The sequence below is a fragment of the Rhamphochromis longiceps genome, linkage group LG18 (assembly GCF_057381845.1).
Source record: "Rhamphochromis longiceps isolate RC_006_pf linkage group LG18, R_longiceps_female_GT1.1, whole genome shotgun sequence".
Classification (NCBI taxonomy): domain Eukaryota; kingdom Metazoa; phylum Chordata; class Actinopteri; order Cichliformes; family Cichlidae; genus Rhamphochromis; species Rhamphochromis longiceps.
In genome coordinates, this window is record NC_140574.1 from 35,340 (window position 1) to 179,518 (window position 144,179).

Genomic DNA, 144,179 nt, shown 5'->3' on the forward strand with positions numbered 1-144,179 from the left:
TTTTCATCACTTGTTCCTTGTAACAACCATGATGTGATTCCTTTTTATCAGCCAATAAATAAGTTTTGATACACAGGACTAAATATTTTAAAAAAGTTCAAGACAAGTATACAATTTTTATTTAAATATGTTTTCTTTGTGATTTATGTTAATGAAGGTTATACTTCAGTATGGCTTTGACCTGGTTGTCCTGGTTCTTCTTAGCAACATGTTGCAAGATTTGATTAAATTTTTTGTGACTAATTTTGTGTATTGTGTAATCCCTGCTAAATAAAAGCAGTTAAATGTGCTATATTGGCTCATGATAAGTGTTTATATCATTTTGCCTAAATGCAAGTAAACTCAATGTTTGCCAACTCTGTGTGTGCAGTTTGCTTCATAAGTACAGTAACAGAACTTAAACTACATGGAGCCTATTTTGATTACATCATTACAGATGTAGATATTATTCATAGTTCATATTTCACAGTGTGCTGCAATCTTCTCCACAGACCTGCATTGCTCTCTGTTCAGACCCGTCATCTTCAAGATGTCCACTAGATGTCGTCAGAGTTCCCCCACTTTCCTCATCTATTGTGTTGCCATTACGTGAGCCTGCTTAAAACCTACAGTCCTTTACATATGGGTTCATTCAGGGTCATGTTTAGTGGGCAGGTTTAGTGCGATGAAGGAAACTCGTTTTCTTTAACTTTACCTCTCAGTAAGTAACTGGAGTAACAGACTCACTGATTCCTCCCCACCTGCTGGACATGAACCAGCTGACTGACACTTGTTTTCATTTTCTCATTCATAAAGTTGCTACCAGTTCAATTCATTTATATTTATATATAGTGCCAAAAAAACAACAGTTGCCTCAAGGTGCTTTATATTGTAAGGTAAAGAATGTAAAAACCTCCACAATTGAACAAGCTGAAAAGAGCAAATGCTTGGCAGCAGTGGCAGAAACAGGCTGTCTGTCGTAATCACTGTAAAACACTAATCACTGGTCAGTCATTTGTTGTGTTGCAATCGGTTACACTGAGGGAAAAAATTTCACAACTGGATCTCGGAGATAATGTGAATATTTGTGAAAATATGTGAAGATGAGGCTGAAATAACTCTGAGACTCTAAAACACGATGAAATGCTTACATATTGAAATGTGTGTAGTAACATGACCTACAGCTTGTTTAAGAACTCGTGATTTTTTCCCCCTGTTGGCATAAGGTGAAATCCTGCATAAAGGAGGTGACCTTTGCTCCCTGACTCAGACGTGATAAACATGACCCAAATCATTCACGTTGGTGCCAAATAATGTTTTGTTAAAGTTTAACAAGCTTTCCCAGCCTGAAACTGCCAGACAAACAAATCACCTGTTGGAGATGCTGGTTTAGCTCCCTGGGTAAAGTGGGTGACCCAGATGCTAAAGCCCAGCTATGACTCCTGCCTGAGGACTTTTAGTCTTGGTTTGCATCCAACTTTTCTGCCACAATAGTTCAATTTTCTTAATAAAACACCAAATTACAACAAGTTACCTCGAGGCAGTTTATATTGAAGGCACTTTATTTGAAGGTAAAGATCCGACAATAATACAGAGAAACAACAGGTAGAAGCAATGGAAGATTGAAAATAACGGTTGTCATTACTTTTCATTCAGTCATAAGATACAGAAACACCATCTGTTGTGTGTAAAGATGAACAGTAGGGGTAGGGTGATTTTCACCAGATCAAAGCCATGGATTCACAATTATGGTTTGGTGCTGTTGAGTACCTGGATAGAAAATGCACATGTGGAATGGTAGAAAGTGTTCAGCATGCTTTGATGATCTGCTTCAACTATGCTGGGGTGAGCATTACAGACTGCTTCTTAAATTTAATAACCAAATTGCATCAATGGGGAACTATAAATTCTACATTTGGATTTCTGATTATTATTTCTGGCTGATTTTCATTAGATCGACCTGAGTAGGGCAGCGACAGATGTGTGCGGTCCAGAAGTAGAAGAAGAAGAAAGAGGAGAGCAGAAATGATGACATTCTAGGCTCGCTTTTCACCTTTGATGTACTCTTAGCAGGAAGACTTTGGTTTGGTGATGTGTTAGAGATAATTTAGTGGTTGAAGCTACTGTGGACTGACCAGATCTGCCATCAGCTCAGAGTGCTGGATATCACCGCAAACCTGAGACAAAGTCATACAGAACAGGTGTGTAAAACTGTGATGGTGTCAGTGAAATAACACTGACTCATGCAGGACTCTGATAAAAACTCAGCTTGTGGGCTAACAGACTAAAATCAAAGAATGCTTTGATTTTAGTTTGTTAATTTGATTTTAGTCTGAAAAAAGGACAAGTGACGGACAAGGTAAGCGACTCATGTTGTAACTGACGTCAGACGCCGGAGATTGTTGGCGGAAAATTAAAGCAAATGGTAGTTTAGATTTGAACAAATTCATTTAAGCTTCAGTAGGGGAGACCGGGGATAGTTGTAACATTTTTGACATTTCTGTCTGTAAATTGGAGCTCTTTTAAGGTAGTGGATTCAAAATGTAATGCAAAGTATTTACATGTCTCTGCTATTAAATAGTGCAGCTATTTTCTCTGCAGCACAATTACTCATTGCATGGTATGGTCTCAAACACGAAGAGTGAAATGTTACAATTAACCCCCTAGTCTGGGTTAGTTGTAACATATCCTGGGGTGAAATGTAACACAATGAAATAAGGGTACTAACAAAACATTAACATGTAATCTTTGTTTATTCAACACATGAATGCACTTAGAGCCATTTATGTAATTATGTGTGTGTGTGACAGAATGCAGAAATCCAGCTTTTGAACATATTCCAACCCCCCAAAAAAGACAAATTATGGAATTTTCTGCAACTGAATATTTCATTAATTTTGGTTGGTCTTCCTTGAGTTTGGCCTCATTGGCTCAGTGGGCATTATAACCGACAACTCTTGCACCAATTTTGAACATAACAATGAAGCTGAAAAAATGTAGTTGTTCACCAGCATCGCAATTCCATTACTTTTTATCATGGCTTACCTTGGTGTGGTTTGCAAAGTGCTTCAGAAAGATGAGGAAATCTGTTTCTTGCACCCATCCTGATTTATTTCCACTACCAGTACTTCCTACTGGTCCATCTCTGACACAGTGGTCTGCATAATGTATGTGTGGGAACACAAACAGTGGAGGAATTGTGTTGCCAATGGCATTAACCGCATATACAAAAGCGACCAGTGAACCTCTCTCTGCTGATGTCGTTGCCCCAACTTGTTTAATATAAGTTAAAGTAAAAGTGTGGTAAGTTGTAACATCTGCATTATTGTTACAACTAACCCAGACTGTTGCTGTTACAACTGACCCAGACTCCTATAGCCATGAACTAGCTAACATTACAGCCAACGGCTAAAACATTAGCACTAAAGACTTACACAGAATATATCCCCATAGACATACAAATAACATAATTTAAGTTTGATGAGTTTAACTGCAAAGCAGATAATGCTATTAGAAATTGAAATAAAGTAGAAAAACTTACTTTTTTTCATGTTAAATTGTCTGTGTTTGACAAAATGTGCTGATTTTTCACATGTGATAGCAGAACTGAATTGGGCATGCACAGGATGAGTCACATCATTTGAAACTTAGCCTTGATTGGAGAAATTGGAAGTGTTACAACTGACCCACGTTACAACTATCCCCGGTCTCCCCCTATTACCAAATACACTTATCAATTGTCTTATAACTAACAATATTTGTCTAAATAATCTCCAACACCCTGGAGAACAACGGGGAGAGTTTAGAGACTCTCCAAGATTATATTGATCAGTGCTTTCAGGATCTCGTGATGAAGAAGGCCCAGTGTGCAGCTTCCCCGGCCAAAGCTGAGACGCCGTCGTCGAAAAGACAACGCCCGGCAGATTCCCCCGGCTCAACATCGCCAGCCGGCAAAGATATTGCCGACATACTGGAGTCAATCGACAAGCGATTGTCCAGTTTCGACGCAAGGCTGTCCTTGGTGGAGATTCTTCACCGAGAATTTAAATGCTTGCGAGAATCCCTGGAGTACAGCCAGCAGCAGGTGGAAACGCTTGCTGCTGAAAATGCCACGCTAAGGGAGTCGGTGAAATGTCTCACAGAAAATGTTACCCAGCTCAATAGAGAAAATAAAAAAATAAAAGAAACAGTTATTGATCTACAAGCTCGTAGCATGCGTGATAATCTGGTATTTTCTGGTATTCCAGAAGCCGCTGGAGAGGACGCGGAGACCACGGTAAAAAGCTTCATCAAAATCCACCTGAAGCTGCCGGAGGACACTGTGAAGAACATCGTCTTCGATCGGGTACATCGCCTCGGCCCCATTCGGGCTACGGCCGGGAGACCACGTCCTATCGTGGCCAAATTCGGCCACTTCAAACAAAAACAACAGGTGAAAAGCCGCGGCAGGGAATTAAAAGGAACGGACTTCAGCGTGAACGACCAGTTCCCCAAAGAGATCTTGGAACGACGCAGGGTCCTCTTCCCAATCCGACACGGCTTCATCCAGAAGGGCTCCCGCGCTGTCATCGCTGTGGACCGGCTGTACGTGGACGGACAGCTCCACCGCGACCCCAACATCACTCCGTGGCTGTATTAACCTCACACCAGATAAGAATCAGCTACACCATTTCCCTATCCACTCACACTAACTTGCATTAACATCTGTTTAACTTACCGGTATCAAATCGCATCTTAAAGTGTGCTTTCATAGCAGAATTAACACCGTCACTCTCCGTCAGTGATTTAATTGGAATGTTTACGTTTTGTTTGTTTTTTTTTCTTCTCGTTTTTTTTCTCTCTCTCTTTTCCCCCTCTTGCTTTTATGCTGCTCACCCCTGTCCTTGGTTTCTTTCTTTATTCCTTTCACTGCCTCGATCACCTGCTTCGACACTCATCCACAAACACCCTTTATTTCGACACATACACACCATGCGCTCAACGGCAGCACATTTACTTCAGTCAGACAGCGCACACAGTCATATAAGATACACACACACTTAAGCCAAGCCTACTCATATTAGTAACTATGCAAACACATAGTCAGACTCAGGGAGCATCTCGCCACACATTTTTTCTCTCTCTCCTTCTCTTTATTTATGAACAAGTGACGTATTCTCTCCACCTGTCTAAGCGACGCACACAGCATACATCCCTATACACAAACATCTATGGGTACACTGAGGTTCATTACATGGAATATAAATGGAGCTGGCTCCAGAGAAAAGAGGTTAAAAATATTTAACCAACTCAAAAAACTACAGGCAGATGTTGTCCTTTTACAAGAGATCCACAGACCTCTTAGAGGTTCGAACGAACTTAAAACACCTGAGTTTCCTAATATGTTCTCAGCTTGTTATAATTCTAGACAAAGGGGAGTAGCAATTTTAATACATAAAAATATTAATTTCACAGTACTCGATACAGTTATAGATCCAGAGGGCAGATTCTTAATCATTAAACTATCTATACTTGATAAAAAGCTATGTATTGCAAGTGTATATGGTCCAAATGTTGATGATCCCTCATTCTTTCACGGTTTTTTCAGTGCACTCTCTTAACACTTAGATGGCACACTTGTTCTTGGAGGCGACCTCAACCTTGGACTAAATGAAGACATGGATAGGCTCAATACAGCGGGAACTCAGCGTAATTGGCAGTCCACAAATATAATCAAACAGTATATGAGCGACTTTGGTCTTTGCGATGCATGGCGCTCCCTTCACCCCACCAGTAAGGAATATACTTTTTTCTCACATGTCCATCACTCCTACTCTCATCTGGATTATTTTTTGGTCAGCAGCTCACTGCTGAACGACATTTCAGACACTGAGATTCACCCTATAGCTGTCAGCGATCATGCTCCTGTATCTTTAACACTAATGCACAAGAATAATACTACGCCAAGTAAAAACTGGAGATTTAATACATCACTACTTAAAGATGAAGACTTTATTAAATATTTTAAAAAAGAGTGGACTTCATATTTAGACTATAATGACACTCCCGAAACATCAGCTTCTGTTCTATGGGAAGCAGGGAAAGCTGTGATGAGAGGTAAAATAATTTCTTTCTCATCACATAAAAAGAAAAAAGAAAACAAAAATATTCAGGAATTAGAAAAAAAACATCAAATCACTAGAAGAAGCCTACGCGTCCCACCAAGATCAGGAAACATTGAACAAAATACGCAAAACAAAACTAGAATTAAATGAGATAATTGATAAAAAAAACAAAATTCTTAGTACAAAGACTACGCCTACAAAATTATGAACATGGTAATAAATCCGGTCAATTTCTAGCAAACCAGCTAAAAATAAATAAAGAAAAAACAACTATATGTGCTGTTCAAGATTCATCTGGGAACACAATATATGAACCGATACAAATAAACAACATTTTCAGGGATTTCTATAACACGTTGTATTCACCACAAATAAACCCATCTAAAAAAGAAATTGATCAGTTTTTGGACAACATAACTCTTCCAAAATTATTAGACACTCAAGCAATGGCACTGGATTCACCACTGACACCAGGTGAACTCCAGGAAGCCCTGATAAGTATGCCCAATAATAAGGCTCCAGGTCCAGACGGCTTTCCTGCAGAATTCTACAAAGAATTCTGGTCGATTCTAGCACCAGTTTTCTACAGAACGTTGTTGGAAATCAAAGAAAAGGGCAGACTTCCATCAAATATGAATTCTGCAAACATTAATCTCCTGCTAAAACCAGGCAAAGACCCTGTATATCCCTCAAGCTATCGTCCAATATCCCTTATAAATGTAGACCTTAAAATAATCTGCAAAGCTCTCTCAAAAAGACTGGAGAAAATAACCCCCCTCTTAATTCATCCTGACCAAACTGGTTTCATAAAAGGTAGGCACTCATCAACAAATACACGTAGATTACTTAATTTGATAGACTACTCATACAGTAAAAACCTAGAAACTACAATATTCTCTTTAGACGCAGAAAAAGCATTTGACAGAGTTAACTGGAAATTTCTATTTGCAACTTTACACAAATTTGGTTTTGGATCCTCTTTCATAAACTGGTTAAAAATATTATATAATTCCCCAACAGCTTGTGTCAGAACAAATGACCAGACATCCTCCAGCTTCTGTCTCTTGAGGGGCACCAGGCAGGGATGCCCACTCTCCCCTTCACTGTTTGCAATTTTTATTGAACCACTAGCAGCAGCAATTAGACAGAATTCAGTAATTAAGGGCATAAAATGCAAGAACGTGGAACATAAAATCAGCCTTTATGCGGATGATGTGTTACTCTTTCTCCAAAATTCACAAACCAATATCTCTGTGGTGATTGAATTGATAAACTCTTTTGCAAGAATATCAGATTACTCAATTAACTGGTCAAAATCTACAGACCTTCCGAATAATTGCTCCTTCCATAATTCCTCTTCAACACCACTGCAATCGGGAAATATAAAATATTTAGGTATTAATGTTTCTCCCAAGCTTGCAGATCTAACTAAATTAAACCACATCCCACTTTTAAAGAAAGTAGAAGGTGATCTGGGTAGGTGGAAATGTCTACCCATATCACTCATGGGAAGGGTTGCCGCTATAAAAATGATGGTCTTACCAAAAATAAATGATTTATTCTCAATGATCCCAACTAAACCGCCACAAGATTGGTTCAGATCTCTAGATTCATGTATGTCCAAATTGCTTTGGAAAAATAAACCCCCACGTATAAGCTTAAAAACACTACAAAAGACCAAGGATAAAGGAGGATTAGAACTACCTAACTTTCAGCACTACTTCTTAGCCAACAGGCTTCAGTTTATCTCAGGATGGCTAAAACATACCGTCTTAGATGAACCTTGGCTAGATGTAGAACAAGCACTTTGCAATAATCTAGAGATTTCAGATCTACCATTTATCAGCTCAAACATCCAACGACATGAATGCTTTAAAAGCGTCAACATCAGCTCTTCTCTGACAGCATGGTGGGAGTTTCTAAAATTCACGGAGTCTTCATTAATCCCATGCAAACGTACACCTATCTGGAACAACCCTGACATATTACAAAACAATAATATGATAAACTTTTCAGATTGGAGTGGTAAAGGAATCAAATATTTAGAACATATACTAGAAGGAACAGAATTTATTTCATTTGACGGACTAGTTACACAATATGGGATCAACAAGAAAAGATTTTTAGAATATCAACAAATTAAATCCATAGTAAAAAAGAAATTTAAACCGGGTCAAGTTGAACTACAAACACCACCAAGTGTGGTTCAATTTCTTACTCTTAAAACCCCCAAATTACTTTCCAAAATATACAGAATGCTTTCTAAAACAGATGAATCAATATCACTTCCTATTGCAAAATGGGAAGCGGATTTATCAGCTAACTTAGACCAAAACTTCTGGTCTCAGACTTGCTTACAAACCTTTCATCTAATCAGAAATCCCAGTCTTCAATTAATTCAATACAAAATATTACATAGAGTGCACTATACAGGTCATCGGATGTTCAAGCAGGGGCGGAGCGTGGGGGTGGCTTACTGGGCTTAAGCCCGGGTTGTTTTGTCAGAAGCCCGGGGTCTTTTGGAGTGTAATTTTTTTCATAGTTAGATGCCTGGCTGACAACTGTATAAAACAAAAAGTACACACAATATTCGAAGCACATAGTGCACACTGTGGGAATTTACGACTGTGCGTGAATCCCCCCTGATATTGGTATGATCCGAGCTCAGGCACTAAGCGACTGAGCGAGGGGGCGGGGCAGCTGCTGCCTGTGAGTGCACTGTTGGAGAAACGGAGCCAGCCATACTGAGGAGAGCTTAAGTTTGAGCAGGTACCAAAGCAAATCATTCGTACCGTACAAATAATGTAAATATGACGGTGCATCACGAAAGATTGATATCAAACTGATCACTTGACCAATATTACGTTACTTGCTCTTCAAGTGAATCAACAAATGGCGAAATGAAAAGCCGAACAAATGCTATTTTTTAGAGAATCTTAGCTTAGTGTGTTTATTTCATATTTTCAGTTCTTACCCTCCCCGACTAAATCGGTTTCAGTTATGTACTGAAATATAAGAATGGACATTAGAGGCTTCTTTCAAAGAAAAAACTCAGGTAAATGTTATTTTATATATTATGCTTTGTATGTTGTTCAGTATATTTCTATGCAAAACAAGAGGGATTTCAGTACAAAGCAGGATATTCACATTTGTAACCAGATATTTACATACACTTTAGGGAGAAAACATTTTTACTGTACAACATCAATTTAGAGTAAACTTTTGTTTTAGATAAATATTGAAATATCTTTTGAATTAGTTAAATGTCAGAATAAAGAGAGACAGAGCTGTCTATTTTTTATCACTTTGATCAAATTTAGGAGTACATGTACACTAAGTTTGTTAATTAATAAGAAAACTGCAGACGATTCCATTCTGAGCTGAAGAAGCTTCTGATAGGTTCGTAGAGTCCATGTGAGTAAATTGGTGGCACAGCTGTGGATGCATATAAGGCAAAACACAGAGCCTGTTTCTGTGACATGGGAACATCAAGAGATGTCAACCAAAACACCAGGAAAAGAACTGTGGAGCTCCATAAGTGTGGCTCAAGTTTGAATACAATTTGGTGCCATTTAAAATTAAGAAATACAGATAGTTTCTCTCTTTACTCTTAAAGTTAACAATATGTTTTTTATATTTATCAATCTAAAAAAATAAACATTTAGTCTGATTTGATGTTACAATTTAAAAAGTGTTTGTGTTTTCTGAAGAGTTTGTAAATATCTGTATATTTGATGATTGTCAGCACAGAGAGGGAGAGAGGAACAGAGAGGGAGAGAGAGGGAGATGGAGAATGAGGACAGAACAGAGGTGGAACAAGAGCAGGTGAGACACACATGTTAGTCAAATGGTTGTTTACCAAAAGTATCACCGTATCACAGGTCCTCATGTATCTCGTACCTAGTGTTTCTTTTTAGGTTTGTTATTTTTCAAATTCTATATTTATTAAGTTATGCGGGCTTGTTTGCACAACAAGGCTAAATAATTATATAAACTTTTCTCAATCTAAATATTGTACATTGGTAGAATTAAAAAATAAGTGTAGTGCAGGTCTATGATGATTTTTAGTGCTACTATCATCTAGTTCTGATTCTGGTTCTGTCTTGGTTAAATCCTAAGTAGTCCTGATTTTGAACTGTTGTAGTCCTGTTTTAATTCTGGATCAGTTCTGGGTCTGGTTGAATTGGGGTTTAGTCCTCATGTCTTGATACAGCCCTGATTTTGTTCTGCCTTGCTGCTTAAAAACTAGTTTAAGGTGTCCTGCACATGTGATATATATTTTTCCCTATATGAAGTCATTCTTTTTTGAACAAAACTCAAAACAGAGCCTATTAATCTTTCAGTCATTTTTACCCCCCCCCCCTCCCAAAAAAACCCAAAATCCCACATGCATACTACCCTTTTGGGCTAAGCCCCGGGTGTTTCAAATGTCTGGCTCCGCCTCTGTGTTCAAGATGGGCTTTACGTCTACCAACAACTGCTCACACTGCCAAACTAATTCACCGGACAATTACATCCACGCTCTTTGGTTCTGTCCACCAGTTCAGAGGTTTTGGCGCGAGATATGTGAGGACTTATCAAAGTGTCTGAAATGTAACATTCCAACTTCCCCCTTAGTGTGTTTGTTGGGCAGCTTAGATAATGTCACTTCAGAAAAGAATATAGCCCATATGGTTTTCACTGCCCTATGCATAGCCAAGAAAACAGTCCTCATGAAGTGTAAAAATAAAAATAATCTTAATTCTAACCAATATAGAAATTATCTATTAGATTACATTAGTCTTGATACAGCCTCTGCCACCACATCAGATCAATTGCTCTGGGCTCCTTTGATCAGCTCCATCACCTAGTGGGGGTAGGGGGTCATAGTTTGGTCCCGCCTTCACTGCTGTGATTGGTGTGGGGGTAGGGACAGGCTTAGGGCGTCGGGGGGTTCCCCGGAGGCATCTTCCTTGGGGGGCTCAACCCGGGGTAGCGGTCATGTCCGGTTGGGGGCTCTGTTGGCTCTTAGGTGACGGTTTCCTCGTGGCTGCGTGCAGCGGGGCTAGGGGAGGGTCTGTGCTGACGGACGTGGGTTACTGACCTGGTAGCCTGTCTGCCCCTGGGTGGGTCCGGGATGGGTGTGAGGTTCTGGGGGCGCTCCGTCTCTGGGCTGGGGCCCTGGCCGGGCCTCAGGGGCTTGGGTCCTGGTTGGTCTGTTGCCGGGGTGGTGGGCGGGTGGGTGCATGGGGGCCTGGCCCTGGCGCAGGGTGCCGCCGGTGCGTCGAGCCACCTGGGGGGCTCTTCAACTGGTGGAGGAGATTGTCACACCTTGCAGGAGCTTTCCTCTCTTCAGGAACTCTCTCTGCAGGAGAGGAGGAAGATCTCAGCCTGGGCGTCTATTGTCTTATGTAGTCTGGAAGATGAGTGGATGGTGGGGTGGGTGCAGTTTTCTCTGTGGTGGGGTTGGGTGGACTGTCCCGGGCTCTGTGGGGCCGGGCGGTGCTGCTGCACTGGGCCCCGGTCTGGATGGGCCTGGGCCCCCTTTCCCTGGCGGGTCGCAGAGTATGGGGGTGCCTACTGGGGTCAGCGGGGGAGCTGGCCCCAGGGAGGGGTCACTTGCCACTCCCTTCCTTCCCTCCCCATCTCCAGCTGCCTCCCTCTTCCCGCTCCACCACAACCACCCACACATGCAGGGCCTTGGAGTAGGGGTGTGTCACCAGGGTGCAGAGGAGGCTCCCCCCCCCCCCCCGGTCCCCTTCCGGCTGCCTCTGCCTCAATTTTATCCCACAACTTAGACATTCACATTACTCACACTCTCATTACACATACATATAGGATCTTGGGGGTGGGCACGATACACAGAATCCAAATTACCATCAGGGTGTACAACCTCTAAACCAGACACTCTAAACCAAGGCACAATGTACATTTCAAATTCCTTTAAATTTAAACATAACAGATACATCAGGTAGAACGGTAAGGACGGAAGGGAACGGTAAGTGACGGAAGTGATGTTGTAGGTGACGTCAGACGCCGGAGATTTTGGCGGAGAAAAAGCAAATGGTAGCATAGAGTTTAACAAAGGTTTTCCAAGCTTCAGTATTACCAAATATACTAATCAATTGTCATATAACTAACAACATCTGTTTTATCATCTCTAACACCCTGGAGGACAACGGGGAGAGTTTAGACGCTCTCCAAGATTACATCGACCGCTGTTTTCAAGATTTAGTAATGCATAAGGCCCAGAGTGCATCTTCCCCGGCCAAAATCGAGACGCCGTCATCGAAGAGAAGTCGCCAGGCAGAATCCTGGAGTCAATCGACAAGCGATTGTCCAGTTTCGATGCGAGGCTGTCCCTGGTGGAGATTTTACACCGGGAATTTAAATCTCTGAGAGAATCCCTGGAATTCAGCTAGCGGCAGGTGGAAACGCTTGCCGCTGAAAATGCCACGCTACGGGAGTCGGTTAAATCTCTCACCGATAACGTGACCCAGCTAAACATTGAAAATAAAAAAATAAAAGAGTCCGTTATCGATCTACAAGCCCGTAGCATGAGAGATAATCTTGTGTTTTCTGGTATTCCAGAAACTGCCGGAGAGGACGCAGAGGCAACGGTGAAAAACTTCATTAAAATCCACCTGAAGCTGCCGGAGGACACCGTAAAGAACATCGATTTCGATAGAGTGCATCGCTTGGGGGGCGCGCGGTCGCGGACCGGGAGACCACGGCCTATTGTGGCCAAATTCAGTCAATTCAAACAGAAGGAACAGGTGAAGAGTCGCGGCAGAGAGCTGAAAGGAACGGACTTCAGCGTGAACGACCAGTTCCCCAAAGAGATCCTGGAACGACGCAAGGTCCTGTTCCCAGTTCGACGTAGCTTCATCCAGAAAGGCTCCCGTGCTGTCATCGCCGTGGACCGGCTCTACGTGGACGGACAGCTTTACCGCGACCTCGGCACCACACCGTGGTTATATTGACTGCACTCCAGATAAGAACCCGCTACACTCTTTTCTTACTCATTCACACTCTCTCCTTTAACATGAGTTTAAGCTAGTAATATCAATATGATGTCATAGCAGATATAACACCGTCACCCTCCGTCATTGCTTTAATTGGAATGTTTCCGTTTCGTTTCTTTTTTTTTGTTGTCGCTCACAGTTCATGTGGTTTCTTTCTTTCTCTTGTCTTTCACTGCTGTGGTCACCTACTTCCCCACTCACCTACAAACAACACCCTCTATTTCTCCATATTTTCACAACACGATCACGCAAACACATCAGCTCAACGGCAGCACATTCACAACAGCCTCACAGCACGCACAGACTTGCAGGACACATAAGCAAGCCACGCTTGTTCATATTAGTGAATATTCACACACATAGTCAGACTTATGGAGTCTCTCACCACACTTCTTTTTCTCTTTCTATTTACAAACAAGGGATGTTTCCATATTCTCTCCACCTGTCTAAACGAAACACCCAGCATACATCATTAGACATACACGCACAATTAAGGGCATGCTGAGGTTTGTCACATGGAATGTAAATGGAGCTGGCACCAGAGGAAAGAGGTTAAAAATATTTAACCAGCTTAAAAAACTACAGGCAGATGTTGTTTTATTACAAGAAACTCACAAACCTGTCACAGGTTTAAATGAACTTAAAACACCTGAGTTTCCTAACGTGTTTGCAGCCGGTTATAATTCTAGACAACGGGGAGTAGCAATTTTAATACATAAAAATGTTAATTTTACAGTACTCGATACAGTTATAGATCCAGAGGGTAGATTTCTAATTATTAAACTATCAATATTGAACAAAAAACTATGTATTGTTAGTATATATGGTCCAAATGTTGATGAACCCTCATTCTTCCACGGTTTTTTTAGTGCACTCTCTGAACACCTTGATTGCACACTCATTCTTGGCGGTGACCTCAACCTTGGACTAAATGAAGAAATGGATAGGCTCAACACAACAGGAACTCAGCGTAATTGGCAGTCCACAAATATAATCAAACAGTATATGAACGACTTTGGTCTTTGCGATGCATGGCGCTCTCTTCACCCCACCAGTAAGGAATATACTTTTTTCTCGCATGTTCATCACTCTTACTCTCGTCTGGATTATTTTTTGGTCAGCAGCTCACTGCTGTGTGACATTTCAGACACTGAGATTCATCCTATAGCTGTCAGCGATCATGCTCCTGTATCTTTAACACTAATGCACAAGAATAATACTACGCCAAGTAAAAACTGGAGATTTAATATATCACTACTTAAAGATGAAGACTTTATTAAATACTTTAAAAAGGAATGGACTTCATATTTAGACTTTAATGACACTCCCGGAATATCTGCTTCTGTTCTATGGGAAGCAGGGAAAGCTGTGATGAGAGGTAAAATAATTTCTTTCTCATCACATAAAAAGAAAGAAGAAAACAAAAATATTCAGGAATTAGAAAAAAACATCAAATCACTAGAAGAAGCCTACGCGTCCCACCAAGATCAGGAAACATTGAACAAAATATGCAAAACAAAACTAGAATTAAATGAAACTATTAATAAAAAAACACAATTCCTTATACAAAGACTTCGCTTGCAGAATTTTGAACACAGTAACAAATCAGGTCGATTTCTAGCTAACCAGCTAAAAATAAATAAAGAAAAAATAACTATATGTGCTGCTAAAGATTTATCGGGGAACACAATATATGATCCTGGAAGAATAAACAACATTTTCAGGGATTTCTATGAAACTTTATACTCACCACAAATAAACCCATCTAAAAATGAAATTGATCTGTTTCTTGACAACGTAACTCTTCCAAAATTACTAGACAGTCAAGCAATGGAACTGGATTCGCCACTGACGCCAAGTGAACTCCAGGAAGCCCTGATAAGTATGCCCAATAATAAGGCTCCAGGTCCAGACGGCTTCCCTGCAGAATTCTACAAAGAATTCTGGACAATTTTGGCACCAGTATTCCACAGCATGTTGCAGGAAATCGAGGAAAAGGGCAGACTACCACCAAATATGAATTCTGCCAACATTAGTCTCCTGCTAAAACCAGGCAAAGACCCTTTATTTCCCTCAAGCTATCGTCCAATTTCTCTTTTAAATGTAGACCTTAAAATAATCTGCAAAGCTCTCTCAAAGAGATTAGAGAAAATGACCCCCCTCTTAATTCATCCTGACCAAACTGGTTTCATAAAAGGTCGGCACTCCTCAACAAACACTCGTAGATTACTTAATTTAATAGACTACTCATACGATAAAAACATCGAAACCATAATATTATCTCTAGATGCAGAAAAAGCATTTGACAGAGTTAATTGGAAATTTTTATTCGCAACTTTACACAAATTTGGTTTTGGAAACTCTTTCATAAACTGGATAAGAATATTATACAATTCCCCAACGGCTCGTATCAGAACAAATGACCAGACATCCTCCAGCTTCTGTCTCCTGAGGGGCACCAGACAGGGATGCCCACTCTCCCCTTCACTTTTTGCAATTTTTATCGAACCTCTAGCAGCAGCATTTAGACAGAATTCAGTAATTAAGGGCATAAAATGCAAGAACATAGAACATAAAATCAGTCTCTATGCGGATGATGTGTTGCTTTTTCTGCAAAACACACAAACCAACCTCTCTGAGGTAATTACTTTAATAAACTGGTTTTCAAGAGTTTCAGATTATTCAATTAACTGGCCAAAATCTACAGTTCTCCCCATTAACTGCTCCTTCCATAATTCTTCCTCTGCCCCACTGCAATCCGGAAATATTAAATATTTAGGTATTAATGTCTCTCCTAAGCTTTCAGACTTAACTAAACTAAACCACATCCCACTTCTAAAGAAAGTAGAAGGCGATCTGACTAGATGGAAATCTTTACCCATATCACTCATGGGAAGGGTCGCCACTATAAAAATGATGATCTTGCCAAAAATAAATTACTTATTTTTGATGATCCCTAACAAACCATCACAAGATTGGTTCAGATCTCTGGATTCATATATTTCCAAATTCCTTTGGAAAGATAAATCCCCGCGTATTAGCTTAAAAACGCTACAAAGAACCAAGGATAGAGGAGGATTAGATCTGCCTAATTTTCACCAATACTTCTTAGCCAACAGGCTTCAGTTCATCTCAGAATGGTTAAAACATACCTTCTTAGTTGAGCCCTGGCTAGATGTTGAACAGGCACTATGCAAGGATCTAGAGATTTCAGACCTACCATTTATTAGCTCAAACATCAAAAGACATGAATGCTTTAAAAGTATCAACATCAGCTTTTCTCTAACAGCATGGTGGGAGTTTCTAAAAATAACGGAGTCTTCATTAATCCCATGCAAACGTACACCTATCTGGAATAACCCTGACATATTACAAAACAATAATATGATTAATTTCCCAGAATGGAGTTGTAAAGGAATTAAATACTTAGAACATATATTAGAGGGAACAGAATTTATTCCATTTGACAGACTAGTTGAACAATATGGGATCAACAAGACAAGGTTTTTAGAATATCAACAAATTAAATCCATAGTAAAAAAGAAATTTAACCTCAGTCAAGTTGAACTACAAACACCACTAAGTGCGGCACATTTTCTTACTCTTAAATCCCCCAAATTATTATCTAAAATATACAGAACACTTTCTAAATTAGATGAATCAATATCCCTTCCTACTGCAAAGTGGGAAGCAGATTTATCAGTCAACCTAGACCAAAACTTCTGGTCTCAGATTTGCTTAAAAACTTTTAAATTAATTAAAAATCCCAGTCTGCAATTAATACAATACAAAATACTTCATAGAGTGCACTATACAGGTCATCGGATGTTCAAGATGGGCTTTACATCTTCCAACAACTGCTCACACTGTCAAGGCAATACACCAGACAATTACATCCACGCTCTTTGGTTCTGTCCACCAGTGCAAAAGTTTTGGCGCGAGATATGTGAAGACTTATCAAAGTGTCTGAAATGTAACATCCCAACTTCCCCCTTAGTGTGTCTACTGGGCAGCTTAGATAATGTCACTTCAGAAAAGAATATAGCCCATATGATCTTCACTGCCCTATGCATAGCCAAGAAAACAGTCCTCATGAAGTGGAAAAATAAAAATAATCTTAATTCTAACCAATATAGAAATTATCTATTAGATTACATTAGTCTTGACACAGCCTCTGCCACCACATTAGATCAATTGCTCTGGGCCCCTTTTATCAGCTCCATCACCTAGTGGGGGTGGGGGGTCATAGTTTGGTCCCGCCTTCACTGTTGTGATTGGTGAGGGGGTAGGGACAGGCTTAGGGCGTCGGGGGGTTCCCCGGAGGCATCTTCCTTGGGGAGCTCAACCCGGGGTAGCGGTCACGTCCGGTTGGGGGCTCTGTTGGGCCGGGCCTCGGGGGCTTGGGTCCTGGTTGGTGTGTTGCCGGGGTTGTGGGCGGGTGGGTGCATGGGGGCCCGGCCCTGGAGCAGGGTGCCGCCGGTGCGTCGAGCCGCCTGGGGGGCTCTTCAACTGGTGGGGGGGGGATGGTCACATCTTGCAGGAGCTTTCTTCTCTTCAGGAACTCTCTGCAGGAGGGGGAGATACAGGAGAGGTGGAGGAAGATCTCAGCCTGGGCGTTTACCGTCTTATGTAGTCTGGAAGATGTGTGGATGGTGGGGTGGGTGCAGTTTTCTCTGTGGTGGGGTTGGGTGGACTGTCCAGGGCTTTGTGGAGCCGGGGGGCGCTACTGCACTGGGCCCCGGTCTGATGGGCCTGGTCCCCCCTTCCCTGGCGGGTCGCGGAGGGTGGGAGTGCCTACTGGGGTCAGCGGGGGAGCTGGCCCCAGGGAGGGGTTACCTGCCCCTCCCTTCCTTCCCTCCCCATCTCCAGCTGCCTCCCTCTTCCCGCTCCTCCACAACCACCCACACATGCAGGTCACACATGTCACCAGGGTGCAGAGGAGGCTACCCCCCCCCCCCCCCCCCGTCCCCTTCTGGCTGCCTCTGCCTCAATTTTATCCCACAACTTAGACATTCACATTATTCACACTCTCATTACACATACATATAGGATCTTGGGGGTGGGCACAATCACGGAGTCCAAATCACCATCAGGGTGTATACCTCACCCCTGACGTCGTTGCCCACCTCTCAATTTTAAATACACTTAGTCATTGAGGGCTAGCAGGAGGGACTATGCGCTTACCTGCTGCTCCTTGGCAGGTAGCTCCATGCCCTCCTGGGTTTTAATTGCACCTTAGAACACATATGCATCAACACTACAATGAGCGGGTGGAGGGAGGTTTGGAGTCTTCTCCCACCCCCATTCTCTGCGGCCTGCTGGAGCGGGAGGGCTAGTAGGAGGAGTTGGCCGTCCGACTGCGGTCTGGAGTGTGGGGCCTCCCTGCTGCTGCGGAGTCGGGGTGGTCTGCCTCTCCCCACCGCAGGGAAAAGGGTAACACCACCTGGATCTGGGTGCAATTCCCCCCTCCAGGGGCAAGGGTACCTAGACCCGGTTTGTAGAGTACGCTTGGGGAGCGTGATCATGTGTACAGCGTCTCTTTATGTCTGTCTCCACGTCGGTTGAGTGTGGAGTAAGTGCATATGAGAGCATGAGGGTGGGAATGGATGTTTGTGTCTGTGTGTGCCTGTATGTCTGTGTCTATATGTCAGGCTGGGTATCAGACGCCACCTCTCTGGGGACATCTCAGGCCCTCCAAGGTTTGGAGGCCTATCTCTCTCCCCCCCCCCCCCCCCCCCACTTCCCTTGCCAGTGGCGGACTCCCTCAGACATCGGTGCGTTGGTGGTTCTTTGTGTCTGGGGATGGGCGTCCAGGTGCACGCCGGCTCACTCCTTGGCGGCCGCTTATCGGGACCTGGAGCCTGGGGCTCGCTCGGGCCACTTCGGAGGTGGGGTGCCCCCGACCTCTCGGCCTGGGGCTCGGTCACTCAGGCACGGCTGGCTGCCGGCGGAGCTCACGGGCGCGTCACTGCAACCCCCCCTGGCTTCTGCTCCGCGGCTGCTGAGTGAACCCTCATCTGGGACTCTCCTCAGCTCTTACTGGGACAGTGGCGCGGCTGCCCCTCTGTGGGTCTTCCTTGGTCTCTTGTGTTCTGGGGGCCTCTGGATGTCTGGAGTTTTGATCTCCTCCATACCTGCTTCATGCCCTGGAGGACGGGGCTGTGGCCCCCCCACACCCTCTAGCAGATCATTACATGAAGGAACCTTTTAAAAACAAGCGCGTCCATGCTCACAGGTGTACACACGGGTGATCACACCCACAAACTACACCCTTTTTGGCTCCTACCTCAAAGCACACTGTGTTCTGTTGATCTTATGTGCTGCACAATAATGTTTAATATTTAGTATTTACTGTCATATTCCCATATATCATTGTGATGTTGTTTATTCTATTACTCTTGTTTTCTTCTGCTTGTTCTCTTTTTTTCTTTCTCAACAGGTGATCCAGGTGATTGATATATGAATTTTTTTTCTCTGCCCATTCTGTTGGTTTTTGTCTTTTGCCCTTCTCCCCCGTCCCTCTTCTCAGCTGTTTCTCTTTCCCTCTTTCTTTCTCCCCTTCTTTCCCCCAGTCAAGTCTGTCCCGTATTCAGCAAGTGAAAATAAAATAAACAATAAAAGGTGAATCAAATGGACCATTACGGCAAGGCTGGGATGGTCAGTTTGGTAAAGTAAATCCATTGGGCATCTTTCTTTGCCTTTAGACAACAATTCTGATGGCAAAGGAGCCAAACAGGACAGGCAAAAAAAAAAAAAAAAAAGATGTGTGCGGTCCAGAAGTAGAAGAAGAAGAAAGAGGAGAGCAGAAATGATGACATTCTAGGCTCGCTTTTCACCTTTGATGTACTCTTAGCAGGAAGACTTTGGTTTGGTGATGTGTTAGAGATAATTTAGTGGTTGAAGCTACTGTGGACTGACCAGATCTGCCATCAGCTCAGAGTGCTGGATATCACCGCAAACCTGAGACAAAGTCATACAGAACAGGTGTGTAAAACTGTGATGGTGTCAGTGAAATAACACTGACTCATGCAGGACTCTGATAAAAACTCAGCTTGTGGGCTAACAGACTAAAATCAAAGAATGCTTCTCTTTTTCTCTTTTGTTAAAAACGTTGAACATCCAGTGAGACACAGAGTAAAGTGACTTTCCGAGATTGTTTCTTCTTCTACAGATTCAGATAAATGATGTCATTTTGAGCCAGGAAGAACATTTCCATCATAAAGTAGAAGACTTTTATATTCTTTATTTATTTATCTGGTAAAAAGTCTCATTGACTTTAAAATGTCTTTTTCAAAAGAGATCTGGCCAAGACCAGAAGCTCCAGTTTTCTCTGCTTCTGTTTGCAGCAGAGCAAAAAGGACAGAGAGCAAGGGACGAGAGAAGACATGAGACAAAGACATGAACGGGACCAAATACTAACCAAGACAACCTAAACAACAAATACTGAATAAATTCAAGAGCGTAAGCCCTTGAATTCTGATTTAATAAAGTAAATCAGAATACTTTATTAATCCTGAAGGATTAATAAAGTATTCTGATTCTGATAACTAGGAAACATAAGATACACAGAGAACAGAATAATGATTAAACAAGACTCAAAAAACCACAAACACAAAACACTGGGTCAACGACCCAGGTACCCTAACAGCCGAGGGAAAAGATGACCTCCTATTCACATCAGTATGGTATATTTTACTCCCATATCACTACTCAAAGATCATATTTCATTGTTGTAGGTTGTGGAGGTGACACACACACAAGCTGTAGTTCAACAATGACTTCATTCCTCTATTGACCTATAAAGAGGTCTTGTTACATAAGATTAAAGCTGGAAACTGACACACATAAGCCCAAACACATTGTGTTATTGTGGACGTTGAAGTCACTGCATGTGTTTTTCATGAAGATTAAACTTTCCTGTGCTGTTGGTTCTTTGTTTAATTCTGTTGATTCTTACTTTTTTGTTCCTAAAGTTTAAACTAAACTCTTGTTGGATACCAGGTGTTCATTTAATAAAGCTGCAGGTTCAAACTTCTAACTGCATGAAAATGTAATGTGTAATGTCATGTGTTTCTAAGTACCATCATTGATTTTGGTCATCAAATCAGCCATTACTCATTTAATTTGATGTAAATTTCCCCTAATTTGCATATTCAGATTCAGTATTCAGTACCACATGTGAAAGTGACCCAGATCAGATTTGAAAATATTGGATTTGTGCCGTTCACACTGTCGTAGCATGATCGGATATAGGGTCGCATAGGGTCAAAAAAATCGGATTTAATGCGCTTTCGCCTGCAGTGTGAACGTAGCCTTAGTTAGTTCTTAGAGTTTGGTTTCTGTGTTCCCCTCTATTTAGTGTCTGTACCGTGTCTCTGTGCATTTCCTGTTTTATTGTGAAGGTCCATGTCTTATGTTAGTGTGTTCTGTTCACATTTCCCCTGTCTCATGTAGTCAATTAGGTTCAGCTGTGTCTTTGCCATTCCATGTCTCCCCCTGTGTGTATTTATACTATGTGTCCTCGTGTGCTCCTCGCCGGTTCATCTGTGTTTTTTCCTGCATCATTCTGTGTCGTCTCCCTGCATCTCCATTTTAGGTTTCAGTTCTGTGTTGTGTTAGTTTTTTCCAGTTTAGGTTTCACCTCCTGCTGGCCTCCTTCGCCCGTTCCTAGATGCCCCTGGTCTCATATCGCACTGGACTTCATCACTGGTCTCCCACCATCCTCAGGTAACAGTTATTCTGACCATCATCGATCGGTTCTCCAAAGCTGTGCATTTCATTGCTCTGCCTAAGGGAATTAGGTGCAAGAGTTGTTAAAATGTATAATTAAATAATAGATGAATTCAATAGCAAACTGTGCCTCGTTCTCAGATGGACAGCAAGTGGAATGTGATAGATGAGATGAGGAGATGGAAGGAAGAAGAGAGGCAAAGAGTGATTCACAGGCAGAGCTTAGTTTATTTCCCAGTTTTGTTGCCTTATGGTTCCAAGCGCCGTGACCAATCTTTGCGTTTTATTATTATCTCATAACACTTGTTTAATCAGCTACCCTCTCTCCTGTGGACTGTTTAATCTCTACAGTCTCAGATCAACACAGCCCTGCCCTCCAGCACTATCAGCAGCAAGAGCAGAAGCAACCCCCCAAACAGCAACATTGTACCCCATCAGGTAAAAAATGGGCTACGTTTGCTTTGCATTGTGCCCACCTGATGACAGTGATGTAGTGTGATGTGATTCCATATTAGATTCTTGATGAATGTGGGTTGTTGTTCTTCAGCCTGCTTCTATGTGCCCTTTTTAACTGTGAGCACCCGCCCCTTTAAACATCTCTGCACTGCCCTGACTAAATGTACATATAAACTGTCTCTATGGTTTACAGTCTGAGTCTGACAAGCTGTCAGCTGTTCATTTCTGCTATTTGAATTGTTAAAAGAAACAAACTATTCATTTAGCAGATTAACAAAAAGAATAGAGAGGCATCCAGTTATTGACATTTATATTATTTAGTTAAAGGTTTGAACAAAAAACAATTAAACACAGAGCCTCTTCCTGCTTTCTGGAATGAATCACAGCATGAAAACCCTTCCTCTTCTTCCTGCTCTCTAGCTCAGCACCTCCTGTCTGTCCATATCGTTCTGTGTTCCCTCCCCTTTAGATCTACATTATGAAGATGGGTGTAACCAACGTGTGTTAGAGCTGGCAGGCCCCATTCACAGCAGCAACACTTGTTGTTCAGATCAGACCAGTTTCTATATTAAGGAAGTGAAACTTACACAGTCACTGACACTGAGAGGAGAAATGGCGCAGAAAGGAGTTCAGCTAGACCGAGAAACCTTCTCTTGTTCGATCTGTTTGGATCTACTGAAGGATCCGGTGACTATTCCCTGTGGACACAGCTACTGCATGAAGTGTATTGAAAGCTTCTGGGATGAAGAGGAAAAGAAGAAAATCTACAGCTGCCCTCAGTGCAGACAGACTTTCACAGCGAGGCCTGTCCTGGAGAAAAACACCATGTTAGCAGTTTTAGTGGAGCAGCTGAAGAAGACTGGACTCCAAGCTGCTCCTGCTGATCACTGCTATGCTGGACCTGAAGATGTGGCCTGTGATGTCTGCACTGGAAGAAAAATGAAAGCCTTCAAGTCCTGTTTTGTGTGTTTGGTCTCTTACTGTGAGAAACACCTTCAGCCTCATTATGTAGCAGCTCAGTTAAAGAAACACAAGCTGGTGGAGCCCTCCAAGAAGCTCCAGGAGAAGATCTGCTCTCGTCATGATGAGGTGATGAAGATGTTCTGCCGTACTGATCAGCAGAGTATCTGTTATCTCTGCTCTGTGGATGAACATAAAGGCCACGACACAGTCTCAGCTGCAGCAGAAAGGACTGAGAGGCAGAGAGAGCTGGAGGTGAGTCGACAAAACATCCAGCAGAGAATCCAGGACAGAGAGAAAGATGTGAAGCTGCTTCAACAGGAGGTGGAGGCCATCAATCAGTCTGCTGATCAAACAGTGGAGCACAGTGAGAAGATCTTCACTGAGCTGATCCATCTCATCCAGAAAAGAAGCTCTGATGTGAAGCAGCAGATCAGATCCCAGCAGGAAACTGAAGTGAGTCGAGTCAAAGAGCTTCAGGAGAAGCTGGAGCAGGAGATCACTGAGCTGAAGAGGAAAGATGCTGAGCTGAAGCAGCTCTCACACACAGAGGATCACATCCAGTTTCTACACAACTACCCCTCACTGTCAGCACTCAGTGAGTCTACAGACTCATCCAGCATCAATATCCGTCCTCTGAGCTACTTTGAGGATGTGACAGCAGCTGTGTCAGAGGTCAGAGATAAACTACAGGACATTCTGAGAGAGGAATGGACAAACATCTCACTGACAGTCACTGAAGTGGATGTTTTACTGCCACAAGCAGAGCCAAAGACCAGAGCTGGATTCTTAAAATATTCATGTGAAATCACACTGGATCCAAACACAGCACACACATGGCTGTTATTATCAGAGGGGAACAGAAAAGCAACATTTATGAATCAACAACAGTCTTATTCTGATCATCCAGACAGATTCACTAGGTGTCTTCAGGTCCTGAGTAGAGAGAGTCTGACTGGACGTTGTTACTGGGAGGTGGAGTGGAGAGGGGGAGGAGGTTATGTAGCAGTCGCATACAAGAATATCAGCAGAAAAGGAGAGGGTAATGAATGTGGATTTGGACGTAATGACAAATCTTGGTCATTAAATTGTTACAACAACAGTTTTACATTTTGGTACAACAACATCCAAACTCGTGTCTCAGGTCCTCGTTCCTCCAGAGTAGGAGTGTACCTGGATCACAGAGCAGGTATTTTGTCCTTCTACAGCGTCTCTGAAACCATGACTCTCCTCCACAGAGTCCAGACCACATTCACTCAGCCGCTCTATGCTGGACTGTTGGTTTACTATTATGGAGCCACTGCTGAGTTGATTAAAGTGAAATAGACTGAAGTCTTTCATATTGTTGTAAGTTTAAATCTGTATTTTAGTTCCCTTTTAGTTTCTCTCCATCATTATTGTGGTATTTATGTGCTGCACATAAATCAGATGTCAGTCAAACATTATGGGCAGTACCTCGACATCTTCAACATGTTGTCTTGATGTTTTTACGTTTTATAGGTGGAGCTCTTTCCTGTGTCTGTTCAGCCATGGAGACTATCAATGCTTATGGATATTTTTATTTGAAAAATTTCTCCACATGACAACATAAACTTCTCTATCTTCTAAATGTTTACTGAATATTTTTCTTAGGTATTTGTATGTTGTTGTTTCTCTTCACTGATCTTAACAGAGAAGTCTACAGACCTTCCTTTATCACACAGATTTTATTCTCATTTGTACATTTATAAAGAAAACAATTAATTACAGAGCAATAAGAAATTTTAAGAAAGTGCACTATATCATAATTTATAGTAAAGTGTATTAAAGCATCGTTAGTTAGTCACTTATTTAGTTTGGAGCTGTATCATCTGACACTGTAGAAACATTTCCTCCAGCTTCAGCACAGAATGTTAAAAACAGAACTATTAATGAGAACAAACAGTAGGAACACAGTATCAGCAAACATCATGGCTTAAAATGGAGAGTAAAAATCTAAAAAGAAATAAACAAATTAGTAAAAAGGATTTCCTGTTGACATGTTATTGGTCCTATCTTGTCTGCAGCACCTCCAGGATGCTTCTTATATGTTTCTGGTTATTTTTGCACCAATTTTAGTTTTTGTCAGTAGGAAGTTCAAGTTCAACTCAGTGTGTTTGTTTGTTTTTTTCAAACTGATGCCTGACCTTGAACACCAAACATCTGTCAATAAAGCAATGATATAAAATGCTTATATTAGTACTGAAAAACTGCATATCCACTTTACAAATATAAATAATGATATAAATCCACAGCTGAACTGGAGGAGCAGCTGATCTAGTTCACTCATGTGTTTCTGGACTAAGAGTTGGAGCAAATACCTTATGATTCAGTGATGTTTGTTTTTGTTAAATATTTTGTAGATCCAAGAGTGAGTTTGACTCATGATGATGATGTTCCGAATTAAACAAAGTTGGTCACAAATTCTTCAAAGCTGTTTATTAAGAATATATTCACTTGGACTCATGAGACAGGCTTGTGATCCAAGGGAGCCATCAACTGGACAATTACTGACATGACAACAAAAAAGCTAAGTACAGAGGGGGGAACAGAGGTGAAAATACTTGCTTTAAAGGATTGTAATGTTTCCTTTTAAAATAAGTCTCTAAGGTCAGACAAAGGGACAGAAACTCATAGCTTTCTACCAGCCCAATGACAAAACTATAAGTTGTTTTTTAACATCTACTTTTTCATCTATTTGGCAGTCACAGTGAAAAGTATAAACATTGGCACGCTTTGTCTTGTGATTCTGCTGTTCGTAAAAAATGACCATGCGCAAAGTACCAGACTTTAAGGCTTTGACTTGATGCCAATGGCCTGAGGAGGACAGTATTACCCTTGGACATGTGTAGTCTGCCGTCTACTCAATAGAAGAAGAAGAAGCGCGGAAATGGCACAACTGTCTTCAGTTTCTGGGAGAGTTTAACAATGAGAGACTGATGATGCAGAAGAAATCTCCGTGGTTAAAAACATTAAAAACAGTCGTCCAGGATGATGAGATCCGCCACTGGCTCAGACTGCTGTATATCAGCCGGAGACCCGAGATGAAGTCACGCAGCAGGTATGTAAAACTGTGATGTTCTCAATGAACTAACACAGGAACGATCTGAGCTCAGTCTGTAAGCTAACAGGCTAAAATCAGAGAGCAGCTAATCAAACAAGTGCGTCCGTTTTTTTTAAAGGTAAACTTTTAACAATAGACTTTCATGAGACACATCAAAACCAAACAGGGAGGGAAAGCTTCGGTTTTCTGCACTGTGCCACAGTTCGCTGTCTGCTTCGGTTCACGACGCCTCACTCCGGGGCTACAGACAGTTCTCTGCCGCCTGTGGTGCTCCTCACCTCCGTCTGCACCCACAGACTTCCCGAGGTGGAGGCAGGCCGGCAGGGACTTTGAGAGATGGGCTTTACTTTTAAAAATACCCCTTAATCAGGGTCTAACTCACTAAAAGATGGCCACATGTCTCTCTCCAACTTAATCTCTTTCTTTTAAGTAATTGTTTTTCATTGAAATGAAATTAATTGTTCAATAAAATGATTACATTTATAATTGAATTAAAGTTAAATGAATCAAGGTGATTTTGACTTTGCTAGTTAACAGGAAGAGAAACAAACTTACACAGGATAAAATGAAATTTGGACCCAGCAGAAAAAGTCAGATCACAGACAAACAGAAACATTCCTCTTTGGCTAAAATAAAATGCAGATTATTGCTCATCTGCAGTTTTAATCATGGTGAATAATTTATGATTCAGCCAAGTAAGATTCTTCTGTGTGGAGGTTTTTCCCCTGTCAAAAGGCATTGACCATTACCTTCATCTAAACATGGAATTTAAGTCATGTAGTTGCCGTTGTTTGTTTTTAAAGAGGTCATAATATTTTTGTGATGGTAGAAATTTATCTTCAAAGTAATAGTTATAAAGTGAATTAATAAGACTTTCCAACAAAGAGAGGGAGTCACATGGTGCTTCTGAAACATTTGTACAAACCTCTCTCACATATGTGAGCAACATGCTCACAGTGTACAGCCCTGCTGACTGAGGCTGCACCTTTACCTGTCTAATCTTTTTCTTTTTACTTTGTTCCTCAAGTCCCACATCAACATGAAGTGTAAGGAGGAGGAAGATCTGGCTGGCCAGCAGGTCTGGAAGCAGGAGAGGAACTTCAATCTGGACCAGGAGGACACAGATCCCCCACAGATCAAAGAGGAACAGGAGGAACTCTGCATCAGTCAAGAGGGAGAACAGCTTGTAGTGAAACACGAGGATGAAGGCATCGTCGTCTGGAGCGGGGAAGAGCGGCTCAGACAGCTGCATAACATCTGGAAACCTGAGAAAGATTTACAGACCAGCGGTAAAACTGTAATCGCTTTTCTGAAGTGTTAACATTAATATTAAACCTACAGTTTGTATCAGTCAGATCTATTTAATGTGTATTCGTGAAAACATGACAGGGAGTTTTAAATGGACTGGTTCTTATATAGCGCTTTTCTACTCAATCTTGAGCACTCAAAGCGCTTTACAAAACGTGTGCATTCACCCACTCACTCCCATTCGCACAAGCACATTTTTCTTAGTGCTTTCTACCAACATTCAGACACACATTCCACAGATCAAAGAGCAACTTGAGGCAACTTGGAGTTAGTATCTTGCCCAAGGATATTTGAAATGCAGACTAGGTGAAGCCGGGAATCGAACCGATCAGTAGATGATCTGCTCTACCGCCTGAGCTACAGCCACCCCCAATAGTGAAGATTATTTTGAAAAATATCAAGATGTAGATCAGTTTCGAGATCAACTCCAAAATAGATCATCAGTCAGTCAGTAATAAGTGAGTTCTTTTTTGTTTGAAAGGTTTTTTTTACTCTTAATGTTGCTGAAAAATGTCAGAACTCAAGTTCTCATTTGCATCAGAGTGCACAAATAACTTCATTTTTACACACTTTTAATTTCACCTGCAAATGTGAGCAACATGCCCTCATTACAGACTTTAACTAAAACTTTATCTTCTCAGAAGTGTTTTTCTATAATTACATTTTTTTTATTGTTCGTTTAGAAGCAATAGTGGAGAGACCGGCTGACTGCTGCAGAAGAAATCTGCTCTGAGGTTAACAGAACGTCTGATCGTCCAGTATGAGATCAACCTTCAGCAGAGACTGCTGGATATCAGCCGGAAACCCGAGATAAAGTTACGCATAACAGGTAAAACTGCGATGGTCTCAGTGGACTAACACAAGAATACAACTCATGTAGGACCTGATCAGAGCTCAGCTTGTAGGCTAACATACTGAAATCAGGGAGCGGCTAATCACACAAGTGCGTCTCTTTTTTACGGTAAACTTTTAGCATTAAACAAACCTTGAGACCGAGAGAAAGTGCCTTTATAGAAGATTTATTTAGAAGATTAAGATAAAGGAGGCAGGGAGGGAAAGCTTCTGTTTTCTGCACTGTGCCACAGTTCGCTGTCTGCTTCGGCTCTCTGACCCTCACTCCGGGGCTACAGACAGTCCTCTGCCGCCTGTGGTGCTCCTCACCTCCGTCTGCACCCACAGGCTTCCCGAGGTGGAGGCAGGCCGGCAGGGACTTTGAGAGATGGGCTTTACTTTCAAAAATACCCCTTAATCAGGGTCTAACCCTACAAGACCATCGTGCCTCCCCCACCATCCTCACCTCATTTTAAAATGTATATTTTTCAACTGAATTATATTTGGGTTCAAGAAAATGATGAAGTTTTTAAAATAACTTTGTAATGTTCTAATAAACAGTCTTAACTCGAACTAAATCAGCTCAAATCTCACAGATGTCAGTGTTATTCACAAAGCATGGAAACATAGTTGTTAGTTTTGAATGCAGCCACAGCAGGCAAACTATGGCTGCATGCTCCAAAGAACAGGAGCACAGTAACTGAACACACTCTTAGCACACTTACATCTGATTTTGGGAACAGTTAACAGATCTGAACCTGATGACCTGAGAGGTTTAACTGGGTCAAAGGTCGAGAGCCAATTGAGAACTGTCCAGTTAAACCAACTAAATGATGAAACCTTTGATTTAAAATGTCATGATCAACAGTATCAAAGGCAGCAATGAGATCAAATAGAACTAAGACTGAAACTCTGAGTCCCTAATAATCTTCAGATCACTGATGACTTTAGTTGGGTTGATTCTGTGCAATGACTGGCTGTGAAACCTGACTGGTACTTATCTGCTATGGCACTGTGAGATTTTCAGTTTAATCTACAACAATGACAAACATTTACTTGCAGCGTGAAGCTGGCAGCAGCTACCTGAATGATTTGTACTCTGAACTTTCCTAATAAGAGTATCAGAGCTCGAGAGTAACTTACACTTTCATTTTTCACATTTGTACAGTTAGTTGTAAATTTCACTCACATATGAGGACATGCTCAGAGTGGACTATATTTGCTCAGATGTGTTTTCCTGTCATCACATTATTAACCTTTTTCCTCAGTGACCCTTTGTTCCTCAAGATCTCCCCCTAACATGAAGTGTGAGGAAGAGGAGGGCCTGTATGACCAGCAGGTCTCCAACCAGGAGAGGAACTCCAGTCTGGACCAGGAGGGCCCAGATCCTCCACAGATCAAAGAGGAAGAGGAGGAACTCTGCATCAGCGATGACGTAGAAAAGATTGTACTCAAACAGGAGGATGAAGGCCTCATCTGGACTGAAGAAGAGCAGCTCAGACAGCTGGATAACATCTGGAAACCTGAAATGAACTTACACAGCAGGGGTATGTAAAACCGTAATGGTCTTACCTAAAAATTAATATGACTTTAATTCATTCAATAAAGATATTTTGGAAACACATCAGAGTTCTTCAAGGCCAGTGTTTAAATAAACTCAGCTGATTGTTAGTCGAGGTTTTCTGAGAGCTTCGCTGCTTTTTATCCCCATATTTTAATCCTACTTTTAAATTTCCCCTTCTGTCTGATGTTTGTCTTATCATTTACATAAACATCTTTCCAACAGTAATTGGTGGACAAACTGTGATTGGTGCATAGAAATTTACTAACGTGTTAGAAGTGAGTGCATGAAATCTTATTTTAACAGTTTCCAGGTCTGGGTAAATGATATGATGATATTTCGGATGATATTTTGATTAAACTCTGTTGTAGAGTTGGAAATGGACAGCTGTAGACACCACTGCCGAGTAGTCATTCTTGTTATACTTCTATATTTATCTAAGACAAGTAATTTTGTCCATTTGTCACCTCAGCTTTCCCACAACAGCATGAATGTGAGGAGGAACTGGTTTTTGGGGACCAGGAGAGAAACTTCAGCCTCGACCAGGAGGATCCGGAGCTTCCACAGATAAAAGAGGAACAGGAGGAACCTTGCACCAGTCAGGACGTAGATCAGCTTGTAGTGAAGCAGGAGACTGAAGGCATTATTATCTTCATGGTGGCTCCTACTTATGAGGAAAGTGAGCCAGAGCTGGACAGTGAACGTCTCCTTTCTTCCAGCTCTCCTGAACCAGAGAGCAGAGATCAGCAAGACAACTTTCCTGTGTCAGAGAGTCAGCGTAAAACTGACACAAGTAAAAAGTTTGTGAAATGTGAGATTTGTGGAAAAACCTTTGAGTACAGATCCAAACTAACGAGACATATGAGGGTTCACACAGGTGAGAAGCCACATTCTTGCAGCACCTGCGGAAAAAGATTCAGCCTGATGATAAACTTGAAAACTCACATGAGAATCCACACAGGTGAGAAGCTTCATTCAGAGGATACAGTTACAAAGACACATGAGGATTCACACTAGTTAAAAGTGGGAGAACTGTCAGATGAAGCAGTCCACTGAGAAGCCAGATCAGAGCAGATCAGATGACCTCCTTCCTTAAAAAACTCTGTATTGTTTATTGTATGTAGGGGTGGGAGATATAGCCTCAAAATAATATTTCAAGAAACTTACATTTAAAAAAAAATAATGTACATTTTATCAGCTCGGCAGGCAGCAGCATTTATATGTGTAAGTAAATGATGGATTTTCCATCTTTCTCTTCCAGTGAGCTGCTGTCACTGATGACAGCTTAGCTAATTCAAAGTGTGAAAATGTGGCCACCTCAAGGTGCTTGATATTGTAAGGTAAAGACCCAACAATAATACAATGAAAACAGAGAAAACCCAAACAGTCATATGACCCCCTATTAGCAAGCGTTTTGGCGACAGTGGGAAGGAAAAACTCCTTTTTAACAGGAAGAAACCTCCAGCAGAACCAGGCTCAGGGAGGGACCCCCATCTGCAACAAGGAAAGTTTTAAGTCTAATCTTAAAAGCTGAAGGCTCTGCCTCCCATTCTACCTTTAAATACTCTATGAACAACATTATAGTGCAATGTTAGTGACACGGCATACATGAAATATGAGCACATAAGTATCCTCAGGGGTGTTTTTCCTGGAAGTTTTAAGAAAAGTGTATTACAAGTGCTTACACTCTAGCTTAATATCCAAAATAACCTTGTAATGCGGAGCCTGCACAATTCTGTCATATAAGCAGAGGTGGAAAGTAACGAATTACATTTACTTGCGTTACTGTAATTGAGTAGTTTTTTTGTGTATTTGTACTTTTTAAAGTCATTTTTCAAGTCTGTAATTTTACTTTTACTTAAGTATATTTTTTAAAAAGTATTGTAGTTCGCTACGTTTTCAATCACACCCGTTACTGAGTAAATTAAAAAAACCATTGCGCTTCGGAAATACTGCAGGGAATGATGGGTAGTAGAACAAATTGGCGCTAAGGTCACGTTAAAGATGGAGTCTGACATCGGTGTTATGGATCCAGTGAAAAAAGAAGCCCCGTCGAATTCTGCTGACCCTGAACTCGAAGAAACGGATGTGAACCCCTGGCCGTATTTAAGGGACCATTTCGGCTTCAAGTGCAAGAAAGGCAACAGCTTTATTATGCAGTGTAAGCTGTGTTTGCCCAGAGAGACCGAGTTAGCAGCTTTTAAAAATTCCACATCAAACCTGCGCAAGCATGTGGAGGTAAGTTAAATACAACTCGTACCGTTATGGTAGCAAAAAGGCTGTGTTCAAATTAATCACATTAAGTTAAGACATCTGTGAAGAACACAGATAACGTTGGTTGGTACTAGCAACTTGCTGTAATCGGGCACGTTGTTGTCCACGCAACTTACATTTTTTTTACTGGGTTGGTAAATTGCCAAAAGAAAATGTGTTTACCTACGTTTTTCCTGTTTGTTAATAATAAGAATTTATTTAAAAAAATAGTTAAATTAAAGACAGAAGCGGCTACTTTCTTACTTAACCCACATATGTTCACACTGCAGGCAAAAGAATAACAGAGCGCTCACTTACCTTAGATTAGTCAAAGACAGCTGACTTCTGTTACTTGTTAATTAGCACTTGCAACCTCCCGTTAACTAGCCTGTTACTGTCCAATAAAAAAAAACCCACGAGGTATATTGGTATAATTTACCAGCGGTAGCTATGTAATGCATTGATGTCTTATTAGGGACATCAAAAAACTTTCTCTCAAACTTAACACTGGCCTGCCTGCCTCAGCTGCCTTCGAGCGTCTCTTTAGCTGTGCTGGACTACTGTTCACTGCAAAGTGAGCAAGGATGAACTCTACTAACTCTGAAAATCAACTGCTCCTCAAAATTAACAGGAAGTTCAGAGAGTAACACTCTAGGATGGATACAAAGGAACTTTAATCTAGAGGTACAGTAGGGCAGGGCCAAGTTTAAAAAATTCAAAAACATTTTTAAAGCAGCTGCCGTTCAGTTCAGTACTTGTTCTCTTATTTGACAGTTTAGAACACATTCTCATGTGAAAGAATGATATGGTTTTGTATTGAAAACACTGTGATACCTGACGGTTTGGTTTGGTTGATTGGTTTGGTGACCATTATCCATTTTCATGTATAGACTTGCAGTTTAATTGCCACTGCACTTTAATTTGTAAAGTTTTTCTTTTCACTAAAAAAGAACTACTTTGAGATTTATATCCCACTGTCCTTTTTTGCACTACTCAGAAGCGGCTGTCCTCCTGCTGACAGAAAAGTAACTATGTAACTTTTACTCTGAGTACATTTTAAATGAGCTACTTTTTACTTTTACTTGAGTACATTTTTAGACAGGTAATTTTACTTGTACTTGAGTAAAATTTCAGCAAAGTAATAGTACTTTTACTTGAGTAAAATATTTTAGTACTCTTTCCACCTCTGCATATAAGGAAAAGAAATTCTACCTGGTTTGTTTCATCTTGGGTCGAGCTTTTTAACCTCCTGCTTTTCCACCGTGTAGCACATCAGTAATTTCCATCCACTGACTGCTCTTGCTGTTATATGAAATGTAACTCGCGAGTGCTCCAGTGATGCATGGTTGAATCATTTGTTTACCTTTGGGTCGCACATCACTGCTGCTAGTATCTCCTGCTCACGTGCCTTCACAGCCCGGTTGTACTCAAGTGTGTTTTTGCTTAAAGTGTTGTAACAGGTTTGCTTTTTTCACTTTCAGTGGGAAAAGTTTTCTTGCATATTTTGCGAACATTCAGCTACCAAACTGTGACTGGAGCCCGACATATGGCTCTGGCTGTGAGACATGACTGGGGTTGACTCATTGGGGTGAATGCAAACACATGATGTTCCTCTAAACACACTTTTTTGTAAACATTTATACCAGTATTATTGCAGATCATATGATATGTCACAGCCCTAATTCTGTTTGTTGCATATTCCATTAAAACCTGTAATGAAGATGAAACACGTATTTACATTCATTTGATGTGATATTTGTATCGTGTTGAGCTGTGGAGGTGACAAAAAAGTTGCTGAGATGTTTTATTTTTTTGTTTAGTGGAGAGGTTTTACTCCACAGAGTCAAAGCTGGAAAGAAACACACATGAGACCAAACATTTTGTGATTTAATCTTGATTTTCATGAAGACTGAATTTCAGCATGTGCTCATCCTGTTGATTCGTATGTTGGTGTTGGTTATGTGTCTTAAAAGTGAAATAAAGATTTCTTTAAAACTTCTTGTGGCTATTTTTTTAAGGCACAATCTTTACAACATGAAACAACGTCTGTGAAGCACATTTTGTACAGTGGGCAGGGAGACTTGCCCATCACTGTGGTGGTGGGGTGGATGAGATTTGCCTGCGGTCACTTAAGGCTCTGTATGTTGTGGGTCTGTCCTGGTTGTCCTGCTCAAACATTGTATGGAAGTTGAGGTCAGTGCCTTCAGACCGGCCAACTATGGTGGTAATCATGGTCCCCTGTTTTATGAAGGGAGTGTAGAGGGTATGTTTGCACTTCAGGCCTCCCTAGGAAGGTCTATATCTGTAGTCACTTTCACTGTTTTCTTATTGCTGTTTCAAATTGTTGTTTCTGTTTGTAGCCTTTTTATTGAAGGATTTTGGTTTATATTATTAATATGTGCATTTGTTGTTATTAATAATATTTGCTTCACTCTCCATTTGATGTGTTTTTGGTATGTTTTACTTTTAATTGTTCTATGATTATGTTTATGTGTGGTTTATAATTATATTTAAGTTCTGGGTTTTTTTTATGAATAAAAGTGACTTAACTTATCAGAGATATGAGACTTTGGGCATTTCCCCTTCTGTCTTATTCTCAGTGTCTTGTCTCCATGTTTATTTACCTCTGTGTTGCTATCTTTGTGTCTCTGTCTCTTTCTCTTCCCCTGTTCAGTGGGATTTAAGACTTCCAACAAATAATTTCAAAGGGTCAATTAAATTTTAATAAAACCATTTTACTCAACACTGCACTCGAATTTTAGCATTTTTTTTTACTCAGTCATAAAAAGATTCATCTTAAAATATGTTTTAGATACATTTTTATTACTTTTTTCTTTCTTTCTTTCTTTCTTTCTTTCTTTTCTTGTTGTTGTCCCGTTTCGTTTTTTAGCCATCAGAATTATTGTCTGAAGGCCAAAAAAGATGCCCAACTAACTTAATTTACCAAATGGACCATCACAGCCTTGCCATATTGGTCCATTTGATCAACCTTTGTTATTATTTATTTATTTTAATTTATTTTCAGTTGTTACAGATAGGACAGACATGACTGGGGGATAGGAAGGAAGGAAGGAAGGAAGGAAGAAAAGGGGAAGAGGGACAGTGAGAAAGGGCACTTAAAAAATATCTCCCAGGTCACCTGTTGAGAGAAGAAAATAAGAGAAAACAAGCAAAAAAGAGAGCAACATAATAACACAACACCATTGCAATAATCTAGCTAAGTGTAAATAACAGTAAATATTAAATACTGAATGTGATTGTGCAGCACGCAAGATTGACATCGCACAATGTGGTTTGAGGTAGCAGCCAAGAAAGGTGTAGCTTGTGTGTGTGAACACCTGTGTGGATGAGTGCTCGTCTATTCAAAAGGCTTCTCCATGTAACGATCTGCTAGAAGGTGTGGGGAGCCACAGCCTCGTCCCCCAGGGCATGAAGCAGGCATGGAGGAGATCCAGGCCCCAGACATCCAGAGGCCCCCAGAGTGCGAGCGCCCAAAGAGGACCACCGGAGGGGCAACCGTGCCACCTTCCTGGGAAGAGCTGAGGAGAACCCCAGATGAGGGGTCACCCAACAGCCACAGAGCAGAAGCCAGAGGGGGCGGCAGTGACGTACACGCGGGCTCTGCCGGCAGTCAGCTGTGCCAGAGTGAATCGAGCCCCCGCAAGGGGCCCGACCGAGCCACAGGCACCAGGCCCCACCAAGCAGCCGTACCGGGGAGTGAGCTGGTACAAACCTGAGCGTCCAGCCCTGGACACCAAGAACGCACCGATGTCTGAGGGCATCAGCCACCAGCAGGGAGTGTGGTGAGGGGAAATAAGCCTCCATACCTTGGAGGGCCTGAGATGTTCCAAGGGGGTGGAGTGTAAGACCCGAGCTGACATATAGACACAGACGAATAGGCGCACACAGACCTAAACATGCATTCCCACCCTCATGCACACATATACAAATACTCGGCGCTCATCCAACCTGGATACAGACACAAAGAGTATTTTAAACTATTCTGTAAATTCTTGGAAAGTGGTCTTTTTTGGGGGGGACCTCTGCTACTACCAGAGGTTGTCTGCACCACACCAGGGCCTGTGCTGCTAGCATAAACCAACTGAGCCTCAACCAGGGCCTGTGCTGTTTTCTGAGGCCATCTCACTGCACCGGGGCCTGTGCTGCCAACATTATGACAAATGTGGAAGCCAAGTGGCCAGGCTCTGTCCATGACTCACAAATATTCCATGAATGTACACTGAGCACAAAATTTGGACATGGTGAGTTGAAAATACTTTAAAATATATAAAGACCAATTGCTACAGGGACATTTGAACTGAAGTGTATCCTTCTGTCTTAGGAGAGTTCACTGGCTACTTGCTTGGTGATAGGGGGTATCCATGTTTACCCTATTTGCTTACCCCTTACCCTGACCCTGAACCGGGCCCACAGCAGCGATATAATCTGGCTCATTGCAGGACAAGAGCCAGAGTTGAAATGACTATCGGAATGCTTAAGGCCCGGTTCCAGTGCCTTCAAAGACTCAGGGTCACCCCAGAAAGGGCATGTGACATTATTGTGGCATGTGTGATTCTTCACAACATTGCCACAATTAGAGGAGAACACTGTCCTTCTGAACCAAACATCAGCAGTGATCCAAACCATGAACATCCTGACCCTCCCACGGACATACAAGATGGAAGAGCAGTCAGAGACACCATATGTCACAATCATTTCCTTTGACCCATCATCTCAACATGTTGAAAGAAGAATAAACAGATTTTTTGTTCAACTGGCTTTATTGGTCGCCTGTATTTCCTGTACACAAAGTATTAATAAGTATATTATTATGTATAAGTATATAACACTGAAATAATTCGTCCATCTCTGACCACTTCACCCACCCTTAACTGATGTTCTAGCAGTAAAATCTCAATCTTGGTCTTTTGGATCTGCTGCTTGAAGTGTTCCATTTCCAAGTCACATTTTTTTATTTTCTTGATCAAATGGGTCTTGTACAGCTGCTTTACAGGGAGCTATTGAAACACAGAAAATAGCATTGACATTCATAGTACATGCCTACTTAGGTTGGTTGTAAATCAGTGCTGAACATCTTACTGAGGAAAGGTTTGTTGGAGACGTGGCTGGACCCTCTTCCTCTTCATTTCCATCATCACTCTGTTAGAGACATAGAAAGTCCATGGTTTTATTATAGTACCACATTTTATTCAATTGTTATATTTTCCATTGTAAGATGTAAACCTCATAAAGTGTCTCTGTTGCTTCCTCCTCTGTAACAGCTGTCAATGTTTCTTCATTATTTTCCTGTAGTAAAGAAATTAACAACATTGCTGTTCTACTGTAAACTCATATAATCTGTGGAGTATTAAGAGTACTCATAACTGCATGTTGGTCTGGCTCAACAGGAGGCTGCACCAGATGCAGTACACCATCACCATCAACTGATAGAATATGAGGTTTATACAGGTCACTTATAACTTACAAGGGACCAAATGGCAATTAACAAACATATACCAATCACCTTACACTTCATTGTCATTATGCTCTCAAAGACAACCAAGACTGAGGGAAGGCAAAATCAGTAGGAAAATAACTTCACTACAAAATAATTCATTATGGTAAAGAGTTTATCAAATGAATGAGTAGCACTGCAAAGGTGACTGTGAAGAAAGGATGTATGCACATCATGTATTATTTTGAATTTACCTCTTATGTAGGCACTTGTGTCTTGCGGGGTTACTGACTCAGAGGATGTCCCCGCAGAGATGCCTTCAGCCACAGGGCGCCCACTGTTTTGGCTGAGGGCCAACTGCTCAGCCTCTGTGAGTGGTGGTGGTGGAGGACCCCCACCTGTTTTTCAGGCCTCTGCTTTTTTTCTGTTGGCTATAACGGGGTCACATTTGAGCATACAGAGTAAGCAAATATGTACTTGTAATGTGCTCAGATAATTTCAATAAGTGCTTACAGAAAGAAAATTAATGTAGCCTCTAACTGCAATTGATTTACATGGGACAAACAGACCAAGCACTATGGCTCATAATACAATTACACCTTACCTGTTTGGACTATATTTTTATATTTCATTTTTACTTGCTGCCAGGAACGTTTGGGGCCTGTTGGGTTGCACCTGCGCTCACATCACGTCACAAAATAAAATGTATAAAATAAAAAATAAAATAAAATAACGTGTTAAATGGGTGGAAATCCCTAGATCAATGTTTAAAGTAACACTCACGCATTGACTCTGTCGGCTATGTTTTGCCATGCATGCTCCCTTTGTTTTGCAGCTGAGGCTGTGTTACTTTTTTCCGCAAAATTTGCATGTTATCGGCATATGCTGCCATCAGAATTTCGGCCTCAAGCGCTGTAAAATACATTGACCGCGCCTTCTTTCCCTCCGTCTCCATGGTGACTCGCTTAATCTGTGCTCCACTAATCAGGGCTTTATGTATCCTCGTGCGCGCGCTTGACTTGGGGTTAAAGCAACTCCGCGTTGATTGAACTAATTGTTATCAGCCTTTCTGAAACCGAATATTCCGAGTTGGACAGTTCGGGGTTACTCAACCCTGAGTATCGTTTTTCACTCTGAGTTTTCTAAACCGGCTTCCTGAAATAGGGCCCTGACATTTGATGCTTTCATGAAAGAAGGTTAGAATATCAGGATAAAACAAGATAACAACGTTTACCTGGTCAATAAACAAGCTTAATTATATTCTAAGTCAACTACCTAAGTTGATAATTGTTTCTACTTCAACAATGAATGAGAATTACCTATATTCTTAAGCTTCATCTCATCAATATTTTGTGAAGACATAGCCTTACTCTACCATTTGATAAGAAAATGCATGGCCTTTTTTTTTTTTTAACAATTTCTGTAACATTTCTTTTCTCTTACCTTACTTCAGTGTGCCTAAAATTTAACATACCAGAAGGCAGACAGCTAGATATGAAGGTGTTTGACCAGTCTGACACAGAAGTAGACGCAGAGGTGTTTGAAGAAATAGTGAAGGGGTCACCTGTAACCTTCCGAGTCATGCTGAGCAATGAAGAACTTGGTAATCACTCACATACGTATATGTTTATATGAAATTTAAAGGTTGAGATTGAAGCATTAACAGTTAAATTTAATGCTTCTGCTTTGGTCATGTTCCTTAATGCACAGGTGTATCTCTGTCATCATCATCTTCTCCATCGGATGATACAATCATTCTAAACTTCACAATGTGTGAACCTCCTGAAGAAGCAGCAACCACTGAAGGAAGACAACCTAAAAGTGTCACGGCGAGTGAGAAGAGCCGTGTAGAAAAGGAGGATCCACACGCAGGCAGTCGTGAAGGTGTAAAAGGTGATTTATTGGACACAAAAGGAGAGGCAAACGGCAACACGGAGAACTAAACTATACTGGGAAACAACTAAAACTACAAAGCACAAACCTGAATGAGAATGAGCAGAGGAGAATGATGATGGACAGCAGGGAGAACACACGGGTGAGACATGGTAGATACACAGACGGACCAGCAACTACAATAACGGAGGACATGACTTAAATACACCCAGAGAAACACAGGGGAATTACACACAGGTGGTGGACACAGCTGGGAATGATCAACAAGACGAGACAGAGGTAAAACTAAACACACTCACATGAGACCCAGACCTTCACAATAAAACAGGAAATGAGAACACCACACCAAGCCGCAGACCTGACACTGAGAGACAGACAGAATGACACATGGAACCTGAACTAAACTAAACGTGAGATACAACAGAGAACAAATCCTTAAACATGAAACTCAAATAATAATCATCATCATAAACACCACAAGAGAACAAGAAAACAATCCCTGATGCAAACTAAAACCAAAACATAATAAACTCAAAATACTGGGTCCAACGGACCCAGAACCGTGACAAAAAGGCCATGCCATATAAACTATGAGGCAAAAGCTGTGGGTAGTGAACATTGTTAGTCTAATTTGCAGTTCAAAGTGTTACGGACACAAGTACTACTGCTAATGTTGATGTGGTGCCTGAACATTTAGAGCATAGGTGTCAAACTCTGGCCCGCGGGCCAGATTTGGCCCGCAGCCTGATTACATTTGGCCCGCGAAGCCATACCAAATTACTATTAGAGCTGGCCTACTGGTATTATACAGTTAATATATATATTGTTTAGTATTAAGCTTTGCTTGTTCCATATTCAGGTTTTCAGCAAAACTTGTTTGAGTCCATAAAAAAAGATTCATTCTTATATCTAGAGGAAGATTTTTTTTTTCAATAAATATTAATGTTAGCCCGCGACTTTGTTCCAGTTTTGAATTTTGGCCCACTGTGTATTTGAGTTTGACACCCCTGATTTAGAGGCTGAGTCGGAATTATCTTCAGCAGACCTTGTAAATAGTTGTGCAGCTGTTATTTCTGATCTAAAGGCAGCAGGTGTAGGCCAAAGTGTAGTGAATTCTGTAGTGAATTCCATGGAAGAGATTGTTCAAGATATCCAACAACATGCTAAAGAAACAGTCATTAAGCATGTATTTAGTAATGAAAGAGAAACAGAAATGTGCAAGAAAGTTGAAGCATGTTTTGATGAGTTAGAGAATCCTTTCTCAGTTCTTAATTCTGAGTACAAGAGGTCAAAATATTTATCAGACAAGTGGGAAACTGTAGAACCAGTTGAATGTGTAATTGGCTCAAGATTTGACACAAGGCGAAATAAAAAGACTGGAACATATGATCAGGCAGTTGTTCAAGATAAATTCATGTATGTTCCAGTTTTATCAACATTGGAATCAATATTTAGGAGTCAGCATGTTGGAGAAATGTTGAAAAAATCAGACACTTGTGATTCAAGACGCAGAGATATTTGTGATGGATCTCTATTGAAGACACGCCCTCTTTTTTTCAACAGAAAAGCACACAGTTCAGATCCAAATGTTCTATGATGACTTTGAGGTTGCAAATCCTCTTGGTTCCAAGCGAGGTATTCACAAGTTGGGTGCAGTATATTTTACCTTAAGAAACTTCTCTCCCAAATGGAATTCTTTTTTGGCCAACATACACCTTTGTGCCTTATTTCATGCACAAGATCTGAAACGTTATGGTTTTAGTGAAATTCTTGTTCCTATTGTTCGAGACATTAAAGTGTTAGAGAGCGATGGTATTGAGATTCCACTATTCGGTGGTTATGTTCGTGGTAGTGTGGTACAGGTCACTGGTGATAATTTAGGCTTACATAGCTTGTTTGGTCTGGTGGAGTCTTTCAGTGCAAGGTACTGTTGCAGGTTTTGTTTAGCTGATAAAGATGACTTTCAAACAGAATTCTCTGAAGATTCCCCCAAAATAGTGTTGCGCACCAAAGACAACCACACTGCTCACTGTCAGGAAATGTCTAATAATCCATTGCTTCCTTATGTTTTTGGTGTAAAGAGTTCATGCTTATTGAATTCACTGACATATTTTCACACAACTGAGAACTTCTCAGTTGATGTGATGCATGATGTTTTGGAAGGAGTGGCCCAGTACAAACTGAAGTTATTGTTTTTGTATTTAAAAGAACAACATCTTACATTGGGAGAAGTGAATTTGAGAATACAAAGTTTTGATTATGGATTCATGGAGAAAAACAATAGGCCAGTAGCTGTGAATTTAGGTGGAGAGTCTAATGATCTGGGACTGAATGCTATTCAGACATGGTGCTTACTGAGGAATGTTCCCCTCATGTTTGGAGATTTGGTAACCTCTACTGACCAACATCGGGGCCTACTACTTTTATTACTACAGATAGTTAACATTGTATTTTCTCCTATGTTATCTCAAGGTATGTGTGTATATTTAAAACATTTGATTGTGGAACACCACAAACTGTTCAAGATGTTGTATCCCCAGAAAAAACTTTTACCAAAGCACCATTTTCTTATCCATTATCCTCGCTGCATCCAAAAAATAGGGCCTGTACTTCATAGTTGGTGCATGCGCTATGAAGGTAAGCACAATTTTTTCAAGAAACTGCTCAAATCATTCAAAAATATCACCAAAACGCTGGCCAAAAAAACACCAGAATTATATGGCATACATTTGGCAATCTTCAACAACCTTTAGTCGGTTAGACATTGGTCCAGGAAAAATGGTGTCTTTAGATATGGTAAAAGGAGGTTCTGGAATTGCAATAGCAATGCAACTGCCCAATAGAGTTCAAGTTATGAAAGTGAACTGGGCTAAACAGAATGGTATTGTTTACCGCCCGCATTTGGTTATTTGTGGCAAAGTAGTGTCTGAAATGCCTGTGTTTTACCAGATTGAGTCAGTTCTGATAATACATGAGAAACTGGTACTTCTCATTTTGCCATTATGTACAGTAGCCTTTCAAGAACATTTCCATGCTTATGAGTTGACCAGGACAAAGCAAGATTTAGTTGTCTTTCATGTTGACAGCCTGCATTATCCCAGGCCTTTTGACATACAATTGTCGTATGGAGTGAATGACAACTGTCATTACTTACTGTCATTTGTAAGAGTTTGTTATGCTAATAAATGCTGTTACTGTAACCTGTATGTTTGTAGTTATTTTCATAATATAGGATAGATCACAGCCATTTAGAAATATAGCATCATATGATAAATATGAAAAAATAATGAAAATGAAATATTATTACACATTAGAGTGAACTTGGACTAAAAATAACTCTATAAAGTGAAATCATATTACTCTAAACAGTGTGAATAACCCTCAGTGTTAAATATTTTTACACATTTTGTTGTTAATTTTGACACTAAACTGAGTAGAATTAACACTAAAAAGTTAACACTGGCCATAGAGTAAATTTTACCCTAATTTTGAGTGGGACCAAATGTTATCTGAAACAGAGTTAAAATCAACTCTCTAAGTGTAAAATTGACAGTTTTTTACTGTGTGGCCTCATATCAAATGTGAAGGCAGAATGAGTCTACGTTTGACGTTTGTTTATATCTAATCTTCCTTTTCAAACATTTAAACAGCAGCGAGTCTGCAGCTGAGGGAACACAAACTCAAATTGTCGGAACAGGTTTGCTCGTTTCTTGGATTCATTTGGTGATTTATTAAATGTATAACTGTTATTCTAATCTGCTGCTGGGTCTCTTACACTTTTCTTTATGCTGTATATTTTCACGTCTCTGGAATAGTTGGCAGTTAGTCAGCTGGGAAACTCTGCATATCGTGGATATGCTGACCTCGCTCCGTGGTGTACAGGGCCGTTTACCCTCATGATTAATATTCACAATAAAAATATTAGCCGAACATCATGAAGTCTGTATGTGTTTCATAGTGTCGAACAACCTTTGTACAGTTAAAGCCAGCAGTTACTACATGACAGAAACACCAACGTTATCTCTTTTATGCGTTTATACACAGGTCACGCTGATTACTGAACAAAAACCCAAAGATCAGATGTTAAACAGATTTATTTGCTCTCTCTCCTCCTTAAACATGTTTTTAATGTTAGTTATAATTCAGAATTGGCGACTGAAACACGTAGGACACATAAGAACATCAGGAAATAAAACACCGATAAATATAACCTCAGTAAAAGAAGTCAGCGGGGGTTACTACAGCTGTGTACCGGGGCCTGCGCTTTGTCGGTGGGATTGCTTGCGAGGCGAGCGGGTCTATCCCACGCTTTGCCGTGAGACTGGGCAGACGTCTCCGAAATCATCGAAGCACTTTTGCAAAGAGGCTGTATCTTGACAAACCGACCAGACACATGAAGATTAAACCACTACATTCTCGGCTAAAAAAATATTAAAACGGTATTTGGTGACACACAAACAGGGTTTTTCAAAGTTCAGTTCTGTTAGCTTCCACATGCCGGTTGTTGTGTGCTAGAAACAATGGCCACCAGGCCTAAGCAATGGTTTTGACTTGATCAGCGTTAACCCCGCCCCCTGAGTTTGATGGGTGAGGCTGACAGATAAAATTATTTCAAGATGAGAGCCAGGCGCCAGGACTGCCAAAATGAAATAACTAAATATATCATTAAATAATTAATTAAATGTGTCAATAATTAATTAATTAAATGTGTGTTGGCCCTGCGACAGACTGGCGACCTGTCCAGGGTGTACCCCGCCTCTCGCCCTATGACAGCTGGGATAGGCTCCAGCGCCCCCCGCGACCCTGAAAAGGATAAGCGGAAGCGAATGGATGGATGGAATAATTAATTAAAATGTGAAATACATAAATAATTAATTAAACGTGTCAATAATTAATTAATTACATGTGTCATAACTATTTATTTAATTAATTAATTCCAATTTTAATTAATTATTGCCACATTTAATTCATTATTTAATGGTGTATTTAATTAATTCATTATGGCAGTCCTGGCGCTCCATAGGCACCAGCGCCAGAGGTGAGGTTGAATACAAAGACTGTCCTCTGGACACCGTATAACATGCCCGATCCCAAGGCCCTATATGTATGTGTTATGAGAGTGTGAGTAATGTGGATGTCTAGGTTGTGGAATAAAATCAGTCTGCTGATAAAACAGTGAGCACAGTGAGAAGATCTTCACTGAGCTGATCCATCTCATCTCATAAAATTGAGGCACAGGTGACCAGGAGGGGACAGAGGGGGAACGACCTTTTATTGCTTTTTTCTACAACAATTTCTTAGTTCAGCTGCAGTATTTGATATCCTGTAATGACTAAAATGATAATTTAAACTAATTTACATAAAAAGATTGTCTTTTAAATGTTAAGGTTATTTAACAACTTTAAAGGCTGAGCAGTGCTATTTTTAAATGAAAAACTCACAGGCTCACATGTTCCAGGATTGAATTAGTGTCTGATAACCCTCCCTCTTCCTGCTCTCTAACTCAGCACCTCCTCTCTGTCCACATGTTCCCTTGTTCCCTCCCCTTCTGATCTGCAGTTTGAAGATGGGTGCAACCAACATGTGGTGACGTATAAGAGCTGACAGATCCCATTCGCTACAGAAACCTATGTTGTTTAGATCAGAGCAGTTTCAGTTCTGAGGAAGTGAAACTCACACAGTCACTGACACTGTTGGGTGAAATGGCGCAGAAAAGTGTTCAGCTGGACCGAGAAACCTTCTCTTGTTCGATCTGTTTGGATCTACTGAAGAATCCGGTGGCTCTTCCCTGTGGACACAGCTACTGCATGAAGTGTATTAAAAGCTTCTGGGATGAAGAGGAAAAGAAGAAAATCTACAGCTGCCCTCAGTGCAGACAGACTTTCACAGCGAGGCCTGTCCTGGTGAAAAACACCATGTTAGCAGTTTTAGTGGAGGAGCTGAAGAAGACTGGACTCCAAGCTGCTCCTGCTGATCACTGCTATGCTGGACCTGAAGATGTGGCCTGTGATGTCTGCACTGGAAGAAAAATGAAAGCCTTCAAGTCCTGTCTGGTGTGTTTGGTCTCTTACTGTGAGAAACATGTTAAGCTTCATTATGAATGTCCTGCATTTGACAAACACAAGCTGGTGGAGCCCTCCAAGAAGCTCCAGGAGAACATCTGCTCTCGTCATGATGAGGTGATGAAGATGTTCTGCCGTACTGATCAGCAGAGTATCTGTTATCTCTGCTCTGTGGATGAACATAAAGGCCACGACACAGTCTCAGCTGCAGCAGAAAGGACTGAGAGGCAGAGAGAGCTGGAGGTGAGTCGACAAAACATCCAGCAGAGAATCCAGGACAGAGAGAAAGATGTGAAGCTGCTTCAACAGGAGGTGGAGGCCATCAATCAGTCTGCTGATCAAACAGTGGAGCACAGTGAGAAGATCTTCACTGAGCTGATCCATCTCATCCAGAAAAGAAGCTCTGATGTGAAGCAGCAGATCAGATCCCAGCAGGAAACTGAAGTGAGTCGAGTCAAAGAGCTTCAGGAGAAGCTGGAGCAGGAGATCACTGAGCTGAAGAGGAAAGATGCTGAGCTGAAGCAGCTCTCACACACAGAGGATCACATCCAGTTTCTACACAACTACCCCTCACTGTCAGCACTCAGTGAGTCTACAGACTCATCCAGCATCAATATCCGTCCTCTGAGCTACTTTGAGGATGTGACAGCAGCTGTGTCAGAGGTCAGAGATAAACTACAGGACATTCTGAGAGAGGAATGGACAAACATCTCACTGACAGTCACTGAAGTGGATGTTTTACTGTCAGATCCACCAGAGCCAAAGACCAGAGCTGGATTCTTAAAATATTCATGTGAAATCACACTGGATCCAAACACAGCAAACACACAGCTGTTATTATCAGAGGGGAACAGAAAAGCAACATTTATGAAACAACAACAGTCTTATTCTGATCATCCAGACAGATTCACTGTCTGGCGTCAGGTCCTGAGTAGAGAGAGTCTGACTGGACGTTGTTACTGGGAGGTGGAGAGGAGAGGGGGAGGAGTTTATGTAGCAGTCGCATACAAGAATATCAGCAGAAAAGGAGAGGGTTATGAATGTGGATTTGGACGTAATGACAAATCTTGGTCATTACATTATTACAACAACAGTTTTACATTTCGGTACAACAACATTGAAACTCCTGTCTCAGGTCCTCGTTCCTCCAGAGTAGGAGTGTACCTGGATCACAGAGCAGGTATTTTGTCCTTCTACAGCGTCTCTGAAACCATGACTCTCCTCCACAGAGTCCAGACCACATTCACTCAGCCGCTCTATGCTGGACTTTGGGTTGGAGCCACTGCTGAGTTGATTAAAGTGAAATAGACTGAAGTCTTTCATATTGTTGTAAGTTTAAATCTGTATTTTAGTTCCCTTTTAGTTTCTCTCCATCATTATTGTGGTATTTATGTGCTGCACATAAATCAGATGTCAGTCAAACATTATGGGCAGTACCTCGACATCTTCAACATGTTGTCTTGATGTTTTTACGTTTTATAGGTGGAGCTCTTTCCTGTGTCTGTTCAGCCATGGAGACTATCAATGCTTATGGATATTTTTATTTGAAAAATTTCTCCACATGACAACATAAACTTCTCTATCTTCTAAATGTTTACTGAATATTTTTCTTAGGTATTTGTATGTTGTTGTTTCTCTTCACTGATCTTAACAGAGAAGTCTACAGACCTTCCTTTATCACACAGATTTTATTCTCATTTGTACATTTATAAAGAAAACAATTAATTACAGAGCAATAAGAAATTTTAAGAAAGTGCACTATATCATAATTTATAGTAAAGTGTATTAAAGCATCGTTAGTTAGTCACTTATTTAGTTTGGAGCTGTATCATCTGACACTGTAGAAACATTTCCTCCAGCTTCAGCACAGAATGTTAAAAACAGAACTATTAATGAGAACAAACAGTAGGAACACAGTATCAGCAAACATCATGGCTTAAAATGGAGAGTAAAAATCTAAAAAGAAATAAACAAATTAGTAAAAAGGATTTCCTGTTGACATGTTATTGGTCCTATCTTGTCTGCAGCACCTCCAGGATGCTTCTTATATGTTTCTGGTTATTTTTGCACCAATTTTAGTTTTTGTCAGTAGGAAGTTCAAGTTCAACTCAGTGTGTTTGTTTGTTTTTTTCAAACTGATACCTGACCTTGAACACCAAACATCTGTCAATAAAGCAATGATATAAAATGCTTATATTAGTACTGAAAAACTGCATATCCACTTTACAAATATAAATAATGATATAAATCCACAGCTGAACTGGAGGAGCAGCTGATCTAGTTCACTCATGTGTTTCTGGACTAAGAGTTGGAGCAAATACCTTATGATTCAGTGATGTTTGTTTTTGTTAAATATTTTGTAGATCCAAGAGTGAGTTTGACTCATGATGATGATGTTCCGAATTAAACAAAGTTGGTCACAAATTCTTCAAAGCTGTTTATTAAGAATATATTCACTTGGACTCATGAGACAGGCTTGTGATCCAAGGGAGCCATCAACTGGACAATTACTGACATGACAACAAAAAAGCTAAGTACAGAGGGGGGAACAGAGGTGAAAATACTTGCTTTAAAGGATTGTAATGTTTCCTTTTAAAATAAGTCTCTAAGGTCAGACAAAGGGACAGAAACTCATAGCTTTCTACCAGCCCAATGACAAAACTATAAGTTGTTTTTTAACATCTACTTTTTCATCTATTTGGCAGTCACAGTGAAAAGTATAAACATTGGCACGCTTTGTCTTGTGATTCTGCTGTTCGTAAAAAATGACCATGCGCAAAGTACCAGACTTTAAGGCTTTGACTTGATGCCAATGGCCTGAGGAGGACAGTATTACCCTTGGACATGTGTAGTCTGCCGTCTACTCAATAGAAGAAGAAGAAGCGCGGAAATGGCACAACTGTCTTCAGTTTCTGGGAGAGTTTAACAATGAGAGACTGATGATGCAGAAGAAATCTCCGTGGTTAAAAACATTAAAAACAGTCGTCCAGGATGATGAGATCCGCCACTGGCTCAGACTGCTGTATATCAGCCGGAGACCCGAGATGAAGTCACGCAGCAGGTATGTAAAACTGTGATGTTCTCAATGAACTAACACAGGAACGATCTGAGCTCAGTCTGTAAGCTAACAGGCTAAAATCAGAGAGCAGCTAATCAAACAAGTGCGTCCGTTTTTTTTAAAGGTAAACTTTTAACAATAGACTTTCATGAGACACATCAAAACCAAACAGGGAGGGAAAGCTTCGGTTTTCTGCACTGTGCCACAGTTCGCTGTCTGCTTCGGTTCACGACGCCTCACTCCGGGGCTACAGACAGTTCTCTGCCGCCTGTGGTGCTCCTCACCTCCGTCTGCACCCACAGACTTCCCGAGGTGGAGGCAGGCCGGCAGGGACTTTGAGAGATGGGCTTTACTTTTAAAAATACCCCTTAATCAGGGTCTAACTCACTAAAAGATGGCCACATGTCTCTCTCCAACTTAATCTCTTTCTTTTAAGTAATTGTTTTTCATTGAAATGAAATTAATTGTTCAATAAAATGATTACATTTATAATTGAATTAAAGTTAAATGAATCAAGGTGATTTTGACTTTGCTAGTTAACAGGAAGAGAAACAAACTTACACAGGATAAAATGAAATTTGGACCCAGCAGAAAAAGTCAGATCACAGACAAACAGAAACATTCCTCTTTGGCTAAAATAAAATGCAGATTATTGCTCATCTGCAGTTTTAATCATGGTGAATAATTTATGATTCAGCCAAGTAAGATTCTTCTGTGTGGAGGTTTTTCCCCTGTCAAAAGGCATTGACCATTACCTTCATCTAAACATGGAATTTAAGTCATGTAGTTGCCGTTGTTTGTTTTTAAAGAGGTCATAATATTTTTGTGATGGTAGAAATTTATCTTCAAAGTAATAGTTATAAAGTGAATTAATAAGACTTTCCAACAAAGAGAGGGAGTCACATGGTGCTTCTGAAACATTTGTACAAACCTCTCTCACATATGTGAGCAACATGCTCACAGTGTACAGCCCTGCTGACTGAGGCTGCACCTTTACCTGTCTAATCTTTTTCTTTTTACTTTGTTCCTCAAGTCCCACATCAACATGAAGTGTAAGGAGGAGGAAGATCTGGCTGGCCAGCAGGTCTGGAAGCAGGAGAGGAACTTCAATCTGGACCAGGAGGACACAGATCCCCCACAGATCAAAGAGGAACAGGAGGAACTCTGCATCAGTCAAGAGGGAGAACAGCTTGTAGTGAAACACGAGGATGAAGGCATCGTCGTCTGGAGCGGGGAAGAGCGGCTCAGACAGCTGCATAACATCTGGAAACCTGAGAAAGATTTACAGACCAGCGGTAAAACTGTAATCGCTTTTCTGAAGTGTTAACATTAATATTAAACCTACAGTTTGTATCAGTCAGATCTATTTAATGTGTATTCGTGAAAACATGACAGGGAGTTTTAAATGGACTGGTTCTTATATAGCGCTTTTCTACTCAATCTTGAGCACTCAAAGCGCTTTACAAAACTTGTGCATTCACCCACTCACTCCCATTCGCACAAGCACATTTTTCTTAGTGCTTTCTACCAACATTCAGACACACATTCCACAGATCAAAGAGCAACTTGAGGCAACTTGGAGTTAGTATCTTGCCCAAGGATATTTGAAATGCAGACTAGGTGAAGCCGGGAATCGAACCGATCAGTAGATGATCTGCTCTACCGCCTGAGCTACAGCCACCCCCAATAGTGAAGATTATTTTGAAAAATATCAAGATGTAGATCAGTTTCGAGATCAACTCCAAAATAGATCATCAGTCAGTCAGTAATAAGTGAGTTCTTTTTTGTTTGAAAGGTTTTTTTTACTCTTAATGTTGCTGAAAAATGTCAGAACTCAAGTTCTCATTTGCATCAGAGTGCACAAATAACTTCATTTTTACACACTTTTAATTTCACCTGCAAATGTGAGCAACATGCCCTCATTACAGACTTTAACTAAAACTTTATCTTCTCAGAAGTGTTTTTCTATAATTACATTTTTTTTATTGTTCGTTTAGAAGCAATAGTGGAGAGACCGGCTGACTGCTGCAGAAGAAATCTGCTCTGAGGTTAACAGAACGTCTGATCGTCCAGTATGAGATCAACCTTCAGCAGAGACTGCTGGATATCAGCCGGAAACCCGAGATAAAGTTACGCATAACAGGTAAAACTGCGATGGTCTCAGTGGACTAACACAAGAATACAACTCATGTAGGACCTGATCAGAGCTCAGCTTGTAGGCTAACATACTGAAATCAGGGAGCGGCTAATCACACAAGTGCGTCTCTTTTTTACGGTGAACTTTTAGCATTAAACAAACCTTGAGACCGAGAGAAAGTGCCTTTATAGAAGATTTATTTAGAAGATTAAGATAAAGGAGGCAGGGAGGGAAAGCTTCTGTTTTCTGCACTGTGCCACAGTTCGCTGTCTGCTTCGGCTCTCTGACCCTCACTCCGGGGCTACAGACAGTCCTCTGCCGCCTGTGGTGCTCCTCACGTCCGTCTGCACCCACAGGCTTCCCGAGGTGGAGGCAGGCCGGCAGGGACTTTGAGAGATGGGCTTTACTTTCAAAAATACCCCTTAATCAGGGTCTAACCCTACAAGACCATCGTGCCTCCCCCACCATCCTCACCTCATGTTAAAATGTATATTTTTCAACTGAATTATATTTGGGTTCAAGAAAATGATGAAGTTTTTAAAATAACTTTGTAATGTTCTAATAAACAGTCTTAACTCGAACTAAATCAGCTCAAATCTCACAGATGTCAGTGTTATTCACAAAGCATGGAAACATAGTTGTTAGTTTTGAATGCAGCCACAGCAGGCAAACTATGGCTGCATGCTCCAAAGAACAGGAGCACAGTAACTGAACACACTCTTAGCACACTTACATCTGATTTTGGGAACAGTTAACAGATCTGAACCTGATGACCTGAGAGGTTTAACTGGGTCAAAGGTCGAGAGCCAATTGAGAACTGTCCAGTTAAACCAACTAAATGATGAAACCTTTGATTTAAAATGTCATGATCAACAGTATCAAAGGCAGCAATGAGATCAAATAGAACTAAGACTGAAACTCTGAGTCCCTAATAATCTTCAGATCACTGATGACTTTAGTTGGGTTGATTCTGTGCAATGACTGGCTGTGAAACCTGACTGGTACTTATCTGCTATGGCACTGTGAGATTTTCAGTTTAATCTACAACAATGACAAACATTTACTTGCAGCGTGAAGCTGGCAGCAGCTACCTGAATGATTTGTACTCTGAACTTTCCTAATAAGAGTATCAGAGCTCGAGAGTAACTTACACTTTCATTTTTCACATTTGTACAGTTAGTTGTAAATTTCACTCACATATGAGGACATGCTCAGAGTGGACTATATTTGCTCAGATGTGTTTTCCTGTCATCACATTATTAACCTTTTTCCTCAGTGACCCTTTGTTCCTCAAGATCTCCCCCTAACATGAAGTGTGAGGAAGAGGAGGGCCTGTATGACCAGCAGGTCTCCAACCAGGAGAGGAACTCCAGTCTGGACCAGGAGGGCCCAGATCCTCCACAGATCAAAGAGGAAGAGGAGGAACTCTGCATCAGCGATGACGTAGAAAAGATTGTACTCAAACAGGAGGATGAAGGCCTCATCTGGACTGAAGAAGAGCAGCTCAGACAGCTGGATAACATCTGGAAACCTGAAATGAACTTACACAGCAGGGGTATGTAAAACCGTAATGGTCTTACCTAAAAATTAATATGACTTTAATTCATTCAATAAAGATATTTTGGAAACACATCAGAGTTCTTCAAGGCCAGTGTTTAAATAAACTCAGCTGATTGTTAGTCGAGGTTTTCTGAGAGCTTCGCTGCTTTTTATCCCCATATTTTAATCCTACTTTTAAATTTCCCCTTCTGTCTGATGTTTGTCTTATCATTTACATAAACATCTTTCCAACAGTAATTGGTGGACAAACTGTGATTGGTGCATAGAAATTTACTAACGTGTTAGAAGTGAGTGCATGAAATCTTATTTTAACAGTTTCCAGGTCTGGGTAAATGATATGATGATATTTTGATTAAACTCTGTTGTAGAGTTGGAAATGGACAGCTGTAGACACCACTGCCGAGTAGTCATTCTTGTTATACTTCTATATTTATCTAAGACAAGTAATTTTGTCCATTTGTCACCTCAGCTTTCCCACAACAGCATGAATGTGAGGAGGAACTGGTTTTTGGGGACCAGGAGAGAAACTTCAGCCTCGACCAGGAGGATCCGGAGCTTCCACAGATAAAAGAGGAAGAGGAGGAACCTTGCACCAGTCAGGACGTAGATCAGCTTGTAGTGAAGCAGGAGACTGAAGGCATTATTATCTTCATGGTGGCTCCTACTTATGAGGAAAGTGAGCCAGAGCTGGACAGTGAACATCTCCTTTCTTCCAGCTCTCCTGAACCAGAGAGCAGAGATCAGCAAGACAACTTTCCTGTGTCAGAGAGTCAGCGTAAAACTGACACAAGTAAAAAGTTTGTGAAATGTGAGATTTGTGGAAAAACCTTTGAGTACAGATCCAAACTAACGAGACATATGAGGGTTCACACAGGTGAGAAGCCACATTCTTGCAGCACCTGCGGAAAAAGATTCAGCCTGATGATAAACTTGAAAACTCACATGAGAATCCACACAGGTGAAAAGCTTCATTCAGAGGATACAGTTACAAAGACACATGAGGATTCACACTAGTTAAAAGTGGGAGAACTGTCAGATGAAGCAGTCCACTGAGAAGCCAGATCAGAGCAGATCAGATGACCTCCTTCCTTAAAAAACTCTGTATTGTTTATTGTATGTAGGGGTGGGAGATATAGCCTCAAAATAATATTTCAAGAAACTTACATTTAAAAAAAATAATGTACATTTTATCAGCTCGGCAGGCAGCAGCATTTATATGTGTAAGTAAATGATGGATTTTCCATCTTTCTCTTCCAGTGAGCTGCTGTCACTGATGACAGCTTAGCTAATTCAAAGTGTGAAAATGTGGCCACCTCAAGGTGCTTGATATTGTAAGGTAAAGACCCAACAATAATACAATGAAAACAGAGAAAACCCAAACAGTCATATGACCCCCTATTAGCAAGCGTTTTGGCGACAGTGGGAAGGAAAAACTCCTTTTTAACAGGAAGAAACCTCCAGCAGAACCAGGCTCAGGGAGGGACCCCCATCTGCAACAAGGAAAGTTTTAAGTCTAATCTTAAAAGCTGAAGGCTCTGCCTCCCATTCTACCTTTAAATACTCTATGAACAACATTATAGTGCAATGTTAGTGACACGGCATACATGAAATATGAGCACATAAGTATCCTCAGGGGTGTTTTTCCTGGAAGTTTTAAGAAAAGTGTATTACAAGTGCTTACACTCTAGCTTAATATCCAAAATAACCTTGTAATGCGGAGCCTGCACAATTCTGTCATATAAGGAAAAGAAATTCTACCTGGTTTGTTTCATCTTGGGTCGAGCTTTTTAACCTCCTGCTTTTCCACCGTGTAGCACATCAGTAATTTCCATCCACTGACTGCTCTTGCTGTTATATGAAATGTAACTCGCGAGTGCTCCAGTGATGCATGGTTGAATCATTTGTTTACCTTTGGGTCGCACATCACTGCTGCTAGTATCTCCTGCTCACGTGCCTTCACAGCCCGGTTGTACTCAAGTGTGTTTTTGCTTAAAGTGTTGTAACAGGTTTGCTTTTTTCACTTTCAGTGGGAAAACTTTTCTTGCATATTTTGCGAACATTCAGCTACCAAACTGTGACTGGAGCCAGACATATGGCTCTGGCTGTGAGACATGACTGGGGTTGACTCATTGGGGTGAATGCAAACACATGATGTTCCTCTAAACACACTTTTTTGTAAACATTTATACCAGTATTATTGCAGATCATATGATATGTCACAGCCCTAATTCTGTTTGTTGCATATTCCATTAAAACCTGTAATGAAGATGAAACACGTATTTACATTCATTTGATGTGATATTTGTATCGTGTTGAGCTGTGGAGGTGACAAAAAAGTTGCTGAGATGTTTTATTTTGTTGTTTAGTGGAGAGGTTTTACTCCACAGAGTCAAAGCTGGAAAGAAACACACATGAGACCAAACATTTTGTGATTTAATCTTGATTTTCATGAAGACTGAATTTCAGCATGTGCTCATCCTGTTGATTCGTATGTTGGTGTTGGTTATGTGTCTTAAAAGTGAAATAAAGATTTCTTTAAAACTTCTTGTGGCTTTTTTTTTTAAGGCACAATCTTTACAACATGAAACAACGTCTGTGAAGCACATTTTGTACAGTGGGCAGGGAGACTTGCCCATCACTGTGGTGGTGGGGTGGATGAGATTTGCCTGCGGTCCCTTAAGGCTCTGTATGTTGAGGGTCTGTATGGACGTTGAGGTCAGTGCCTTCAGACCGGCCAACTATGGTGGTAATCATGGTCCCCTGTTTTATGAAGGGAGTGTAGAGGGTATGTTTGCACTTCAGGCCTCCCTAGGAAGGTCTATATCTGTAGTCACTTTCACTGTTTTCTTATTGCTGTTTCAAATTGTTGTTTCTGTTTGTAGCCTTTTTATTGAAGGATTTTGGTTTATATTATTAATATGTGCATTTGTTGTTATTAATAATATTTGCTTCACTCTCCATTTGATGTGTTTTTGGTATGTTTTACTTTTAATTGTTCTACACTCAACAAAAATATAAACGCAACACCTTTGTTCCTGCTCCGATTTGACATGGGATGGACATAAAGACCTAAAAGTCACTCCAGATACACAATATTACCATCCCTCCCAAACATTGTTCACAAATCAGTCTAAATGTGTGATAGTGAGCACTTCTGCTTTGCTGAGATAATCCATCCCACCTCACAGGTGTGCCACATCAAGATGCTGATCTGACATCATGAGTAGTGCACAGGTGTACCTCAGACTGCCCACAACAAAAGGCCACCCTGGAATGTGCAGTTTTATCTCACAGCAAAATGCCACAGATGCCACAAGCAATGAGGGAGCGTGCAATTGGCATGCTGACAGCAGGAATGTCAACCAGATCTGTTGCCCGTGCATTGAATGTCCATCCCTCAACCATAAGCCGTCTCCACAGGCGTTTCAGAGAATATGGCAGCACATCCAACCGGCCTCACAACCGCAGACCACGTGTAACCACACCAGCCCAGGACCTCCACATCCAGCAGGTTCACCTCCAAGATCGTCTGAGACCAGCCACTCAGACAGCTGCTGGAACAATTGGTTTGCACAACCAAACAATTTCTGCACAAACTGTCAGAAACCGTCTCAGGGAGGCTCAACTGCATGCTCGCCGTCCTCATCGGGGTCTTGACCTGACTCCAGCTCGTCGCCGCAACAGACTTGTGTGGGCAAATGCTCACATTCGATGGCGTCTGGCACGTTGGAGAGGTGTTCTCTTCACGGATGAATCTCGGTTCACATTGTTCAGGGCAGATGGCAGACAGCGTGTGTGGCGTCGTGTGGGTGAGCGCTTTGCTGATGTCAATGTTGTGGATCGAGTGGCCCATGGTGGTGGTGGGGTTATGGTATGGGCAGGCATCTGTTATGGACGAAGAACACGGGTGCATTTCATTGATGGCATTCTGAATGCACAGAGATACCGTGATGAGATCCTGAGGCCCATTGTTGTGCCATACATCCATGAACATCACCTCATGTTCCAGCAAGATAATGCACGGCCCCATGTTGCAAGGATCTGTACACAGTTCTTGGAAGCTGAGAATGTCCCAGTTCTTGCATGGCCAGCATACTCACCGGACATGTCACCCATTGAGCATGTTCTGGATGTGCTTGACCGGCGTATACGACAGCGTGTACCAGTTCCCACTAATATCCAACAACCTCGCACAGCCATTGAAGAGGAGTGGACCAACATTCCACAGGCCACAATTGACAATCTGATAGACTCCATGCGAAGACGATGTGTTGCACTGCATGAGGCAAATGGTGGTCACACCAGATACTGACCGGTTCTGAGTCCCCAGACCCCCAATAAAGCAAAAAACTGCACATTCCAGGGTGGCCTTTTGTTGTGGGCAGTCTGAGGTACACCTGTGCGCTACTCATGATGTCAGATCAGCATCTTGATGTGGCACACCTGTGAGGTGGGATGGATTATCTCAGCAAAGCAGAAGTGCTCACTATCACACATTTAGACTGATTTGTGAACAATGTTTGGGAGGGATGGTAATATTGTGTATCTGGAGTGACTTTTAGGTCTTTATGTCCATCCCATGTCAAATCGGAGCAGAAACAAAGGTGTTGCGTTTATATTTTTGTTGAGTGTATGATTATGTTTATGTGGGGTTTATAATTATATTTAAGTTCTGGGTTTTTTTTATGAATAAAAGTGACTTAACTTGTCAGAGATATGAGACTTTGGGCATTTCCCCTTCTGTCTTATTCTCAGTGTCTTGTCTCCATGTTTATTTACCTCTGTGTTGCTATCTTTGTGTCTCTGTCTCTTTCTCTTCCCCTGTTCAGTGGGATTTAAGACTTCCAACAAATAATTTCAAAGGGTCAATTAAATTTTAATAAAACCCATTTTACTCAACACTGCACTCTAATTTTAGCATTTTTTTTTACTCAGTCATAAAAAGATTCATCTTAAAATATGTTTTAGATACATTTTTATTACTTTTTTCTTTCTTTCTTTCTTTCTTTCTTTCTTTCTTTCTTTCTTTCTTTCTTTCTTTCTTTCTTTCTTGTTTTTTAGCCATCAGAATTATTGTCTGAAGGCCAAAAAAGATGCCCAACTAACTTAATTTACCAAATGGACCATCACGGCCTTGCCATATTGGTCTATTTGATCAACCTTTGTTATTATTTATTTATTTTAATTTATTTTCAGCTGTTACAGATAGGACAGACATGACTGGGGGATAAGAAAGAAAGAAAGAAAGAAAGAAAGAAAGAAAGAAAGAAAGAAAGAAAGAAAAGGGGAAGAGGGACAGTGAGAAAGGGCACTTAAAAAATATCTCCCAGGTCACCTGTTGAGAGAAGAAAATAAGAGAAAACAAGCAAAAAAGAGAGCAACATAATAACACAACACCATTGCAATAATCTAGCTAAGTGTAAATAACAGTAAATATTAAATACTGAATGTGATTGTGCAGCACGCAAGATTGACATCGCATAATGTGGTTTGAGGTAGCAGCCAAGAAAGGTGTAGCTTGTGTGTGTGAACACCTGTGTGGATGAGCGCTCTTCTATTCAAAAGGCTTCTCCATGTAACGATCTGCTAGAAGGTGTGGGGAGCCACAGCCTCGTCCCCCAGGGCATGAAGCAGGCATGGAGGAGATCCAGGCCCCAGACATCCAGAGGCCCCCAGAGTGCGAGCGCCCAAAGAGGACCACCGGAGGGGCAACCGTGCCACCTTCCTGGGAAGAGCTGAGGAGAGCCCCAGATGAGGGGTCACCCAACAGCCACAGAGCAGAAGCCAGAGGGGGCTGCAGTGACGTACACGCGGGCTCTGCAGGCAGCCAGCTGTGCCAGAGTGAATCGCCCCCGCAAGGGGCCCGACAGAGCCACGGGCACCAGGCCCCACCAAGCAGCCGTACCAGCAGTGAGCTGGTACAAACCTGAGCGTCCAGCCCTGGACACCAAGTATGCACCGATGTCTGAGTTCATCAACCAGGGAGTGTGGTGAGGGGAAATAGGCCTCCATACCTTGGAGGGCCTGAGATGTTCCAAGGGGGTGGAGTGTAAGACCCGAGCTGACATATAGACACAGACGAATAGGCGCACACAGACCTAAACATGCATTCCCACCCTCATGCACACATATACAAATACTCGGCGCTCATCCAACCTGGATACAGACACAAATGGACACTGTACATGTACTGTACAGCACGGCCCCTCCTGAGAACCCTCAATGTCTACATGCATTTAAAACTGAGAGGTGGGCACCGGCGCCAGAGGTGAGGTTGAATACAAAGACTGTCCTCTGGACACCGTATAACATGCCCGATCCCAAGGCCCTATATGTATGTGTTATGAGAGTGTGAGTAATGTGGATGTCTAGGTTGTGGAATAAAATCAGTCTGCTGATAAAACAGTGAGCACAGTGAGAAGATCTTCACTGAGCTGATCCATCTCATCTCATAAAATTGAGGCACAGGTGACCAGGAGGGGACAGAGGGGGAACGACCTTTTATTGCTTTTTTCTACAACAATTTCTTAGTTCAGCTGCAGTATTTGATATCCTGTAATGACTAAAATGATAATTTAAACTAATTTACATAAAAAGATTGTCTTTTAAATGTTAAGGTTATTTAACAACTTTAAAGGCTGAGCAGTGCTATTTTTAAATGAAAAACTCACAGGCTCACATGTTCCAGGATTGAATTAGTGTCTGATAACCCTCCCTCTTCCTGCTCTCTAACTCAGCACCTCCTCTCTGTCCACATGTTCCCTTGTTCCCTCCCCTTCTGATCTGCAGTTTGAAGATGGGTGCAACCAACATGTGGTGACGTATAAGAGCTGACAGATCCCATTCGCTACAGAAACCTATGTTGTTTAGATCAGAGCAGTTTCAGTTCTGAGGAAGTGAAACTCACACAGTCACTGACACTGTTGGGTGAAATGGCGCAGAAAAGTGTTCAGCTGGACCGAGAAACCTTCTCTTGTTCGATCTGTTTGGATCTACTGAAGGATCCGGTGACTCTTCCCTGTGGACACAGCTACTGCATGAAGTGTATTGAAAGCTTCTGGGATGAAGAGGAAAAGAAGAAAATCTACAGCTGCCCTCAGTGCAGACAGACTTTCACAGCGAGGCCTGTCCTGGTGAAAAACACCATGTTAGCAGTTTTAGTGGAGCAGCTGAAGAAGACTGGACTCCAAGCTGCTCCTGCTGATCACTGCTATGCTGGACCTGAAGATGTGGCCTGTGATGTCTGCACTGGAAGAAAAATCAAAGCAATGAAGTCCTGTTTAGTCTGTCTGGCATCTTACTGTGAGAAACACCTTCAGCCTCATTATGATGTGGCTCCATTAAAGAAACACAAGCTGGTGGAGCCCTCCAAGAAGCTCCAGGAGAACATCTGCTCTCGTCATGATGAGGTGATGAAGATGTTCTGCCGTACTGATCAGCAGAGTATCTGTTATCTCTGCTCTGTGGATGAACATAAAGGCCACGACACAGTCTCAGCTGCAGCAGAAAGGACTGAGAGGCAGAGAGAGCTGGAGGTGAGTCGACAAAACATCCAGCAGAGAATCCAGGACAGAGAGAAAGATGTGAAGCTGCTTCAACAGGAGGTGGAGGCCATCAATCAGTCTGCTGATCAAACAGTGGAGCACAGTGAGAAGATCTTCACTGAGCTGATCCATCTCATCCAGAAAAGAAGCTCTGATGTGAAGCAGCAGATCAGATCCCAGCAGGAAACTGAAGTGAGTCGAGTCAAAGAGCTTCAGGAGAAGCTGGAGCAGGAGATCACTGAGCTGAAGAGGAAAGATGCTGAGCTGAAGCAGCTCTCACACACAGAGGATCACATCCAGTTTCTACACAACTACCCCTCACTGTCAGCACTCAGTGAGTCTACAGACTCATCCAGCATCAATATCCGTCCTCTGAGCTACTTTGAGGATGTGACAGCAGCTGTGTCAGAGGTCAGAGATAAACTACAGGACATTCTGAGAGAGGAACGGACAAACATCTCACTGACAGTCACTGAAGTGGATGTTTTACTGTCACAACCAGAGCCAAAGACCAGAGCTGGATTCTTAAAATATTCATGTGAAATCACACTGGATCCAAACACAGCACACACATGGCTGTTATTATCAGAGGGGAACAGAAAAGCGCAAGCAGTGATTCAACAACAGTCTTATTCTGATCATCCAGACAGATTCACTAACAGGTGGCAGGTCCTGAGTAGAGAGAGTCTGACTGGACGTTGTTACTGGGAGGTGGAGTGGAGAGGGGGAGGAGTTTATGTAGCAGTCGCATACAAGAATATCAGCAGAAAAGGATTGGGTAATGAATGTGTTTTTGGATGTAATGACAAATCTTGGTCATTATATTGTTACAACAACAGTTTTACATTTTCGTACAACAACATCCAAACTCGTGTCTCAGGTCCTCGTTCCTCCAGAGTAGGAGTGTACCTGGATCACAGAGCAGGTATTTTGTCCTTCTACAGCGTCTCTGAAACCATGACTCTCCTCCACAGAGTCCAGACCACATTCACTCAGCCGCTCTATGCTGGACTGAGGCTTTACTGTTATGGAGCCACTGCTGAGTTGATTAAAGTGAAATAGACTGAAGTCTTTCATATTGTTGTAAGTTTAAATCTGTATTTTAGTTCCCTTTTAGTTTCTCTCCATCATTATTGTGGTATTTATGTGCTGCACATAAATCAGATGTCAGTCAAACATTATGGGCAGTACCTCGACATCTTCAACATGTTGTCTTGATGTTTTTACGTTTTATAGGTGGAGCTCTTTCCTGTGTCTGTTCAGCCATGGAGACTATCAATGCTTATGGATATTTTTATTTGAAAAATTTCTCCACATGACAACATAAACTTCTCTATCTTCTAAATGTTTACTGAATATTTTTCTTAGGTATTTGTATGTTGTTGTTTCTCTTCACTGATCTTAACAGAGAAGTCTACAGACCTTCCTTTATCACACAGATTTTATTCTCATTTGTACATTTATAAAGAAAACAATTAATTACAGAGCAATAAGAAATTTTAAGAAAGTGCACTATATCATAATTTATAGTAAAGTGTATTAAAGCATCGTTAGTTAGTCACTTATTTAGTTTGGAGCTGTATCATCTGACACTGTAGAAACATTTCCTCCAGCTTCAGCACAGAATGTTAAAAACAGAACTATTAATGAGAACAAACAGTAGGAACACAGTATCAGCAAACATCATGGCTTAAAATGGAGAGTAAAAATCTAAAAAGAAATAAACAAATTAGTAAAAAGGATTTCCTGTTGACATGTTATTGGTCCTATCTTGTCTGCAGCACCTCCAGGATGCTTCTTATATGTTTCTGGTTATTTTTGCACCAATTTTAGTTTTTGTCAGTAGGAAGTTCAAGTTCAACTCAGTGTGTTTGTTTGTTTTTTTTTTCAAACTGATACCTGACCTTGAACACCAAACATCTGTCAATAAAGCAATGATATAAAATGCTTATATTAGTACTGAAAAACTGCATATCCACTTTACAAATATAAATAATGATATAAATCCACAGCTGAACTGGAGGAGCAGCTGATCTAGTTCACTCATGTGTTTCTGGACTAAGAGTTGGAGCAAATACCTTATGATTCAGTGATGTTTGTTTTTGTTAAATATTTTGTAGATCCAAGAGTGAGTTTGACTCATGATGATGATGTTCCGAATTAAACAAAGTTGGTCACAAATTCTTCAAAGCTGTTTATTAAGAATATATTCACTTGGACTCATGAGACAGGCTTGTGATCCAAGGGAGCCATCAACTGGACAATTACTGACATGACAACAAAAAAGCTAAGTACAGAGGGGGGAACAGAGGTGAAAATACTTGCTTTAAAGGATTGTAATGTTTCCTTTTAAAATAAGTCTCTATGGTCAGACAAAGGGACAGAAACTCATAGCTTTCTACCAGCCCAATGACAAAACTATAAGTTGTTTTTTAACATCTACTTTTTCATCTATTTGGCAGTCACAGTGAAAAGTATAAACATTGGCACGCTTTGTCTTGTGATTCTGCTGTTCGTAAAAAATGACCATGCGCAAAGTACCAGACTTTAAGGCTTTGACTTGATGCCAATGGCCTGAGGAGGACAGTATTACCCTTGGACATGTGTAGTCTGCCGTCTACTCAATAGAAGAACAAGAAGCGCGGAAATGGCACAACTGTCTTCAGTTTCTGGGAGAGTTTAACAATGAGAGACTGATGATGCAGAAGAAATCTCCGTGGTTAAAAACATTAAAAACAGTCGTCCAGGATGATGAGATCCGCCACTGGCTCAGACTGCTGTATATCAGCCGGAGACCCGAGATGAAGTCACGCAGCAGGTATGTAAAACTGTGATGTTCTCAATGAACTAACACAGGAACGATCTGAGCTCAGTCTGTAAGCTAACAGGCTAAAATCAGAGAGCAGCTAATCAAACAAGTGCGTCCGTTTTTTTTAAAGGTAAACTTTTAACAATAGACTTTCATGAGACACATCAAAACCAAACAGGGAGGGAAAGCTTCGGTTTTCTGCACTGTGCCACAGTTCGCTGTCTGCTTCGGTTCACGACGCCTCACTCCGGGGCTACAGACAGTTCTCTGCCGCCTGTGGTGCTCCTCACCTCCGTCTGCACCCACAGACTTCCCGAGGTGGAGGCAGGCCGGCAGGGACTTTGAGAGATGGGCTTTACTTTTAAAAATACCCCTTAATCAGGGTCTAACTCACTAAAAGATGGCCACATGTCTCTCTCCAACTTAATCTCTTTCTTTTAAGTAATTGTTTTTCATTGAAATGAAATTAATTGTTCAATAAAATGATTACATTTATAATTGAATTAAAGTTAAATGAATCAAGGTGATTTTGACTTTGCTAGTTAACAGGAAGAGAAACAAACTTACACAGGATAAAATGAAATTTGGACCCAGCAGAAAAAGTCAGATCACAGACAAACAGAAACATTCCTCTTTGGCTAAAATAAAATGCAGATTATTGCTCATCTGCAGTTTTAATCATGGTGAATAATTTATGATTCAGCCAAGTAAGATTCTTCTGTGTGGAGGTTTTTCCCCTGTCAAAAGGCATTGACCATTACCTTCATCTAAACATGGAATTTAAGTCATGTAGTTGCCGTTGTTTGTTTTTAAAGAGGTCATAATATTTTTGTGATGGTAGAAATTTATCTTCAAAGTAATAGTTATAAAGTGAATTAATAAGACTTTCCAACAAAGAGAGGGAGTCACATGGTGCTTCTGAAACATTTGTACAAACCTCTCTCACATATGTGAGCAACATGCTCACAGTGTACAGCCCTGCTGACTGAGGCTGCACCTTTACCTGTCTAATCTTTTTCTTTTTACTTTGTTCCTCAAGTCCCACATCAACATGAAGTGTAAGGAGGAGGAAGATCTGGCTGGCCAGCAGGTCTGGAAGCAGGAGAGGAACTTCAATCTGGACCAGGAGGACACAGATCCCCCACAGATCAAAGAGGAACAGGAGGAACTCTGCATCAGTCAAGAGGGAGAACAGCTTGTAGTGAAACACGAGGATGAAGGCATCGTCGTCTGGAGCGGGGAAGAGCGGCTCAGACAGCTGCATAACATCTGGAAACCTGAGAAAGATTTACAGACCAGCGGTAAAACTGTAATCGCTTTTCTGAAGTGTTAACATTAATATTAAACCTACAGTTTGTATCAGTCAGATCTATTTAATGTGTATTCGTGAAAACATGACAGGGAGTTTTAAATGGACTGGTTCTTATATAGCGCTTTTCTACTCAATCTTGAGCACTCAAAGCGCTTTACAAAACTTGTGCATTCACCCACTCACTCCCATTCGCACAAGCACATTTTTCTTAGTGCTTTCTACCAACATTCAGACACACATTCCACAGATCAAAGAGCAACTTGAGGCAACTTGGAGTTAGTATCTTGCCCAAGGATATTTGAAATGCAGACTAGGTGAAGCCGGGAATCGAACCGATCAGTAGATGATCTGCTCTACCGCCTGAGCTACAGCCACCCCCAATAGTGAAGATTATTTTGAAAAATATCAAGATGTAGATCAGTTTCGAGATCAACTCCAAAATAGATCATCAGTCAGTCAGTAATAAGTGAGTTCTTTTTTGTTTGAAAGGTTTTTTTTACTCTTAATGTTGCTGAAAAATGTCAGAACTCAAGTTCTCATTTGCATCAGAGTGCACAAATAACTTCATTTTTACACACTTTTAATTTCACCTGCAAATGTGAGCAACATGCCCTCATTACAGACTTTAACTAAAACTTATTTTCTCAGAAGTGTTTTTCTATAATTACATTTTTTTTATTGTTCGTTTAGAAGCAATAGTGGAGAGACCGGCTGACTGCTGCAGAAGAAATCTGCTCTGAGGTTAACAGAACGTCTGATCGTCCAGTATGAGCTCAACCTTCAGCAGAGACTGCTGGATATCAGCCGGAAACCCGAGATAAAGTTACGCATAACAGGTAAAACTGCGATGGTCTCAGTGGACTAACACAAGAATACAACTCATGTAGGACCTGATCAGAGCTCAGCTTGTAGGCTAACATACTGAAATCAGGGAGCGGCTAATCACACAAGTGCGTCTCTTTTTTACGGTGAACTTTTAGCATTAAACAAACCTTGAGACCGAGAGAAAGTGCCTTTATAGAAGATTTATTTAGAAGATTAAGATAAAGGAGGCAGGGAGGGAAAGCTTCTGTTTTCTGCACTGTGCCACAGTTCGCTGTCTGCTTCGGCTCTCTGACCCTCACTCCGGGGCTACAGACAGTCCTCTGCCGCCTGTGGTGCTCCTCACGTCCGTCTGCACCCACAGGCTTCCCGAGGTGGAGGCAGGCCAGCAGGGACTTTGAGAGATGGGCTTTACTTTCAAAAATACCCCTTAATCAGGGTCTAACCCTACAAGACCATCGTGCCTCCCCCACCATCCTCACCTCATTTTAAAATGTATATTTTTCAACTGAATTATATTTGGGTTCAAGAAAATGATGAAGTTTTTAAAATAACTTTGTAATGTTCTAATAAACAGTCTTAACTCGAACTAAATCAGCTCAAATCTCACAGATGTCAGTGTTATTCACAAAGCATGGAAACATAGTTGTTAGTTTTGAATGCAGCCACAGCAGGCAAACTATGGCTGCATGCTCCAAAGAACAGGAGCACAGTAACTGAACACACTCTTAGCACACTTACATCTGATTTTGGGAACAGTTAACAGATCTGAACCTGATGACCTGAGAGGTTTAACTGGGTCAAAGGTCGAGAGCCAATTGAGAACTGTCCAGTTAAACCAACTAAATGATGAAACCTTTGATTTAAAATGTCATGATCAACAGTATCAAAGGCAGCAATGAGATCAAATAGAACTAAGACTGAAACTCTGAGTCCCTAATAATCTTCAGATCACTGATGACTTTAGTTGGGTTGATTCTGTGCAATGACTGGCTGTGAAACCTGACTGGTACTTATCTGCTATGGCACTGTGAGATTTTCAGTTTAATCTACAACAATGACAAACATTTACTTGCAGCGTGAAGCTGGCAGCAGCTACCTGAATGATTTGTACTCTGAACTTTCCTAATAAGAGTATCAGAGCTCGAGAGTAACTTACACTTTCATTTTTCACATTTGTACAGTTTAAATTTCACTCCCATATGAGGACATGCTCAGAGTGGACTATATTTGCTCAGATGTGTTTTCCTGTCATCACATTATTAACCTTTTTCCTCAGTGACCCTTTGTTCCTCAAGATCTCCCCCTAACATGAAGTGTGAGGAAGAGGAGGGCCTGTATGACCAGCAGGTCTCCAACCAGGAGAGGAACTCCAGTCTGGACCAGGAGGGCCCAGATCCTCCACAGATCAAAGAGGAAGAGGAGGAACTCTGCATCAGCGATGACGTAGAAAAGATTGTACTCAAACAGGAGGATGAAGGCCTCATCTGGACTGAAGAAGAGCAGCTCAGACAGCTGGATAACATCTGGAAACCTGAAATGAACTTACACAGCAGGGGTATGTAAAACCGTAATGGTCTTACCTAAAAATTAATATGACTTTAATTCATTCAATAAAGATATTTTGGAAACACATCAGAGTTCTTCAAGGCCAGTGTTTAAATAAACTCAGCTGATTGTTAGTCGAGGTTTTCTGAGAGCTTCGCTGCTTTTTATCCCCATATTTTAATCCTACTTTTAAATTTCCCCTTCTGTCTGATGTTTGTCTTATCATTTACATAAACATCTTTCCAACAGTAATTGGTGGACAAACTGTGATTGGTGCATAGAAATTTACTAACGTGTTAGAAGTGAGTGCATGAAATCTTATTTTAACAGTTTCCAGGTCTGGGTAAATGATATGATGATATTTCGGATGATATTTTGATTAAACTCTGTTGTAGAGTTGGAAATGGACAGCTGTAGACACCACTGCCGAGTAGTCATTCTTGTTATACTTCTATATTTATCTAAGACAAGTAATTTTGTCCATTTGTCACCTCAGCTTTCCCACAACAGCATGAATGTGAGGAGGAACTGGTTTTTGGGGACCAGGAGAGAAACTTCAGCCTCGACCAGGAGGATCCGGAGCTTCCACAGATAAAAGAGGAAGAGGAGGAACCTTGCACCAGTCAGGACGTAGATCAGCTTGTAGTGAAGCAGGAGACTGAAGGCATTATTATCTTCATGGTGGCTCCTACTTATGAGGAAAGTGAGCCAGAGCTGGACAGTGAACATCTCCTTTCTTCCAGCTCTCCTGAACCAGAGAGCAGAGATCAGCAAGACAACTTTCCTGTGTCAGAGAGTCAGCGTAAAACTGACACAAGTAAAAAGTTTGTGAAATGTGAGATTTCTGGAAAAACCTTTGAGTACAGATCCAAACTAACGAGACATATGAGGGTTCACACAGGTGAGAAGCCACATTCTTGCAGCACCTGCGGAAAAAGATTCAGCCTGATGATAAACTTGAAAACTCACATGAGAATCCACACAGGTGAGAAGCTTCATTCAGAGGATACAGTTACAAAGACACATGAGGATTCACACTAGTTAAAAGTGGGAGAACTGTCAGATGAAGCAGTCCACTGAGAAGCCAGATCAGAGCAGATCAGATGACCTCCTTCCTTAAAAAACTCTGTATTGTTTATTGTATGTAGGGGTGGGAGATATAGCCTCAAAATAATATTTCAAGAAACTTACATTTAAAAAAAATAATGTTGTTGGGGGAAAATTCTGTAAAAAACCCAGGAGAAATAAAGACACAATGAGACAAAGTTACTTTCTTTATCAAACGTGTACACGGGTGAGCTGCTAAGAACAACTCACGCCGTGTACAGAGGCTGGGCACTTTTTATAGGAAAGACAGTGAGAACAGGATAAGAAAATACAAAACAGATAAAATAAACAACTCCATATGTGGCGCTAGTCTCCTCAGCAGAGAGCTGGGAGAAAGCTGTGAGAGATAAAACAATCTAAAACAATATGTCCCAAAACAGTATGTCTTTGCTGAGAAAGTCTAAAAAGATAATTCTAAACTAATCTAACCATAGACAAAAGGGCATGCTTGCACATTTAAAAGAAGGTAAAGAAACATAGAATCATTTTTCCTGTAACATTCCCTCCTGTTTTAACTTATTTTAAATGTATACAACAATTGTCTGTGAAGGTTATTTATTAAGTATCTTAAGCAATTTTTTAATTTTCAAAATGTCAGCATAGCAGAAATGGAAATCATTTGGTCTAAAGAATAAAACAAAATAAAATAATAAAAAGAACAAAGAAAATCATAGTAAATGAAAATCATAGTAAATGAAATAACAAGTGGAATAAACAAGAAAAAATAATAAAACTAAACTACAAAAAATAAAGGATAAAAACCTTATATTTAAAACGAAAACTACAACAAATAAAAGGATGAAAACCTTATATTTAAAATGAAAACTACAAAAAATAAAAGGATGAAAACCTTATATTTTACCTGCATAAACTACTAATGTGTTAATCAGTGCATGATCACTTGACAAGTCATTTTTAATCACCACGTCATTCATTAGCAGTTATTACAAGTTCTCCTCTAACAGAATTGCAACGGGATGCTGTTCTTCTTGAGGCACGGCAACATAAGCAGTCATTGTAGTTGTTATCATCTTTGAAATCATTACTCTTAGACATGGCGGTGTAGCTGCTCCAGATGTGTGGTCAGTGACATATTTCTGCAGAATGGACAAATTCTGCAAAGCTTCATAAATGTCTCCTCCAGCTTTGTATCCATCAGGGATAAAAGTGCAATATGTTTCCCCGATCAGCTTACAAACTCCTCCTTGTGATGCTGTTAGCAGGTCTAGTGTCAGTGTGTTCTGCAGCACCATCGTTCTGATGGCCTTCTGTTCTCCTGCTAAAGCCGGTCCCAGGGTCTTTGTCAAAGTTGATGCGTCGTAGCAGAGCATATCGGTTGATCTCCACATGATCCCGCACCTCGGCAGCTCCAATGCCGGGGATCAAGCTCTGTAAGAATTTCACTCCTCCTCAGATGCGAAACTCTGGTTCCTTTACTGCTTGGTGCCGTCCGTGCACATCCTGTCTGGTACTGAGTCTTTGTTTGTAGTGGCATCCGGTAGATAGGTGAGTAGGCAGCTCCCCCACTGCCCGCGATCCATTGTTCATCACACATACTGGCAGTTGCGCTGCGTTCAGCTTGTTCAGTAGAATTACATCAGGCAGTGGGTCTGAGACTTGGGGCCAGGTCAGTAGGTAGGTCTGTGCGGAACAGTTCACATTTGTGGGTGATGATGACCTCCAGGTTGCTTTTGCTGGGATGCTGTAGTTGGCCTTGGACCAAAGAGTACCGTAGCATGTGTTGCCAGGCCCAACAGGCACCAACTGCGATCTTCAGGTATGCTGTACGGCCACAGGCCAGACGTCTGCGAGGATAGGGGCATATGGGTACATGCATAGCAGTCAGTTTTATTATTCCAGTGAGCTGTAGTGTTCATAAACTGCCACCAAAAGTTAGTGGCGTAGCCATGGGGAAACTTGGTGTACTGTCCTTTGTCATACAGTGTCTGCCTTTTCTTCATATAGCGTGACTTGTTGTCCCTCACGGAAGCAAAGATGAGGAGCCCGGCCATGGTCAGGGCCGCTGCAGTTATTAAGAGCCACCACCTCATGACGACGGGACACACCCTCCTGTCGCGAGTAGACCCCCCGGCCAGGAAAGCTGACCCCTCCACCGGGCGAGATCACAACAAGTGGGCAAGCCTGCTGTCAGCTGTGTTTAGATGGCTTCACTGACTCGCCTGCAGTGACTCTGATGGATCCAGGATGGTCGTTCCGCAATTTTGCAAGCGGTGGGTGTAGTGAGGAGGACTTGGTATGGCCCCTCCCACCTGGGTGTGCTCCAGTTTTTCCTTTGGAGCACCTTGATCAGAACCCAGTCACCGGGCTTTAGTCTGCAAGACACTGGAGAAACATCATCAGGTTGTTGATTATGTACAATGATCTCTTTGTTTTCTAACAGCTTAGACATCCATTCTGCTAATGTGTTTTCTCTGATTGCTTTGTCTATTGGTTGACTGGTGATCGGCAGTGGGAACGGCCTGCCATGAATGATTCAAATGGAGTTAGTTTATGGGAGCCTTGCGTTAAGCGCATCCACATTTTCACTAAACCCAAACATTCAGGCCACGGCCTTCCTGTTTCTGCCATGCATTTCCTGAGCCTTTGTTTTATAGTGCCGTTAGTTCTCTCTACAAGGCCTGCGCTCTGAGGGTGATAAGCACAGTGGTGTTTTATGCTGAAACCGAGTGCTTCAGAGACCTTAGTGATGACATCATTTACAAAATGAGTGCCGTTGTCTGACCGTATCAAAGCTGGGATGCCATATGTGGGTATGAAGTGATTGCACAGGCACTTTGCTACTGAAATTGCATCTGCCTTTTTCACTGGATAGATTTCCGGCCATTTTGAGAATACGTCTATAACCACTAGGGCGTATTTCGACCCTTGACATTCGCTTAGTTCAATAAAATCCATATGAATTGTGTGAAAAGGATAAGGTGGAGTGGGAAAACGGCCTCTTTTTGGTCTCAGGTTTCCCTGAGCATTATATTTTTGACACGTCATGCACGTTCTGACAAATTGTTTTGCTGAAGTTTCAAAATTTACAGTGTAGAAATGAGAGTTGACAATACAGGTCATTCCCCCCGATGACAAATGCGTATAGCCATGAGTCACTAATGCCGGCATCTTGTGGAGAGATTTTGGCAGCACTGGCTTGCCATAACACATCATTAAGTCGTTTGTCAGAACTGCACCGTGTTTTAGCCATTATGCCTGCTCTGCTGTGCTTGCTGCTTTTTGTTCATTTTTCAACACATCCAGTGGAATCTGATGTGTGTTTACTGCCATCAATGTGATGTTTGTCTTTTGTGCCGCCTGTTTTGCTGCTCTGTCAGCAAAGTTATTGCCTGTAGCAATGAAAGAGGCGTTGTAAGAGGTTGGCATGCTGAACTGGTTTTCCGGTTGGTGTAATCATTCCTCTGGTTTTCCAGATTTTTTGCAAAATGATGCACAGCAGAGAAAACATACTGGCTGTCTATATAAATGGTTATTTGTTTATCTTTGTGTATTTCACATGCGCAAATCACAGCTGACAGCTCAGCGCTCTGTGCAGAATATGAAGAAGAAAGTGGTTTTGCTTCTATTATTTTACTATCTGTGGTTACTGCGTAACCTACACAATTTCGGCCTGTGCTGTAAGGTCAAATGCTGTTCTCCTAGCTTCCACACTTGCTGATCATAAGGTGGATCTGGGCCTGGAGTTTGTTTAAATCTCAGAATGTTGTGATACTCGGTCGGTTTCTGGAAAGTGGATGTGGCGGGTGTCATTTAGCATGCACTCAGGTGTAATACCAGAAAAGAATGGCATGACTGCTATCTTAAGTTTTGTCAGAGCGTCTCTACCTAGCAAATTTACTGGACACGACGGGTCATATATGCATTTAATAAAGCACCTGCGGCCACTTGCTGTATGTACTAGTTCTAAAGGGGCAGTTAATTGTTGTACAGTTGTGTGGCCTGAAGCTGACTTTACAACTAATTTGTCCTTTGAAAACTGTCAGTTTAAGTGGCTGCCTCAAAACTGTTTTGCATTATTTCTCTGTGGCCTACTCCTACAATCTCGTGTGAAGTGACCTTCCTCTCCACGGTTCTAGCAGGCGTTGTCTCTATGTTATCTGCTGTTTCTGCGTGGCTGTCTGCAGCCTTGGTGTTTGTGACTTTGCTCGCCTCTCTGTTCCTGATAGCCACCTGCGAATTAGTGTTTTAGTCTGTTGTCAACACGTCAGCCTTATTTCTAAGTTACAGAATGCTTCTTCTCCTTTTTTTTTTGGTTTGGGAGAATAGATGCAACACTACATTTTCACTTAAGGCAGTTTTAGATAATTTCTAGTTCTTCAAACAATTCATGGATCTCACACATTTCAAACTTTCAAGTTAGGGTTGTTTCCCATTTATACATATATATATTTAACTTTGCATTGCTCACAGCTCATAGCTCACAGCTCTAAACCTAGGCATTTTTCAATCATATGCCTAATCACTATGTGTCACTGTGATTCTCAAGTATTGTCACAAGTTCGTTTAAATTCGTTTCCAAAACCAACAAAATAATCAAACAAAAACAAAAAACATAAACGTGTCAGGACACAAAAGAAAAAAGAAAAATGCTGCCATCCGAACAAGGCAGAAGTCTGCATATGTTGGCTTGTAATAGCATGCAGCTTGTAACATGGTAGACTAATGTGCCTGTGTTAATTCAGCTCCATATTATTGTGTGAAGTTGCACTGGGTTGGGAGTGGTTTTGTGTGTGTCACATTTTTGGTGAGCCAATGGCTGGAATGAGGTTGGACTAATTAGAGGCAGGTGTACTTGATTGCACTGATACACTGGTCTACATATAGCCCACACTACAAACACTGCTGTGTTGTTTTGTCTCTCTGTGCAGGTATGTAATGTGATGAAATCAGATATGTTTGGGATGGATGGGTTTTGCGCTATGAATTTTATATTAAGTGTGTCGTTTTGTCTCTCTGTGCAGTCCAGGGCCTATTATATGCCACAGCCTAAAGGCAGCAGAGTTGCAGAGGCTTGAGTGACCACTGACTATATGCTTGCAGGGTGGTGGGTCTCCAAGGACAACTTCTAACCCTGTTAAAGGCAACATGTGGAGTGCAACTTGGCCGTGTGGCATAGCTGGCTCTGGCCTTGGGACTGTGTGTTTTTATACAATTCTTAAGTGGGACACTGGACTGTTTTATCTTTTATCTCTTGCTATATTTTTTGTCAACAAATTATCTTTTAGAATTTTATTGACTGTCATCTTTTTGCCCACGACTGAGACGGTTGGTCAGTCCTAGAGTCTTTCTTTGGGTGTGTTACAGCAGCTTCTGCTCTAAAAGAAACAAATAAATAAAAAGAAAAGAAAATGTGTAACATGCTCATCAGCTTAGCAGTGTCTACATATTTAATTCAGCTTCTCAATCCTGTAGTTTTAGCTGTTGTCTACAGGGTTTTGCTTATTGGTTGTTATTATAGGTGTGCTCTATATCTCAGCAATGTGTCATTCTAGGATGATAGGTTTCAAGCTGGTCAAGTGCCTCTATGCACTTCATTAGTTTAGTTATTCTCTGTATTGTCTTCATCTCACATGTCATTACACTGAGTTTCAGCAAACTTTAAGCTTGATGCAGACTACTGCTTAACAATTATCCACCTCACATCATAACCGATTAAGGTGCCTCTTCATATTAATATTATGTCATTGTTAATATTATCCTCTTTGTCTTATATGACAGCAATAGCATATTATAATATTTTATCAGTGTGTACCACTATACTACTACTGAGCCAATTTGATAGTTAGGATCATCTTATTCAGCAAACAGATAATTTAGAATTCATCCAATCTGCGGTCACATTTGTTCTCTCTGTTGCATGGCGGACCAGGCAGTTCTATTATAATATATTATTTATATTTTATTTTGTATCCATCAAGGGCTTCAGATGACCTGCAGAATCATCCTTTTCCCAGGGTGGAGACAGTTACTTTTTCACACACTGTCCTTGGCTGAACAGTGACACAGCCTTAATATACTTTATTTATGTTATTAACATATTTTCGTGTGAATTATTTGCTTTATATTCATTTTATACATGCTGGGCATGGTCATCATGCCAACTGTGTTTCATTGTTAATATCACTTTACAGGTTGTTATCCTTGCTATTATTAATTTCAAATACTCTAAAGATAATTTCTACTGTAACTTTCCCTTTGTTCATCTTTATTTCGTACTTTTTATATTTATATCTACTCAGTGGGGTCTGTTTTCAACCCTTTTAAACTACTACAAAACTACTGTGATCTCTAGTTTTCACTTAATAAGGGATTATTATGTTCTTCCTGATATGGGTGTTGCTGCAGATGCGGCTGCAGGAGTGAGTGATGGTTTACTAAAAGGATTGTGGGAACTGCACAGTGTCTCATCTTCTGGTTTTACTAAACTGGCAGTTGAGTTCTGTTCTTCTGACTGTTTATATTTTGTTTTCTTAAATCTCTCAGTTTACAGACACTGTTTTTGTCCGGCGTCTGGACTTTTTTCTCACCACTGCTCGTCAGCAGGAGTGAGTTTTAATTTCACTTGCTTGATTACCCATCTTATTTATGTGTTTACTTATTTTTGTTTAAGTAATATATACACAATACAGCTGCTATCACCTTCGCTGGTACAACTACACATGTTTCTCAACTACACATGTTTCTTTTCCAAATATTTATTTATAAGTGACTTATGTATGTATGTATGTATGTATATATATGTATATATTGTACTATTCTTAGTTAGCGTATTGTCTGTCTTGTCTTAATGTTGGTTTAAAATGGAGCACTGTAACAAAAAATAATTTCCCCCAGGGATCAATAAAGTATTCTGATTCTGATTCTGATTAGAGACGAGAGTGGTTGCTCACACGCCCTTCTACTTTCGGACTATTTCCAAAAGCGGTGTGAACTTTACGAGACGGAACTCGACCGTTCTCTCAACTCACCAGCACGTCAGTGAATAGCAGTAAAAGAAAAACACAGTAGGAGCAGCTCAGTCTCTTATTGGACCGTGAAAATTCAGCTTGCTCCATTAATTAAAACAATACACACACACACATTCACATTCACAGCTTCGACGCGCGCGCGACCAGAACCCTTATGATAAGGGGAGCTCCCAGAGCTACTTACTCCCTAGACCCAGCTGGGGGAGCTACCCAGAGCTCCAAAGCTACCAGTCGACGAGCTCCCAGAGCTACCAGTCGACGAGCTCCCAGAGCTACCAGTCGACGAGCTACTTCCGCTATTTTAAATTCCCTGAATTCAAAATGCGCTTTTACGCAAGATTGTGTCAGTGTGTCTGTATCTACCTGGTCAGTGTCGCCGGGTCTGGTCCACCTCGATCGGGTCCCACCACCGTGGGTCGCTTTCTAAGACGTTGGCCAAGACCCGAATTTAAACGCTCTTGGACTTTTATCACACACCTGGTGTGTGAGCTGTCGACAGACGAACAACGTGGACTGGTCACGGAGATGGGACACGATGGAGGCGCTCCGGCTGTCGAAGGACCAAGAAATGTTGGGGGAAAACTCTGTAAAAAACCCAGGAGAAATAAAGACACAATGAGACAAAGTTACTTTCTTTATCAAACGTGTACACGGGTGAGCTGCTAAGAACAACTCACAACGTGTACAGAGGCTGGGCACTTTTTATAGGAAAGACAGTGAGAACAGGATAAGAAAATACAAAACAGATAAAATAAACAACTCCATATGTGGCGCTAGTCTCGTCAGCAGAGAGCTGGGAGAAAGCTGTGAGAGATAAAACAATCTAAAACAATATGTCCCAAAACAGTATGTCTTTGCTGAGAAAGTCTAAAAAGATAATTCTAAACTAATCTAACCATAGACAAAAGGGCATGCTTGCACATTTAAAAGAAGGTAAAGAAACATAGAATCATTTTTCCTGTAACAAATGTACATTTTATCAGCTCGGCAGGCAGCAGCATTTATACAGTGGGGCAAAAAAGTATTTAGTCAGCCACCGATTGTGCAAGTTCCCCCACTTAAAATGATGACAGAGGTCAGTAATCTGCACCAGAGGTACACTTCAACTGTGAGAGACAGAATGTGAAAAAAAAATCCATGAATCCACATGGTAGGATTTGTAAAGAATTTATTCGTAAATCAGGGTGGAAAATAAGTATTTGGTCACCTCAAACAAGGAAAATCTCTGGCTCTCACAGACCTGTAACGTCTTCTGTAAGAAGCTTTTCTGTCCCCCACTCGTTACCTGTATGAATGGCACCTGTTTGAACTCATCATCTGTATAAAAGACACCTGTCCACAGCCTCAAACAGTCAGACTCCAAACTCCGCCATGGCCAAGACCAAAGAGCTCTCAAAGGACACCAGGAACAGGATTGTAGACCTGCACCAGACTGGGGAGAGTGAATCTACAATAGGTGAGCAGCTTGGTGTGAAAAAATCAACTGTGGGAGCAATCATCAGAAAATGGAAGACATACAAGACCACTGATAATCTCCCTCGATCTGGGGCTCCACGCAAGATCTCATCCCGTGGGGTCAAAATGATCATGAGAACGGTGAGCAAAGATCCCAGAACCACACGGGGGGACCTGATGAATGACCTGCAGAGAGCTGGGACCACAGTAACAAAGGTCACCATCAGTAACACACTACAACGGCAGGGAATCAAATCCCGCAGTGCCAGACGTGTTCCGCTGCTGAAGCCAGTGCATGTCCAGGCCCGTCTGAAGTTTGCCAGAGAGCACATGGATGATACAGCAGAGGATTGGGAGAATGTCATGTGGTCAGATGAAACCAAAGTAGAACTTTTTGGTATAAACTCAACTCGTCGTGTTTGGAGGAAGAAGAATACTGAGTTGCATCCCAAGAACACCATACCTACTGTGAAGCATGGGGGTGGAAACATCATGCTATGGGGCTGTTTTTCTGCCAAGGGGACAGGACGACTGATCCGTGTTAAGGACAGAATGAATGGGGCCATGTATCGTGAGATTTTGAGCCAAAACCTCCTTCCATCAGTGAGAACTTTGAAGATGAAACGAGGCTGGGTCTTCCAACATGACAATGATCTAAAACACACCGCCCGGGCAACAAAGGAGTGGCTCCGTAAGAAGCATTTGAAAGTCCTGGAGTGGCCTAGCCAGTCTCCAGACCTCAACCCCATAGAAAATCTGTGGCGGGAGTTGAAAGTCCGTGTTGCTCGGCGACAGCCCCAAAACATCACTGCTCTCGAGAAGATCTGCATGGAGGAATGGGCCAAAATACCAGCTACTGTGTGTGCAAACCTGGTAAAGACCTATAGTAAACGTTTGACCTCTGTTATTGCCAACAAAGGTTATGTTACAAAGTATTGAGTTGTATTTTTGTTATTGACCAAATACTTATTTTCCACCCTGATTTACGAATAAATTCTTTACAAATCCTACCATGTGAATTCATGGATTTTTTTTTTTCACATTCTGTCTCTCACAGTTGAAGTGTACCTCTGGTGCAAATTACTGACCTCTGTCATCATTTTAAGTGGGGGAACTTGCACAATCGGTGGCTGACTAAATACTTTTTTGCCCCACTGTATTTATTTTAATTTATTTTCAGTTGTTACAGATAGGACAGACATGACTGGGGGATAGGAAGGAAGGAAAGAAAGAAAGAAAGAAAAGGGGAAGAGGGACAGTGAGAAAGGGCACTTAAAAAATATCTCCCAGGTCACCTGTTGAGAGAAGAAAATAAGAGAAAACAAGCAAAAAAGAGAGCAACATAATAACACAACACCATTGCAATAATCTAGCTAAGTGTAAATAACAGTAAATATTAAATACTGAATGTGATTGTGCAGCACGCAAGATTGACATCGCACAATGTGGTTTGAGGTAGCAGCCAAGAAAGGTGTAGCTTGTGTGTGTGAACACCTGTGTGGATGAGTGCTCGTCTATTCAAAAGGCTTCTCCATGTAACGATCTGCTGGTGTGGGGAGCCACAGCCTCGTCCCCCAGGGCATGAAGCAGGCATGGAGGAGATCCAGGCCCCAGACATCCAGAGGCCCCCAGAGTGCGAGCGCCCAAAGAGGACCACCGGAGGGGCAACCGTGCCACCTTCCTGGGAAGAGCTGAGGAGAGCCCCAGATGAGGGGTCACCCAACAGCCACAGAGCAGAAGACAGAGGGGGCTGCAGTGACGTACACGCGGGCTCTGCCGGCAGTCAGCTGTGCCAGAGTGAATCGAGCCCCCGCAAGGGGCCCGACCGAGCCACGGGCACCAGGCCCCACAGAGCAGCCGTACCAGCAGTGAGCTGGTACAGACCTGAGCGCCCAGCCTTGGACACCAAGTATGCACCGATGTCTGAGTTCATCAACCAGGGAGTGTGGTGAGGGGAAATAGGCCTCCATACCTTGGAGGGCCTGAGATGTTCCAAGGGGGTGGAGTGTAAGACCCGAGCTGACATATAGACACAGACGAATAGGCGCACACAGACCCAAACATGCATTCCCACCCTCATGCACACATATACAAATACTCGGCGCTCATCCAACCTGGATACAGACACAAATGGACACTGTACATGTACTGTACAGCACGGCCCCTCCTGAGAACCCTCAATGTCTACATGCATTTAAAACTGAGAGGTGGGCACCGGCGCCAGAGGTGAGGTTGAATACAAAGACTGTCCTCTGGACACCGTATAACATGCCCGATCCCAAGGCCCTATATGTATGTGTTATGAGAGTGTGAGTAATGTGGATGTCTAGGTTGTGGAATAAAATCAGTCTGCTGATAAAACAGTGAGCACAGTGAGAAGATCTTCACTGAGCTGATCCATCTCATCTCATAAAATTGAGGCACAGGTGACCAGGAGGGGACAGAGGGGGAACGACCTTTTATTGCTTTTTTCTACAACAATTTCTTAGTTCAGCTGCAGTATTTGATATCCTGTAATGACTAAAATGATAATTTAAACTAATTTACATAAAAAGATTGTCTTTTAAATGTTACGTTTATTTAACAACTTTAAAGGCTGAGCAGTGCTATTTTTAAATGAAAAACTCACAGGCTCACATGTTCCAGGATTGAATTAGTGTCTGATAACCCTCCCTCTTCCTGCTCTCTAACTCAGCACCTCCTCTCTGTCCACATGTTCCCTTGTTCCCTCCCCTTCTGATCTGCAGTTTGAAGATGGGTGCAACCAACATGTGGTGACGTATAAGAGCTGACAGATCCCATTCGCTACAGAAACCTATGTTGTTTAGATCAGAGCAGTTTCAGTTCTGAGGAAGTGAAACTCACACAGTCACTGACACTGTTGGGTGAAATGGCGCAGAAAAGTGTTCAGCTGGACCGAGAAACCTTCTCTTGTTCGATCTGTTTGGATCTACTGAAGAATCCGGTGACTATTCCCTGTGGACACAGCTACTGCATGAACTGTATTGAAAGCTTCTGGGATGAAGAGGAAAAGAAGAAAATCTACAGCTGCCCTCAGTGCCGGAGGACTTTCACAGCGAGGCCTGTCCTGGAGAAAAACACCATGTTAGCAGTTTTAGTGGAGCAGCTGAAGAAGACTGGACTCCAAGCTGCTCCTGCTGATCACTGCTATGCTGGACCTGAAGATGTGGCCTGTGATTTCTGCACTGGAAGAAAAATGAAAGCCTTCAAGTCCTGTTTATTCTGTCTGGCATCTTACTGTGAGAAACACCTTCAGCCTCATTATGATGTGGCTCCATTAAAGAAACACAAGCTGGTGGAGCCCTCCAAGAAGCTCCAGGAGAACATCTGCTCTCGTCATGATGAGGTGATGAAGATGTTCTGCCGTACTGATCAGCAGAGTATCTGTTATCTCTGCTCTGTGGATGAACATAAAGGCCACGACACAGTCTCAGCTGCAGCAGAAAGGACTGAGAGGCAGAGAGAGCTGGAGGTGAGTCGACAAAACATCCAGCAGAGAATCCAGGACAGAGAGAAAGATGTGAAGCTGCTTCAACAGGAGGTGGAGGCCATCAATCAGTCTGCTGATCAAACAGTGGAGCACAGTGAGAAGATCTTCACTGAGCTGATCCATCTCATCCAGAAAAGAAGCTCTGATGTGAAGCAGCAGATCAGATCCCAGCAGGAAACTGAAGTGAGTCGAGTCAAAGAGCTTCAGGAGAAGCTGGAGCAGGAGATCACTGAGCTGAAGAGGAAAGATGCTGAGCTGAAGCAGCTCTCACACACAGAGGATCACATCCAGTTTCTACACAACTACCCCTCACTGTCAGCACTCAGTGAGTCTACAGACTCATCCAGCATCAATATCCGTCCTCTGAGCTACTTTGAGGATGTGACAGCAGCTGTGTCAGAGGTCAGAGATAAACTACAGGACATTCTGAGAGAGGAATGGACAAACATCTCACTGACAGTCACTGAAGTGGATGTTTTACTGTCACAACCAGAGCCAAAGACCAGAGCTGGATTCTTAAAATATTCATGTGAAATCACACTGGATCCAAACACAGCAAACACACAGCTGTTATTATCAGAGGACAACAGAAAAGCAACATTTATGAAACAACAACAGTCTTATTCTGATCATCCAGACAGATTCACTAACAGGTCTCAGGTCCTGAGTAGAGAGAGTCTGACTGGACGTTGTTACTGGGAGGTGGAGTGGAGAGGGGCAGGAGTTATTGTAGCAGTCGCATACAAGAATATCAGCAGAAAAGGATATGAATGTAGATTTGGACATAATGACAAATCTTGGTCATTAGATTGTAACAACAACAGTTTTACATTTTGGTACAACAACATCCAAACTCGTGTCTCAGGTCCTCGTTCCTCCAGAGTAGGAGTGTACCTGGATCACAGAGCAGGTATTTTGTCCTTCTACAGCGTCTCTGAAACCATGACTCTCCTCCACAGAGTCCAGACCACATTCACTCAGCCGCTCTATGCTGGACTTTGGCTTTATTATGGAGACACTGCTGAGTTGATTAAAGTGAAATAGACTGAAGTCTTTCATATTGTTGTAAGTTTAAATCTGTATTTTAGTTCCCTTTTAGTTTCTCTCCATCATTATTGTGGTATTTATGTGCTGCACATAAATCAGATGTCAGTCAAACATTATGGGCAGTACCTCGACATCTTCAACATGTTGTCTTGATGTTTTTACGTTTTATAGGTGGAGCTCTTTCCTGTGTCTGTTCAGCCATGGAGACTATCAATGCTTATGGATATTTTTATTTGAAAAATTTCTCCACATGACAACATAAACTTCTCTATCTTCTAAATGTTTACTGAATATTTTTCTTAGGTATTTGTATGTTGTTGTTTCTCTTCACTGATCTTAACAGAGAAGTCTACAGACCTTCCTTTATCACACAGATTTTATTCTCATTTGTACATTTATAAAGAAAACAATTAATTACAGAGCAATAAGAAATTTTAAGAAAGTGCACTATATCATAATTTATAGTAAAGTGTATTAAAGCATCGTTAGTTAGTCACTTATTTAGTTTGGAGCTGTATCATCTGACACTGTAGAAACATTTCCTCCAGCTTCAGCACAGAATGTTAAAAACAGAACTATTAATGAGAACAAACAGTAGGAACACAGTATCAGCAAACATCATGGCTTAAAATGGAGAGTAAAAATCTAAAAAGAAATAAACAAATTAGTAAAAAGGATTTCCTGTTGACATGTTATTGGTCCTATCTTGTCTGCAGCACCTCCAGGATGCTTCTTATATGTTTCTGGTTATTTTTGCACCAATTTTAGTTTTTGTCAGTAGGAAGTTCAAGTTCAACTCAGTGTGTTTGTTTGTTTGTTTTTTCAAACTGATGCCTGACCTTGAACACCAAACATCTGTCAATAAAGCAATGATATAAAATGCTTATATTAGTACTGAAAAACTGCATATCCACTTTACAAATATAAATAATGATATAAATCCACAGCTGAACTGGAGGAGCAGCTGATCTAGTTCACTCATGTGTTTCTGGACTAAGAGTTGGAGCAAATACCTTATGATTCAGTGATGTTTGTTTTTGTTAAATATTTTGTAGATCCAAGAGTGAGTTTGACTCATGATGATGATGTTCCGAATTAAACAAAGTTGGTCACAAATTCTTCAAAGCTGTTTATTAAGAATATATTCACTTGGACTCATGAGACAGGCTTGTGATCCAAGGGAGCCATCAACTGGACAATTACTGACATGACAACAAAAAAGCTAAGTACAGAGGGGGGAACAGAGGTGAAAATACTTGCTTTAAAGGATTGTAATGTTTCCTTTTAAAATAAGTCTCTAAGGTCAGACAAAGGGACAGAAACTCATAGCTTTCTACCAGCCCAATGACAAAACTATAAGTTGTTTTTTAACATCTACTTTTTCATCTATTTGGCAGTCACAGTGAAAAGTATAAACATTGGCACGCTTTGTCTTGTGATTCTGCTGTTCGTAAAAAATGACCATGCGCAAAGTACCAGACTTTAAGGCTTTGACTTGATGCCAATGGCCTGAGGAGGACAGTATTACCCTTGGACATGTGTAGTCTGCCGTCTACTCAATAGAAGAACAAGAAGCGCGGAAATGGCACAACTGTCTTCAGTTTCTGGGAGAGTTTAACAATGAGAGACTGATGATGCAGAAGAAATCTCCGTGGTTAAAAACATTAAAAACAGTCGTCCAGGATGATGAGATCCGCCACTGGCTCAGACTGCTGTATATCAGCCGGAGACCCGAGATGAAGTCACGCAGCAGGTATGTAAAACTGTGATGTTCTCAATGAACTAACACAGGAACGATCTGAGCTCAGTCTGTAAGCTAACAGGCTAAAATCAGAGAGCAGCTAATCAAACAAGTGCGTCCGTTTTTTTTAAAGGTCAACTTTTAACAATAGACTTTCATGAGACACATCAAAACCAAACAGGGAGGGAAAGCTTCGGTTTTCTGCACTGTGCCACAGTTCGCTGTCTGCTTCGGTTCACGACGCCTCACTCCGGGGCTACAGACAGTTCTCTGCCGCCTGTGGTGCTCCTCACCTCCGTCTGCACCCACAGACTTCCCGAGGTGGAGGCAGGCCGGCAGGGACTTTGAGAGATGGGCTTTACTTTTAAAAATACCCCTTAATCAGGGTCTAACTCACTAAAAGATGGCCACATGTCTCTCTCCAACTTAATCTCTTTCTTTTAAGTAATTGTTTTTCATTGAAATGAAATTAATTGTTCAATAAAATGATTACATTTATAATTGAATTAAAGTTAAATGAATCAAGGTGATTTTGACTTTGCTAGTTAACAGGAAGAGAAACAAACTTACACAGGATAAAATGAAATTTGGACCCAGCAGAAAAAGTCAGATCACAGACAAACAGAAACATTCCTCTTTGGCTAAAATAAAATGCAGATTATTGCTCATCTGCAGTTTTAATCATGGTGAATAATTTATGATTCAGCCAAGTAAGATTCTTCTGTGTGGAGGTTTTTCCCCTGTCAAAAGGCATTGACCATTACCTTCATCTAAACATGGAATTTAAGTCATGTAGTTGCCGTTGTTTGTTTTTAAAGAGGTCATAATATTTTTGTGATGGTAGAAATTTATCTTCAAAGTAATAGTTATAAAGTGAATTAATAAGACTTTCCAACAAAGAGAGGGAGTCACATGGTGCTTCTGAAACATTTGTACAAACCTCTCTCACATATGTGAGCAACATGCTCACAGTGTACAGCCCTGCTGACTGAGGCTGCACCTTTACCTGTCTAATCTTTTTCTTTTTACTTTGTTCCTCAAGTCCCACATCAACATGAAGTGTAAGGAGGAGGAAGATCTGGCTGGCCAGCAGGTCTGGAAGCAGGAGAGGAACTTCAATCTGGACCAGGAGGACACAGATCCCCCACAGATCAAAGAGGAACAGGAGGAACTCTGCATCAGTCAAGAGGGAGAACAGCTTGTAGTGAAACACGAGGATGAAGGCATCGTCGTCTGGAGCGGGGAAGAGCGGCTCAGACAGCTGCATAACATCTGGAAACCTGAGAAAGATTTACAGACCAGCGGTAAAACTGTAATCGCTTTTCTGAAGTGTTAACATTAATATTAAACCTACAGTTTGTATCAGTCAGATCTATTTAATGTGTATTCGTGAAAACATGACAGGGAGTTTTAAATGGACTGGTTCTTATATAGCGCTTTTCTACTCAATCTTGAGCACTCAAAGCGCTTTACAAAACTTGTGCATTCACCCACTCACTCCCATTCGCACAAGCACATTTTTCTTAGTGCTTTCTACCAACATTCAGACACACATTCCACAGATCAAAGAGCAACTTGAGGCAACTTGGAGTTAGTATCTTGCCCAAGGATATTTGAAATGCAGACTAGGTGAAGCCGGGAATCGAACCGATCAGTAGATGATCTGCTCTACCGCCTGAGCTACAGCCACCCCCAATAGTGAAGATTATTTTGAAAAATATCAAGATGTAGATCAGTTTCGAGATCAACTCCAAAATAGATCATCAGTCAGTCAGTAATAAGTGAGTTCTTTTTTGTTTGAAAGGTTTTTTTTACTCTTAATGTTGCTGAAAAATGTCAGAACTCAAGTTCTCATTTGCATCAGAGTGCACAAATAACTTCATTTTTACACACTTTTAATTTCACCTGCAAATGTGAGCAACATGCCCTCATTACAGACTTTAACTAAAACTTTATCTTCTCAGAAGTGTTTTTCTATAATTACATTTTTTTTATTGTTCGTTTAGACCTCCACCAGCAAACTGCCTGTAAGGAGGAGGAGTTTGTCGCCAATCAGCAGGAGAGGAACTCAAGTCTGGACCAGGAGGACCCAGATCCTCCACAGATTAAAGAGGAACAGGAGGAACTCTGCACCAGTCAGGAGCTGGAGGAGATTGTACTGAAGCAGGAGATCAATAGTTTTATGGTGACTTCTAGTTTTGAGGAAAGTGACCTCAGTGAATCAGAACCAAACGATGACCAGCTCCTTGCTCTTAACTTTCCTGAACCAGAGCTTGAGGAACAGGAAGAAAACCAGCATGTGGACTCGGGATCAACTAGAAATGCGGAGCTGAAGAAAAGGAGACGTCACAAAAACCGAACAGATAAGTCTCGGAGTGAAACTGATACAAGTAAAAAATCTGTAAGCTGTGACACTTGTGGAAAAACTTTTCAGTGTAAATCCAACCTGACGAGACACATGAGAGTTCACACAAGTGAGAAGCCACATTCTTGTAGCACCTGTGGGAAAAGATTCATTTGGAAATCAGGATTGGAAACTCACGTAAGGATCCACACAGGCGAGAAGCCATATTTTTGCATCACCTGTGGGAAAAGATTTAATAAGAAATCCGGATTTGAAAGTCACGTGAGAATCCACACAGGCGAGAAGCCGTATTTCTGTAGCACCTGTGGGAAAAGATTTGGTAAGAAATCAGGACTAGAAACTCATTTGAGAATCCACACCGGTGAGAAAGCGTATTCTTGCAACGTCTGTAGGAAAGAGTTTAGAGACTTGTCGACTATGAAAAGTCACAGAAGGATCCACACAGGTGAGAAACCATATATTTGTAGCTCCTGTGGGGAAAGATTCAGTTGGAAATCAGGACTGAATTTTCATCTAAGGATCCACCTGAGTGACAAACCAAATCACTGCAGCACCCGAGGTAGAAAATGACCTCATGCTCCAAGTCACGGTACATTTCCTGTCCACAGCAGTGAAGGGCACTCTATGTTGTTTGTTCCAGCCCTGACTTTATGTTTCTCTAAGTTTGATATTTTTTTTATTGGTCTTTAAAGGTGACACAAATATTTATTGAACATGGATGCTCTTTTAATATTTACCACAGAAACTTGTATTTCTTCTTCAGTATAGAAGAAAACAAACATGAAAATGAGTTTTTCATCACTTGTTCCTTGTAACAACCATGATGTGATTCCTTTTTATCAGCCAATAAATAAGTTTTGATACACAGGACTAAAGATTTAAAAAAGTTCAAGACAAGTATACAATTTTTATTTAAATATGTTTTCTTTGTGATTTATGTTAATGAAGGTTATACTTCAGTATGGCTTTGACCTGGTTGTCCTGGTTCTTCTTAGCAACATGTTGCAAGATTTGATTAAAAATGTTTGTGACTAATTTTGTGTATTGTGTAATCCCTGCTAAATAAAAGCAGTTAAATGTGCTATATTGGCTCATGATAAGTGTTTATATCATTTTGCCTAAATGCAAGTAAACTCAATGTTTGCCAACTCTGTGTGTGCAGTTTGCTTCATAAGTACAGTAACAGAACTTAAACTACATGGAGCCTATTTTGATTACATCATTACAGATGTAGATATTATTCATAGTTCATATTTCACAGTGTGCTGCAATCTTCTCCACAGACCTGCATTGCTCTCTGTTCAGACCCGTCATCTTCAAGATGTCCACTAGATGTCGTCAGAGTTCCCCCACTTTCCTCATCTATTGTGTTGCCATTACCTGAGCCTGCTTAAAACCTACAGTCCTTTACATATGGGTTCATTCAGGGTCATGTTTAGTGGGCAGGTTTAGTGCGATGAAGGAAACTCGTTTTCTTTAACTTTACCTCTGAGTAAGTAACTGGAGTAACAGACTCACTGATTCCTCCCCACCTGCTGGACATGAACCAGCTGACTGACACTTGTTTTCATTTTCTCATTCATAAAGTTGCTACCAGTTCAATTCATTTATATTTATATATAGTGCCAAAAAACAACAGTTGCCTCAAGGTGCTTTATATTGTAAGGTAAAGAATGTAAAAACCTCCACAATTGAACAAGCTGAAAAGAGCAAATGCTTGGCAGCAGTGGCAGAAACAGGCTTTCTGTCGTAATCACTGTAAAACACTAATCACTGGTCAGTCATTTGTTCTACAAATTCTACATTTGGATTTCTGATTATTATTTCTGGCTGATTTTCATTAGATCGACCTGAGTAGGGCAGCGACAGATGTGTGCGGTCCAGAAGTAGAAGAAGAAGAAAGAGGAGAGCAGAAATGATGACATTTTAGGCTCGCTTTTCACCTTTGATGTACTCTTAGCAGGAAGACTTTGGTTTGGTGATGTGTTAGAGATAATTTAGTGGTTGAAGCTACTGTGGACTGACCAGATCTGCCATCAGCTCAGAGTGCTGGATATCACCGCAAACCTGAGACAAAGTCATACAGAACAGGTGTGTAAAACTGTGATGGTGTCAGTGAAATAACACTGACTCATGCAGGACTCTGATAAAAACTCAGCTTGTGGGCTAACAGACTAAAATCAAAGAATGCTTCTCTTTTTCTCTTTTGTTAAAAACTTTGAACATCCAGTGAGACACAGAGTAAAGTGACTTTCCGAGATTGTTTCTTCTTCTACAGATTCAGATAAATGATGTCATTTTGAGCCAGAAAGAACATTTCCATCATAAAGTAGAAGACTTTTATATTTGTAGGAGCCATAATTGAATGTATTGAATTTTGATGATCACTGGGTTTTTATTTGTTTGGTTGTTATGGGAGTCACGTGGGTGCTAGCGGTGACATAAATGGGCGTTGTCACTCTGTCATTCACGGGTTTTGATTTTGACAGAGAGGAGGGCTGGGTAGCCGTAGTTTTTGTTGACCGCTGCACTACATGTTTCGCTTCGTTATATTAGAGCCTGTGATGTTGTAAGAGTTTGAATCAGGAGCCGATGATACTACTCTGTAAACTCTCAAAGCACTTTAATTAAACGAGCAAACAATTCCATCTCTCGCATTATTGCGTAACTTTGACAGCGCGTCAGGCAAATAGGCAGGCTCCATCCCCGGCCTGTAGCGACTGTGGAAGTCGCTATATCTTTAGTCAACAAAAAACGGCATTCTGGAGAAGCCAGCCGCAAGCAGGATCAAAGGAATCAGATCAAGGAACCTGAAAGCCACAAGTAAGTGCAGCGCATCTGAATGAGTGAGCCCAGCAGCACCGACACACCTGACGCAATTCTGAGGAGCGCAGGTAAGAATACCTGTGCATGTCTGGTTGTGGAAAAGGAAGCGACATTGCATTAGCGCTGAGATGTTTCAAGAGGAGACACTGAATGGAATGAATGTTGGTTAAATGTGCAATGTTTTTGGCTGCGCTCTTGGATTGATGACTGCGCTGCGTCTTATTAATTATGCTGCTTGGATGACGTTCAAATGGACAATTAAAGTGCCGTTACGTTGAAAGGATTTTATGGTCAAAGTCTATTGTGGCTGGGCACCGAGCAGCCTCAATAGCCTGGAAAGGTGCTAACCGCTAGGCTAACTAGCAACAAGATGCCTTCCCTCTCCACAGATGACTACCACAGCCTCCTGCAGAAGATTGCAGTACTGGAGACAAAAATTCATCGCTTAGAAGTAAACGTGGAGGTAAATGGACTGTGTGGAAATGAAACAACCTTGCCTTTGATTCAAAACAATGGCGATGAGCAAGCTAGTACACAGCTAAGGAGCACAGATAACATGACCAAGAAAGTAGACTCTGTGCATTATTATAAATCCTCAAGTGATAATCCCCCCTTAGACTGTCTTGGTGCAAAACCAAGACATAAATCATGTCTCCTGGAAGGGGGAGGACGTATCACAGGCAGGGCACAGCGAGCTGAAATCTCTGAAACCGACTGGCCTTCACTTCCTACGAGACAGAGAAGCTCTTCTACCCCTGTATACGGGAGGAAACAGGACTGGACAACCGTGAATAGGAAGGTTAACAACAAACCTCCAAAACAACTGAATGTGAAACTGCAGAACAGATTTGCTCCACTATCAAAGGACCCTGGATCTATATCGGACAACCATCCATCTAAAAGCAGCGAAATAAGGTCTGAAAATCTGTTAAGTGAAAGGCCACAGGGAAAGCTAAAGGCTAGGCCTGAAACTCTGATTGTGGGTGACTCTGCCGTAAAGGATGTACAAAGGATGTGCGGTAAGAACACTAAAGTCCTCTGCTTTCCTAACGATATGGTCAACAACCTGAAGGAGAGAATTCTTCAAATTGCAGATGAATATCCAACTGTGACAAACATTGTTCTGCATACAGGGTCAAACGATGTGTCCAAACAACAGTCGGAGGTTCTGAAACGGGACTTTACTGGATTATTAAATACTGTAAACTCTCTGAATGCAGCTGTATTCATCAGTGGACCTGTACCGCCGGTCAGAGGAGGAGACGAGAGATTCAGCAGGTTGTTTACACTGAATAAATGGCTTATATCAGCATGTGCTGACCACTCAGTGCACTTTATCGACAACTTTAATATTTTTTGGGAACGCAGGCATCTGTTCAAAGCAAATGGATTTAATTTTAACAAGTCAGGGGTGAAACTGTTCACCTCCAACTTGTTTTATTTCATACGTCATCCATCCGTGCTTGGTGCCAAGGCTGAGATAAACGAGGAGTTCTCATAAAGAGGAACAAACAGAACTCCAAGAACAGACAAAGCCCAGCAGAAACCTTGAAGAGGAGCTCCATTTGCCCCCACCCGGGAAGAGCCTCAGAAAGGAGAGACATCCATGGCATCTGAGGAAGAGCCTCAGAAAGGAGAGACATCTAAGGCAAGAAGAGGGGTCCCTATTTGCCTCCAACTCTCTCAACAACACCAACGACCAGGACAAGGGACCACGACCTTCCCCAGTCCCCCAAACCCCTGACAGGCCATCACCCTCCTCCCCCTCCCTTTCTCCCTCCTCCCCACACCTGAAATTCACTGAGGTGATGATGGAGCGGGTCAATGCTGGGCTCAGATCTACCCCCCGTCCCAATCCCTTTTTGTCCCCCATAAACCCCCCACCAGAGCGGCCAAAGGTTCGCCATCGAGCCCCACCCTCAACAGAGCAATCGAAGTCACATTGCCCAGCCTCGCCCCCCTTAGTTCCTCTTCATGCCCTGTCTCCGCAGTCTGATGCGTGATGTGTGAAGGGTCCGGGCTGTGAGGATTATGGCAGTGATGACTTTTCCCAGGAGAAGCTGGGACCCTGTTTACTAGAAGGTTTTAAAATTTCTGTACTTTTAGGTGACAGGAGACATGTGGCCTGGTCAAAACACAGAGAGCTGCACTCTAAAAGATCTTTAAACATAGTAAACATACCTTGTGTGCCACAGACTGCTCCCAAACACGAGGGGACAAGTAATACCTCTAAAACACTTAAGTTGGCTTTATTAAACGTTAGATCTTTAGCTGGGAAAACATTTTTAATTAATGATTTAATCACTGAGCACAGCCTTGATTTTATGTTTTTAACTGAAACTTGGTTGGACCAAAGTAACAGTGGAGCTGTTCTCATCGAGACGACCCCTCCTAACTACAGTTTTATCAGTGAGGTCAGGGCGAGCAGGAGAGGAGGAGGGGTTGCTGTCTTATTTAATGAATCATTTCAATGTAAGCAGCTATCTCCTGGAAGTTTTCAGTCTTTTGAATATGTGGCTTTACAGCTGAAGGCCCCATCCAAAGTTGTGTTTCTTAATGTTTACAGGCCTCCCAAATACTGCACAGACTTTTTTAATGACCTCAGTGAACTGCTGTCTGTGATCTGTGTTGATTTTGACTGTGTAATTATTGTTGGGGATTTTAACATTCATGTGGACAACCCTCAGGACAAAGGGACTAAAGACCTGAGTAACACTCTGGGCAACTTTGGGCTGACTCAGCATGTAACAGAGGCCACACATAATAGAGGACACACTCTTGACCTACTGATCTCCAAAGGCCTGAGCATTTCAAAGGTTACTGTGTCTGATGTGGGCGTGTCTGATCATTACTGTGTTTTCTTTGAAAGTAAAATCTCAGCCCACACAAATATATCAACAACAGTGATCACAAAACGGTGTATAACTGAACACAGTAGTGCAATTTTAACCAGGTCTTCCCATTAACACTTAGTGTGGAGTTGTCATGTTTTCCCTGACAATTCTCTCTGGACACTCCAGCTTCCTCCTACAGTCCAAAGACACACATGTTACTCCTAAAGTGGCTGCATATCTGTGTACGTGTGCTGACCCTGTAACAGACCTGTGACCTATCCAGGATGTATCCTGCTTTTCACACATCGAAGTTGGGATAGGTTGATAGGTAGCGTTGGCTGAGGAAATCCAAATCATGTGACGTCACCCTGAGATGCTTCTGAGAAACAAACTCACTAATAAGCTGTTGAACTGCATGCCAGTCAAACAGATACGTTTACTGTGTTTGTGTTTCAGAGATGATGAAAGTTTCCGCGTTCCTCTTTACATTTTCCATTAGTACACACCCATCCTGACATTCCTCCTGTCAGTCAGCTCTCTGGGTGGAAGAGAACAAAACACATAAATAAATGTTTAAGACAGGAGCTACTTAAACTGTTAATGTTCCTTTATTTGTTTTGCACACAGGTTTATCATTAAAAATCTTACCAACAATGACATAAACTACTTATCTTTATAATCTTTATAGAGAAATAAATAAAGTTGAAATTCGTATGTATTTCTTATGCCCAGCAGCAAAGCCAGACTGTGACTTTAGGCCTGTCTTCTTACAATTACTTGTGTGTGTGTGTGTGTTCTGAGTTTTCATCAGAGCCAGAGGTCAGCTACTCTTCACTGAAGTTTTCCACCAGTCTCACCACATTACACAATATGACACACATTAGCTGGTTCAGTGTTTAAATGCTGTAGGCCACAAATGATGCATTTTTCTGATTATTACAGATACAAACACTTTTTATCCCCTCCTTGAATCGCCACCTTATCGTGGTGGAGGGGTTTGTGTGTCCCAGGGATCCCAGGGGCTATGTTGTCTGGGGGCTTTTGCCCCCTGGTAGGGTCTCCCATGGCAAATTGGTCCTGGGTGAGGGACCCGACAAAGGCAAGGCAAGTTTATTTGTATAGCACAATTCAACAACAAGGTGATTCAAAGTGCTTTACAGAGACATTAGAAACAAAAACAAATAAAAAGCATGATTTAAAATTGATTAAAACAAGCAAATAAACTAACTAACTAATTAACAAACAAACAAACAAACAAAACAGTATATAAAATCAAAACAGATAAAATCAGAACAGTAGATAAAATCAGTAGTTTAATGTAAGTTTTGAAATTTAAGCTTAAAGTGTGGATTTGGTGCTTTATTCAAATGCAGCTGAGAACAGGTGAGTCTTCAACCTGGATTTAAATAAACTGAGTGTTTCAGCTGATCTGAGGCTTTCTGGGAGTTTGTTCCAGATATAAGGAGCATAAAAGCTGAATGCAGCTTCTCCGTGTCTGGTTCTGACTCTGGGAACTGATAAAAGACCGGATCCAGATGACCTGAGGGATCTGGATGGTTCATACTGGGTCAGGAGGTCATTGATGTATTTTGGTCCTAAACCATTCAGAGCTTTATAGGCCAGCATCAGAACTTTAAAGTCTATCCTCTGACGGACAGGCAGCCAGTGTAAGGACCTCAGAGCTGGACTGATGTGGTCCACTTTTTTGGTCTTAGTGAGGACTCGAGCAGCAGAGCTCTGAATGAGCTGTAGTTGTCTGACTGATTTTTTCGGTAGACCTGTAAAGATGCTGTTACAGTAATCAAGCCTACTAAAGATGAATGCATGGACTAGTTTTTCCAGGTCCTGTTGAGACATCAGATCTTTTATCCTTGATATATTCTTGAGGTGATAGTAAGCTGACTTTGTTATTGTCTTAATGTGTTTTTCTAAGTTTAGGTCTGCATCCATCACTACACCCAAATTTCTCGCCTGGTTTGTGGTTTTTAGATGTATAGATTGAAGTTCTCTGGTGACCTGTAATCGTTTTTCTTTGGCTCCAAAGACTATTACCTCAGTTTTGTTTTTGTTTAGCTGGAGAAAATTGTGGCACAACCAGTCATTGATTTCCTCAATGCATTTACCAAGAGCCTGTACAGGGCCTTGGTCTCCTGGTGACATTGTGATATATATTTGTGTGTCATCTGCATAGCTGTGATAGTTTATTTTGTTGTTGTTTATAATTTATAATTTATAAGATACTAACCCCGTGTTTGCCTACTGGTGGTGGTCAGAGGGCCCGGTGGCGCCAGTGTCCGGCAGCCTCGCCTCTGTCAGTGCGCCCCAGGGCAGCTGTGGCTACAATGTAGCTGCCATCGCCAGTGTGTGAATGTGTGTGTGTGAATGGGTGAATGACTGAATGTAGTGTGAAGCGCTTTGGGGTCCTTAGGGACTAGAAAAGCGCTATACAAATGCAGGCCATTTACCATAAAGAACAACAAAATAAACTATCACAGCTATGCAGATGACACACAAATATATATCACAATGTCACCAGGAGACCAAGGCCCTGTGCAGGCTCTTGGTAAATGCATTGAGGAAATCAATGACTGGTTGTGCCACAATTTTCTCCAGCTAAACAAAAACAAAACTGAGGTAATAGTCTTTGGCGCCAAAGAAAAACGATTACAGGTCACCAGAGAACTTCAATCTATACATCTAAAAACCACAAACCAGGCGAGAAATTTGGGTGTAGTGATGGATGCAGACCTAAACTTAGAAAAACACATTAAGACAATAACAAAGTCAGCATACTATCACCTCAAGAATATATCAAGGATAAAAGATCTGATGTCTCAACAGGACCTGGAAAAACTAGTCCATGCATTCATCTTTAGTAGGCTTGATTACTGTAACAGCATCTTTACAGGTCTACCGAAAAAATCAGTCAGACAACTACAGCTCATTCAGAGCTCTGCTGCTCGAGTCCTCACTAAGACCAAAAAAGTGGACCACATCAGTCCAGCTCTGAGGTCTTTACACTGGCTGCCTGTCCGTCAGAGGATAGACTTTAAAGTTCTGATGCTGGTCTATAAAGCTCTGAATGGTTTAGGACCAAAATACATCAATGACCTCCTGACCCAGTATGAACCATCCAGATCCCTCAGGTCATCTGGATCCGGTCTTTTATCAGTTCCCAGAGTCAGAACCAGACACGGAGAAGCTGCATTCAGCTTTTATGCTCCTTATATCTGGAACAAACTCCCAGAAAGCCTCAGATCAGCTGAAACACTCAGTTTATTTAAATCCAGGTTGAAGACTCACCTGTTCTCAGCTGCATTTGAATAAAGCACCAAATCCACACTTTAAGCTTAAATTTCAAAACTTACATTAACTACTGATTTTATCTACTGTTCTGATTTTATCTGTTTTGATTTTATATACTGTTTTGTTTGTTTGTTTGTTTGTTAATTAGTTAGTTAGTTTATTTGCTTGTTTTAATCAATTTTAAATCATGCTTTTTATTTGTTTTTGTTTCTAATGTCTCTGTAAAGCACTTTGAATCACCTTGTTGTTGAATTGTGCTATACAAATAAACTTGCCTTGCCTTTGTCGGGTCCCTCACCCAGGACCAATTTGCCATGGGAGACCCTACCAGGGGGCAAAAGCCCCCAGACAACATAGCCCCTGGGATCCCTGGGACACACAAACCCCTCCACCACGATAAGGTGGCGATTCAAGGAGGGGATAAAAAGTGTTTGTATCTGTAATAATCAGAAAAATGCATCATTTGTGGCCTACAGCATTTAAACACTGAACCAGCTAATGTGTGTCATATTGTGTAATGTGGTGAGACTGGTGGAAAACTTCAGTGAAGAGTAGCTGACCTCTGGCTCTGATGAAAACTCAGAACACACACACACACACAAGTAATTGTAAGAAGACAGGCCTAAAGTCACAGTCTGGCTTTGCTGCTGGGCATAAGAAATACATACGAATTTCAACTTTATTTATTTCTCTATAAAGATTATAAAGATAAGTAGTTTATGTCATTGTTGGTAAGATTTTTAATGATAAACCTGTGTGCAAAACAAATAAAGGAACATTAACAGTTTAAGTAGCTCCTGTCTTAAACATTTATTTATGTGTTTTGTTCTCTTCCACCCAGAGAGCTGACTGACAGGAGGAATGTCAGGATGGGTGTGTACTAATGGAAAATGTAAAGAGGAACGCGGAAACTTTCATCATCTCTGAAACACAAACACAGTAAACGTATCTGTTTGACTGGCATGCAGTTCAACAGCTTATTAGTGAGTTTGTTTCTCAGAAGCATCTCAGGGTGACGTCACATGATTTGGATTTCCTCAGCCAACGCTACCTATCAACCTATCCCAACTTCGATGTGTGAAAAGCAGGATACATCCTGGATAGGTCACAGGTCTGTTACAGGGTCAGCACACGTACACAGATATGCAGCCACTTTAGGAGTAACATGTGTGTCTTTGGACTGTAGGAGGAAGCTGGAGTGTCCAGAGAGAATTGTCAGGGAAAACATGACAACTCCACACTAAGTGTTAAATATAATGTCCAAGCCTAAATTCAGTGTTTAAATGTGAATGGGATTTGTTATTACATAAACATACAACAATTAGCAGTAACTCACATTTTATCTTTTTTATTTTATACAAGAAATGCATAATAACTGTAAGTTAAAAATCATATTTATAAAAACGAGAAAGGACCATTTTATCTCTTCAACAATTGCTTTTTAATTTTAGTGAACATGTTTTGTAACCAAGGCAGCACTGTGGTTAGCACTGTTGCTGCACAGCAAGAAGGTCCTGAGTTCAATTCCAACATCAGGCCGGGGTCTTTCTGTGTGGTGGTTGCATGTTTGCCGATGGGTCAGTGAGATGTCGTCTTTCTCACCCGATGACACGGTCATGGCTGAAAACTCACTGATTCTGATCCGTCGGCGGGTCCGCGCTTTGTGTTTACGCTCTTCTTGTGATTATGAAGCTGCAGGTTTGATCTCTCTCCAAACAATATTGACTGAACCAACAGCAAAAGAAGATCCAAACTACACTTCACATAAACATCGTCATGAATTCCCTTAGTTTCGCTGTTTTGCTTCCACCACGGTAAAAATCACTTCATGCACAGCTTTCTCTCTCTCTCTCTCTCTCTCTCTCTCTCTCTGTGTATACTCCAAGAACAGTTTCCCGTCTAAAAATCTGTTTTCTGCATTATTCACTTGCTTGTTACGCACAAGTTGTTTACAGCTCTGTCAGACACTGTTTTTTTTCCTTTTACTTACTTCCAAAAAAAGCCCCATTTCTGCTGTTCAATGGGCTTCTCAACAAATTTAAACTTTTTAAAATTATGCAAAATTGCAAATGCTCAGCTGTGTCTCTAATAAAACCTTTGTAACTTTGCTCTGCTTCACTTCAGCAGCATCAGGTAATGTTCATATGTTGATTAATGGTTTTCTTTCGTTTTTGATCTACTGCAGAATATTTTTACAAAATCCCAGGCCAGGAAAATCACCTTCATGTTTTTCTCTGTTTTATCCTCTTTGACACAAAGGCATCTGCTGTGATGCTTATACACCTTTGCTGAAGTCTTGCAAGTGTCAGATTTCTATTTATAGATATAAAAATATAGAAATGTACTGAATGTGTCTGAATTATAATATTTCTGACTGTCTGAGGCAAAATTTTCCTGATTCAAATCAAATCGAATTGAATTGAATCCTAGATTGAATCGATTCGGGAACTTGTGAATTGGAATTGAATCGATTCTAGAAATCAGTGACGAAACCCAGCCCTACTTAGGAACACCTTGCTGGTGCTGGCTTGCACCCAGTACAGAGGACAGGTCAGAGCTAAAGAGAAACGACATCCAGATTACCTCAAAGTTTGACATTTAACAAAACAATAGAGAAAAGCAGTAACTTCCAGGACACAGACTGATGGGGTTCAAGCAGAGAAAGGAGGAAACAGCTGTCTTGTTTACCTCCTACGCAAACCGGATGTTTGATATAGAGAAACAAGAGAGAGAGGACCATTACAGAGTTCCTATGAGCAGCCACAGCAGACATGATTTCTCCATCATGCTTCTTGTGTTCTTGATCCATTTCTTTTTTTGAACAGTTCAGTCACATCCAGTAAAAGCCCTCATCCTTCTTTCTCTGTGAGCGAGTGTTTTGATTGCCTCCACTGTTCTGCTTCTTATATTTCAATACATGAATAAATAATAAATAAAGCAATCAATTATACTGTAAATGATCATAATTATACTGTATATAAATTTTGTCTATAATTCGTAAAATCTGGATATTTTAGAAATCCCAGTAAGTGCCTTTAAACCTTTTATGGACTCCATCAAACTAACTGAACCTTCAGGGGAGAAAAGTCAATGCAGATAAAAACCTAAAACTGGATTTCAATAAAGATTTAACTTCTGGCAAAGCTGCTAAAGCAAATGAAAACCATCAACAAAACTTCATTGCTGATGAAAAGGAAACATTAAAGAATTGCTCGAAGGAAAACCATCAACTACAGCTGGTACAGTCCTGCACACTTACCAATGAGAGAGTCCGAACAGGTTGAATCTCCCGTGGTAATACTAGGTATGGACCGATCCGATATTACGTATCGGTATCGGTTCGATACTGACCTAAATTACTGGATCGGATATCGGAGAGAAATAAAAAATGTAATCCGATCCATTAAATATCCCATAGCGTAACTCAGCTCATAACCTTAGCAGTATGCCTCACGTGATAGAGCAGCTGTGGCGTGCGAGACCTGTCGGCAGTCGGGTTGAGCATTTGGAGCCTCGCTACCAAACCAATATTTCATCTCCCAGAAAGTTATCCCAAGAACTAAAGCAAGTTTGTCTAGCAAAGTTTTGCCAGGGGGGCAGGTGGGGCATCAACAGGGAAAGGGGGGCACAAAGAAATATCTTTCTTTCTTATTTTCATTTAAAATGTCTAGCTTTTAATAAATAGTTATCTGAATCTTACAACCAAAGTTTTAATCTGATGTAAAATGTATAGAAATCCATTACTGTATATAGTAACTATTAAGTCTAATATACCCTAGTAAGCTGTAGTACTTTTTCCTTTGGGAAGGTGCCATCTGTGCAGTCTGCAGTTCTGTTGTAGAAAGATTTTGAATCTATTTAATTATTGTAGGAATATAATCGATTTCGGTTCAATTTTTTATACATGCATTAAATTAAAGTTGATTACGTTGATTGAGCAGGTTGCTGGTTCGAGTCCCGGCTCCAACAGTCTCGGTCGTTGTGTCGTTGGGCAAGACACTTCACCCGTTGCCTACTGGTGGTGGTCAGAGGGCCCGGTGGCACCAGTGTCCGGCAGCCTCGCCTTTGTCAGTGCGTCCCAGGGTGGCTGTGGCTACAATGTAGCTGCCATCACCAGTGTGTGAATGTGTGTGTGAATGGGTGGATGACAAAATGTAGTGTAAAACGCTTTGTGGTCCATAGTAAAGCGCTATACAAATACAGGCCATTTACCATTTTTTTTATACAAAAAGCAGCAAGATTTTAAATAAACTGTTTTATTGATTGAAAAAACACTATATCGGATTCATATCGGTATCCAAATTTATGATATCAGTATCGTCTCGGACATGGTATCGTGCCATCTCTAGTTAGTACTGGAGGGTCGAATGACTGCAGAGTGGACCCAGATCTGTACCATAGAGAGTAAGTGACACATTAAGAAAAAAAAGTTTTATTTTTCTGATTCTCCTTTATAGATGTGCACTAGCTGTACAGGAGAAAAGGGGATGACAGTTGAGTCAGTGTCACAAACACACACAAAGTTGTGTATTTAAGGGAAATGTAAAGAGAAGCGCTGAAACATTCATCTTCTCTGACACACACAAATAACAAAAATGTCTCTGTTTCACTGGCATGCAGTTCAACAGTTTATGGTGAGTTGGTTTCTCACACACACCTGAAGATGAAGTTGAAGTTGATGAAGTCAAATGCATTGATGAGTGCAGCACTCTGACATCCCAAAAGCTGTACAAATGTGAGAAAATGAGCCACATCTTGTCCAGAGAGCACGACTGTGACTTCATGTTAGACCCTCCTCAGCACTCCCTGAAATAAAACAGAGACACAGACTTTATGATCAGTTTATTTGAACATTTGATCAGGGCCTCAGTCGCAACTGTGTACTTATGTAAACCTGTGATTGTATATTCTTACTCTTTTCTCATCAATGCTATGTTGTGTACGTGCTTGGCTCTCTCTCTGTGGATCTTATCATAAATAAGTATGTCTGTGTTTCATTGTGTGTTTTTTTTAAAGGAGGATATATATTTAGTTTCTTTTCTGTGAAAATGTGATAAAGGTTTGCAGCATTACCCACGATCACAGTAAGTTCACTGGAATCCTGCTCATCCAGTTTGTTTTGTTGTTGTTTGTTGATTGTAGCTGATGTTAGAAAAGCTTTAGAAAGGAGTTCCACCTCCACTACATGCTACATCAACACGTTCTCACTCCTAACTAGTCATATACACGTAAAATCTCTGTCTTGTTCCTGTTTCTTTCATTTAAGGAATATTTCTAAACTGCAACATATGGTCTCCTTAGCTGAACTGGAAAAAATTGTCCATGCATTTGTGTCATCGCGTTTAGATTATTATAATTCCCTGTTTACCAGCTTGGATAAATCATCACTTTCTCGCCTCCAAGCTATACAAAACGCAGCAGCCAGACTACTAACTTGCTCTAGCAAGCGAGCTCACATCACTCCTATTTTATGTTCTTTACATTGGCTCCTGAATTCCTTTTTAACTACCTAATATACATATGAATGACTAGCCAATTTAGCTTCCACTTGGCTGAAGCTAAAGCTTAGCTAAAAGCCTACCAGCCATTTGGCTGGTGGCGGGTTTTATAGGTAGAAAGGTAGAAGCCTGGGACTCCTAGTGTTAACACCTGACCTGCCCAGAGGGTCAGTCAATGAGCTCGTCAATAGCTTCAATGCTAACATGTTAAATGTAATGGACACTATTGCTCCCATTAAGGTGAAGGTTATCGCTGGAAGGAAAAAGTCTCCATGGAGAAACTCCACACTGGTGAAAAAAGAAAAAAGAGAGTGTAGGAAAGCTGAGCGCAGATGGAGAAAAACAAACCTCCAGGTTCATTATGACATTTATAAAGAGAAACTTCACAATTATAATTTACAACTGAGGAATGCAAGGAGGTCCTACTTCTCTGACATCATCACTAAAAACAGCCATAATGCTCGGGTCTTATTTTCTACAGTTGACAGGCTAACAAACCCTCCTGTGTCAGTGGCAGCTGAACTTCATTCGACCATGGCCTGCAATGACTTTGCCAAATTCTTCACTGAAAAAATCCAAAAGATTAGACAAGCAATTGGTACATCAACAGCAGATCCAGGATATGTACTGTGTCCACCAAAAAACTGTTTAAACACCATGAAACAGTTTCAACCTATTAACAGCAAAGACCTGGAGGACATCTTAGGTCAACTGAACTCCTCCTCCTGCTGTTTAGATGTCCTGCCAACAAGTTTTTTCAAAAAGGTCTCAAAGACTTTAGAGTCAGACCTGTTACAGATCGTCAACTTTTCTTTATTATCAGGTGTGTTTCCAGAATCACTAAAAACTGCTGTAATCAAACCTATACTGAAAAAGGACAATCTTGACAAGACACAAATGAACAACTACAGGCCGATCTCAAATCTCCCGTTTTTAAGTAAGATCATTGAAAAAGCAGTTTCCCAACAGCTCAGTTACTTCTTAAAACAGAATAATTGCTACGATGCCTTCAAGTCAGGTTTTAGACAGAACCACAGCACTGAAACCGCTCTGACCAAAGTGTTTAATGACATATGTCTGAACACAGACAGTGGAAAAATGTCAGTCCTAGTTTTACTGGATCTCAGTGCAGCATTTGATACAGTTGACCACAACATATTACTCAAACGACTGGAGAACTGGACAGGTCTTTCAGGAACTGTACTAAACTGGTTCAAAACATACGTAGAAAACAGGAAATACTTTGTATCAATAGGTAACTTCACATCTGAGCAGACAAGTATCACATGTGGAGTTCCCCAAGGTTCCATCTTGGGACCCCCTCTGTTTAACATTTACATGCTCCCACTGGCACAGATTATAAACAACAACAAAATAAACTATCACAGCTATGCAGATGACACACAAATATATATCACAATGTCACCAGGAGACCAAGGCCCTGTACAGGCTCTTGGTAAATGCATTGAGGAAATCAATGACTGGTTGTGCCACAATTTTCTCCAGCTAAACAAAAACAAAACTGAGGTAATAGTCTTTGGCGCCAAAGAAAAACGATTACAGGTTACCAGAGAACTTCAATCTATACATCTAAAAACCACAAACCAGGCGAGAAATTTGGGTGTAGTGATGGATGCAGACCTAAACTTAGAAAAACACATTAAGACAATAACAAAGTCAGCTTACTATCACCTCAAGAATATTTCAAGGATAAAAGATCTGATGTCTCAACAGGACCTGGAAAAACTAGTCCATGCATTCATCTTTAGTAGGCTTGATTACTGTAACAGCATCTTTACAGGTCTACCTAAAAAATCAGTCAGACAACTACAGCTCATTCAGAACTCTGCTGCTCGAGTCCTCACTAAGACCAAAAAAGTGGACCACATCAGTCCAGCTCTGAGGTCCTTACACTGGCTGCCTGTCCGTCAGAGGATAGACTTTAAAGTTCTGATGCTGGCCTATAAAGCTCTGAATGGTTTAGGACCAAAATACATCAATGACCTCCTGACCCAGTATGAACCTTCCAGATCCCTCAGGTCATCTGGATCCGGTCTTTTATCAGTTCCCAGAGTCAGAACCAGACACGGAGAAGCTGCATTCAGCTTTTATGCTCCTTATATCTGGAACAAACTCCCAGAAAGCCTCAGATCAGCTGAAACACTCAGTTTATTTAAATCCAGGTTGAAGACTCACCTGTTCTCAGCTGCATTTGAATAAAGCACCAAATCCACACTTTAAGCTTAAATTTCAAAACTTACATTTAACTACTGATTTTATCTACTGTTCTGATTTTATCTGTTTTGATTTTATATACTGTTTTGTTTGTTTGTTTGTTTGTTAATTAGTTAGTTAGTTTATTTGCTTGTTTTAATCAATTTTAAATCATGCTTTTTATTTGTTCTTGTTTCTAATGTCTCTGTAAAGCACTTTGAATCACCTTGTTGTTGAATTGTGCTATACAAATAAACTTGCCTTGCCTTGCCTTCCAGTGGATATGTTTTAATGGATAATCACTGAAGATTAAAATAAATAAATAAAAAATCGAACAAACAAACGGGAAAATCATGAGTCAAACAGGTGGTGATGATTGTTCCTTTAATGATTTTGGGGGAAAGAGAGAAAGAAAAATGACTGGAAAGGCATTGTTGAATAAAATCGAAAAATCACAAAATGAATGCAAAATATATGTTAATAAAATGAAAGGACTAATACAAAAAATGAAAGCGCTCCTGCAACACAATGAAAATCTTTCTCAAATTAAGCAGTATTTGGTGGATTTAAAGGCACTGTGTGAAAAGGCTTCAAGTTCACATGTTGAGGTGTTGTCTTTGGTGCCAGAGGAAGAAGTAATAAAACAAGAGGAATGGTTTTCAAGTATCATGAAATACACCAATGTGTTTTTAAATGAAATTCAGAACTGGATAAATCAAAGAGAACAAAATTCTGCTGTTTGTCCAAAGCAAATCAATTTATTGGAAAACAATGTTACATCAAATACTGAGACAGAAGTGGAGGATGATATCAAGCCAAGTGATAGTGTTTCAAATGTTGAAAGCCACAAAACTTCTTCATCAAAATCTTCAACTTCATCTGTTCATATGAAAGCTGAGGCAGAGTTGGCAGCTTTAATGATAAAGCAGAAATTATTGGATGAGAAACATGTACTGGAAGAAGAGGAGGAACGTCTTCGTAAAAGAAAGGAAAGGCTAAAATTGGACACTGAAATTGCTGAAAAAATGGCTACAATAAATGTCCTTAAAGCTCAAAGTATAACAAGCAAAAAAGGATCTTTAAAAGTTTCAGATGGAATGAATTCATACATTTCCCATGAAAGATCTAAACAAACCCTTAATGTTGATGCATTAGAATTTATACCTCACATTTCTGCAAAACAAAATTCATTGACTAATGCTGAAACTCAAAACCGGAGAAAAGATAAAACCCAGGAATGTGTCATGCAACAAGCTGTGCTGACTGAATCTTCTCAAAATAAGCATCCTCGACAATATTCAGTTATTCCTTCAAACCCATCTGATGCAAATGGACAAAATCAGAAATCAGAAAGGGTTTATTGCCAAATGTTGAGCAGGTTTACAACATTAGGAAATTGCTGCGGTGCTTCAGTGCAAACATACTGTCATAAAAATATAAAATAAGAATAAGAATTAAAAGTGCTAAGTAGATAGATATATACATGAGTGCAGGTGGTGATCAGTGCCAAACATGGAATGATGCAGTGACACAGCGTAGGGTCATGTGTTAGTGGTGGGAACAGTCATACGGTTATTGTTCATGTGTCCGACAGCAGAGGGGAAGAAACTGTTCTTATGGCGAGAGGTTCTGGTGCGAATGGACCGGAGCCTCCTGCCTGAGGGGAGCAGGTCAAACAGACTGTGTCCAGGGTGAGAAGGGTCAGCTGAGATCCGAGCTGCACGCCGCAGTGTCCTGGAGGTGTACAGGTCCTGCAGAGATGGGAGTCTGCAGCCAATCACCTTCTCAGCAGAGCGCACAACACGCTGCAGTCTCTGTTTGTCCCTGATAGTGGCTCCAGCGTACCACACAGTGATGGAGGAGGTGAGGATGGACTCGATGATTGCAGTGTAGGATTGCATCATCGTCCGTGTTGGCAGGTTGAATTTCTTCAGCTGCCTCAGGAAGTACATCCTCTGCTGGGATTTCTTGATGACGGAAGTGATGGTGGGCTCCCACTTCCGGTCCTGGGTGATGGTGGTACCCAGGAAGCGGAATGAGTCCACAGAGGTGATGGGGGTGTCAGACAGGATGATGGGGGGGAATGTGTAGCTGTGTGCTTCCTGAAGTCCACAATAAATAAAATAAAATGACTGTTATACAAATGGTATGGTGGAACCGGAACCACAAAATGATGTTATTGGAGTAATGACTAAACAAAATGAAATAACAACACTCTTAATCCAACAACAAAGCCTCTTTTCTTTACCAAAGAGAGAAATACCTCATTTTGATGGAGATCCACTTCAATATTATTCATTTGTTAAAGCATTTGAGAATGCAGTTGAGTGCAATACGAAGAATAACAGCGATCGTTTATATTTTTTGGAACAGTACACAAGAGGCCATGCAAAGGAATTGGTGAGAAGCTGTCAACAAATGAACTCAGATCGTGGTTATCGCAAAGCAAAATCACTGTTAAAGGAGCACTATGGCGATGAACAGAAGGTCGCAGCTGCATATCTGGACAAGGCACTTTCATGGCCATCAATTAAAACAGAGGAAGTAAAAGCTCTTCAGAACTACAGTTTGTTCCTCAGGGGATGCTGTAATGCAATGGAGGAGGTGCAGCATCTGAGCGATTTGGACATGCCTTCTAATATGGTGAACATTATTAAAAAATTGCCGTATAAATTTAGGGACAAATGGAGAAGCCATGTTTGTGACCTGCAAGAAAGGCATAAAAGAAGAGCCAAATTTATGGATATTGCAGACTTTTTGGAGAAGCAAATAAGAATATTAACTGATCCTGTATTCGGTAATATTCAAGATTCTCCGCTTTCTTTACCAACAAAAGGAATGAGTAAAGCCAAGTATCAAGGCAGACCTGGAAATAAAGGAACAAGCTTTGCCACCACTATGCAAGTTGTGGAGAGTACACCTAAGCCTGCGGAAATGGAAATGAAAAAGAATCAGGTTGGAAGGAACGTCTGTATTTGTTGTGGAGGAAGACATATGTTGGACGTCTGTGCACAGTTGGGAAAAATGGCTCATGAGAAGAAGATAACCTTCTTAAAGGAAAATGGCATCTGTTTTGGCTGTTTGTGTATAGGACACATCAGTAAAGATTGCCGTAAGAGGATTTCCTGTTCCAAATGCAGCCGGAAACATCCCACCATCCTGCACAAAGAAAGTTCACCTTCTGAAAAGACCGACAGGAACATGCAGCCGCATGTGAGCACACTAGTGTCGAGTGGTCTTACAGGGGCTGGAGACCAGGACTGTAAACTGCCCATTGTGCCTGTCCAAGTAAAGTCAAAGAAAGGAAGCAACATTATTACAACATATGCTTTTTTTGGAGCACAGCAGTTTTCTGCACTGAGAGTCTGATGCGCAGACTTCACCTTGAGGGAAGGAAAGGAAACATCCTCCTCAGAAGCATGGGCCAGGAAAGAGTTGTGAGCAGCAACACTTTATCAGGACTGGAGGTTGCCGCTCTTTGTGGTGACGAATTTCTGGAACTGCCAAAAGTGTACACACAGGAGTCCATGCCTGTACATAAGGGAAATATTACAACACCAGGAGATATTGAAGGATGGGCACATTTAAAACACATAACCCTGCCTCAAATAAATGCAGGAATCGAACTTCTGATTGGAACAAACATTCCCAAAGCCTTGGAACCTCTGGAAGTGGTGTGTAGTGTTGATGGAGGACCGTATGCCATAAGGACAAGGCTTGGCTGGACCATCAATGGACCACTTTCAGGAAACTGTGAAGCTACAAGTGATCAGAAGCATCCACAAGTTACAGTCAACAGAATTTCTGTTGTCACGCTGGAGGAGCTTTGGCAGCAACGGTTCAAGAATGACTTTCCTGAGAGCAAAGTTGATGAGCAGGTTGGATTGTCAAGAGAGGATCAGAGATTTCTGGAAATAGTGACTAACTCTGCCAAATATGTGGGTGGTCATATCCAGATAGCATTACCTTTTCGGAATGCCAGTATCAGTATGCCAAACAATAAGAAAGTTGTTCAACAACGTCTGTGCTTTCTAAAAAAGAGATTTGAGAGAGACACAGTGTTTCATACTGAGTACAAAGTCTTCATGAATGAGCTTCTGGCTAAAGGTTATGCTGAAAAGGTCCCGGAAGAGGAGATCAATCGCAATGATGGCAAGCTGTGGTATATACCACACCATGGTGTTTACCATCCGACCAAGAAGAAACTCAGAGTTGTGTTTGACTGTGGAATGAGTTATCAGGGAACATCTTTAAACTCCCAACTCTTACAAGGACCTGATCTTACAAGCTCTTTAATAGGAGTGATCACAAGATTCAGGAAGGAGCCAGTTGTAATTATGGGAGATATTGAATCCATGTTCCATCAAGTCATGATTCCAGCTGAAGATAAAGATCTATTGAGATTTCTCTGGTGGACTAAAGGTGATCTGGAACAACCAACATCTGAATACAGGATGAATGTACATCTCTTCGGGGCAACTTCGTCACCAAGTTGTGCCAACTTTGCACTCAGAAAGTGTGCGGATGACTTTGGACATCTCTACAGTGAGGAAGCTGTGAAGAAGTTGTTGCACTGTTTTTATGTGGACGATTGTCTTGTGTCCATTGAAACTGATGAGGAAGCAGTGTTAATGTACCACGAGTTGGTTTCTTTGTGTGCCAAAGGAGGATTTCTGCTCAAAAAGTGGATCACCAACAGACAGGGAACAGTTGGACATTTAACTTGCCGTCACCCCGATGCCCTTGACTCTGTTCTGAACTGGCCCTGCCCAGCACATCATCACCGCACCACTGCGTACCAAGACACCGAGATGACATGCAACATGTCCCCTGACTCCGAGAGAGGAGGAGAGTCATCATTTATTCTTTCACTCGCCTGCTGGAATCAATTCCTGAAAGTCACAGAGCCATAGGAATGAAAGAGTTGAACATGGAATTGGATTCCTCAATGACCGAGCGAGTTTTGGGCGTGGAATGGTGTATAAAATCAGACTCTTTTAAATTCAAGATTGTGCTCAAGGACAGACCGCTCACCAGAAGAGGAATCCTTTCAATTGTCAGTTCTATCTATGATCCTCTTGGAATGCTAAGTCCTGTGGTCTTAACTGCTAAGAAAATCCTAAGAGATCTATGCCAGGAAGGAATCGGCTGGGACAATAATGTAACCGAGCTGTTTTCCAAAAGATGGTTAACATGGCTCCAGCAGCTCCAGCTATTGAGCAAGTTTGAAGTGAGTCGTTGTTTGAAACCTGATGGATTTGGAGAAATCACGAGTGCTCAGTTGCACCATTTCTGTGATGCCAGTGAGGATGGGTATGGAACAGTGACCTATCTGCTGATTGAAAACATCTGTTCAGAACGACACTGTGCGTTTGTTATGGGAAAAGCGCGTGTCGCTCCTCTTAAATCCTTTACCATCCCGAGAATGGAGCTCATTGCAGCAACCATGGCCAGTCGATTGGATGTACTCTGGAGGAAAGAGCTGCAGATGGAACTTCTGGATTCTGTGTTTTGGACAGACAGTGCTTCTGTTCTTAAATACATCAGGAGTGAAACTTCAAGATTCAAGGTTTTTGTGGTGTTGAAAACACGCAATTCTTTGAATCTTTGGGCTGAAGGAGGGACAATACTCGGTGTATAAATGCTCAATCAACAATCATTTATTTCCATACAATTCAACAATAAGAGCATTACAACGTCCGGACGGGAGAGATGCTACCAGAGGGTCAGGCACATGTCTCAAAATGGTGACGGGTTGTTCAGCTTTTTATAGTCTCTAGTGGCCCCCAGCTAGTCGTAAAAGCCAAAACATCACATTTTTTCTCTGTTACAGCGCCTAAGTTATGACCTCGGCAGTTGTTTCTCTGCTTTCTGTAAGGTGGGGGTGTGGAATGTGGTCTATCTATCTCCCCTGTCTTTAGACACAGAGTCTCCTGCTTACAACCTTCTCTTCATGATTCAACAATTAAGCATGTCAAGAAAACAGTGTCACACATTCCCAGCAGATCAAGGATACAGAGTGATGCACATTTATCTAATGAACTAATATGTGAATATGTTCTGTTAACTCAAAAGTATAATGAGAACTAAACTACATACAGCTCACACACTCTATATTAAAGGGTATAATGTGATCTACAGCAGTATTCTAATTCAACTACTTTGATTACATATATAAGGTAACATATAATAACAGAATAATCTAATAATTCCCCCTTTTGATCTCTGAAAGAGATCACTTACAACATGCACTCCAGGGTCGCAAGGTCCAGGTTTTCTTGATCCTGAGGCCCTCTGTCCCCCTTTAACGGGTGGACCATATGTGGGATGACCTCTGTGTTCACGCAGTTCAGATGCAAGCAAAGTTAGATTTACAACCATAACAGCAGTTACAGATGACTCTCCCATCACTCCCCAATTCTCCCACTTTTGGTGCTCCAGTTTTCCACTCCCATTTTAATGCCCCCTTATACCTTTCAAATGTACTTAGACTAGAACCTCTGTCTAAGGAGCTTTTAACCTTTATTTTTATTGCTGCAGCTACCAGTGTCTTCCAGTTGGGTGATTCTCAGCTTCTTTCTTCGACCTCCGGGGTTAGACCACCCTTTAGTCATTGCACAGTTCTGGGGATTATTCTGCCCCGATTTCAAACAAAGATCTGTGTATTTTGGGGTCACCGGCGTGTTCCCCTTTTTGCCAAGAGCCTCTTGAACCTCGTTGGTCTGGTGTTCCTGGTTTTCGCCAACCCCTTCATGGTTATTGCTGTGTTTGTGGGATCCATCTTCTCCAGGAGCCCAAACGTCATGACACTTGACCCCAGTTGCTGTCTCGGCAGTCCCTACATCTGTCCCTGCTGTGAAGGGTCCTCACATCTCCGGGTCCCCGTCTGGTGTCTGTTCCTTTCTCTGCAAGAGACAGAAAACCAAAACACCTCTCTCCCTAGCCTTGATAATCTAATATTGTTATCCATTGTTCTTCTAATGATTCAAATTTGGTTTAAAATATTATGTTCAGGACTTATTCTAATCATAATCTATGTGTGTGTAAAAGAAATCAAAAATTAGTGAACCCTTTCTAAGTCTAACACATTATAAGCTTAAGTTTTACCATAGCTAAATTATTAAACACAGAAATAACGTCATAAGATGTTCATAAAACCATTGTTTGATGTTCGGACTCAACTTCCCCCTTTTTGACACACTCCCATGTGTCAATTCATTGGAGCTAGACAATTAAAAGAGAAGGTTGGTGACATCATATCTCAGAAAGTATCAGAAATTCTTCTCTCGAGTACCGTTGCTCCAGCCTTGTCATCCCTGAGGATCTTCGATCCCGAAAATGTCCCTTCTCCTCATGTAATAAAGTCTGTCATCCTTCCATGCCCTGGTAACTGGTCCATCCAGAGCTGTAACATTTTGAAATGTACATACAACAAGCCAAACCACACCTTGGTCACACCAACCCTTTTCTGCCCCGAAGATGTCCAACACCATCTTAGTCTGGACCAGGGTTGTAATAGTTTTGCAATTTTCATCAGTTTTAATCAGTTTTTACCAATTGTTTGCTAGTTTAGTTTAGTTTTTATTTTCTGAAAATCCTTAGTTTCAATTTAGTTTTATTTGTGTTTTGCAAAAAATTAAGTGTAACAAAATCCCAGTTCCATCATATCAGTCATGCTCTTCTGGTTATCCTTGGGTGTTGAGACTAATAACTATTAACTCTTGCCGCACCGAGTGGTCCTAATTTTGGTTGAAGTGAATTGATAACCTTTTGAAGGCGATTGTTTCACACCTTTATTTGGATGTCCCAGTCCTGTTATCTCGGGATACATCACGCTGCCTTATCTGGGGTTAGCTGTTTTCTGGGGATGCGGGTTGAGTGGGTGAGCTCTTCGAGGAGGGGGAGTGTGCTCCCCCTGATGAGGTCTTCTAGGTAAGCTAGGTTAACCTTCTTGTGTGGGCTTTTCAAGTGCACTTTAAGGTTAGTGGGACTTTTAGTTTTATAAATGTCCCTCATGTCCCCCTGATGACCCAGTATTTCATTTTTGCACACTGTAGTACACATTTTAGTTTTTGCTTGTAGCTCGCATACTCTACTTGCCACTCCTCTAAGTCCTGATGTTTCTTAGAGAGGGCAACAGTACCTTTAAAATTATATCACATGTGTGGGGGTGTGGCCTTGCCAATTGTTTTGCCCACCTTTTCAAAATGGCTGGCGTGCCCACAAGCACATTTCATGGAAAAAGAAAGGTAAGCTTGATATTTACATTTAAAATGTTTTGTTAAACTCAGATTTTTATTTTATTCTTTTTGCAAGTACCCCTCCTCGGTGGCGAGAAACTGTTGGTGTGGTCAAGTGGGTGCTCTAGAAACAAACGCTCAGGACAGAACAGTTATCAGTCATGTACTTCCTACAAATTTTGCATATGTTTTATTTCATATTGATCCTCTGAGTGTAATGGTACATTTTAATTTGAATTTATCCAAACTAAACACAATATTTTCTTTATTTACTTTGCTCTTGTTCTTTTGCAGTACCACATCCTATCAAATGTCCCTGTCGATTATATTCTACATTTAATAACTTACTATTTCAAGTGAGAACCTAAATCACGTGGACCAATGTTTATTATTGCATATCTCTATTCTGAATGTGGCCAGTCATTCATAGGTATTGTTCAATTTTGGCGATTTTCCTCTATAAAATTTAATTGACTTTTTTACAGTGGCCTGCTATGGTTAATAATAACATATTCCAGTCATGAGTGGTATCAAAAGTCTTCTCCACTGTAGCATTTGGCATTCCCAATAATATAACATGATACCTTACTCAAAACACAGTTAATATAGCACAGTTTTCTTAATGCAAACATCGGTAACTCAAAATCAGCAACCACAGTGTTAAGTCTGCAGTTCATACTTATGTGAAGCTAGAGTCTCCTCCTCCAGTCTCTCTTATCCTCCTGCTCCTGAAAAAACAAAACAAAACAAAGCGAAGCATCCACCCTTCTCTTGTCGGCTGGGTGAATTGTTTATTGGCATTTACTAATCCTAAAGTTGGTGCAGTCATTGTCTCAGTATCAAGTCAGTCAAAACTTTTAGTCGTCAGTCCATCACAGTCCATTCACATGCATACCTCCATACACATTCATACCAGATGTTGCTGATAATGGAGTCTCACGCGCAACCTATTCGAGCGTCCATCACCAGCAAGATGACGTCATCATTTTAAAGGAAAACAATTCCTTGTTGTTTTTTGGGCCGGATTGACTCGGTGCAATCCTTTTAGACTCAGAACTTCTCAGTGTTCCCTATAAGTGAATTTCTCCCAAGCCAATTACAATCATGGAGAAGCACACTTTGCAACTGTTTACAGTAATAATATTTTATAGTGCTTTAAATTTCAATCTTTCAGGCCTGGTTTAAAGAGCTGATTGTTAAATCATAAACTCACAAAATATCAACATATCACCATATCTCCATATCTCCACCGGTGGATCACACCTCTCAGATGTTTTTTCTCCAGTGCACTGTAACAAAAACGAAAACAGACATAACCAACAAAATACTACTAAAATAACACAAACTAGGGCCCGTTGCAGACATGTCCAAGCATAAAACTATCCCTCTCTCGCTTACGAGAAAGAACACAAGCCAAAGCTCACTGATAAAATCAAGCTAGCGCTAAACAAAACCAAACAATCAACCAGAAATTCACAGGAACATTTTGCTTCCTGCCGGGACAATATTGTGTGGGAATGAGAACCTCAGGTGCCGTAACACCTTTTGTTCCTCCTTGAATTAAAACTCAATCACAGAAAATGCCGTACTCCAACCTAAACTTACACTATTAATTCATCATTTTCACTCTGTGCCACTGTTCCTCATCAGGGCTGTGTGAAGCACAGCAAAGAATTCAGTCAAGGCCTTGAGCCATAAACAGACATCACGCACAGACATTGTTTTCATAACCAAACTTTTTTAGACCTTATTCCTAAAATCTACATAAATGCCTTCTAGGTGACATATAACACATTCTAAGTAATCAATGGCTCCTCATAAAAATTATGCATTGGGATGTTTGTGTGCAGCATTTTGCATATCAGCATAAGCAAAGCATTCTTCATTGCATCAGCGTGTGTGTGTGTGTGTGTGTGTGTGTGTATGTGGATCACTTCTCAGTGAATCAGCATTCCAATGTGTGTGTGTGTGTATGTGTGTGTGTGTGTGTGTATATGTGTGTGTGTGTCATTTCTCACTCACTCAACGAGTGCACGTGTTCATGTGTGTATTTCACTTCATTCTGAATCTGTGTGTTTGGAGACGTGTGTGTGTGTGTGTGTGTGTGTGTGTGTGTGTGTGTGTGTGTGTTTGTTTCTCTTCATTCTGAGTCAGTGCATGTAGATGTGTGTGTTTGTGTTCATCACTTTCCTGTTCTGGTGTTCTGGGTAAACCACTGCCTGAAGCGTGCCCTGGGGTCCTGCCCCCCTCCTTTTCAGTTTGTTTGCGACCATTGCTGCTGCTGCTGCTCAAAATTCAGTCCGTCCTGGTTCTGACCCCAATTGGGGCAGTCCTTTCTCCAGTGTCGATGTTCACCGCGGGTGAAACCTGCATCTTCTTCTGTGTTTTTGTCCATTCTGAGGTGCCTTCTGTCCTCAGTTACTCCTCTTGTCTTGGTCACGCCCTTTTTGCCGCCCGATCATCCGTGTTGGTCCATCACTGTCCTGCACAGTGTGAATGCAAAGTTATCAAGGTCAGCATTCTTTCGCTCGGCCTTACTTTTCATTCGGGCTTGGCGGGCGTCTCGTCACAGCTCTGTCAGCTGACGCAGTCTGGGAATTTTCCCCCGTGTAGTGAAACGGGCCTTAGGTTTAGTGCTCTCCGTCTCGGCTGCATGAGATCACATTCCTGCAGGTCTGTTGACATTCTCAGGTCGTTGTTGTGGGTCCAGCTGTTGCAGCATTTGGTCAGTGTCACGTATGGGGGAGAGCAGGAGTCCAGTCAGCCTCGGCTTTCAGGGCCGGCAAAGCAGCCTGTAATTAAATATGTATAGAAAAAACAAAAACAAAACAAAACAAAAACAAACAAAAAACAAAAAACAAAAACAAACGAACAGGAAAATGTTGTTGTGTTGGCTGTGTTATTCAGAGGGGAGACAATGGGGCCAGGCCCTGTGTCAGCCTTCTCTCCCCCTTTTTTTGTTTTTTGTCTCCCGATATAATCAACTCCTAACCCACCAAGTTGACAGGACAACACCGGTATATGTTAAAATTCTTAAGATCATGTTTAAAAGCCCAAAAAAGGAACTTTCTTTCATTCAGTAATCACTTTTATTAATCAATCAACAGAAAACATGTCACAATTTGACTCTTTTTACCACTAAATTTGTTGCGTCTTCCCTGGTTGGTTAGACCAGTGTTCCTTTTTTTTTTTTTTTTTTGGTTAAATTGTTGTCCTGCAACCCAGAGGGTTTCTTTGTCAGTAATGTATAGACTTCATCATTTAAGTATGTTAATTTTTCTTTAACCTTGCTGGAAAATCTTCACGTGTTCATGAGTGTAAGCTGTTTCTTCATTGCGTGTATGTGCATTTGTATAAAAGCAGGTTAATTTTATCTTTTCTCAAACTAGGCGTTACCTTAAAAGGAGCCTTTCTCTCAGATTTCTCTGCTTGTGTGTTTTTGTTTCACCTTTTTGTTGTGATGCTCCGGACGCCTTCCCAACCTCCACAAGTCCGTTGGCCCCAATTTTATGTGTTAAAACTTCTCTTAATTTCTCCTCTAATTCTCTCCTCGCTGCTGTCTTTTTCACAGCTGCTGATTCGTGCTGGGTGTGGTTCCCATTACCTATAATTTTGCTTCGGCCGCTGTGCTTGTGGGGGCAGTTGGTCCAGGTCCGCAGCTTCCTGTATTAACACACTAAGAGATTTATTTAATTTCATTTTCATCACTGTTAAACAGATAAGCAGGCAACCCGCCTACCTTGACAGCGTAAACTGTACGCCAGTCTCCCAACACATTCCTCTCTCTACTCCTCCATAATTCTCCACTGCACACCTCTTACTATCTCTCCTTTTTATTTTTATTACACCACAGAGTAATACACCCAATTATGCCCGTCTATCTCTATGTGGCTCCAAATTCCCTCTTTATTTTAATTTCACACTCGTCAGGGGACAGGCACACAACAATTTCAACCACTGACACGAGGAATTCAACCTTTTTATATTTCTTTACTAATCTAGACTCAACGTTTGTTCGCAAAATGTGTCTTGTTCTAGTCCGGAATAAATGTGAACCCGTGATTACACGGCCGTTCCAGTGTTATTTCCGTAGCTATGCGGGGGCCCTCACCTCCCCAAGTCACCACCTCGGCACCCGGACGCCGCCGGTCCTGGCCGCGCGTCCACGAACAGGAGGGTCGCCACTCCTAGGGCAAATGTTCCACAGGTACACTAGGCATCAACCTTTGATCCTAAAATGTGTATTTGCTCTAATGTCCTCCTAATCAAACACATCAACCGTCACTGTCACTGTGTTCACGCTTCACACTCCACACAAAAAACACACTCAGAGCGCGCCTCACTCACACTCTCACTCAGTGCGCGCTTTACACACAAGACAGCACCCAGAGCGCGCCTCGCAGCTTCACACACACACTCTCACTCAGAGCGCGCCTTCACACACACACACAACACTTTTCCTCAGCGGGAATTTTACACAGAAACCTCTGAGCTCAACTATTAGATCTTCTTAAAGCACACTGCACCATAGACCAAAATACCCCTTTCTCTGCGCTTATGACCGCCACCACGGGGCAAAGTCGCATCATAAAAGTGATGCTTGCATCCCCGAAGTTATACCTGACATCATAAACCAGGTGTTGCTATGTACTTAAATTTTTACTTTGTATTATGACCGCAGCCCTTAAAACTCGACTGACGCCACAAACCACCGTCAAAACCTCTATCCAATGTACTAAAACTAGCACCAACCACTACTGCACTTCACGGCCGCACCACCGGAACACGGCCGTATCATAAACCAAACCTACGGACGTGTTTCGCTCTCGCGTTGCCAGCGTTCAACTGCACCGTGAAGCCAGCATCTGCTTTTCCTTAAATCAACTTCTATTTCATAGCCGGCAAAAGCCAGGACGTCACTGACACCATAAACAAAATAAACAAACCTCGACTTCAATGTACTGGACTAATGGCCGCGTCTTCAGAAGAAATTCTAACGTATTATTGCTACAGAAGCCAGTATTAGACTAAATTAAATGTGGAAGGTAAAGTGGCTGCAACTAGCTCAACGTAGTATCTTATTAGTTTCTCGGTAGAAGCAGTTTATTTAACACACTGGAATTCAGCCTCAACTTATGTTGTTAGTATCTTGCGCCAAAAACCAGACACCGACAAATTTACTGTGAAAATACATGTGACTCAGCGAACAGATTAATTTGGAAAGCCCAATATGCACATTTGGTATTTATAATACAACAGGCTGTGCTTACCTTTTTGTTGTTAGACCGGTCTTCCGTTCGCCTCGCCCCACTTCCTCAGCACACCAAAGATCCGGGTCACACGGCACCAAGTTGTTGAAATCTCCCAATTCTTTGAATCTTTGGGCTGAAGGAGGGACAATACTCGGTGTATAAATGCTCAATCAACAATCATTTATTTCCATACAATTCAACAGTCAGAGCATTACAACGTCCGGACGGGAAAGATGCTACCAGAGGGTCAGGCACATGTCTCAAAATGGTGACGGGTTGCTCAGCTTTTTATAGTCTCTAGTGGCCCCCAGCTAGTCGTAAAAGCCAAAACATCACATTTTTTCTCTGTTACAGCGCCTAAGTTATGACCTCGGCAGTTGTTTCTCTGCTTTCTGTAAGGTGGGGGTGTGGAATGTGGTCTATCTATCTCCCCTGTCTTTAGACACAGAGTCTCCTGCTTACAACCTTCTCTTCATGATTCAACAATTAAGCATGTCAAGAAAACAGTGTAACACATTCCCAGCAGATCAAGGATACAGAGTGATGCACATTTATCTAATGAACTAATATGTGAATATGTTCTGTTAACTCAAAAGTATAATGAGAACTAAACTACATACAGCTCACACACTCTATATTAAAGGGTATAATGTGATCTACAGCAGTATTCTAATTCAACTACTTTGATTACATATATAAGGTAACATATAATAACAGAATAATCTAATATTACTAATAATATTTGCTTCACTCTCCATTTGATGTGTTTTTGGTATGTTTTACTTTTAATTGTTCTACACTCAACAAAAATATAAACGCAACACCTTTGTTCCTGCTCCGATTTGACATGGGATGGACATAAAGACCTAAAAGTCACTCCAGATACACAATATTACCATCCCTCCCAAACATTGTTCACAAATCAGTCTAAATGTGTGATAGTGAGCACTTCTGCTTTGCTGAGATAATCCATCCCACCTCACAGGTGTGCCACATCAAGATGCTGATCTGACATCATGAGTAGTGCACAGGTGTACCTCAGACTGCCCACAACAAAAGGCCACCCTGGAATGTGCAGTTTTATCTCACAGCAAAATGCCACAGATGCCACATGCATTGAGGGAGCGTGCAATTGGCATGCTGACAGCAGGAATGTCAACCAGATCTGTCGCCCGTGCATTGAATGTTCATCCCTCAACCATAAGCCGTCTCCACAGGCGTTTCAGAGAATATGGCAGCACATCCAACCGGCCTCACAACCGCAGACCACGTGTAACCACACCAGCCCAGGACCTCCACATCCAGCAGGTTCACCTCCAAGATCGTCTGAGACCAGCCACTCAGACAGCTGCTGGAACAATTGGTGTGCATAACCAAACAATTTCTGCACAAACTGACAGAAACCGTCTCAGGGAGGCTCAACTGCATGCTCGCCGTCCTCATCGGGGTCTTGACCTGACTCCAGCTCGTCGCCGCAACAGACTTGTGTGGGCAAATGCTCACATTCGATGGCGTCTGGCACGTTGGAGAGGTGTTCTCTTCACGGATGAATCTCGGTTCACATTGTTCAGGGCAGATGGCAGACAGCGTGTGTGGCGTCGTGTGGGTGAGCGCTTTGCTGATGTCAATGTTGTGGATCGAGTGGCCCATGGTGGTGGTGGGGTTATGGTATGGGCAGGCATCTGTTATGGACGAAGAACACGGGTGCATTTCATTGATGGCATTCTGAAAGTACAGAGATACCGTGATGAGATCCTGAGGCCCATTGTTGTGCCATACATCCATGAACATCACCTCATGTTCCAGCAAGATAATGCACGGCCCCATGTTGCAAGGATCTGTACACAGTTCTTGGAAGCTGAGAATGTCCCAGTTCTTGCATGGCCAGCATACTCACCGGACATGTCACCCATTGAGCATGTTCTGGATGTGCTTGACCGGCGTATACGACAGCGTGTACCAGTTCCCACTAATATCCAACAACCTCGCACAGCCATTGAAGAGGAGTGGACCAACATTCCACAGGCCACAATTGACAATCTGATAGACTCCATGCGAAGACGATGTGTTGCACTGCATGAGGCAAATGGTGGTCACACCAGATACTGACCGGTTCTGAGTCCCCAGACCCCCAATAAAGCAAAAAACTGCACATTCCAGGGTGGCCTTTTGTTGTGGGCAGTCTGAGGTACACCTGTGCACTACTCATGATGTCAGATCAGCATCTTGATGTGGCACACCTGTGAGGTGGGATGGATTATCTCAGCAAAGCAGAAGTGCTCACTATCACACATTTAGACTGATTTGTGAACAATGTTTGGGAGGGATGGTAATATTGTGTATCTGGAGTGACTTTTAGGTCTTTATGTCCATCCCATGTCAAATCGGAGCAGAAACAAAGGTGTTGCGTTTATATTTTTGTTGAGTGTATGATTATGTTTATGTGGGGTTTATAATTATATTTAAGTTCTGGGTTTTTTTTATGAATAAAAGTGACTTAACTTGTCAGAGATATGGGACTTTGGGCATTTCCCCTTCTGTCTTATTCTCAGTGTCTTGTCTCCATGTTTATTTACCTCTGTGTTGCTATCTTTGTGTCTCTGTCTCTTTCTCTTCCCCTGTTCAGTGGGATTTAAGACTTCCAACAAATAATTTCAAAGGGTCAATTAAATTTTAATAAAACCATTTTACTCAACACTGCACTCGAATTTTAGCATTTTTTTTTTTACTCAATCATAAAAAGATTCATCTTAAAAGATGTTTTAGAGACATTTTTATTACTTTTTTCTCTTTCTTTCTTTCTTTCTTTCTTTCTTTCTTTCTTGTTTTTTAGCCATCAGAATTATTGTCTGAAGGCCAAAAAAGATGCCCAACTAACTTAATTTACCAAATGGACCATCACGGCCTTGCCATATTGGTCTATTTGATCAACCTTTGTTATTATTTATTTATTTTAATTTATTTTCAGCTGTTACAGATAGGACAGACATGACTGGGGGATAAGAAAGAAAGAAAGAAAGAAAGAAAGAAAGAAAGAAAGAAAGAAAGAAAGAAAAGGGGAAGAGGGACAGTGAGAAAGGGCACTTAAAAAATATCTCTCAGGTCACCTGTTGAGAGAAGAAAATAAGAGAAAACAAGCAAAAAAGAGAGCAACATAATAACACAACACCATTGCAATAATCTAGCTAAGTGTAAATAACAGTAAATATTAAATACTGAATGTGATTGTGCAGCACGCAAGACTGACATCGCATAATGTGGTTTGAGGTAGCAGCCAAGAAAGGTGTAGCTTGTGTGTGTGAACACCTGTGTGGATGAGTGCTCGTCTATTCAAAAGGCTTCTCCATGTAACGATCTGCTAGAAGGTGTGGGGAGCCACAGCCCCGTCCCCCAGGGCATGAAGCAGGCATGGAGGAGATCCAGGCCCCAGACATCCAGAGGCCCCCAGAGTGCGAGCGCCCAAAGAGGACCACCGGAGGGGCAACCGTGCCACCTTCCTGGGAAGAGCTGAGGAGAACCCCAGATGAGGGGTCACCCAACAGCCACAGAGCAGAAGCCAGAGGGGGCTGCAGTGACGTACACGCGGGCTCTGCCGGCAGTCAGCTGTGCCAGAGTGAATCGCCCCCGCAAGGGGCCCGACCGAGCCACGGGCACCAGGCCCCACCAAGCAGCCGTACCGGGGAGTGAGCTGGTACAGACCTATGCGCCCAGCCCTGGACACCAAGAACGCACCGATGTCTGAGTTCATCAACCAGGGAGTGTGGTGAGGGGAAATAGGCCTCCATACCTTGGAGGGCCTGAGATGTTCCAAGGGGGTGGAGTGTAAGACCCGAGCTGACATATAGACACAGACGAATAGGCACACACAGACCCAAACATGCATTCCCACCCTCATGCACACATATACAAATACTCGGCGCTCATCCAACCTGGATACAGACACAAATGGACACTGTACATGTACTGTACAGCACGGCCCCTCCTGAGAACCCTCAATGTCTACATGCATTTAAAACTGAGAGGTGGGCACCGGCGCCAGAGGTGAGGTTGAATACAAAGACCGTCCTCTGGACACCGTATAACATGGCCGATCCCAAGGCCCTATATGTATGTGTTATGAGAGTGTGAGTAATGTGGATGTCTAGGTTGTGGAATAAAATCAGTCTGCTGATAAAACAGTGAGCACAGTGAGAAGATCTTCACTGAGCTGATCCATCTCATCTCATAAAATTGAGGCACAGGTGACCAGGAGGGGACAGAGGGGGAACGACCTTTTATTGCTTTTTTCTACAACAATTTCTTAGTTCAGCTGCAGTATTTGATATCCTGTAATGACTAAAATGATAATTTAAACAAATTTACATAAAAAGATTGTCTTTTAAATGTTAAGTTTATTTAACAACTTTAAAGGCTGAGCAGTGCTATTTTTAAATGAAAAACTCACAGGCTCACATGTTCCAGGATTGAATTAGTGTCTGATAACCCTCCCTCTTCCTGCTCTCTAACTCAGCACCTCCTCTCTGTCCACATGTTCCCTTGTTCCCTCCCCTTCTGATCTGCAGTTTGAAGATGGGTGCAACCAACATGTGGTGACGTATAAGAGCTGACAGATCCCATTCGCTACAGAAACCTATGTTGTTTAGATCAGAGCAGTTTCAGTTCTGAGGAAGTGAAACTCACACAGTCACTGACACTGTTGGGTGAAATGGCGCAGAAAAGTGTTCAGCTGGACCGAGAAACCTTCTCTTGTTCGATCTGTTTGGATCTACTGAAGAATCCGGTGGCTCTTCCCTGTGGACACAGCTACTGCATGAACTGTATTGAAAGCTTCTGGGATGAAGAGGAAAAGAAGAAAATCTACAGCTGCCCTCAGTGCAGACAGACTTTCACAGCGAGGCCTGTCCTGGTGAAAAACACCATGTTAGCAGTTTTAGTGGAGCAGCTGAAGAAGACTGGACTCCAAGCTGCTCCTGCTGATCACTGCTATGCTGGACCTGAAGATGTGGCCTGTGATGTCTGCACTGGAAGAAAAATGAAAGCCTTCAAGTCCTGTTTAGTCTGTCTGGCATCTTACTGTGAGAAACACCTTCAGCCTCATTATGATGTGGCTCCATTAAAGAAACACAAGCTGGTGGAGCCCTCCAAGAAGCTCCAGGAGAACATCTGCTCTCGTCATGATGAGGTGATGAAGATGTTCTGCCGTACTGATCAGCAGAGTATCTGTTATCTCTGCCCTGTGGATGAACATAAAGGCCACGACACAGTCTCAGCTGCAGCAGAAAGGACTGAGAGGCAGAGAGAGCTGGAGGTGAGTCGACAAAACATCCAGCAGAGAATCCAGGACAGAGAGAAAGATGTGAAGCTGCTTCAACAGGAGGTGGAGGCCATCAATCAGTCTGCTGATCAAACAGTGGAGCACAGTGAGAAGATCTTCACTGAGCTGATCCATCTCATCCAGAAAAGAAGCTCTGATGTGAAGCAGCAGATCAGATCCCAGCAGGAAACTGAAGTGAGTCGAGTCAAAGAGCTTCAGGAGAAGCTGGAGCAGGAGATCACTGAGCTGAAGAGGAAAGATGCTGAGCTGAAGCAGCTCTCACACACAGAGGATCACATCCAGTTTCTACACAACTACCCCTCACTGTCAGCACTCAGTGAGTCTACAGACTCATCCAGCATCAATATCCGTCCTCTGAGCTACTTTGAGGATGTGACAGCAGCTGTGTCAGAGGTCAGAGATAAACTACAGGACATTCTGAGAGAGGAACGGACAAACATCTCACTGACAGTCACTGAAGTGGATGTTTTACTGTCACGACCAGAGCCAAAGACCAGAGCTGGATTCTTAAAATATTCATGTGAAATCACACTGGATCCAAACACAGCGTACAAACTGCTGTTATTATCAGAGGGGAACAGAAAAGCAACATTTATGAAACAACAACAGTCTTATTCTGATCATCCAGACAGATTCACTGTATGGTCTCAGGTCCTGAGTAGAGAGAGTCTGACTGGACGTTGTTACTGGGAGGTGGAGTGGAGAGGGGGAGGAGTTTATGTAGCAGTCGCATACAAGAATATCAGCAGAAAAGGGATTAAATGTAAATTTGGACGTAATGACAAATCTTGGTCATTAGATTGTGACAACAACAGTTTTACATTTTGGTACAACAACATCCAAACTCGTGTCTCAGGTCCTCGTTCCTCCAGAGTAGGAGTGTACCTGGATCACAGAGCAGGTATTTTGTCCTTCTACAGCGTCTCTGAAACCATGACTCTCCTCCACAGAGTCCAGACCACATTCACTCAGCCGCTCTATGCTGGACTGTTGGTTTACTATAATTATGGAAACACAGCTGAGTTGATTAAAGTGAAATAGACTGAAGTCTTTCATATTGTTGTAAGTTTAAATCTGTATTTTAGTTCCCTTTTAGTTTCTCTCCATCATTATTGTGGTATTTATGTGCTGCACATAAATCAGATGTCAGTCAAACATTATGGGCAGTACCTCGACATCTTCAACATGTTGTCTTGATGTTTTTACGTTTTATAGGTGGAGCTCTTTCCTGTGTCTGTTCAGCCATGGAGACTATCAATGCTTATGGATATTTTTATTTGAAAAATTTCTCCACATGACAACATAAACTTCTCTATCTTCTAAATGTTTACTGAATATTTTTCTTAGGTATTTGTATGTTGTTGTTTCTCTTCACTGATCTTAACAGAGAAGTCTACAGACCTTCCTTTATCACACAGATTTTATTCTCATTTGTACATTTATAAAGAAAACAATTAATTACAGAGCAATAAGAAATTTTAAGAAAGTGCACTATATCATAATTTATAGTAAAGTGTATTAAAGCATCGTTAGTTAGTCACTTATTTAGTTTGGAGCTGTATCATCTGACACTGTAGAAACATTTCCTCCAGCTTCAGCACAGAATGTTAAAAACAGAACTATTAATGAGAACAAACAGTAGGAACACAGTATCAGCAAACATCATGGCTTAAAATGGAGAGTAAAAATCTAAAAAGAAATAAACAAATTAGTAAAAAGGATTTCCTGTTGACATGTTATTGGTCCTATCTTGTCTGCAGCACCTCCAGGATGCTTCTTATATGTTTCTGGTTATTTTTGCACCAATTTTAGTTTTTGTCAGTAGGAAGTTCAAGTTCAACTCAGTGTGTTTGTTTGTTTTTTTCAAACTGATGCCTGACCTTGAACACCAAACATCTGTCAATAAAGCAATGATATAAAATGCTTATATTAGTACTGAAAAACTGCATATCCACTTTACAAATATAAATAATGATATAAATCCACAGCTGAACTGGAGGAGCAGCTGATCTAGTTCACTCATGTGTTTCTGGACTAAGAGTTGGAGCAAATACCTTATGATTCAGTGATGTTTGTTTTTGTTAAATATTTTGTAGATCCAAGAGTGAGTTTGACTCATGATGATGATGTTCCGAATTAAACAAAGTTGGTCACAAATTCTTCAAAGCTGTTTATTAAGAATATATTCACTTGGACTCATGAGACAGGCTTGTGATCCAAGGGAGCCATCAACTGGACAATTACTGACATGACAACAAAAAAGCTAAGTACAGAGGGGGGAACAGAGGTGAAAATACTTGCTTTAAAGGATTGTAATGTTTCCTTTTAAAATAAGTCTCTAAGGTCAGACAAAGGGACAGAAACTCATAGCTTTCTACCAGCCCAATGACAAAACTATAAGTTGTTTTTTAACATCTACTTTTTCATCTATTTGGCAGTCACAGTGAAAAGTATAAACATTGGCACGCTTTGTCTTGTGATTCTGCTGTTCGTAAAAAATTACCATGCGCAAAGTACCAGACTTTAAGGCTTTGACTTGATGCCAATGGCCTGAGGAGGACAGTATTACCCTTGGACATGTGTAGTCTGCCGTCTACTCAATAGAAGAAGAAGAAGCGCGGAAATGGCACAACTGTCTTCAGTTTCTGGGAGAGTTTAACAATGAGAGACTGATGATGCAGAAGAAATCTCCGTGGTTAAAAACATTAAAAACAGTCGTCCAGGATGATGAGATCCGCCACTGGCTCAGACTGCTGTATATCAGCCGGAGACCCGAGATGAAGTCACGCAGCAGGTATGTAAAACTGTGATGTTCTCAATGAACTAACACAGGAACGATCTGAGCTCAGTCTGTAAGCTAACAGGCTAAAATCAGAGAGCAGCTAATCAAACAAGTGCGTCCGTTTTTTTTAAAGGTAAACTTTTAACAATAGACTTTCATGAGACACATCAAAACCAAACAGGGAGGGAAAGCTTCGGTTTTCTGCACTGTGCCACAGTTCGCTGTCTGCTTCGGTTCACGACGCCTCACTCCGGGGCTACAGACAGTTCTCTGCCGCCTGTGGTGCTCCTCACCTCCGTCTGCACCCACAGACTTCCCGAGGTGGAGGCAGGCCGGCAGGGACTTTGAGAGATGGGCTTTACTTTTAAAAATACCCCTTAATCAGGGTCTAACTCACTAAAAGATGGCCACATGTCTCTCTCCAACTTAATCTCTTTCTTTTAAGTAATTGTTTTTCATTGAAATGAAATTAATTGTTCAATAAAATGATTACATTTATAATTGAATTAAAGTTAAATGAATCAAGGTGATTTTGACTTTGCTAGTTAACAGGAAGAGAAACAAACTTACACAGGATAAAATGAAATTTGGACCCAGCAGAAAAAGTCAGATCACAGACAAACAGAAACATTCCTCTTTGGCTAAAATAAAATGCAGATTATTGCTCATCTGCAGTTTTAATCATGGTGAATAATTTATGATTCAGCCAAGTAAGATTCTTCTGTGTGGAGGTTTTTCCCCTGTCAAAAGGCATTGACCATTACCTTCATCTAAACATGGAATTTAAGTCATGTAGTTGCCGTTGTTTGTTTTTAAAGAGGTCATAATATTTTTGTGATGGTAGAAATTTATCTTCAAAGTAATAGTTATAAAGTGAATTAATAAGACTTTCCAACAAAGAGAGGGAGTCACATGGTGCTTCTGAAACATTTGTACAAACCTCTCTCACATATGTGAGCAACATGCTCACAGTGTACAGCCCTGCTGACTGAGGCTGCACCTTTACCTGTCTAATCTTTTTCTTTTTACTTTGTTCCTCAAGTCCCACATCAACATGAAGTGTAAGGAGGAGGAAGATCTGGCTGGCCAGCAGGTCTGGAAGCAGGAGAGGAACTTCAATCTGGACCAGGAGGACACAGATCCCCCACAGATCAAAGAGGAACAGGAGGAACTCTGCATCAGTCAAGAGGGAGAACAGCTTGTAGTGAAACACGAGGATGAAGGCATCGTCGTCTGGAGCGGGGAAGAGCGGCTCAGACAGCTGCGTAACATCTGGAAACCTGAGAAAGATTTACAGACCAGCGGTAAAACTGTAATCGCTTTTCTGAAGTGTTAACATTAATATTAAACCTACAGTTTGTATCAGTCAGATCTATTTAAGGGAGATTGGTTATGGCGTCCACCTGAGTGGCAGTGAGACTTCGAGCTCCGACCTCAACGTCCTTTGCCTACGCCCAACAGCGGTTAAAATCCAATCTTTTAGCGGCTGCCTCACCGACTTAAGCTTCTGTTCTGATCTAAACAACCAAGATGCCGACCAAACATAGGTCCAAGCCTAAAACAGCCGGAAAGGATGGATCAGACGATGACCCTAACAACGAACCTGAAACCGAGAAAATGGAAGGCGCTAGTGCTAGTGCTCAACAGACCGAGGCGAGTGTTTTGGCCGCAATTCAGTCGTTGAAAGTACATTTCACTGCTCAACTGCAAGAAGTTAAAATATCAAACCAAGAAATAAAAGAGGCGATTGGAGTGTTTTCGGAGAGGCTCACCTCCGCAGAAACTCGCATCAGTAAAGTTGAAGACGACGTCTCTTCCCTCGTAAGTAAAGAGACTTCCCTTCATAAGAAAATTCAGGAACTACAGTTAAAGGTGGACGACCTCGAAAATAGAAGCCGGAGATCTAATCTGAGACTCGTCGGATTGACTGAGAATACTGAACAAGGAGAAATTACAATATTCTTGCAAACTTTCTTAATTGATGTTTTGGGACGAGACGCGCTCCCATCCCCACCTATCATTGAACGAGCACACAGACTACAAGGGCGAAATACTCCAAATGGCCCACCCCGTGTGATCATCATGTAATTTTTGAATTATCAAGACAAGATGAGGGTGATGAGAGCGGCACGTCTGAAGGGAAAAATAACGCACAACGGACATCACATTATGTTTTTTCCTGATCTGTCAACGGAAGTCCAGAAACAACGGAAACAATACAACCAGGTAAAACAACAACTCCGTGAAATGCATATAAACTTCGGACTGATCTTTCCAGCAAAAATGAGGATTCTCCACCATGACAACAGGCTCCTCTTCCACACACCAGCGGAGGTGGAAGATTTCATGCGAAAAGTCCGGCAACAAAACGAGGGATAAACTTCACGCCCACTCAGAAACGCTACATCAAATATATGCAACTCTGATGAACAACTCCAAACCGGACATATAACGGCTGCTGGTGTACAGGTATGATATAGATGGCCTTAGGTATGCTATGTCTAAATCTTTTCATTCAGTTACATTTGTATGGCCACTTCTTTAGTTAATACGGTCGGACCTAAGTTTGTAACTTCAATCATGAGGACGCTCTATCAGCTCCTTCACACGGATCTGATGCATAACCAATCCGCTATGACTTTGGGGGGGAAGGTTTTGAGATCTACACCGATGGAAGATCTCTGGGTTGTTTTTTTTTTTTTCTTTTGTTTTCTGGTTTATAAGAGATTGTTTTTAAAGTGCAGTGCTCTTGAAATAACAACTTGTGAGTCTCGACAGGAGAGACGAGATGTAGTCAAACCCAGATTACTAAAGGTACAAACTGTATGAGTAGTTATTCAAATATTGATCTAATTTCCTGGAATGTAAGAGGCCTTAGAAAATATATTAAACTGAAAAGAGTAATGGATAGAATAAAACAATATCACCCAAAGATAGTCTTCATTCAAGAAACACACTTACTCGTGAATGAAACTGACCGGATAAGGAGGAGATGGCCAGGTCAGGTTTTCTTTAGCCACTTCTCAACACATGCTAGAGGAGTGGCAACACTCATTCATAAATCAGTACCCATGTGTATTAAAAAAAACCATATTGGACCCCGCAGGGAGATTCATTATTCTACAATGCTCCGTGCTGAATCAAGATTTAATATTAGTTAATGTATATGGCCCCAATATTGACGACTCCAACTTTTATAATAATCTATTTCTCTCTATTACAGACCTTCACGGTGAGATAATTGTTGGGGGGGACTTTAATTGTACCCTAGAGCCCAGGCTTGATAGATCATCAGGCTTAGACTCTTCCCATCCAAAATCTAGACAAGTCATACAACACTTTATGTTTGAATTGAATCTTAAAGATATATGGAGATTAAAAAATCCAACAGGGAGAGAATATTCTTGCTACTCAGCCAGTCATAATAGCCGCAGTCGCATAGATTATTTTCTTATCTCAAACTTTCTTATCTCCAGAATTAACAGCTGCTCATATAAAAGTGTGCTTATATCTGACCACTCAATAACCACGCTTAACTTCTCAGTCACAGCAGCTTTTAGACGTAACCCTATTTGGCGTTTAAGACCACACTGGCTGCACAATCAAAATATTTTGGAATATGTAGGCAAAAATATTGATGACTATTTCTACTTCAACAAATCCGAAACTACAGCCTCAGTAAGATGGGAAGCTTTTAAGGTCTTTATTCGTGGACAGATGATAGGCTACACCAAAAACAAAGCAAATAAAAACTATACTGAGATGTTGGACCTCGAAGGTCAAATAAAAGAAGTGGAACTTGAGATAAACCTGAATGACTCTAAAGAAAACCAACAAAAACTTTTAAGATTAAGAGCAAAATACGATAAATTAACTACTGAGAAAGCCTCAGCCGGACTATTTAGACTGAGACAGACCTACTATGACCAAGGGGAAAAGGCAGGAAAACTTTTGGCATGGCGTATAAAAACGCTACTGAACGAACAAACAATAAATGAAATTAGAACTGCAGACGAAAATATCACAGATCCTCATAGAATAAGTGAACTCTTTGAACACTACTATTCACAACTATATACTTCAACAGGAGATACGACTCGAGAATCACTAGAATCCTTCTTTGACTCAATAAGTACCCCTTTACTTTCTGAAGAAGCCCGATGCGAATTAGACTCTCAGTTATCGATGAATGAACTCTCCAATGCAATCGATAAATTAAAAATGGGAAAAACTCCCGGCCCAGATGGAATTCCACTAGACCTTTTCAAAATATTTAAAGATAAATTAATATTCCCTCTGTACGACATGCTGGTGGAAAGCTATGATTCAAAAGAGCTTCCCCCCTCCTTGCGAAATGCACTTATAACGGTATTCCCTAAGCCTGGGAAACCGCCTACAAAATGTGAATCTTATAGACCAATTTCACTAATAAACTCTGATGCCAAGATAATAAGCAAAGTACTGGCAAACAGACTTGAACGGTACCTTCATCTTCTTGTTGATAATGACCAAAATGGGTTTGTAAAAGGCCGACAAACGCAGCATGGGATTCGCAGAGTACTGAATGTACTTTACACAAACTCAGAACAACTAGACATGGCTCTGCTTTCCTTAGACGCAGAAAAAGCTTTCGATAGGGTCGAACATAATTATCTCTATAAGGTACTATCTCAATTCGGCTTTGGCAATTACTTCATGACCTGGGTTAAAATATTATATAATAAACCTATAGCCTCAGTTAGAACCAACAATATTATATCTAGACCATTCTATCTAGGTAGAGGTACACGTCAAGGCTGTCCCCTCTCACCTCTTCTTTTCGTCCTAGCAATAGAACCACTGGCTATTGCGATAAGGAACAACCAAAACATCTCTGGCATTAGAACAAATAATATTGAGTCTAAAATTGGATTATTTGCAGATGATATTATTTTAATGCTGTCTAAATTAAAGAGTTCAATTCCTCAGCTACTTAAAACAATTAACTTCTTTGGCAATATCTCCGGTTATAAAATTAATGAATCCAAATCGGCCATCCTCTTTTTTAATCATTCTGAAAGAACTAAACCACCTATTCAAACAACGTTTCAAATTGCCAGAGACAGTCTCACTTATCTAGGTATAAAAATCACTCCAAAAATTAACGCAAATTATTCTCCTACTATCAACTCTGTTGTTGGCTTAATCAATAGATGGTCTATGCTACCAATCTCGATGATTGGACGTGTAAATATTCTCAAAATGAACATCCTTCCAAAATTTCTATATCTCTTCCGAGTCATTCCTCTCAACCCTCCAGATGACTTCTTCACAAAGACAAAAACAATATTCAGTAAATTCATTTGGAATAACAGACGAGCTAGACTGCGTCTTTCGCTACTATATCTTCCGTATGACAGAGGAGGTCTCTGTGTTCCAAACCTCAAATGGTACTACTGGGCTGCCCAACTCTCTGCGGCCTCATGCTGGTTCTCAACAACTACCCTACCCTGGGTAAATTTAGAAAGGTCAAGTACTACCCCCTTACCACTCAGCACTTATCTGTACTCTGCAAAATATAAAGATCTGATGAAAGATACATCAAACCTCTTTGTTAAAAATACTATTCGTGTGCGGTTCGAGGCACTCGAGTTTAAAAATGAAATGCCAGCACTATCCCAATTCTCACCTATCTGGGGCAATAAGGCCTTTAAACCCGGTTGGAAAGATTTGGGCTTTAAAATATGGGCCGACAGAGGCCTGTGCAAAGTTGCAGATCTATTTGACAAGGACACCTTAATATGTTTCAATGGCTTGACTCAGAAATTTGACATTCCAACCAAACATTTCTTTAAATTTCTTCAAATCAGAAGCTTCATTTCAAAAACTCAATCCCTAACACCGCCCACCCTAAACTCATTAGAGGATATAGCAATAAACCATCAGCTGAAGAAGGGTTTAATTTCTCGCTTCTACAATAACCTTAGAGACGGCTCTCAAATATCCTCAGAAAAAGAAAGACGCGCATGGTGTCAAGACTTAGAGTGTAGTATAACTACAGAGGAATGGCAAAAAGCTTGCTTGAAAGCTCAAACACAATCTATAAACACTCAATTTAAACTAATCCAGTACAAATGGTTAATGAGAACATATATTACCCCAACATTATTAAATAAATTTGACCCCAAAACTCCGGACATATGTGTTAAATGTGGGGAAAAGGGCACACTGATGCACTGCCTATGGGAATGCTCAGAAATTCAAAAGTTTTGGAAGGAAGTTTTAGAAATAATTGCACATATTACAAGTGTCAAATTGGATCCATGTCCTAAATTATGCATCCTAGGAATTTTCCCCGCTGAAATCCAGCTGAGCAAAGCTAACCAAAAAACCACAACCTTCTGCCTGCTACAGGCGAAATACAGTATAGCCAAATCATGGAGATCCACTAGTAGACCACACGTGAGAATTTGGTTATCGACATTGTCAAAAACCCTTGCTCTGGAGAAACTTACGTCTATGATAAAGGGTAAACATGCTTCCTTCAAAAAAATGTGGGGAAATTTTTTGTTATTTTTGGAAGGTGAGGAAATGATCGATAATGTACAGAAATGATTCTATCTATTTAACCTGTATGGAGAAGTAACGTCACAGCTGCTAAAGAAAACCTGGGGAACCTGCGATTGCTGGTCTGCTAAATAGAAGGACAGGAGAAGGGACGTGAAATTAAATGGATTGGAAACGGAAGAGGACGCAGCTTATCATTGCAACCACTAATCTGGATGCCTCTCTAACTAACATGATATCCTTGGATTAAACTTCAGCCCGAAACCCTGGAATGTTATACTTGCTTGATTTTTTTTCTCTCTGGAGCACTATCTGTAAACCTTTGCTTCAGGGTCTTTTTTTTTTTCTTTTTTTTTTTTTTCTTTTGTTGTTGGGGGGTTATTTTGGGTTGCATATATTTTTCTGAAATAATATATGAATGATTTTCATGGGAGAGTATATATAATATATCTCTGTGTCCTCCTAACATTAATCATTTACGATGTACATAAATCATTATTATATACTCAGTTTTTTTTTTTTTTTTTGGTTGATGGAAAAGTAATAAAGAATAAAATTTTTAAAAAAGTCAGATCTATTTAATGTGTATTCGTGAAAACATGACAGGGAGTTTTAAATGGACTGGTTCTTATATAGCGCTTTTCTACTCAATCTTGAGCACTCAAAGCGCTTTACAAAACTTGTGCATTCACCCACTCACTCCCATTCGCACAAGCACATTTTTCTTAGTGCTTTCTACCAACATTCAGACACACATTCCACAGATCAAAGAGCAACTTGAGGCAACTTGGAGTTAGTATCTTGCCCAAGGATATTTGAAATGCAGACTAGGTGAAGCCGGGAATCGAACCGATCAGTAGATGATCTGCTCTACCGCCTGAGCTACAGCCACCCCCAATAGTGAAGATTATTTTGAAAAATATCAAGATGTAGATCAGTTTCGAGATCAACTCCAAAATAGATCATCAGTCAGTCAGTAATAAGTGAGTTCTTTTTTGTTTGAAAGGTTTTTTTTACTCTTAATGTTGCTGAAAAATGTCAGAACTCAAGTTCTCATTTGCATCAGAGTGCACAAATAACTTCATTTTTACACACTTTTAATTTCACCTGCAAATGTGAGCAACATGCCCTCATTACAGACTTTAACTAAAACTTTATCTTCTCAGAAGTGTTTTTCTATAATTACATTTTTTTATTGTTCGTTTAGACCTCCACCAGCAAACTGCCTGTAAGGAGGAGGAGTTTGTCGCCAATCAGCAGGAGAGGAACTCAAGTCTGGACCAGGAGGACCCAGATCCTCCACAGATTAAAGAGGAACAGGAGGAACTCTGCACCAGTCAGGAGCTGGAGGAGATTGTACTGAAGCAGGAGATCAATAGTTTTATGGTGACTTCTAGTTTTGAGGAAAGTGACCTCAGTGAATCAGAACCAAACGATGACCAGCTCCTTGCTCTTAACTTTCCTGAACCAGAGCTTGAGGAACAGGAAGAAAACCAGCATGTGGACTCGGGATCAACTAGAAATGCGGAGCTGAAGAAAAGGAGACGTCACAAAAACCGAACAGATAAGTCTCGGAGTGAAACTGATACAAGTAAAAAATCTGTAAGCTGTGACACTTGTGGAAAAACTTTTCAGTGTAAATCCAACCTGACGAGACACATGAGAGTTCACACAAGTGAGAAGCCACATTCTTGTAGCACCTGTGGGAAAAGATTCATTTGGAAATCAGGATTGGAAACTCACGTAAGGATCCACACAGGCGAGAAGCCATATTTTTGCATCACCTGTGGGAAAAGATTTGGTAAGAAATCAGGACTAGAAACTCATTTGAGAATCCACACCGGTGAGAAAGCGTATTCTTGCAACGTCTGTAGGAAAGAGTTTAGAGACTTGTCGACTATGAAAAGTCACAGAAGGATCCACACAGGTGAGAAACCATATATTTGTAGCTCCTGTGGGGAAAGATTCAGTTGGAAATCAGGACTGAATTTTCATCTAAGGATCCACCTGAGTGACAAACCAAATCACTGCAGCACCCGAGGTAGAAAATGACCTCATGCTCCAAGTCACGGTACATTTCCTGTCCACAGCAGTGAAGGGCACTCTATGTTGTTTGTTCCAGCCCTGACTTTATGTTTCTCTAAGTTTGATATTTTTTTTATTGGTCTTTAAAGGTGACACAAATATTTATTGAACATGGATGCTCTTTTAATATTTACCACAGAAACTTGTATTTCTTCTTCAGTATAGAAGAAAACAAACATGAAAATGAGTTTTTCATCACTTGTTCCTTGTAACAACCATGATGTGATTCCTTTTTATCAGCCAATAAATAAGTTTTAATACACAGGAATAAAGATTTTAAAAAAGTTCAAGACAAGTATACAATTTTTATTTAAATATGTTTTCTTTGTGATTTATGTTAATGAAGGTTATACTTCAGTATGGCTTTGACCTGGTTGTCCTGGTTCTTCTTAGCAACATGTTGCAAGATTTGATTAAAAATGTTTGTGACTTATTTTGTGTATTGTGTAATCCCTGCTAAATAAAAGCAGTTAAATGTGCTATATTGGCTCATGATAAGTGTTTATATCATTTTGCCTAAATGCAAGTAAACTCAATGTTTGCCAACTCTGTGTGTGCAGTTTGCTTCATAAGTACAGTAACAGAACTTAAACTACATGGAGCCTATTTTGATTACATCATTACAGATGTAGATATTATTCATAGTTCATATTTCACAGTGTGCTGCAATCTTCTCCACAGACCTGCATTGCTCTCTGTTCAGACCCGTCATCTTCAAGATGTCCACTAGATGTCGTCAGAGTTCCCCCACTTTCCTCATCTATTGTGTTGCCATTACCTGAGCCTGCTTAAAACCTACAGTCCTTTACATATGGGTTCATTCAGGGTCATGTTTAGTGGGCAGGTTTAGTGCGATGAAGGAAACTCGTTTTCTTTAACTTTACCTCTCAGTAAGTAACTGGAGTAACAGACTCACTGATTCCTCCCCACCTGCTGGACATGAACCAGCTGACTGACACTTGTTTTCATTTTCTCATTCATAAAGTTGCTACCAGTTCAATTCATTTATATTTATATATAGTGCCAAAAAAACAACAGTTGCCTCAAGGTGCTTTATATTGTAAGGTAAAGAATGTTGTTGAAATCTCCCAATTCTTTGAATCTTTGGGCTGAAGGAAGGACAATACTCGGTGTATCAATGCTCAATCAACAATCATTTATTTCCATACAATTCAACAGTCAGAGCATTACAACGTCCGGACGGGAGAGATGCTACCAGAGGGTCAGGCACATGTCTCAAAATGGTGACGGGTTGCTCAGCTTTTTATAGTCTCTGGTGGCCCCCAGCTAGTCGTAAAAGCCAAAACATCACATTTTTTCTCTGTTACAGCGCCTAAGTTATGACCTCGGCAGTTGTTTCTCTGCTTTCTGTAAGGTGGGGGTGTGGAATGTGGTCTATCTATCTCCCCTGTCTTTAGACACAGAGTCTCCTGCTTACAACCTTCTCTTCATGATTCAACAATTAAGCATGTCAAGAAAACAGTGTAACACATTCCCAGCAGATCAAGGATACAGAGTGATGCACATTTATCTAATGAACTAATATGTGAATATGTTCTGTTAACTCAAAAGTATAATGAGAACTAAACTACATACAGCTCACACACTCTATATTAAAGGGTATAATGTGATCTACAGCAGTATTCTAATTCAACTACTTTGATTACATATATAAGGTAACATATAATAACAGAATAATCTAATAATTCCCCCTTTTGATGTCTGAAAGAGATCACTTACAACATGCACTCCAGGGTCGCAAGGTCCAGTTCTTCTTGATCCTGAGGCCCTCTGTCCCCCTTTAACGGGTGGACCATATGTGGGATGACCTCTGTGTTCACGCAGTTCAGATGCAAGCAAAGTTAGATTTACAACCATAACAGCAGTTACAGATGACTCTCCCATCACTCCCCAATTCTCCCACAGCTTTATTTTGGTGCTCCAGTTTTCCACTCCCATTTTAATGCCACCTTATACCTTTCAAATGTACTTAGACTAGAACCTCTGTCTAAGGAGCTTTTAACCTTTATTTTTATTGCTGCAGCTACCAGTGTCTTCCAGTTGGGTGATTCTCAGCTTCTTTCTTCGACCTCCGGGGTTAGACCACCCTTTAGTCATTGCACAGTTCTGGGGATTATTCTGCCCCGATTTCAAACAAAGATCTGTGTATTTTGGGGTCACCGCCGTGTCCCCCTTTTTGCCAAGAGCCTCTTGAACCTCGTTGGTCTGGTGTTCCTGGTTTTCACCAACCCCTTCATGATTATTGCTGTGTTTATGGGATCCATCTTCTCAAGGAGCTCAAACGCCATGACACTTGACCCCAGTTGCTGTCTCGGCTGTCCCTACATCTGTCTCTGCTGTGAAGGGTCCTCACATCTCCGGGTCCCCGTCTGGTGTCTCTTCCTTTCTCTGCAAGAGACAGAAAACCAAAACACCTCTCTCCCTAGCCTTGATAATCTAATATTGTTATCCATTGTTCTTCTAATGATTCAAATTTGGTTTAAAATATTATGTTCAGGACTTATTCTAATCATAATCTATGTGTGTGTAAAAGAAATCAAAAATTAGTGAACCCTTTCTAAGTCTAACACATTATAAGCTTAAGTTTTACCATAGCTAAATTATTAAACACAGAAATAACGTCATAAGATGTTCATAAAACCATTGTTTGATGTTCGGACTCAACTTCCCCCTTTTTGACACACTCCCATGTGTCAATTCATTGGAGCTAGACAATTAAAAGAGAAGGTTGGTGACATCATATCTCAGAAAGTATCAGAAATTCTTCTCTCGAGTACCGTTGCTCCAGCCTTGTCATCCCTGAGGATCTTCGATCCCGAAAATGTCCCTTCTCCTCATGTAATAAAGTCTGTCATCCTTCCATGCCCTGGTAACTGGTCCATCCAGAGCTGTAACATTTTGAAATGTACATACAACAAGCCAAACCACACCTTGGTCACACCAACCCTTTTCTGCCCCGAAGATGTCCAACACCATCTTAGTCTGGACCAGGGTTGTAATAGTTTTGCAATTTTCATCAGTTTTAATCAGTTTTTACCAATTGTTTGCTAGTTTAGTTTAGTTTTTATTTTCTGAAAATCCTTAGTTTCAATTTAGTTTTATTTGTGTTTTGCAAAAAATTAAGTGTAACAAAATCCCAGTTCCATCATATCAGTCATGCTCTTCTGGTTATCCTTGGGTGTTGAGACTAATAACTATTAACTCTTGCCGCACCGAGTGGTCCTAATTTTGGTTGAAGTGAATTGATAACCTTTTGAAGGCGATTGTTTCACACCTTTATTTGGATGTCCCAGTCCTGTTATCTCGGGATACATCACGCTGCCTTATCTGGGGTTAGCTGTTTTCTGGGGATGCGGGTTGAGTGGGTGAGCTCTTCGAGGAGGGGGAGTGTGCTCCCCCTGATGAGGTCTTCTAGGTAAGCTAGGTTAACCTTCTTGTGTGGGCTTTTCAAGTGCACTTTAAGGTTAGTGGGACTTTTAGTTTTATAAATGTCCCTCATGTCCCCCTGATGACCCAGTATTTCATTTTTGCACACTGTAGTACACATTTTAGTTTTTGCTTGTAGCTCGCATACTCTACTTGCCACTCCTCTAAGTCCTGATGTTTCTTAGAGAGGGCAACAGTACCTTTAAAATTATATCACATGTGTGGGGGTGTGGCCTTGCCAATTGTTTTGCCCACCTTTTCAAAATGGCTGGCGTGCCCACAAGCACATTTCATGGAAAAAGAAAGGTAATCTTGATATTTACATTTAAAATGTTTTGTTAAACTCAGATTTTTATTTTATTCTTTTTGCAAGTACCCCTCCTCGGTGGCGAGAAACTGTTGGTGTGGTCAAGTGGGTGCTCTAGAAACAAACGCTCAGGACAGAACAGTTATCAGTCATGTACTTCCTACAAATTTTGCATATGTTTTATTTCATATTGATCCTCTGAGTGTAATGGTACATTTTAATTTGAATTTATCCAAACTAAACACAATATTTTCTTTATTTACTTTGCTCTTGTTCTTTTGCAGTACCACATCCTATCAAATGTCCCTGTCGATTATATTCTACATTTAATAACTTACTATTTCAAGTGAGAACCTAAATCACGTGGACCAATGTTTATTATTGCATATCTCTATTCTGAATGTGGCCAGTCATTCATAGGTATTGTTCAATTTTGGCGATTTTCCTCTATAAAATTTAATTGACTTTTTTACAGTGGCCTGCTATGGTTAATAATAACATATTCCAGTCATGAGTGGTATCAAAAGTCTTCTCCACTGTAGCATTTGGCATTCCCAATAATATAACATGATACCTTACTCAAAACACAGTTAATATAGCACAGTTTTCTTAATGCAAACATCGGTAACTCAAAATCAGCAACCACAGTGTTAAGTCTGCAGTTCATACTTATGTGAAGCTAGAGTCTCCTCCTCCAGTCTCTCTTATCCTCCTGCTCCTGAAAAAACAAAACAAAACAAAGCGAAGCATCCACCCTTCTCTTGTCGGCTGGGTGAATTGTTTATTGGCATTTACTAATCCTAAAGTTGGTGCAGTCATTGTCTCAGTATCAAGTCAGTCAAAACTTTTAGTCGTCAGTCCATCACAGTCCATTCACATGCATACCTCCATACACATTCATACCAGATGTTGCTGATAATGGAGTCTCACGCGCAACCTATTCGAGCGTCCATCACCAGCAAGATGACGTCATCATTTTAAAGGAAAACAATTCCTTGTTGTTTTTTGGGCCGGATTGACTCGGTGCAATCCTTTTAGACTCAGAACTTCTCAGTGTTCCCTATAAGTGAATTTCTCCCAAGCCAATTACAATCATGGAGAAGCACACTTTGCAACTGTTTACAGTAATAATATTTTATAGTGCTTTAAATTTCAATCTTTCAGGCCTGGTTTAAAGAGCTGATTGTTAAATCATAAACTCACAAAATATCAACATATCACCATATCTCCATATCTCCACCGGTGGATCACACCTCTCAGATGTTTTTTCTCCAGTGCACTGTAACAAAAACGAAAACAGACATAACCAACAAAATACTACTAAAATAACACAAACTAGGGCCCGTTGCAGACATGTCCAAGCATAAAACTATCCCTCTCTCGCTTACGAGAAAGAACACAAGCCAAAGCTCACTGATAAAATCAAGCTAGCGCTAAACAAAACCAAACAATCAACCAGAAATTCACAGGAACATTTTGCTTCCTGCCGGGACAATATTGTGTGGGAATGAGAACCTCAGGTGCCGTAACACCTTTTGTTCCTCCTTGAATTAAAACTCAATCACAGAAAATGCCGTACTCCGACCTAAACTTACACTATTAATTCATCATTTTCACTCTGTGCCACTGTTCCTCATCAGGGCTGTGTGAAGCACAGCAAAGAATTCAGTCAAGGCCTTGAGCCATAAACAGACATCACGCACAGACATTGTTTTCATAACCAAACTTTTTTAGACCTTATTCCTAAAATCTACATAAATGCCTTCTAGGTGACATATAACACATTCTAAGTAATCAATGGCTCCTCATAAAAATTATGCATTGGGATGTTTGTGTGCAGCATTTTGCATATCAGCATAAGCAAAGCATTCTTCATTGCATCAGCGTGTGTGTGTGTGTGTGTGTGTGTGTATGTGGATCACTTCTCAGTGAATCAGCATTCCAATGTGTGTGTGTGTGTGTGTATATGTGTGTGTGTGTCATTTCTCACTCACTCAACGAGTGCACGTGTTCATGTGTGTATTTCACTTCATTCTGAATCTGTGTGTTTGGAGACGTGTGTGTGTGTGTGTGTGTGTGTGTGTGTGTGTGTGTGTGTGTGTGTGTGTTTGTTTCTCTTCATTCTGAGTCAGTGCATGTAGATGTGTGTGTTTGTGTTCATCACTTTCCTGTTCTGGTGTTCTGGGTAAACCACTGCCTGAAGCGTGCCCTGGGGTCCTGCCCCCCTCCTTTTCAGTTTGTTTGCGACCATTGCTGCTGCTGCTGCTCAAAATTCAGTCCGTCCTGGTTCTGACCCCAATTGGGGCAGTCCTTTCTCCAGTGTCGATGTTCACCGCGGGTGAAACCTGCATCTTCTTCTGTGTTTTTGTCCATTCTGAGGTGCCTTCTGTCCTCAGTTACTCCTCTTGTCTTGGTCACGCCCTTTTTGCCGCCCGATCATCCGTGTTGGTCCATCACTGTCCTGCACAGTGTGAATGCAAAGTTATCAAGGTCAGCATTCTTTCGCTCGGCCTTACTTTTCATTCGGGCTTGGCGGGCGTCTCGTCACAGCTCTGTCAGCTGACGCAGTCTGGGAATTTTCCCCCGTGTAGTGAAACGGGCCTTAGGTTTAGTGCTCTCCGTCTCGGCTGCATGAGATCACATTCCTGCAGGTCTGTTGACATTCTCAGGTCGTTGTTGTGGGTCCAGCTGTTGCAGCATTTGGTCAGTGTCACGTATGGGGGAGAGCAGGAGTCCAGTCAGCCTCGGCTTTCAGGGCCGGCAAAGCAGCCTGTAATTAAATATGTATAGAAAAAACAAAAACAAAACAAAACAAAAACAAACAAAAAACAAAAAACAAAAACAAACGAACAGGAAAATGTTGTTGTGTTGGCTGTGTTATTCAGAGGGGAGACAATGGGGCCAGGCCCTGTGTCAGCCTTCTCTCCCCCTTTTTTTGTTTTTTGTCTCCCGATATAATCAACTCCTAACCCACCAAGTTGACAGGACAACACCGGTATATGTTAAAATTCTTAAGATCATGTTTAAAAGCCCAAAAAAGGAACTTTCTTTCATTCAGTAATCACTTTTATTAATCAATCAACAGAAAACATGTCACAATTTGACTCTTTTTACCACTAAATTTGTTGCGTCTTCCCTGGTTGGTTAGACCAGTGTTCCTTTTTTTTTTTTTTTTTTGGTTAAATTGTTGTCCTGCAACCCAGAGGGTTTCTTTGTCAGTAATGTATAGACTTCATCATTTAAGTATGTTAATTTTTCTTTAACCTTGCTGGAAAATCTTCACGTGTTCATGAGTGTAAGCTGTTTCTTCATTGCGTGTATGTGCATTTGTATAAAAGCAGGTTAATTTTATCTTTTCTCAAACTAGGCGTTACCTTAAAAGGAGCCTTTCTCTCAGATTTCTCTGCTTGTGTGTTTTTGTTTCACCTTTTTGTTGTGATGCTCCGGACGCCTTCCCAACCTCCACAAGTCCGTTGGCCCCAATTTTATGTGTTAAAACTTCTCTTAATTTCTCCTCTAATTCTCTCCTCGCTGCTGTCTTTTTCACAGCTGCTGATTCGTGCTGGGTGTGGTTCCCATTACCTATAATTTTGCTTCGGCCGCTGTGCTTGTGGGGGCAGTTGGTCCAGGTCCGCAGCTTCCTGTATTAACACACTAAGAGATTTATTTAATTTCATTTTCATCACTGTTAAACAGATAAGCAGGCAACCCGCCTACCTTGACAGCGTAAACTGTACGCCAGTCTCCCAACACATTCCTCTCTCTACTCCTCCATAATTCTCCACTGCACACCTCTTACTATCTCTCCTTTTTATTTTTATTACACCACAGAGTAATACACCCAATTATGCCCGTCTATCTCTATGTGGCTCCAAATTCCCTCTTTATTTTAATTTCACACTCGTCAGGGGACAGGCACACAACAATTTCAACCACTGACACGAGGAATTCAACCTTTTTATATTTCTTTACTAATCTAGACTCAACGTTTGTTCGCAAAATGTGTCTTGTTCTAGTCCGGAATAAATGTGAACCCGTGATTACACGGCCGTTCCAGTGTTATTTCCGTAGCTATGCGGGGGCCCTCACCTCCCCAAGTCACCACCTCGGCACCCGGACGCCGCCGGTCCTGGCCGCGCGTCCACGAACAGGAGGGTCGCCACTCCTAGGGCAAATGTTCCACAGGTACACTAGGCATCAACCTTTGATCCTAAAATGTGTATTTGCTCTAATGTCCTCCTAATCAAACACATCAACCGTCACTGTCACTGTGTTCACGCTTCACACTCCACACAAAAAACACACTCAGAGCGCGCCTCACTCACACTCAAAACAACACCTAGAGCGCGCTTTACACACAAGACAGCACCCAGAGCGCGCCTCGCAGCTTCACACACACACTCTCACTCAGAGCGCGCCTTCACACACACACACAACACTTTTCCTCAGCGGGAATTTTACACAGAAACCTCTGAGCTCAACTATTAGATCTTCTTAAAGCACACTGCACCATAGACCAAAATACCCCTTTCTCTGCGCTTATGACCGCCACCACGGGGCAAAGTCGCATCATAAAAGTGATGCTTGCATCCCCGAAGTTATACCTGACATCATAAACCAGGTGTTGCTATGTACTTAAATTTTTACTTTGTATTATGACCGCAGCCCTTAAAACTCGACTGACGCCACAAACCACCGTCAAAACCTCTATCCAATGTACTAAAACTAGCACCAACCACTACTGCACTTCACGGCCGCACCACCGGAACACGGCCGTATCATAAACCAAACCTACGGACGTGTTTCGCTCTCGCGTTGCCAGCGTTCAACTGCACCGTGAAGCCAGCATCTGCTTTTCCTTAAATCAACTTCTATTTCATAGCCGGCAAAAGCCAGGACGTCACTGACACCATAAACAAAATAAACAAACCTCGACTTCAATGTACTGGACTAATGGCCGCGTCTTCAGAAGAAATTCTAACGTATTATTGCTACAGAAGCCAGTATTAGACTAAATTAAATGTGGAAGGTAAAGTGGCTGCAACTAGCTCAACGTAGTATCTTATTAGTTTCTCGGTAGAAGCAGTTTATTTAACACACTGGAATTCAGCCTCAACTTATGTTGTTAGTATCTTGCGCCAAAAACCAGACACCGACAAATTTACTGTGAAAATACATGTGACTCAGCGAACAGATTAATTTGGAAAGCCCAATATGCACATTTGGTATTTATAATACAACAGGCTGTGCTTACCTTTTTGTTGTTAGACCGGTCTTCCGTTCGCCTCGCCCCACTTCCTCAGCACACCAAAGATCCGGGTCACACGGCACCAAGTTGTTGAAATCTCCCAATTCTTTGAATCTTTGGGCTGAAGGAGGGACAATACTCGGTGTATAAATGCTCAATCAACAATCATTTATTTCCATACAATTCAACAGTCAGAGCATTACAACGTCCGGACGGGAAAGATGCTACCAGAGGGTCAGGCACATGTCTCAAAATGGTGACGGGTTGCTCAGCTTTTTATAGTCTCTAGTGGCCCCCAGCTAGTCGTAAAAGCCAAAACATCACATTTTTTCTCTGTTACAGCGCCTAAGTTATGACCTCGGCAGTTGTTTCTCTGCTTTCTGTAAGGTGGGGGTGTGGAATGTGGTCTATCTATCTCCCCTGTCTTTAGACACAGAGTCTCCTGCTTACAACCTTCTCTTCATGATTCAACAATTAAGCATGTCAAGAAAACAGTGTAACACATTCCCAGCAGATCAAGGATACAGAGTGATGCACATTTATCTAATGAACTAATATGTGAATATGTTCTGTTAACTCAAAAGTATAATGAGAACTAAACTACATACAGCTCACACACTCTATATTAAAGGGTATAATGTGATCTACAGCAGTATTCTAATTCAACTACTTTGATTACATATATAAGGTAACATATAATAACAGAATAATCTAATATTACTAATAATATTTGCTTCACTCTCCATTTGATGTGTTTTTGGTATGTTTTACTTTTAATTGTTCTACACTCAACAAAAATATAAACGCAACACCTTTGTTCCTGCTCCGATTTGACATGGGATGGACATAAAGACCTAAAAGTCACTCCAGATACACAATATTACCATCCCTCCCAAACATTGTTCACAAATCAGTCTAAATGTGTGATAGTGAGCACTTCTGCTTTGCTGAGATAATCCATCCCACCTCACAGGTGTGCCACATCAAGATGCTGATCTGACATCATGAGTAGTGCACAGGTGTACCTCAGACTGCCCACAACAAAAGGCCACCCTGGAATGTGCAGTTTTATCTCACAGCAAAATGCCACAGATGCCACATGCATTGAGGGAGCGTGCAATTGGCATGCTGACAGCAGGAATGTCAACCAGATCTGTCGCCCGTGCATTGAATGTTCATCCCTCAACCATAAGCCGTCTCCACAGGCGTTTCAGAGAATATGGCAGCACATCCAACCGGCCTCACAACCGCAGACCACGTGTAACCACACCAGCCCAGGACCTCCACATCCAGCAGGTTCACCTCCAAGATCGTCTGAGACCAGCCACTCAGACAGCTGCTGGAACAATTGGTGTGCATAACCAAACAATTTCTGCACAAACTGACAGAAACCGTCTCAGGGAGGCTCAACTGCATGCTCGCCGTCCTCATCGGGGTCTTGACCTGACTCCAGCTCGTCGCCGCAACAGACTTGTGTGGGCAAATGCTCACATTCGATGGCGTCTGGCACGTTGGAGAGGTGTTCTCTTCACGGATGAATCTCGGTTCACATTGTTCAGGGCAGATGGCAGACAGCGTGTGTGGCGTCGTGTGGGTGAGCGCTTTGCTGATGTCAATGTTGTGGATCGAGTGGCCCATGGTGGTGGTGGGGTTATGGTATGGGCAGGCATCTGTTATGGACGAAGAACACGGGTGCATTTCATTGATGGCATTCTGAAAGTACAGAGATACCGTGATGAGATCCTGAGGCCCATTGTTGTGCCATACATCCATGAACATCACCTCATGTTCCAGCAAGATAATGCACGGCCCCATGTTGCAAGGATCTGTACACAGTTCTTGGAAGCTGAGAATGTCCCAGTTCTTGCATGGCCAGCATACTCACCGGACATGTCACCCATTGAGCATGTTCTGGATGTGCTTGACCGGCGTATACGACAGCGTGTACCAGTTCCCACTAATATCCAACAACCTCGCACAGCCATTGAAGAGGAGTGGACCAACATTCCACAGGCCACAATTGACAATCTGATAGACTCCATGCGAAGACGATGTGTTGCACTGCATGAGGCAAATGGTGGTCACACCAGATACTGACCGGTTCTGAGTCCCCAGACCCCCAATAAAGCAAAAAACTGCACATTCCAGGGTGGCCTTTTGTTGTGGGCAGTCTGAGGTACACCTGTGCACTACTCATGATGTCAGATCAGCATCTTGATGTGGCACACCTGTGAGGTGGGATGGATTATCTCAGCAAAGCAGAAGTGCTCACTATCACACATTTAGACTGATTTGTGAACAATGTTTGGGAGGGATGGTAATATTGTGTATCTGGAGTGACTTTTAGGTCTTTATGTCCATCCCATGTCAAATCGGAGCAGAAACAAAGGTGTTGCGTTTATATTTTTGTTGAGTGTATGATTATGTTTATGTGGGGTTTATAATTATATTTAAGTTCTGGGTTTTTTTTATGAATAAAAGTGACTTAACTTGTCAGAGATATGGGACTTTGGGCATTTCCCCTTCTGTCTTATTCTCAGTGTCTTGTCTCCATGTTTATTTACCTCTGTGTTGCTATCTTTGTGTCTCTGTCTCTTTCTCTTCCCCTGTTCAGTGGGATTTAAGACTTCCAACAAATAATTTCAAAGGGTCAATTAAATTTTAATAAAACCATTTTACTCAACACTGCACTCGAATTTTAGCATTTTTTTTTTTACTCAATCATAAAAAGATTCATCTTAAAAGATGTTTTAGAGACATTTTTATTACTTTTTTCTCTTTCTTTCTTTCTTTCTTTCTTTCTTTCTTTCTTTCTTGTTTTTTAGCCATCAGAATTATTGTCTGAAGGCCAAAAAAGATGCCCAACTAACTTAATTTACCAAATGGACCATCACGGCCTTGCCATATTGGTCTATTTGATCAACCTTTGTTATTATTTATTTATTTTAATTTATTTTCAGCTGTTACAGATAGGACAGACATGACTGGGGGATAAGAAAGAAAGAAAGAAAGAAAGAAAGAAAGAAAGAAAAGGGGAAGAGGGACAGTGAGAAAGGGCACTTAAAAAATATCTCTCAGGTCACCTGTTGAGAGAAGAAAATAAGAGAAAACAAGCAAAAAAGAGAGCAACATAATAACACAACACCATTGCAATAATCTAGCTAAGTGTAAATAACAGTAAATATTAAATACTGAATGTGATTGTGCAGCACGCAAGATTGACATCGCATAATGTGGTTTGAGGTAGCAGCCAAGAAAGGTGTAGCTTGTGTGTGTGAACACCTGTGTGGATGAGTGCTCGTCTATTCAAAAGGCTTCTCCATGTAACGATCTGCTAGAAGGTGTGGGGAGCCACAGCCTCGTCCCCCAGGGCATGAAGCAGGCATGGAGGAGATCCAGGCCCCAGACATCCAGAGGCCCCCAGAGTGCGAGCGCCCAAAGAGGACCACCGGAGGGGCAACCGTGCCACCTTCCTGGGAAGAGCTGAGGAGAACCCCAGATGAGGGGTCACCCAACAGCCACAGAGCAGAAGCCAGAGGGGGCTGCAGTGACGTACACGCGGGCTCTGCCGGCAGT

At 41.4% G+C, this 144,179-nt stretch overlaps 8 protein-coding genes, 2 long non-coding RNA genes and 3 pseudogenes across 11 annotated transcripts in view; 10 read left to right on the forward strand and 3 right to left on the reverse strand.

Annotated features, from left to right (window-relative positions):
• LOC146647260 (uncharacterized) overlaps positions 1 to 356 on the forward strand; it is a 3,700-nt gene extending 3,344 nt beyond the window's left edge. Inside the window, exon 3 of the mRNA XM_085387984.1 lies at positions 1 to 356. This exon is cut by the window's left edge and continues 1,151 nt beyond it. The gene's annotated coding sequence lies outside the window, so the exon portion shown is untranslated.
• A 21,784-nt stretch (positions 357 to 22,140) lies between these two features.
• LOC146647261 (tripartite motif-containing protein 16-like) lies at positions 22,141 to 28,451 on the forward strand. Its single transcript, XM_085387982.1, has 4 exons — positions 22,141 to 22,255; positions 22,743 to 26,312; positions 27,343 to 27,604; positions 28,307 to 28,451. The coding sequence occupies exon 2, from the start codon at positions 22,886 to 22,888 to the stop codon at positions 24,557 to 24,559; it is 1,674 nt and encodes a 557-aa protein (XP_085244108.1). The 5' UTR covers positions 22,141 to 22,255; positions 22,743 to 22,885; the 3' UTR covers positions 24,560 to 26,312; positions 27,343 to 27,604; positions 28,307 to 28,451.
• A 16,169-nt stretch (positions 28,452 to 44,620) lies between these two features.
• Positions 44,621 to 50,878, forward strand: LOC146647262 (tripartite motif-containing protein 16-like). Its single transcript, XM_085387977.1, has 3 exons — positions 44,621 to 48,739; positions 49,770 to 50,031; positions 50,734 to 50,878. The coding sequence occupies exon 1, from the start codon at positions 45,319 to 45,321 to the stop codon at positions 46,984 to 46,986; it is 1,668 nt and encodes a 555-aa protein (XP_085244103.1). The 5' UTR covers positions 44,621 to 45,318; the 3' UTR covers positions 46,987 to 48,739; positions 49,770 to 50,031; positions 50,734 to 50,878.
• Positions 50,879 to 55,109: 4,231 nt separating this feature from the next.
• On the reverse strand, positions 55,110 to 56,788 carry LOC146647263 (uncharacterized; annotated as a pseudogene).
• A 1,650-nt stretch (positions 56,789 to 58,438) lies between these two features.
• LOC146647264 (tripartite motif-containing protein 16-like) lies at positions 58,439 to 64,906 on the forward strand. Its single transcript, XM_085387975.1, has 3 exons — positions 58,439 to 62,795; positions 63,826 to 64,087; positions 64,789 to 64,906. The coding sequence occupies exon 1, from the start codon at positions 59,366 to 59,368 to the stop codon at positions 61,037 to 61,039; it is 1,674 nt and encodes a 557-aa protein (XP_085244101.1). The 5' UTR covers positions 58,439 to 59,365; the 3' UTR covers positions 61,040 to 62,795; positions 63,826 to 64,087; positions 64,789 to 64,906.
• A 13,177-nt stretch (positions 64,907 to 78,083) lies between these two features.
• Positions 78,084 to 81,350, forward strand: LOC146647265 (tripartite motif-containing protein 16-like). Of its 2 annotated transcripts, none has more exons than XM_085387980.1 (2): positions 78,084 to 78,445; positions 78,767 to 81,350. In XM_085387980.1, the coding sequence occupies exon 2, from the start codon at positions 78,910 to 78,912 to the stop codon at positions 80,572 to 80,574; it is 1,665 nt and encodes a 554-aa protein (XP_085244106.1). In that variant the 5' UTR covers positions 78,084 to 78,445; positions 78,767 to 78,909; the 3' UTR covers positions 80,575 to 81,350. The 2 variants fall into 2 exon arrangements, with proteins under 2 accessions (XP_085244106.1, XP_085244107.1); XM_085387981.1 differs by having other exon boundaries at positions 78,084 to 78,245.
• A 786-nt stretch (positions 81,351 to 82,136) lies between these two features.
• Positions 82,137 to 85,764, forward strand: LOC146647266 (uncharacterized). The gene is made up of 3 exons (XM_085387985.1): positions 82,137 to 82,330; positions 83,361 to 83,622; positions 84,325 to 85,764. The coding sequence occupies exons 2-3, from the start codon at positions 83,373 to 83,375 to the stop codon at positions 85,251 to 85,253; spliced, it is 1,179 nt and encodes a 392-aa protein (XP_085244111.1). The 5' UTR covers positions 82,137 to 82,330; positions 83,361 to 83,372; the 3' UTR covers positions 85,254 to 85,764.
• Positions 85,765 to 107,793: 22,029 nt separating this feature from the next.
• Positions 107,794 to 114,291, forward strand: LOC146647267 (uncharacterized). Its single transcript, XR_014908379.1, has 2 exons — positions 107,794 to 111,729; positions 111,765 to 114,291. It is a non-coding gene; the product is annotated as an uncharacterized LOC146647267 (long non-coding RNA).
• Positions 114,292 to 116,047: 1,756 nt separating this feature from the next.
• On the reverse strand, positions 116,048 to 117,007 carry LOC146647268 (uncharacterized; annotated as a pseudogene).
• Positions 117,008 to 118,754: 1,747 nt separating this feature from the next.
• On the forward strand, positions 118,755 to 121,247 carry LOC146647269 (tripartite motif-containing protein 16-like). The gene is made up of 2 exons (XM_085387976.1): positions 118,755 to 118,894; positions 119,416 to 121,247. The coding sequence occupies exon 2, from the start codon at positions 119,559 to 119,561 to the stop codon at positions 121,227 to 121,229; it is 1,671 nt and encodes a 556-aa protein (XP_085244102.1). The 5' UTR covers positions 118,755 to 118,894; positions 119,416 to 119,558; the 3' UTR covers positions 121,230 to 121,247.
• A 1,541-nt stretch (positions 121,248 to 122,788) lies between these two features.
• LOC146647270 (uncharacterized) lies at positions 122,789 to 131,819 on the forward strand. Its single transcript, XM_085387986.1, has 3 exons — positions 122,789 to 122,982; positions 124,013 to 124,274; positions 130,724 to 131,819. The coding sequence occupies exons 2-3, from the start codon at positions 124,025 to 124,027 to the stop codon at positions 131,566 to 131,568; spliced, it is 1,095 nt and encodes a 364-aa protein (XP_085244112.1). The 5' UTR covers positions 122,789 to 122,982; positions 124,013 to 124,024; the 3' UTR covers positions 131,569 to 131,819.
• A 4,320-nt stretch (positions 131,820 to 136,139) lies between these two features.
• LOC146647271 (uncharacterized) lies at positions 136,140 to 140,029 on the forward strand. Its single transcript, XR_014908380.1, has 2 exons — positions 136,140 to 137,433; positions 137,497 to 140,029. It is a non-coding gene; the product is annotated as an uncharacterized LOC146647271 (long non-coding RNA).
• Positions 140,030 to 141,785: 1,756 nt separating this feature from the next.
• LOC146647272 (uncharacterized) lies at positions 141,786 to 142,745 on the reverse strand (annotated as a pseudogene).
• Positions 142,746 to 144,179: the final 1,434 nt, after the last annotated feature.

Excerpts from the sequence above, each read along its gene's own strand:
- LOC146647261 (XM_085387982.1), top strand. The coding sequence starts at position 22,886 with ATGGCGCAGAAAGGAGTTCAGCTAGACCGAGAAACCTTCTCTTGTTCG.
- LOC146647262 (XM_085387977.1), top strand. The coding sequence starts at position 45,319 with ATGGCGCAGAAAAGTGTTCAGCTGGACCGAGAAACCTTCTCTTGTTCG.
- LOC146647264 (XM_085387975.1), top strand. The coding sequence starts at position 59,366 with ATGGCGCAGAAAAGTGTTCAGCTGGACCGAGAAACCTTCTCTTGTTCG.
- LOC146647265 (XM_085387980.1), top strand. The coding sequence starts at position 78,910 with ATGGCGCAGAAAAGTGTTCAGCTGGACCGAGAAACCTTCTCTTGTTCG.
- LOC146647266 (XM_085387985.1), top strand. The coding sequence starts at position 83,373 with ATGAAGTGTAAGGAGGAGGAAGATCTGGCTGGCCAGCAGGTCTGGAAG. Across the intron at positions 83,623-84,324 it reads GAAAGATTTACAGACCAGCG|ACCTCCACCAGCAAACTGCC; the intron begins GTAAAACTGTAA and ends TTGTTCGTTTAG.
- LOC146647269 (XM_085387976.1), top strand. The coding sequence starts at position 119,559 with ATGGCGCAGAAAAGTGTTCAGCTGGACCGAGAAACCTTCTCTTGTTCG.
- LOC146647270 (XM_085387986.1), top strand. The coding sequence starts at position 124,025 with ATGAAGTGTAAGGAGGAGGAAGATCTGGCTGGCCAGCAGGTCTGGAAG. Across the intron at positions 124,275-130,723 it reads GAAAGATTTACAGACCAGCG|ACCTCCACCAGCAAACTGCC; the intron begins GTAAAACTGTAA and ends TTGTTCGTTTAG.